Below are 141,600 nucleotides of genomic sequence, written 5' to 3' on the forward strand. Positions count from 1 at the left end.
AAAGCTCTTGCCAAAAGTACATTTGAAAAGTCTTTTAAGGTGGCATAGCCTTTCTTTCGCTGCTGAAACATATTATAATTCAGGAAAAGAGTAGCTGTAATAATGCGTTGGTTCAGAGAACCATGTATTTTTCATGCATTTCCACAGGACTTTAATGTAAAGGCACATTATTTTCCTGGCCTCTTTTAACAGCAAAGATGACATTTGTATGTTTCCCCTATATAAACACCACACATACTGATGGTGTATAATAATTTTTTTAAGTGTTCCCTCTGTTGCCCTTGAATATTGTGGTAATAAAGAAAAGCAAGTAGGGAGGGAAGAAGAGGCAGATATGCTATGTAAGCAACAGACTGTCTTTGGCATATCAAGATGTCCTTGAGGCTGGGTAATGCTGATGTCTTGTCCAGATGTAGTTCCATGGAAAGCCAGAAGCAAATGAAAATGTCAGGGGTTTTTTAATGCAAGGGACTGTGTTTATCCCTCTTGCATTTAACTCATAGCTGATTGTAATACCTTCTTCCTGCAGCATGTCACTCCGATTGGACAAATTCAGAGTTATTGATTAAAAAAATACTTATGCTCCCCCCTTAATCCCATGCTCTTCAAAAACAAGGTTTCAATTGCTGTTGCATAAATATCAGGTGAAACAGCAGCAACCCATCCATGGGTTGAGAGGACCAGCAGCAACCCATCCATGGGAAGAGAGGACCTGGTAAAAATTAAACAATAAAATGAACAATCAGGATTCTGGACTAGATACACCTTTGGTCTGATCCAGGAGGGTTCTGAAGCTGTCATGCTAATATATTAATATCAAAATCCCATTTCATTCTAATGCATCAAAACTATATAGTACTTCAGAGGGTCAACAACACCTGTTACACTCAAATACAAGTTCATTTAACTTTGTAAGTAAGACCAGACTTACTGGGCCATCCAGTCCCATCTTGAACAGTAATTTTAGACAGCAGCTTCTAGCAGCACGAGGGCTCCCATTTTCATGCCCCAACCTCCACTAACTTTCTACATTTTAGGACAAAAAAAAAAGATGCCCAAGGCTGTTAAGAGGTCTGAAGAAAGTGACAGATTTCTCTGTTTCTTGCTTCTTGTCTCATGCATGTGAACTCATTATTACAAAGCTCAGAAGTTCCAGCTACCTAATCTTACTCCTTGGGCCCAACAAGTATGCATAGGATTGCAGTCCTTATCCTCTTGGTAGCATTTTAATCCAGGATGATGACTGTAATTCCGCAAGCCCTTTTATCCCTATTACATGGATGTACAGTATGTGAGTGGAGAGGTGTGTTTCCCTTTATTTCCCAAACAAATTCCACAAGAGGAATTTCCAAAACCATTCACAATGTTACATAGGGGTAAAAAAAATCTCTTGCTGATTGTATGGGTGTTCTCCAGATTAGGGGCCCTGCTTCTTATCCTACCATTAGTCACTAATGATAAGCGGGCATGACAAACCACTGTTTCTCCATCTTTCTGACACCCTTAAAAACATTTTGAAAGCTATAAACTGGTTTCTCCTCAAAGTCCTTTTCGGTAGGCAAAACATACCAAGTTTGTGTAATGTTTGCTCCTATGGTTCATCTCTAAGTCCTTTTATTATCCTCGTAACTCTGCCCAGAATCCTTTCCAGTTTGTCAACATCCTTCTTAAATTGTAATTCCTGGAACTGAACATCATCCTCCAGATAAGGGCTTTCCACTGTGAGCGTAGAGGTTGTTTGACGTTGTGCAATGGGCAACTTGAGCCAAGTAAAAATGCATTGTTTAACTAGCTTGGGGGAAAGGAACAAATGTAGAGTGTGTTGCAGCCAGCTCACAGGTTGGCAAATCTAGCAATTCCAATACGTTCAGTGAGACCCACACATGAAGTTACTGCTGTATGTAGAAACTGACATGCAAATCCTGCATTTGCACAAATATAAGCCCATTTTCCATGACTCATGTTGATTGTGAAAGAGTTATGGGCATGTGTCCATATGCCCCCAAATCACTTCAATTAAATGTAGTAAGTGGAACTGTTCTGTTCCACTCAAGTTAGTTCACTAGGACAATTGGAATTTTTCCATCCAGAGTCTGACAAATAATCATTTTAGATTCCAGAACAAAACTGTAGCTCAGAACAGCTGCTGGCCTTTTTTCTAATGTATGGAAGCCTCATGCTTAGCTTAGGACTGGCTGATATCCTTGACCAGAATCATCACAAGAGATCTTTCCATATGCACAAAGTCTCATACAAAGGAAGCCCAAAAGCATGTGTGCTTCTTCCCTTTCCAGGGGATTTTCTGGAACCACCACCAGATTCCATAGCCAATTTGTTGAGGAATCTGTCCAAGATGGGGAATCTGCTAACTAATTCCAGAATGTACAAAATTTGGCAGCCTTCCTACTTGCTGTGCAGAGTGGCAATCATGAGTACTGTACATAGTTTTGCACCACTCCATATAATGAACTGTCAGCTTTATGTGAAAACGGCCACCAGGAGCCATGTTTTAAAATGGGAAAGTATGGATTATAGCCTTGCTAGTGACCCAAAGTGGGAAACACCTGACAAGAGTTCATCTAACTTTATTTGTGTGCATGCCTGTATTAATGTTTTTTAAACAGCAGGTGACAGCAGGGTGAGCCTGGCTATCAAAGGCAAGGCATATGTCCTCAGGTTAAAAAGAAAATAATGTTGCTAATGCAGGATGGAAAGAATTCAGACACAGACAAACAGACAGAGCAATCTAGCCAATAGCTGGTTGCGTTACAGACCCAGTTCATGGAAGCAAAATGTGCCATGCATCCTGAGCCAGCACCTAATAGTCTACAAATCACTTTATCATCAACAGCAACAACATTATTTAAACTGAAACCTTAGGAATAGCAACACCACCACCACCACAAATTGGCTTCAAAAGAAAAGCAAGAAAATGATAGCTGAGGGAGAAGGAATGTGCTAATGAAAGAACTTCCAGAGGGGTAGCTGGGTGAATCTGCTCTAGCAAAAACCACAAAGCATCTTCCAGCACATCTATTACAAGTATGGTATTTTATTTATGTATTTCTTCACTACCTTTTAAGTCATGGCCCTAACAAGGTAGTTTAGAGAGCAACATAATGAAGGACATTAAATGCAAGGAGGTCCAAACAATGTTAAAATGGCAGCATAGAAGCTAAGGCATCGCCTATATAATTTAAACATGAATCAAACAGCAACTTAAGACTCCGATATATAGCATTAATGTACTAGAATCCACTTCATCAAACACTAATGGAAAAAATACTTCTCAGTTGCCTGTACCAGGAGGAAAAAGGAAAAGTCCCTTCACTGTGCAAGGCATTTTGCCAAAGCCAACTCCAGAACAGTTTCAGCTGTGCAGCTGGAGGAGCCAATCGATTGCAATAACATATGGCTGGGGATTTAAATTGGCACCAGATACTGACTGTGGCTCCTTCCCTTCTGAAATACATAACGGTCTGGAATGCAGGATCCCCTCAGACGAGTGCTGAGACAGCTTTAATTGGCTCAGCAGGAAAGACTGGCGTTCAGAGAAATAATACCGCACAGGAAATAAACATGGACAGCAGCCGGGGTGGGGGTGAGGGGTTTCAAATGGAGGTTAGATGGTTGTGATTTGAAGCCTTTGTGACACATGAGCTTTAAAGAAAGCTGGAAAGCCTGCAAGCACGAGGTCGAGAAATTGGTAGATGAAGCCAAATTGCATATGTGGCCCTGATGCTCAGGCTGGCGTTTCCATTTATATATATATATATAGATCAGGGGTGGCGAACAGGTCATAGAGCTGGAAGGCGATCCAGGCCAACCCTGGATGCAAGGCAGCATCCTAGGAAGGGCTGCAATTCAGTGGCATATACAAGGTCCCATGTTCAACCCCTGACATCTCAAGGTAGGGCTGGAAGGAGATGCCCCCGTCTGAAATCCTGTAGACCCAGTCGGTGCAGACAATACTGAGACACATGGATCAGTGGTTTGACTTGGCACAAGGCAGCTTCCTATGTTGTTTTTATGTTCCACCCCTGGCAGGTGGCCATCTAGCCTGCACTTAAGTAATTCCAGCTGAAGGAGAATCCACCTCCTCCTGAGTGAGTCTGTTCTTCCACCACCAGATAGCTCTTACCACTAGGAAGTTTATCCTCATGTGGCAGAGGGGCCTGAACTGTGCCCTCATGGCCTGTAGGCACATGATAAGGGTCACATGCTCAAGCTATCTTGAGTGTAGCCCTGCATGGTGTCTGTATGAGAGGCTGCTTGCGGAGGTCTCTCTGAGCTCCTTGAAAGACGTTTGTATTATATTGGTCTTCGCTGCAGCCTGGTGTGTGTGTGGAGGGGGAGGTCTAACCCAGCTCACTAGCCGTATGCTGTTCTCTACTCTTGCTCCAGCCACTAAACTAAAATACTTTTTTAAAGTTAAAATGACAGATTTTAGGAGGTCTTGGTGAACCACAAAGAAAAAACCTCCAGAGGGTGGATACAGCCGCCAGGAGGACACAGATTATCCAACTCTGCTGGAGTGTTTTGACAAGCAATTAACAGTTTTGCACAAAAGTCACCATCCCATCACTGCCCTATTGAAATTCTCTCTATCCTCGCCTATTTTATTACAGAGTTTTTTTAAAAAATCCTGCATACTTTGTCTTTGGTTGACTACCCCTAACGGTCATCACCTCAATTCTAAGCTAGCATCTGCATGAATTATTTTGGAGCAATTCAGGAACTTATTTGGTGCCCAGAAATCTGCCAGTGGAAACAGACAAGGAGAGTTTCCATGTTTCTTACACATAATGTAAGTTTGGCACCCCGTGGTTTTGTGGTTTTCAGATATTACTGCCTTTGCATGTAAGCATCCATTGATAGACACTGTTGAAGCTAATATTTAAAATAATGGCTGGGAAGCAATAACAACTTGTCAGCAACCAGATTATCTCTGGCAGCTTAGTTATGCGAAACTGTCTGTCAAATAGCAACTATGGCAGATAAAGGCTCCCTATTTGTTAAACACAATAGCCACTGGTGAAAGGCAAGCTAGGATGTGATAAGCTTATCACTTGATTACTCCCACAACAACCTGGAGAATGTCTTAAATGGCGTCAAGGTTTGTAAGGCAATGAGAAATTGTAAAGTGTGAAGATTATTATTATTATTTATTTCTACCCATCCATCTGGCTGGGTTTCCCCAGCCACTCTGGGCGGCTTTAGACAGAACATTAAAAACAGAATAAAACTTCAAATATTAAAAACGTCCCTAGCTGATAGACTGCTAGGACTTTCATGAGCTGATGATGCAGAGATAGGCTAGTCTATCTTTTGCCCAGCTAGTGCCCTCCCATCAGCCTCAGCCAGCTTGGCTATTTTGGCTGGGGCTGATGGAAGTCATAGTCCAAAATGTGTGATGGAAACCAGCTTGGCAAAAGCATCGTGCCAGTGCACCATCCTCGGGAGTCAAACTGCCAGGACCACAGCTGTGCCTGATTGTCCCTCTTATTTTAGTCTTCTGGTTGCTGAAAGTGACATGGTAAATTTATTTATGATGTTTTCTTGTACGGCTTGTATTTTAAATTCTTTATGGAAGCCGCTCCGGGATTACTATTGCAATGAAGACCAGGTAATAAATATTTTAAATACATTTGAATGGGTGAATAAAGAAAGGCATGGTCTCTCCACCAATGCCCCTGCCAAGATTCACACACAAAGACACTTGGGAAGAGCACTTTATTTCCCTCTCCTACCATTTTGCCCCCTTCAAAGTGCTAGCTATAATCCTGCCCAACCCTCCCTTCTCTGAGTGCTGCCTTTTGCTTTCCTCAATCCTTGTCTCCATACACACACCATGCCTCTACTTGGTACTGGCTCAGAACACTGCCCTGTTTCGAAAGCGGAGAACAAAGCTAGCGGCATTGAATGAGGTGGAACCTCCAGGTTTAACAGGGCTAGGGGAACGTCATGATGCAGATCAAACTACAGGAGTTCTTCTTTATATTCGCATTAGGGGCATGCGTGTGACCTTGCTTCCCCACATATCTCCCTTGCTGACTCAGAAGTACACACAACTCCAATCTTTGCTACCTCCAAGGACCAGCTAAAAGAAAGGAAACGAATCATCAGCACAGAGGGCGCTCTGGTAACTTATTAGTCCATGTAATAATTAACTCCCGGATCTTAAGCCATCAGAGTAGAAGATCCACAAGTTCAGAAGTGCAGAAAATTAAAAATTAGCAAAGGGAGAACCGAAAGAGTGAAAGCACTGCAAGATGCTCAGGTGGTTCAGCTTTCACAGAAATGCTGGTGACAACTGGGGTCTCACAAATTCATCAGTGAGGATGGAAACTATGGAAGTGTAGAAATGAAAGCATCCACGTGAATTATCAGAAGATCTGATGGGGAATCTGTGGGAGAGAATCAGCATTCAAGATGCATAAGGAGGGCCATGACAGAAGTGTATCAAATTAGGTCTGGTGTAGAGAAAGTGGGCAGTGACATCTTTCCCCCCCTTCCTCACGCTAGAACCTGGGGTCATTCAATAGTGGTACCTTGGTTTACGAGTGGTACAGTGGTATGCAGTGGTACCTTGGTTTACGAACTTCATCCATTCCGGAAGTCCGTTCTTAAACCAAAGCGTTCTTAAACGAAGGCGTGGTTTCCCATAGCAGCGGGAGACTCAATTGACAAATGAAGTCACAGGAAGTGGAACATGTTCTGCTTCCAAGGCAAAGTTCACAAACCAAAACTCCTACTTCTGTGTTTGCAGCGTTCTTAATCAAAGTTCTTACTAGACTAAGCTGTTCTTAAACCAAGGTACCACTGTATGTTGGAAGATTCAGGATAGAGATAATGAAGTCCTCCCCACAGTGCATAAATTATGGGATTTGCTACCATAAAATTTAAAACCAAACTAACCATCTACAAACACTGCCTCGCAAAACAAAGGTCTGCTAGAATTAAAAAAGTCATCAACAGCAGGTGAAAGAGAATGAGCCTGAGGGCTGGGCTACACTTCTGCTTGTCCCATGCTTAGAAAGCATTGGTCCAAGCAGTTTCGCCTTCGCTCTGCTGTTTACCCCCAGAAAACCCACTCTTTGGCACTAACAGGAATAAAACAGCAATCCACAGAAAACCCAGTTGCTGTTTGTTCTGATTCAGCACTAAACTGTGGGTTTTCCTGGGGGAAAGCAGGGGAGCAAAGCAAAGTGGGTGAACTGAGGTCCCAGGTTCAATCCCCAGCATCTCCCCTGTCTGAAGCCATGGAGAGTCACTATTAGCCAATGTAGACAATACATTGGCTAATATGGCCCAATGGTCTGACTTAATATCACCTGCTTCCTCTAGTGATGCAGTGATCACAAGATGTAGTGATGGGCACTTGGATGAGTTCACCTAGGGATCGGATCAATTTGCAGAGGATAATGTTATCAATGGCTCTTAGTCATAACGGCTGTGTACTACCTGCAGTATCAGAGATATGCCATCTACCCTCTTGTACTGTGGAATGCACCAGGGGTTGACTTCAACAGTGTCCTTCAGTTGATGGTAAGACTATTGTCAGTGGAACAGGGGAGGGAAGCAATGTCTGGCCATTCCTTCCTCCTTGCAGCCCTCCATGCCCACTAAATCTATTCTAGAGGCCTGGAGAATCCTAGTTTAGAGCATTGATGGGGGGGGAGCAGGCAGCTCCAGGGGAAGGGAGGATTCCTGAAAAATGTCCCCCACCCCCATCCTGCTGTTGGAAGTTGAGAGACGCTATTGGACACAAGCCCACACATATGGTAAAGCAGGCACCCCCAAACTTCAGCCCTCCAGATGTCTTGGACTACAGTTCCCATCATCCCTGATCACTGGTCCTCTTAGCTAGGGATCATGGGAGTTGTAGGCCAAAACATCTGGAGGGCCACAGTTTAGGGATGCCTGTGGTAAAGTCTTCTTTATCTTAGAGTGGAATTGCACTTTGCCATGTGTTCCCAAACTTGAGGCAACACAAATGCAAGGCTGGTGGGTATTTGGTGGCCAGGACATGTGAGGCTGCTTTCATTTGGGGAGGAGAAAAAGCAGCAAAAAGGTCTGGTGCCATTTGCAGGAGGGAATCATCAGACAGGGAAAGGGTTAAATAGCCCTCCCACCCACCATTTATGGCCCTCCTTCCAATACAGAGCCTATGCCCAGCCTCATAATATGGAATTCTGACCCTGAGTGCCTGTGCAGGCACACACGTACCCTAGCAAGGCAGAGAAACGGCTGATGTAAAACAGAGCCTTGGCGCCTCCTTCGTTGTTGCTTCTCGTTTTCCACATTTCAGCTCTTTTAAACACCCCGAGCCAAAGTCTGCAGCCTGTGTTTATAAAAATGTGCTTACTCTAATTCCTCCATAGTACAGTGTGAGGTTTCCAGCACCCCACCCTCTGAGGGGACAGACGGCGAGTCAAGATCTATGACTTGCTGCAGGAGACAATCATCTGAGAGATCCTAGCTTTTCATTCTAGCAGGACAGAGAGCAGCTGCCTGTGCCAGGAGACATACTGCCAAATACCAGCTGCTGATCTGAAGCCAGTGAGAGAGTGTGGCCCCCAGAACTTGTAGCATTTTTTTTCCTGCCTTGCTTCCAAACTGAGGTTTGCAGGAAAGTCAAGTGCAAAGGAATGAAAAAATGATGTGACATGTATGCTGGAAGTTGTTGTGTGGTTTTTTTTAAAAAAGAGATGGTGTGATTGCCTAAAAATTAAGAAAAGAAAAACAAGGGCTTTGGAAACACAGGCTCCGACCGCCCACATGTCCTCCTCATCCAGCTGTGTGGAATGTTTGCACAACTGGATGGAATGTTTGCACAGAAGATCCCCCTGGGATCCCTTGAATCTAAGATCTCCGGTTTCAAAGATCTCCGGTTCTAGGGAAGGAAGACAACATTATGTCCTAGTCAGCATTAAAGAATTCACTTTCTGCTACAAAACAACTGCAGCAGGGGAAAGAGACACGCTAGAACCACGGAGTGGAGAGGTGAAAACAGATGGGACGTGGCCCCGTCCAGTCCTGTAGAAAGAGGAAACCAACCCAGTGGGAGCAAGAGGAGAGCCTGAAGTAGAAAACAGTCTTCCAAAACATTGGTTAAAGCCCAGTTGTGGACTCTTCCAGATGAACCTATTTATTGAGCATTCACCCTGATTTGTTTGCACTAAGCTTATACAGAGGTTAGATTATATCCAGTCTTGACAGAACATTTGTTCTGATTTGTTTGCAGGAAGATTATCAGACAATGAGTATTCATCCTGCATGCCTCTGGGCTGCATGTTTATACAGCTTTGCATTAATCAGTTGTTCATTCCCCAATTCAATCATTTTCCCACCAATTTCCTAACTACAAAAAGGTGTGTTTCTTTTTTAAAAGTGGGTTGTTGTTCTAGGGCAGGCGTGTCCAACAGGTAGAACGTGATCTACCGGTAGATCACTGGATGTCTGCAGTACCGTGTTTCTCATATTTTAAGGCATCCCCCCAAAAATAAGCCATGACAGGATTTCAAAGGGTTGGTGAAAAATAAGACATACCCCGAAAATAAGCACTATTGCAAAGCCCCGACCGAGCGAGAGGCGAAGGCGCGGGACCCAGCAGGAGCTCCCTGCCTGCTTCCCCGAGCCGTAGCGCATCGGGGGACAGAGCCGAAGATCGGCGGGCGCTCCTTGCTGGGCTTGACAAGCCCGGGAAACAGCGCCCGCCGATCTTCGGACCTGTGCTGTGTGACAGGCGGGGGTGGGGGGGAAGCGGAGATCGTTCTCCGCTCTCCCCCCACCCCCGCCTGTCACCGAAGATCGGCGGGCGCTCCTTGCTGGGCTTGACAAGCCCGGCAAACAGCGCCCGCCGATCTTCGGCCCTGTGCTGTGTGACGGGCGGGGGTGGGGGGGAAGCGGAGATCGTTCTCCGCTCTCCCCCCACCCCCGCCTGTCACCAACGATCAGCGGGCGCTCCTTGCTGGGCTTGACAAGCCCGGCAAACAGCGCCCGCCGATCTTCGGCTCTGTGCTGTATGACGGGCGGGGGTGGGGGGGAAGCGGAGATCGTGCTCCGCTCTCCCCCCACCCCCGCCTGTCACCGAAGATCGGCGGGCGCTGTTTGCTGGGCTTGACAAGCCCGGCAAACAGCACCCGCCGATCTTCGGCCCTGTGCTGTATAACGGGCGGGGGGGGGAAGCGGAGATCGTGCTCCGCTCTCCCCCCCCCGCCTGTCACCGAAGATCGGCGGGCGCTCCTTGCTGGGCTTGACAAGCCCGGCAAACAGCGCCCGCCGATCTTCGGCCCTGTGCTGTATGACGGGCGGGGGTGGGGGGGGAAGCGGAGATCGTTCTCCGCTCTCCCCCCACCCCCGCCTGTCACCGAAGATCGGCGGGCGCTGTTTGCTGGGCTTGACAAGCCCGGCAAACAGCGCCCGCCGATCTTCGGCCCTGTGCTGTGTGACAGGCGGGGGTGGGGGGGAAGCGGAGATCGTTCTCTGCTCTCCCCCCACCCCCGCCTGTCACCGAAGATCAGCGGGCGCTCCTTGCTGGGCTTGACAAGCCCGGCAAACAGCGCCCGCCGATCTTCGGACCTGTGCTGTGTGACAGGCGGGGGTGGGGGGGAAGCGGAGATCGTTCTCTGCTCTCCGCCCACCCCCGCCTGTCACCGAAGATCGGCGGGCGCTGTTTGCTGGGCTTGACAAGCCCGGCAAACAGCGCCCGCGTGCACTTTATTAAAAAATAAGACATCCCTTGAAAATAAGCCATGTCGTGTTTTTTTGAGGAAAAAATTAATATAAGACATGTCTTATAATATGAGAAACACGGGAGATCACTGGTAGATGATTGGCTCCCCCCAAAGAAGTTGAACAACTGTGGCTCCCCTAAAAAAAGCTCAACATTTTACCTCCACCCTGAAAAAAACTCAACAACTTTGACCAACCTGAACCCCCCCAAAAATGGGCCTTTCTCCTTCCGAAAAAAGCTCAACAACTTTGACCTGAAGCCCCCAAAAGGGGGTAGATCACTGCCAGTTTTTAACTCTGTGAGTAGACTGCAGTCTCTTGGGAGTTGGCCACCCCTGTTCTAGGGCAACAGAATGCTTTGATCCACTTTAATTGTGCAAACCTAAATTTCCCAGTATATGATTGAATCCCTCCTGCAAAATGCTAACAGTCTTTCAGGGACATAAAGGCAAAACTGGTATGTATGGAGCCAGGCCACTTATGCTAAAAAGCTTTGAAACAGTGAGAAAAGAAAACATAATAAGTGTGTGGTATATATCACACTTTTTCCTTGCACGGCAATATGTTATTTGACATGCTATTTGCACATCACGGGAACTGCATCCACCAAGCACACTTCCCCTATGGATACCATGTATGGCAGTCCGATTTTCAGATGCCGGATTAGGAACATAGGAAGATATTCTATGGAGGCTGACCCATGGGAGCAAATGGGGCACTGCCCCACCTAGCCTTGCCTGCTCTCAGCATATTGCCCCCTACCTGCCTTCCTATGTGCAACCAGTCCAGAGGGTGGCCACTAGTTGATAATTCAGAAGCTGTGCGGTTGAAAATTCAGTAGAGTGGGAAGGCAAGGCAAAGAGGAGTCAGTTTTGCTTCCCTCTTTCCTTCTTTCTAACTTCAGAAATGTCCCATGTGGGAAAGGAGGACTGAGAGTCTGCAAGCTGTGATGTAGTATTTGTAGTTTTACTCTGGCACCTCGGGGGCACAGGCTGAGGTGTGAGTCTGAGTTCACATGGAGCCAGAATAATTCTGGATTACAATTTACAACTTTCTTTCCCAGTGGAGTGTTGGTGTTGGAGCAAAAGGAAGGGAGCAGCGCAAGAAACTTCCAGCTTCTTCAAAGGCTAGTGCTGCAATGAGGAGTGGCAATGAAATGTCACAGCCATCATGGGCCATGCTCTGGAGCCTCCTAGTGGCGGATCTTGGGCATGCAATCTATGTGGAAGTGTGTGGTACTTGGGCTGAGTTCAGGCAACAGTTTCAATAAATGTATATGTAATGGAGATGAAGAAGACTCATTGAAGGGATGGGGAGATGCTGCTTATTCTGTTTTCTTTTAATCTTCAGTTGCAGACCAGGCTCCTAGCCAGCCTTATACAAATTAATATGCATACAATTCTCTTTTTTACAAGCCTTTTTTTTAATCCAGTCAATTTTATTCATAAGGAAAGCTTTATTTTTCCCCTCCCTCCCCCACAGTAGAAATATGGTGTCACATTTCACATAACAACAGAAAATAAGAAATAGTTTTTAAAATCAAAATGTTCCATGAACCTTTCCCTACTAGGAAGAATTTCTGCAATTAAAATGAATGTGTTGCCGAAGATGCTCTTCCTTTTTCAGACAGTCCCAGTAATGGTTAAGGATGATTGCCTCAAAAGATGGCAAAAGGATATTTCAAAGAAGCATTTTTAAAGGGATTCTAGGACAAGACCTGCCAAGGAAAACAAAGAACTTATTTATGTATGCTACAACAACGGCAAAAGTCTTGTTAGCACAAAGATGGAAGACTGACGAAATCCCAACGAAAGAACAATGGCAAGAAAGACTGATGAGTTATGCAGAACTGGCAAAGTTAACATACAAACTACGGGAGAAGGACAACCGTGACTTCAAGGAAGAATGGGAACTTTTTACACATTATCTAAAAAGACAACAGAAAGATTTGGACTCCTTGGCAGGTTTTGAATAAACATCCACAGCCTTATTAGTAAAATAGATGATAGACAAGGTAATGATATGTACAAATTTACAACATGCAGAGAACAATATGTATAAACAAACCAGAGGGGGGAGCTGAGGGAAGTCCATGGAGGGTGGGAGAGGGAGGGGTGGGAGGGAGGGAAGAAAAGCGGGGGGGGGATGTGATTGGTTACATTGATTGTTAAATTGTTTTGGTAAATTTGTTTCAATAAAAAATATTAAATAAAAAAAATCAAAATGTTCCAAAACTGCTTCAGGGTTATATGCCCAGGAAAGACACAAAGACACACACACACACACACACACACACACACACACACACACACACACACACACAAAACCAACAACAACATTACACTCCACCAGTGCTGAACATGTGGAAACTTCCAGGGGCTATATTTGGCTTATACAGGATATAACTTGGAACATGGGTAAACAGAATCAGTTATTCCTATTTGCACTCACACCAGAAGACCAAAAAAGCTCCTGTCATATTTCAATACTGCATCAATACCCATTATAGGTTTTTTTATCTTTTATCTACAAATTCCCAGGTTTTTATCTACAAGTCCTCTTCAAAGCAAAATGCCTCTGAGATCAGCTTTCCACACTTGAATTCACTTCTTTCCCAGTTGTGTAGATTAGAAATATTCTCTCTCCATCTCCTCTCTTTAAAAATGAAAACTTTAAATGAAGGTTATTTCATATTAATTTTTCCCTATATGGAGATCATTGAGCATCCATCCTGATTTGCTTGCCCAAAGCTTACATAGAGGTCAGCTTATATCCGGTCTTTATTTGGATTTCATTCTCATTTGTTTGTGTAGTGGTTATATGACAATGAACATTTGTCCTGATTAGCAGTGTTTATGTGTCTTCCTGTTAGTCACTCGTCCATCCCACACTTTTCAGTGCATTTCCCTTTCCTTTTTCTGACCATAAAAATCCTTTTTTTTATTTATCAAGGATTTGTTGCACTAGGCCAACAATGCCTTTTAATGCATTTTTATTGAACAAACCTACATTCCCAACATGCCCTTGAATCCCTCCAGCAAAATAGTGATAGACCAGAGGCACCTCCTTTATCGGTGTGATAAAGAAGCCAATTCCACTTGATATCACTAGATGGTGCTAAGTCATGTTTCTAGAACATAGCCTGCTGGCAGGGATGGGGGAGAAATTCAATTTTGTTTGCATTTTAATGAGAAACACTTTTCAAACTAATATGAGAACTGAAACACAGCTATCTTTTGAAATTCGTACATCTCTGAATTTTGCAATGCAACCAAATAATGTGTACAAAAATGCACTATATTAAAGTGTGTACAAAAAGCATGGAAACAAGATGCAAAAATGCTTTACATTCAGGAAGGGGGAATTGCTTGCAAAAATGTGTATGTCAGTCAAAACTTCATACAGAAATGTGTTTATTAGGAGAAATTCACACTAAGATGCTAATGAATTTTCATGAGGGTTTTAAAAAAAGGATAAAGAATGCAGGTTGCTGTGGAAATGTGGAGCACTGAATTTAAGATTGGAAGGATGAGAAATTGAGATAAACCAAAACTAACAGATTCAGCTGTACCTACCTGCTAGTTAGTTCAAATGTGAAAACGACAAAGAGACTTTGGCACCTTAAAGATGCCAGAAGATCGTCATAAGCACAAGCATTTCTGGACATGCATGCTGTTCTGGGGTTTCTTCTGACCCACATGAGCAGATGTGGGGAGTCCATGGGGGCACACAGGTGGACAAGAGGGGGGAACCCCATTGCACAGGCATGTCTTTTTGCACTGGCTTCCGCTAGCGCAACTTAGTTGAATCCAGCCTCAACAGATTTATTATGGCATAAGCTTTCATGGACTACTGCCCACTTCATCAGATGGACATCCATTGGGCTGTGGTCTAGGAGAGCTTATGCTGTAATAAATGTGTTAGTCTTTAAGGTGCCGGAAGAATATTTTCTATTTCTGCTGCAAGAGACTAACACACCCATCCAGACAAATTTAGACGAGACAGTTAGAGGAAGTCCAGAGCAGCTGTACAGCACACCATCAGGTCCAGCTGTCCTGGTTTCAGTTGTTAATGGCAGGAAGTTGTGGACACACTGCTTGAAGGGACTTGTCCACCCCTCTTGGCTTATTCAGTCTAGCTGAGAGGGAGACACTAGGTGGGTCCAAGGAGTCACCAGTGCCTTGTTGTAGGGGTGTGTGTGCCACGTGCCTTGAAGAAGGCGATTGTGGTATACCACCTCCTCAAGGGGGCCTCCCTGACCCCATAAATGTCAATCTGGTGCCCTGCTTTCGACTCCAGCTCCCATCAGCCCCAGCCAGCTCAAAATATCTGGAGGGCACCAAGTGGCATAGGGTCTGAGGATGAAACGATGGATGGGAAATTCTGCCTAACTTGGATTGCCCAGCAGGAGGCAAAGTTTACTCAGCCTGAAGGAAATGGGACAAAAGTGTTTTGACTCCCTAAGGTTAAGCTCCTGAGGTGAAGACAAAAAAAATGAAACTGCTTCTGAGAGGTTGAGGCAGTGATACCCAAGAAGGAGATGTTGGGAACGGCCCCTTCCTTGGCTAGGTGTGAAAGAAGGTTATGTTTGAAGGCAGGGACAAGAATCCTCCCTCAGGTAAAGCATCTGCCAACTATGGTTTAAAGAATTAAGTGTGACTGACCAAGAGAGGCACTTTGTGGGCAACACAAGCAGATTGGTTAGTCCCACTGGCAATATTTAAAAACCTATTGAGGAGCAGGGGAAGTTGACCCCAGTGAAAAACCAAGATTTGGGTGCTTAGTTCAGCAGGCTCAACAAGTTTTAGGAGGAAGGGATGAAGGTTGCTGACAAGGTCATTATAACTTTTATATGCTGCACTTTTAACTCGAAACCCCGCCTTCTGCCCCCTCCCCCTATCTTACTAAGTGAAATGGAGTCAAACCATTAGGAAATAGTTCTTCTCCTCATCAAAGTGAGAGTGGGTTTATGCAGGTCTTCCCCAACCTGGTGCCCTCCAGATGTTGTTGGACTCCAGCTCACAGGAGCCCCATCCAGTATGGCCAACAATGATGAGAGCTGTAGTCCAACAACATATGCAGGGCACCAGGTTGAGCAAGGCTGATTTTATGTGGATGAATTGGTGGGAGAAAGGAGAATGGCCGTAAAGCAGGCGAACCTGCATCAAAGGACAAGATTTGAGGGTTAGAAGATGAGAAATTGTCATAGGTCCTGTGGAGACATCATGGAGAGAGCAGTCAGATGACAAGGAATGGGAGGAGATTGGTGAACTGGAGGAGTGTAACCAAGGGGAAGGTCCTAGTGGGTTGGTGACCTCCAGATTCCAGGAGGAGTCTGATCCCAGGGACACATGGATCTAGGGGAAGGGCTGGGCGGGTAAGTCATGAGAATGGATCACTTCCACATGCAACATCACTGCCAGTTGAGATCCATCCTCTCCTAAGGAAGCACTTGGGGATAATCTGACAGCAAGACTCCACCTCCATCTCCAAGGACATGGAGCAGGACCCACAAGAACAAACCAGTGTGAATTCCCCCCTGCCCCTCAGGTCAGTTGCAGGTCTAAGTTGATGGCGGCAGCCATATGCAAGAAGAGCCATTGTAGATCAAGTCCCACAAGAAAGAGTGTCCATATGCTTCCCAGTGGAGAAGCCCACATGTTCCATTTCAAGCCATCAAGTGAAGAAATAACCCATGGAGTGACGAGCCTTGAATGTGTGAACTGGGCCCAAGTTCAGGTTCCTGGAGGCCAGAGAGCATCCCAGCTCACAGGAAGCCATCATTTGGAGTCCCAGAAGAAGGCCCGTGGGTGGGTTGCGCTCAGTGCAGCATGACAAAACCCTTATAAACTGTGTGGAAAATTCCAGCCCCACTTAATCCCCGGGGCTTCTGAAAAACGGTGACATTCAGAAAAGATCCAAACAGGAAAGAATTAGCAGGAGAAATGCCTTTCTTCTTGCGGCTGCCACGGCTGTGCCAGGAGTGAGTGCAAGCAGGAGCAGGCGGGCGGCAGCTGAGGGGCCACCCACCCCCCGCTTCTCTCCCCCCCCCCGCCTGCCTCTCTCTAAACACGCAGGGCTTACTTGGAAGATTAGGAGAGAACACAGCAAAAGACAACAGAGTTCCTTTTGTAATGGGGGTGGGATTAAGGAATCAAGTGACCGGTTGCAACTCCCAAGTGGGTTTCAGGCTTCTTAGAGCACCGTGTCACTGTCAGGTTCAATCACCCACAAGCCACAGAGGTGGGAAGAGGTGGAGTGTGGCGTGTGCCGACAAAGAACCTCGCCAGGACACATGCGAGGCCAAACGTCTCCAGTCCCAGCTGCAGGGCCGGAGCCTACTTTGGTAAGTAACTCCCCGAGGGCTGCTGTGTCGCTGTCCTAGAATGGGACAGATTTTCTTTTTGCTTAGGGATACATGTGTTTCCACATTTTTTTTATAACAAGGCATCTTTATTTAGTTTAATTGGGGCAGAGGGAGGCTGCCAGTTCCGTACATTTGGCCACCATGAGAATACTGCGGATACAGGTGCAAAGGAGGAACCACCTGGGGTTCTTGTATCTTTCACAGGAGAGGAGGCTGGCGCAGCAGGTACAGCCTCTCTTGTCCCTGAAGGTCAAGCAACCTTTGCCACAATTTCCTCTTGCATAAACTAGAAGGTCTTGTTCTCCCTTTGCGGCTGGCCATGAGGTCTAAGGATGCACTTTAAAATGCAAAAAAATAAATTAAAAAAATGGCATTCTCATGTTGGGCATTCCAATGTTCACATTTTAAATGATTTAATTCTGGAAAGCTGTTCCCCCTCCCCTCCCCCTAAAAAAGCACATTGGCAAACTCTTTTTTCTCAATGCACAAAATCCAGTGATCTACTGTTTTATGAGATCCGAAGAGTATTTGCATTATAAAGGCCCCCGGGGTGGGTGGGTGTGCCACAGCTTTGTATTTTAGAACAATTCACCTGAAATAGCAACTACCATACTCACAATTATTCCAGGGAGATTACAAGTGCATGTTTGCTCTGCTGTAGGTCCCACTGTGTTCAATGGAACTTAACTCTCCCAATAGGACGTCAACTTCAGCCAGTCTTATAGCAAGGACATAAGCTGTTTAAAGTGTGTTACAAGGTAGTTCCTCCGTGTTATGTGACTTTGGATATGGATCCTTCCTTATTTTAAGAGTGTATGCCTGTCTGCACATATAGAGTTTATAGGAGTGTTTAGTGTCTGTCACTCGACCAGCTCCTGAGCCAAGGGAGCCTTAACCAGTGAGTACCAGGGAGAAGTTGGACTGGGGAAAACAATGAAGATACCTCTAACCGTAGGATATCAGTAGATGTATTCACTTATTCTCAGATTGAGAATAAGGAGGAATTAGTGTTTTTGTTTCTCCATAGGTATTCCAGGTGCAGTAGAAGGATATGTCGAATCATAGTATTGTAAGGGACCATTTTTCCCAACCCTACTGCTGATGCAGAAAACCTGGTGCTATAGCATCTCCGAAAAGCAGCCATCCAGGCTCTTTTTAAATATCTCTAGCATAGAAGAGCCCACCCAATACAGTACCTAATTCAAAGCACCCAGACATCATATAATACAGAATATGCTCTTTTGCTCCACCGAATCCCACAAGAGGAAGCATTACAACTTTCTTCTCTTCTTCTTTGGCGATCAGTGCATTCTCTCCTCTGCTTCTAGAAATTTGAATTGGCATGGTTAACCTCCCAGTTTCCTCCCACAGTAAGCAATATAGCAGGGGGGGGGCATTCTAGACTAGGAGGGAAAGGAAAAGGCACAAGACTTTCTATATACTGCTGAAGAATTCACGGGCATTATTTACACAGGCAAGTCCTGGAGTTTTCCATCTTTGGTAAAAATGCTTTTCGCATTTGAATTGCATAAGAAAAATTCTACCTGGGTGCGGTGGAGGCACAAATGAAGTTGCCATAACAAAACACACACACACACAATCAAGGAATATCTTCAAGTGGTTCAAGTGTGTGTGTGTGTGGTCATTTCCTTTATCTTTTCCATATTTGTGGATTTGTTGTGTTGTGAGTTTTGGAGGATGAGGTGGGGGTAAGCTGTATGCCTAAATCCGTTCTAATTCCAGGATCCAATGAAGATTCAATTGCTGGAATAGCCAGGCAAGTTTCTTGGTAATGGCCCCTAAGTATGGGTCCTTAGGGTAACAAAGGAAGTGGCTCTGTGCCAGAGAGGAAATGGATGGGGCCCCCACCCCCACCTGGCTGTTAGTGTGAAGGACAAATGCCAGAGTTGTGTGTCTCTGAGCTAGAGGCTAGAAGCAGGCTGGGCAGCTGAGAGACACAGCCATGCTTCATTTCTGCTGGAATCTAATGTTGTGGTTATGGGAGAATGCAGATGACTGTAGATTAGAAAATGAAATTGGCATTGGTGAACACTATCTGACTGGCATGTTTGCCACCCATCTAGGAAAGAGGTGAAGGGTTCCTTGTTTATGTGATTATTCTAATATACACAATTTAAAAAGGTTCGTCTTCAGCAGCGTTGCTAGCATTGACGACAATTTTTAAAACAAAAGTATCTAGCTGTAACATTACCAAATAGCAGCCCCAGACTAGACTGGGGGTTTATCTACACTCACTTTTTGTTGAGTGTGGGGTTTTTTTTGGGGGGGGGAGGCTGAGCTTTCCCCATGAGAACCCGCTCTTTAAGACTCAGTCGGAGCAAACATCAATTTGGGTTTCCCACAGATAGCTGTTTGCTCCAACTGAGCTATAAAAAGTGGGTTTACACGGGGAAACTCTGGAGCAATGGAAAAAAGGCATTTGGACATGGAGCTTTAAGGCACAGACCATGCCTGGAAAGCATTGAGGAAAGGTAAGTGTGGATAAGCCCTGGCATTTTCTTGCTACCAATGCAGTTCAGGTGCATAATCATCTAGGGCTTGAGAGAAAAAGGCACGGTGTTTGAGAGAAAAAAGCACGGTGAGACGGACAATTCAGCAGACAATATGCTTATTTGGGGGCTGAGCTATTCTTACAGATAGACTGGCTACCATACAACATTTCTGTGTTATGTATTTGGCATTACATATTGGAATAATCTTCAAGCTGCCTCTGGCAAACACGTGGCTAGGAACACAATAATATAAACACTGGGACTTTGTGAAAGGTTCATCCATCAGGCTGAGCAACTCCAGGCGATGACATGACTGAGCCAGGAAATCCACATCATCAAGATACTGTTAAACCTACATGGTCAGGGGAAAAAAAATTCCATAGAAAACATTTCGTTGTGTTTCTGCCTGCTTGGACAAACTCGGTCTAGAGGATAAGTTTGTGCATTTCTGTGGAACATGCATAGAACGTGCAGGAAGCCTCTTCCACCTTTTACTATACCTTATTTCTGCACCGTACTATACAATCACCCCTCCTGCTCACCCCTATCCAAACACAACGGTCCAAACCAAATGCTGTTATTGATGGTTTGTGGGGAAGGCCCTTCTGAGAAGCAACATACTTTAATGCTCTTTTTAATGTGCAGACTATCTCCTGGGCAGCAGTCCAAACCTGAGTTGTTAGTACTACTGAATAAACTTTTTCTTACATCTCGCCTTTTCTTTTCTCATACTCCAACTTTCGGTTCCTTTAGATGTCCCCCAATTTCCTTCTCCTTATTTTCCACTAAATAATTTTTTTTGTTCAGTAGCACCTTAGAGACCAACTAAGTTTGTTCTGGGTATAAGCTTTCATGTGCATGCACACTTCTTCAGATACCAGATATTTTCCAGTTACTTCTTTATTCCTGCTCACTTCTTGCCTCAGGAGGAAAAGTCTTCTATTTGAAGGACTGTCAGAGAGGAAAGTCTTCTGTTTGAAGGCATCCTTTATTCAACGAACCATCCAATCCAAGTCCAATGTAAAGACTAATCCTAAGAAGAGAGAGAGCAGTTGCCCACCTTAGCACCTGGGCAGCAGAGAGAGCAGGTACAGAGGACATCTGGCCCCAGCCTTCTCCATCATGGGAAGACGCATTCTGTTTCTTTCCAAATTGCACAATGGAACTCCCTGCTTCTCTCCTCTCCCCTGTAGCCCCCTGTGCTCCCTCAATATCTGTGCATGATGGTCGGGGGAGCCTCGGGACACTACTTAAAGTGCTTGGCTGTGGTTGCCTTAAAATGCCTTGTATATGTGTATCCGATATAATCCGACATCCTTACTTTCTGCAACAAATTGTGTTTGTGACACCAAGGATCCACCCACTGAGATCCCATCAAACATACTTTTTTCCAACATGGAAAATATGTCCATGTAAGAAAAAAGCATGCAACAAATGCAGCTCATCATGCACAATGATGGACATTTACTCTGCTGACCTATCTATCCGATCATCGTTATATGGTTAGATGGATAGAAACTTTATTTGGGCATTAGCCATAGCAATCTATATATGGTTTTCACAGTATATTTCCATCAGCATTTGTTGTCAATTTGAGATAGATTAATTGGGGCTATTATTATAATAATTAAAATTAATTTACTAATAGGTTTCTACAAAATAGTCTCAAGACCGTGTACATTAAAAACAGTTAAAAAATACAAAAAGGAAAAAAAGCCAATACATTCCAAACAAAAACAAAACCAAACAGAAGGGCCCATTTATCCGGCTGGGAAAACCTGTCGGAAGACAAATTTCTTCGTTTCCAGAAAGTGGATGCCTGTCATATCTTGATAGGAATGCTATTATTGCACAGATATCAGGACCAGTCACTCAAAAAGCTCTGCTCCGAGTTACTGCAAGGCTACCTTCCCCCTCTCTCACATAAACACAATGAAATTGCATACAGTTTTGCCCAGTGCTTGCTTGCTTCTGTGTGTGTGTGTGTGTGTGTGTGTGTGTGTGTGTGTGTGTGTGTAGAGAGAGAGAGAGAGTGAGGTGCCAGTATTCCTCTCAATAAAAGTGCTGTGGGTGTCAGCACAAAAGGGCTGCCACGGGCAGCAAAAAACAGGTGATGGTTCCCTGCCCTGGTAAGAACCTACACACACACACACACAAAAAAGCACTGATTTTATCCAGGTTATCCAATTCTCCAACCTGCCAAAGCTGGTTTTGTCTTTCTACAGGACCCGCTCTCCCGCAAAGGGCCGCAACCCCCATCATGTTGCTGTTTGTTTCTTAGCAGGCCTTGTGATGACCGTGACATACACATACCGTGTAGCTGATGCACGCCTGGGCACCTTCTCACAGCTCCTGCTGCGATGGAAAGGGAGCATCTACAAACTCCTCTATTGCGAGTTCTTAATCTTCATCTCTTTCTACTTCGGCATCAGCCTCATCTACAGGTGAGCACCGGGATTTCGTTTAAGTCCAGTTGGTTTCTTTAGGGTCTTTCTGCATGCATCATGCAAGCACGTTTTAGATTTGGCACAAGACTTCTGCAGGGGAACAGTTGGTAGAGGACTGCTCAATACAGTATCTCATTCACCTGTAGCTGATCAGTCTTCCTTTCGAGAGACAGGGAAGGAGGAGCCTGCTTCCACATACGTAGAGCCAGAAAACAACACAGCTAAATATGAACCACAGCAAACTAATTGTCCAAAAAAAAAAATCACAGTAGATTTTGGCCTTCGTTTTGAGCTCAATCTTTGGAAAGGCAGCGGGTGCTTTTAAGGAAAGAATGTTTCCCTCCTTCTCTCCCCAAACTCGCAAACCAACAAACCAGAGTCTGTTGAGCTGTAGGAAGGAGGCAGCTCTCCCGAGAGGAGGCCTGAGACTGGGCACAGTTGCCTGGCTCAACCCAGGAGGCAGCACCCTCAGAAGTCAGCGGGGAGGCTGTTTTTCCATGTGATCCACAGAGGGGCAGATACATAGCACCTATTTTTTTTAAAAGAATAAATCTGAACACTTAAAAAAACAAATCCAACGGTGAGGGGATTGTGTTCAATGTTGTACTGGAGCTGTGCAATAAGGAACCACAGAACCACAAAAGTTACTTGAAAGATTATATTTCTCCTAGATTTGAGTGTTTTGAATCTCAGAGAAACACGAGCTTCTTATATAAGCAAAGCATTACATTGCTACATTGAGGGACATCATCTCACTGCGCACAACAAATGAAAACAAAAGTGATTTTGTTGTACGATATTGTCCAAATAGCAACAAGAGCCCATGATTTTGCAGGAAGCTCTTTTTCTTCCTTTTTGCTTTTCTCAGTACCCATTACTGTACTGAGAAATCCCCTTTGTAGTTTTGAAACTGGAAATATTCCCCTGTGTTTCCATTACAGGCTGGTTCTGAATGAGAGCCAAAGGCTGATGTTTGAGAAATTGGCTATGTACTGCAATAGCTATGCCGAACTGATCCCGGTGTCCTTTGTACTAGGTAAGGCATGTAAAAATGGGGAAAGAATGGTGTGAAACCCTGACATCATTTATTTGCTTATTTGTAACATGTATAGCCAGGTGAGCTCCCGTTGCTTGGTCCCAGCTCCTGCCCACCTAGCAGTTGGAAAGCACATCAAAGTGCAAGTAGATAAATAGGGACCGCTCCGGCGGGAAGGTAAACGGTGTTTCCGTGCGCTGCTCTGGTTCACCAGAAGCAGCTTTGTCATGCTGGCCACATGACCCGGAAGCTGTCTGCGGACAAACACTGGCTCCCTCGGCCTATAGAGCGAGATGAGTGCCGCAGAGTCGGACACGACTGGACCTGATGGTCAGGGGCCCCTTTACCTTTACCTATAGCCAGGGTCAGCAAAAACATTTTGGTGCTTGAGGCAGAAAATCCAGAATGGTCCCCTAATATCTCTCTATCTGTACCTAGAATGATCGGTAGCAAAGCACTTCAGTTGAGAGTCACAGACTCTGTTGTTTCTCAGTGTTAACAATAGGGAAATGTTTTTCTCCCTCTCTTATAACATCCTATGAAGCTGAATGTTGGAAAAATTGGAACACACAAAACAAAGTACTTCTTCACAAAGGAGGACATAGTTAGGCTATGACAGCTGTTCCTGCCTGGCATGAAATCTGAAGGCTGCTGAAGAATTTCTCACACCCCTTAAGAAACACCAGACAGAGGTTCGCATAAATATGTCTTCTCTGAGAGGCAAGATGGCTCTCTGCCAAGAGGCCTTTGACCATTCTTATTGACAGTTTCATGTCAGGCTTTGACAAAGCATTCTCCCTACTCTGGGCTCATAAGTCTATGAGGAACAGTATGGTAGTGCCCATTCTGACAGGGTATTGCTAAATGAGAGAAGAGCAGGGCCAGGGCCGTCTCAAGCATGTCGGGTGCCCTGGTGCCATGGTGCGGAGATCGCTCCGGTGCCCCCGCCCCGCTTCTTGCTGCGGCTGGTGGGTGGGCGCAGCACGCTGCGCAGTGCCCCCCTGCTGGCCTGGCGCCCCGCGCCACCCAGCCTATCCCTAGAGCCGTCCCTGAGCAGGGCTGAGGGATCTTTCTCACAGTATCAACTGCAAATACTGCAAATAAAGATCTCTCAAGCTCAGTCACTACAGCCAGGGTGCTGAGCATATAATGAGGCCACCCAGAGTCAAGAAAACGTAATTTGGATTCCAAAGATTTTCAGCTTTCTTCAGTTTTGTGAGACAAAAAATTGAACATGTGATGTCTTGTGAAAGCTCAAATGATGTCTTGTGAAAGCTCAAAACTGAAAAGGTTTGTGGCTCAGAGCTTGTGTGTGTGTCCCTTGACTCTGCCAATTCTGCTCAAATTGTATCTGTTCCTGCAGCCCTTTCCTTTTGGTTCCTATCATCCTCACTAGGTCCGTATAGTTAAAGCTATGGTTTTCCCAGTAGTGATGTATGGAAGTGAGAGCTGGACTATCAAGAAGGCTGATCGCCGAAGAATTGATGCTTTTGAATTATGGTGCTGGAGGAGACTCTTGAGAGTCCCATGGACTGCAAGAAGATCAAACCTATCCATTCTGAAGGAAATCAGCCCTGAGTGCTCACTGGAAGGACAGATCGTGAAGCTGAGGCTCCAATACTTTGGCCACCTCATGAGAAGAGAAGACTCCCTGGAAAAGACCCTGATGTTGGGAAAGATGGAGGGCACTAGGAGAAGGGGACGATGAGATGGTTGGACAGTGTTCTCTAAGCTACGAACATGAGTTTGACCAAACCGCGGGAGGCAGTGCAAGACAGGAGTGCCTGGGGTGCTATGGTCCATGGGGTCACGAAGAGTCAGACACGACTAAACGACTAAACGACAACAAATCCTCACTAACCATCTCTTTGTTTTCACTCTAGGCTTTTATGTCACCTTAGTGGTGTCTCGATGGTGGGGACAGTATGAGAGCATCCCGTGGCCTGACCGCATTATGAACCTGGTCTCAAGCAGCGTGGATGGGAAGGACGAGTATGGCCGCCTCCTTCGGCGCACGCTCATGCGCTACATCAATCTGCTGGGTGTGCTGATCTTGCGCTCGGTCAGCACTGCTGTCTTCAAGCGATTTCCCAGCATTGAACATATTGTGACAGCAGGTACTATCCATCACAGTGATTACCAGCTAAGACAAAATGTGTTTAAAGTGATTCCCATCCTCAGTGCCACAAATGAAGACATCCAGGGGGACCCTTTTTGAAATGCCAAGAGTTGGTTAGAGGAGGGAGGGAGGCAATCCTGCTTGTTAATTACATTTATATCCTGCTTTTTTTCCTCCAAGGAAACTAATAGGCAGAGTACAGGGTTTTCCCCGTTGCTTTTTATCCCTACAACAGTCGTGTGAGGTAGGTTGGATTGAGAGATAGTGACTGGCCCAAGGTGACTCAGTGAGCTTCTCACTTCTAGCCTGAGATTTAATCTCCCACACTACACTGGCTCTCAATCCATGATGCCTTCAGCCTATCAAATCTAAGGGTTCGGAGCAACTGGGCAAGTTATAATTGTTATGGGACCTACTCTGAAGCTCCTGTTAAGCTCTTCCCACATCTCCAAGTGGTTAGCAGTTCTAGGGGTACAGCACATATCCAGGTTTGGTTTCCTTTGGAAGGTGGCCATTGGGAGCTTTTGGTGTTTTGTACGGTATTGGCCCGAATATATGCCACACTTTTTTTCCAAATTCCGACCATGAAAAGTTTAACTGAGGCTTAAATTTGCGACCTTACAAAAATTGGGTTTTACGATATTGCTGCTGAAACAGACATACGGTAAAATGGAACAGGTGTGAGTGCCTGCAGAATTTTAAGGGAGTGGCTTATATTCGAGTATTGTCTCTCTTTCCCCCCCCCCTTGAATTTTAAAGGTGCGGCTTATATTAGGGGAATGGGTAATATCTGTGTTTATTTACAAATATATATTTGAATTTGTGCTATTGTGTTATTAATTTTTGCTGTTTATTTTTAAGACACTTTGAGGTCCCAAAAATTGTTTTTGAGGTCAACAGGTTTACTTCCACTCCAAAATACAACCTGCGTGACGGGATTAATGTAAACTGTCCTCCTTCTCCCCTCCATCTTCTTGTTTGCATAGGCCTGATGACTCCAGAAGAACACAAGAAGTTTGACAGTTTAAACTCACCCCATAACAAGTTCTGGATCCCCTGCGTGTGGTTCTCAAACCTGGCAGTGAAGGCACGTAATGATGGAAGGATCCGTGACAGCGTGCTCCTGCAAGGCATCTTGAATGTGAGTTCATGATATGTAAGTGGGTGTCAGCCAACCATGCTGTAGTTTCCTGAACAGAGAACATCAGGTCTCTCTCCAGGTAGGAGCAGAGGCAGAATAATTGCTGCAGGCCATCAAGGATGGGATATGATAGGCAGCTTAAGACCAGACAGGTCAGTGGTATGCAGGGAGCTGTGGACCCAAAACCTTCTGTGTCCCTACTGACAAAATAACAAAACAATATTGCAATTGGCAGTGCTCACTTTGGGCTCAGAGAAGGCAAGTCAATAGACAGGCTAAAGCAGGGTCATGTGAGTCTGTGATGTGCTTCAAGGACCACAAGGAGGAACCCCTCGCAAAGAGTGAGAAAAGGAGGAAAAACTGCTTCACTGGGTGCTTCCACACAGCAGCTGATTGTGACTCAGTGCTGCTCATAAACACAAGTTTTTCCACAGTGTCCACACAATTTCATCCTTGTTAAAACACCACCCCTGCCTCCCCATTTAATCTGAATTTACCAGTTTTGGTTTGTTTGTTGGTTTGTTTTTACTTAATGGGTTTTCCATGGAAACAGTAAATCCTGATTAAATGGAAAAATACAGTGGGATGAGGACATTGTGATGTGAACACTGCATTCCTTGGGAGAGACACTTTGTATTTCTGCATTCTCCCGAGATTCCTCTTATGTCTACAAAACCAGGACTTTTCGTGTTGCAGCATCTGCCCTCTGGAATGTGCTCCCAGTAATCATCAGACAGGTGCACATAGTACTGACATTTGGGCACCTCCTTAAAACACATTTGTGCATCCTGGCTTTCCTTGAGAGGCAATCCAGTTAATCTGAGTTATTAATCTGATTCATTGATGCATTATTGGTAATTTGATTTTATTTATGATTTTATGTTGTTCACCGCCTCAATATTTTTTAAATGTTTGGCAGTATACAAACATTTGCAAAGAAACAAATAATAAAGGCAAAATGGGGGGGGGGCACACTCTGTGATGCATCATCTGTACCTTTATCAATACTTGTCCTTCCCTCCAACAGGAAATGAACACTTTGCGCAGTCAGTGTGGGAGACTCTATGGGTATGATTGGATCAGCATTCCATTGGTCTACACACAGGTGAGAACTGGTATATACTCTCCAGACAAAATTAAATGAGTCTTGGACCCACGTAAAATCAAGCTAGCTCACTTAACACTCATTTATTTCAATGGGATTTAAAATAATCAAACTTGCTATCAAAATGCAAACCAAGCTGGAGCAACTCCCGTACTGTACAAGGAAACGTAACAACATGTTGGGCTTTTTAGTTTAGAAAAAAGGGGGGTGAGTTGAGGAGAGGGGACATGAATAGAGTGGGTTCCCCCCCCTTTTCTTTCTCCTAATATTAGAATTTCTGGTGTTATGCAAAAAAGCTAGATGATTGGAGTTTCAGAGCAGACAAAAAGGATGTATTTCTTCACACAGTGCGCTATGGAATTTGCTCCCACCAGATGTAGTGAAGGCCACCAACGTAAGGCAGCTTTGAAGTGGGATATGAAAAATTCGTGTAGGATAAGGCTGTCAGTGGCTGCTGCTGGTCATGGTGGCTGTTGCTACCTCCAGGACCAGAGGCAGCATGCTTCAGAAAACTGTACCAGTCACTTGGCAATGGCCGCAGTAGAAGGCTGTTTCCGTATGCCCTGCTTGTGAGCATAGGCATCTGGTTCACCACTGTGGGAAATGGAATGCTGGGCTAGTCAGCCTTTCGTCTGACCCAAGAGGGCTCCTCTATTATTAGCCTCGGAACACATCCAAAGCCCTCATGTACAAATACGTACCTGCATTTAAAGCCCTTCCACTTGAATCTCCAAGTGGGAGGGGGGTTATTGGTTTGCCGTTGTTTACTTTGCTCTCACTTTTATTGTGTTTTTTGTGTTTTTATCTTGTATTCTTTATGTTGTGAACCGCCCTGGAATCTACAGATGAAGGGCGGTATACAAATTTAATAAATAAATAATATTGTTAGCTTTCCTCGGCACAACCACAGACATGCATACTGCATGCATGATCTTCTGTAGCCTTCAAACCCATTCCTTGCATCACCTTCTCACGTAACCTTTCTTTATTAATCCCATGCACACAACTCTAGTGCGCCAGATGTTGTATACTCAAGTCACAACGTCTTATGCGGTTGCAGTCAAACACATAGCACATAATAACTCCCCATACAATGACAGGGAATTTTCATGATTAATGATTTTGGGCCCTTATTTTATCTTCCTCTCCTTGAGCATATCAAAACTTGCCCTACTAAGCTCACTCCCATCCAGTGAATCATGTTTTTGCTTGAGCCCTACAAACGCAGCTTCACATCTCTTGGCATGCTGTTCCTGCCCTCTGTGCAAAAGGAAGGCTGTTATCTGCATTAGACACCAGGCATGTTAACTGCTCACCACCGCCCAAACTGCAGCCTCAGGGTAGACGTTACGGTGCCAGCTTCCTCGCATGTCTTATGCAACCCTGTTGCTTAAATAGTGCACTCTGCCAGACTCTGTTGTGCCGAGAAAAAGGATTTCTGTCCCTGTGGACCAACCATTCAGGTTAATGGAAGATAGATATCGAACCCTGCAAGCCAGGATGAAAGGCAAATAAAGGTGAAGACTGTACATGCGCAGTCTATTTCCACGAGTTAGTTGTTTTCTGCATAGCCATAGGGCCTAAAATAATGACAAGAGGCATTCTGAGCCAGATTTTGGATTGTAAACGATGTAGAAATGAAATGGGACATTAACCATGGTGCCTTTATAGGTCCCGTATATTGGAAAGATCAAACAGTGAATTGTAGAACTCAAAAAAGCTGAAGAATTAGTAGAGAATTTAGAGCCAGAGTAGTTCTTTTGAGGCAAAAGGGACGAGGAAGTGAGACAATAACTGAGATCTTCAAAATCTTTGGGGCTTTCCAGACAAAGGTCCTTTTTCATGGAAATATAACCCTGCTTTCACCTAGTGCTTTTCTAATACTAGCCACATTTTAAAAATCCCCATAAATCTTCCCAGTGTGGAAGCAAATGGGCCTGAACTTGCTGCAAGAAGATAACATGGGCGGGGGGGGGGGGTTTGTATTGAAACTGTATGAGGGATTCACTCAAGTACTGGAAGATGTGGCTGAAGTTTCTGGAAGGAGAAAAAAAATGAATGAAAAGAACCAATGGAAGGGGTTTGGAACGGTGGTGCTTACCCATGTGGTAGGTAGGCGGCGGGAGAGGGGCAGGTGATGTGTCTTGCAGCAATCTCATAGGCATTTCAGACCCCATGGGTGCGTGAGGCATCAGTGAAACCACAGCAAAAGAGACAGAACACGGTTGTGCTTGTTGAGGGCGAGGAGTTTGCTTTCTTGGGTTAGTGACTTTACTCTGGGTCATAATGATACTACCCCCGCAGAAGCACTTCCTTTTGTGAACCATAGCTCAGTAATGGCTGTGCAACCCCCACCCCAATAAGCCGCAGTATCTTAAAAGGCCCTAACACACGGCGTCTCTTTCTCCAAGGTGGTCACAGTGGCCGTCTACAGCTTTTTCCTGGCTTGTTTAATTGGCCGACAGTTCCTGGACCCTGCAAAGGCGTATCCCGGCCACGAGATGGATCTCTTTGTGCCCATCTTCACCTTCCTGCAGTTTTTCTTCTATGCTGGCTGGCTAAAGGTCTGTTCAAAGGAGAGGGTGTGGATTCCCCCAGGAACTTCTGCCCATCAGGATAGAACTTCCGAAGTTCTTTTTTGAGTAGCCGAGACACATCCTGAAGTCACATTAGACAGAGGCAAATCCAGGATTTATAGAATGGCCAAAAGTCCACATGATGGCGGCAGACCTAGATCTTCAAACACAGGTCTGCCCATCCATGGGTAACTGGAAGATGGTGGGTGATTTAAAGGACCAAAGGGGCATGCAAGTGCGAGGTGCTGTGTCTTCTGTTCCAGCCACCACTCTTACCTCTGCACTCCATCCCATCAAGAGGTTTTCTTTCTAGTGAGCTAGCTTAACAAAATATTATTAAGTAGCTGGAGCTGGCAAGGTCTTCTTCAAATGCAAATTGTATTGGTAAGGCAGTGCATAGCAAGCAAATAGATCAACATCTCACCTTTCTTTTTTTTAAAACAAAGTGCCAGATCCTTTTGGTCTGTTAACTTGCCTTTTAATCCTGCTGACTGGACAAGATAATATTGTCTTAAATATAATAGTGAAGCCCATTTTTTAAAACAACCTGGACCATCCTTAGTTCCACAGCTAAGGAGCCATTTTCATTTCATTTCATTTAAAAGCATTTCTAATCCACATAATATGTAACAATCTCTAACCTGTATGTATGAGTACAACACAAAAACAAAGAAACATTATCATAAAGCTAAAAATACAACATAAAAACCAGTAAAACAGCATTATAAAAACATAAACAGGATTTCAGCAATAACAGACCAACCTTCTGAGTCAAGGAAAGCCTAGGCTAACAGGTATGGGTGTTATTCAACTAAGTTTTACTTGACTTAGTCATCTCCATTAATTTCAGTGGGTATACTGTACTCTGAATAAAGCTTAGTTAACTACCAACCTATGTCTTCACAAGACATCTGAAACAACTGACGGATGATGTTTCCTGTCCAGTGCTGATCAGCAATGCTTTCATTGCACACATTTCACAGGTGGCTGAACAGCTCATTAATCCATTTGGGGAGGATGACGACGACTTTGAAACCAACTGGCTCATTGATAGGAATCTGCAGGTGAGTTTGAGGCCTTTCTTGCGCTTCCCACAGGGCAGCTCTTTCCCCTTTGAGGCATCTCAAACTAGGGCCTCTCAACTAGGGACTGAATTCAAACTGAATTAACCTCAACATTCCTTTTCAGCGATTCACTAGACATCCAGCATTCAATAAGATGAAATCATGGCTCTGAGAAGAAGCTTCATATAGCATTGGCAGCTCTCTGAGCCAAGCATGACTTTCTTGTTGTGTGGCTTTGTTATCAGAAGGCCTAGTGTGCTTCTAAATTAACGTATGACATTTCAAGATGTTTCTATATCAAAATTTGGAAGGAGGCTTCCCATACTCACCCCTCCTTGAGCTTTCAATCTTTACCGCACTTTTATCATTTGCCTGCTACTCATGATCTTATGCTACTTCATGTACATCCAAGGCATAATCAACCTTTCCTCCAAGACAGGCCTGCACAACTTGTGGTCTACCAAGCTGAGGATAGCCCCACTCAGCCATGAGCTGAGCCTACTACAGATGCCATAAACCTCCAGCTTTTTTTTTTTGTCTGCCTTGGACTCGCCCACCCAAAAAAGGAGAGGGTTATCAAGACTCCAGCAAGCCACAATAACATAGTTATCTTAGTGAGCTGCTCTATTATCATAAGCTCTCCAGCACTCCCAACTGAACACAGTCATCGCCTCAGCCATTCTTAAATTGCAACCGCCCCCCAAATTATTAGAAATGGATGTTTTCTCAGAAATGGAAGAATAAGAGCAAACACATTCACAGTGCCATTGAGTTTTGACCCCATTGTGCCTGACATGTGCGTCTTGTCTACGCAGGTCTCCCTTATGGCAGTGGATGAAATGCACCAGGACTTGCCCACCCTGCAGAAGGACCCATATTGGAACGAACCAGACCCACAGCCACCCTACACAGCAGCAACTGCAGATTATAAGCGGACATCTTTCCTAGGCTCGACCTTTGACATCAGGCAAGTGATGTAAAGCAACCCTTTCCAGGCACAGGAGCTGAAGTAGGCGTTTGCTTATGGAAGCTCATGATATTATGCACGTGTTCGTAGTTATAGTTCCACAAAAGTTTTGAGACTTACTAGCAGAAAACCACCCAAGGAGGAGATCAAATAACATGTTGCAGTGGGGAGTGCTCCTGTTCAGGGTTCCAGCCAGCCAGCCGTGCCCTCTTCCTGCACACAAAGTAATAAACCAGAAGAGGACAGTGTTCAACAGAATGTATTTTTAAAAACCGTTAAACATTTTGTACTTCCACAAGCCTGCTCTTGCTCATGGATGATGCCATTTTGGCTACATAAGGAGAATGAGTTTGCAGTTAGCATATAATTTGACATTCCTCCAATGCTCACACCACTCTACCAGAACGCGCCATTTGGCTGTTTTGAGTTGCTGTGGAGCTTGTTTTTGCTGTTGCTATGGCTCCCAGCAGAACCTCAGTCACCCAAACCACAAATAGCCAAATTCTTTGTGATATGTTGCCAAGACCCACCTCTTTAGCTCTGCCACACCTCACCTTGTGGGCTGCAGGTAATCAAGCGAATACCACTGGCCAAGGTAATCAAGGTGCAGACGGCCAAATAAGCTGTTTATGAACATCCGCATCCTCTGAGGTGTTTGAATAAATAAGACTGTGCTATATGTAATGTCTGAGCAACTTGTCTCATAGGTCAGCTTCTCCTGGTGCGAGATTTTCATATTTTTGTTTTGTAAGCACACACAGAGCCGGCCCTATCATTGGGCAAATTGAGGCAGCCACCTCAGGCAGCTGATTTTAGATATCGTAAGAAGGCAGCAAATTGTTAGTGATTTATTATTGGTTTTTTGTTTTGTTTTTTTACTGCCAATGAGTGGGGAGAGCTGCTTGTGGAATTTTTTTGCCTCGGGTGCTAAACTAACTTGATCAGCCTTGGATATTGCACCCCTTGACGAGGAGGAATTTTGCAGCAAAATGTCTTGGGCCAAACCTGGAAGCAAAAAACAACTATGAGTAGACATGCTAGTATCAAAAAAACACAGAAGTATTCCTACTGGGCACAAGAATCATTGACTGGCATGGTCAAGCACCTACCAAATCCTCATACCTCAATAGTTGAGAGCCCCCTGGTCCCACCCCTTCTCATCTTCCTTGCTGTTGCTGCCCACTTGCTCACCTCTTCTCTCTCTCTCTGGCCCACAAAGGGGGTGAGCAAGTAAGGAGCCATGTTCGTGAGGAGCAGCAATCTGTGCCACATTTGCTTGCTCATTAGTAGTTCTCTGCCTGGTGAACACTGAACAGGTGACAGCAATAGTCAGGGGAAGCAACAGCAACAGGGGCTTGGAGTGGGACCCCTGACATAAGGTGGAAAGAGGTGGTAAAGGATGTTTTCTCTCCAAGGGCTCTCCAGAACATGGAGATGGCACTGTTCAGAGTGCACCCAACATAGGAGTTTAGAGGCACCCTACATTTTCTAATCTCTCCAGTCACTGTGTACAACTGCTTATTTCCCTTCTCCAGCATGCAGAAAGAAGAGATGGAATTCCAACCCCTGGAACAGATTAAAGAGAACGAGGAAGCAAACCACTCGACACCATTGCTGGGCCACATCAGCCGCTTCCTGCACGTCCAGTCCCCCACTTTCCCCAGGTCGTCCCGAATGAACCTGATGCGCCGGAGGAACGACAGTGTGCCTTCTTCCCCTTATTACGCATACCCAGATGTGGGCAAACCCAGCAGCCCAACCAGTATCAACCAGCAAAGGGGAGACTGCTCCCCGGCAAGCTTCAGCTCCCAGGACCAATGGGACAAGGCGGCCAGCAAACTGAGAGAATTTGATGCCTTCATATCCACTCCGTTCTACGAGAGGCCTGGCTTCTACAGCGCCCCACAGACGCCCATCAGCTCCATCCCCATGATCTTCCCATCCAGACGTCAAGGCCGCAAGAAGCCGCCTGCTCTCTCCAGCATCGCCGCCTGCTCTGCTTCTTTGAGGGACAACTCCACCAGCCAATCTCCTTGCAGAGCCAGCGACATGGACAGAAGTGAGAACTCTCTTGGATCAGGAACTAGAGAAACTTTTGTTTGGCCAACGGAGAAAGGCCAGACTTCAGACTCCTTGGCAGTGACCATTGAAGAGGTGGCAAAAAACTTGACCAATGGATCAAAGGAGATTGCCCCTTTGGGAAGCCCAGGAGGGCCACTGTCCTCAGCGGGCTCGGCAAGTCCCAAGTTTCCTTTCTTTGCAGAGTCCCCAGATCCTGAGATGCAGGCAAACGTCAAGGGTCTGAAAGGCCACCGGCAGCCCTGGTTTACACCAGACCGCTCAGCAACTCCAAACCCAGACTACCCCAGCTACCTCCACTCCTACGGTATCAAGACCCCTAGCAGCAATGGCCCTCCCACCTGCTTCCCCTTCACACCCTTGACATCCCCAGTGCTTGAGAGATCCCATCTGGGCAAAGGAAATGCTGCTGTTGGCTCTGCCTCAGAGGTTTCCCCTGGAGGCATGGAGCAGGATTTGCCAACAGCGCCAGGGGCTGCCAGAGATGCAGGAAGTGGAGTCACCAACACTTATCCTACCAAGGATCAGAGAAAGGCAGCCAGCTCTTCTCCCAATGACTCGGGCATCTCTCTAGCAGAAGGAGACTTTGTCGGGCTAATGGAAGTGATCATGGAAACCAGCGAGAACACAGCTGATGAAGGGAAGGAGGCAGAGATAACTAAATGACATGGGCTCACAGATGCGTTCCATCTAGGATGGCATGATTTTTTTATAAAAAAAATGAAGCTTCATGGGCGCGCAGCCTCTTAAGAGACACTGGAATCACATACAATGAGCTACAGAACAGCTGAGAAGGCAAAAACATTGGGTTGAGCAGATCACGCCATAATGCATAGGCTTTTGCTTACGTGCTGGTTAAGTCTGGGCACTTGAGCACCGCACAATTATGAAACCAGTTCTAATTCCACCAAGCCAAGGAGAGTGTGGGAGTCCCAGAAATATCCCAGGTGCTCCCAAAGCAAAATTCCATCCTTGAGCGGAGGATCAACAAGCATCAGAAAGCAGGACTAATTGGTCAGTCCCACCATTGCAAGGAAGAGGCCGGCCCAATGTTCTGAGACAATATAGAGTGATATAACCTTTTTGAGAATGAGAGTGAAGTATGCTTCCACATCTAACACTGCAGAAAAAAAGGTGTCAGGTCTCAAAAATTTGGGGAGCGCACACACAACAGCACTTACGGATAGAAAGATTAAGGCTCAGTGGTTAAAAACCACTTGCTTGATAAGCATTACGAGTTTTTTTTTTGCTGGCTGCCCAAGTCAACTGTAGGACAGATAATGAAGAAGCAGTTTTGCTGAGTGGCCATAGCTTGATTACACTATATACAGGGCACCATCTTTTGCGCTATATCCCTTTACTAAACACACATTAGCAAACATTACTAAACACACAGCTTTTCTTTGCCTACAATCTATTTCTAAAAAGCAGGTGACAAGTCAACTGAAGAAAAAATTTCAGTTCCTTGTAGCTTTAAATAGCACAAACAGAAAGCACAGCTGGACAATGCCCCTGTTAAATTACAGAGAGTTGGATGTTGTGATCTGGCTATGCTTTAACACAGGATCTTGAGCCATTTACAGGCCCAATAACTGACTCCTGTCAGGATATAGCAATTGCTGTAGCAACATTCAGGGGGGCAGAAAGAGAATCACTTACAATTTTGGGTGTCAGCATTTGCAGAATCTCATGCTCACTAAACTGGAAACCTTGAAAAGCACCTACAGTTCTCAGGGCATCAAATGAGAACCACTGTTTATTTTCTGCTACTGCTCTGCCATTTTGGCCTAGCACACCACAAAGCACAGGAAACCCATTTGGGACCGTTATTGAAAGTTCCAAGGAAGAAATCCCTTGGTTTTGGCATCCGTCTGCCTCAATAAACAGTAGGAGAGTGCGTCTTCGAGGGTGAAGTCAAACGGTTGGAGTTGCAACACCTGCTGTGATTGTAGAAACTGATAATGGAATGGAAATGTTTTGTTGCAGCTGGGGCAGATGAAGGCATCTGGTTTTGTTACTACAGGTGCACCTTGGTGTTTCTTTCTGCACTTCTCCCAGCAGTCATTCATCCTCTGGTAGATACACAATCTAATCCACAGATAGGGAAACTCTGGTTTTCCAGATTAAGGGTCTCATACTGTACCAACTGCTCCTATCAACCACAGCCAAGATGGCCAATGGTCAGACATGACTGCAGTCCAACATCTGGAGGGCCCCAGATTCCTCATCCCTGATTTAGTCTGTTCTTTGAGGAAGATTAACCTTTTCCCCAGTTTACAGGAGGGATTAAGATGGGTCAGAAACATACCAACTGTAAAAAGCAGTTATTAGTAAAGCAACAGACCGACTTCAAAAGGGTGTCATTTCTTTCCATTAAGGGTGGAGAGGCTTCAGGCATGCTTTAGGTATAAGCAAGGCTGCCTACATTCCACACAAGGAAAGATTTCAACATAATCTGACATCAGCTATCATTACAGGAAAGAGGGAAAAAACCAAGTTTCTAAACCTTTTGGATAGGAACCTCTCCCAAAAATTGTACTGAGGACACAAGACAGAAAATCCCAATCAGGGTTCTGTCGTGGACATGAATCAAGTTCTTCAAACTTCCCCCATAACTAGCACAAATCCAATGGTTGTTAACTGTTTCCCTCCAGATACCGCTTAACTACACCCACGTCATTCTTAAGTTAACCTTTGACGAGAGTCTAGAATTTAACAACTCAGAGCTGCCCTTCAAAGGTATGGAGTGCATAAACAAACGGGAAAATTACTCTGGAATGAACCATTGTTTCAAAGATTCATTGCAGAAAGGTACATTTCATGGCAGCTATCAATCCTTTACCCAGAACTGCTCCAAATAGAAAGTTAAGATCCAAAATAATTCATTAGTTGTGACATTATTTCAGAGGATCTTAGGACAGTGGCTAGAGCAGATCTCGTGTATTTCTATATAGCTTTATCAGAGTGCCTTAAACAGTTTATAGATCCTAAAGCACAAGTTCACATCTTTCACTGAACTTACTGGAAAAGGAATGGGCTTGAAAATGGCCGACAGCAGCAGCACACATCCAATTAGAGTTGTGTGGCAATTTTGTACCAGAGACATTCATGTATTTATGCATATGCCTATTTGAGGGCTAAGGCTCAGAAATACCATACTAACAATATCCACAGTGGGGTCTTTTCCCACCCTTCCTTAGCATTCCCGACAGTCTTCATTATAAGGTGGCAGAGTAGTATTTCATGTAGTGATTAACTTGCCAAGCCTCACTGAAGAATCAATTTTTAGAAAATAATTTACCTAGACATGTTGCCAGGTTCATAGTTCAACACTCCTCCATGAACTTTTTTAAAACAAAAACCAAAAACACCCCACTTGTTAAAACTGACCCTACCCCCTTATGAAAGTGTAGCTAATTTCCACAATGGCATGACTTAGACTTAAGCTACATGCATAATTTAATTTCTCTGATGTAGAGGTCATATTTAAGTGCTTTTATATGGAAGACACAGGATGAGAGTCCAGCAGAGAACAGAACGTTCAATAAGTCTGAAAACATGCACAGCATGTCTACTCAGAAGTACCACTGAGTTAAATGGAGCATACTCTTCCATGATATTCCTGTATCCCAGGGGGTTGGGCTAGCTAGATGACTCTTGGGGTTTTCAAACTTCACAATTTTATGACAGCATATAGGATTGCAGGGTTGCACAAGTCCCAGTGTGGGCAAAGGAGTGATTTTTAGAAGTTTAAGCCCCTCCGCCTCACTTAAAAGGCCAGTGAGATAAATGTGAAGACCTTGTGGTGGAGCTTGGGGGCGAGAACTGGGTGGTATTCCTAACAAGGAAGGTATAAAAAAGATGTATTAAGTTTGGAAGAAACCCTGCTCTCACTACTTTGCTAACACTTGACCTATATACATACTACAGGGCAACTGAAATTTAGTGGAACCAAATCACTTTTATTGGGCATTTGAGTTACAACACAAAAAGAACAATAGATGGTTTTATACAGTTATGGACAATAGTATGGATTAACAAAAAAAAACATGCACAGCTGTGTAAGAAGGTAAGAGTCCCTGCTGAAGCATTCATGGGAGGTTTAGTTTTCACTGTCACTTTCTCCCAGAGTGTGCTTGTCAAAGAGATACTCTGCCATTCCAGATTTTGGTGCCCCCATCTTGCGCAAGTTGGTCACATGGTCAGCCAGTTCTTTGATGGATTTGACTTGCTCATCCAAGTAGTGGGTCTCAATGAAGTCACATAACTGGAAAATAAAACAATGCATTAGGCACACCACACTATTGATCCTGCCAGCAAAGCAGTCTTCAAAACTATCATCAAGAAGTCAAGGTTTCCTGACGAAACCATGAGCAAAGTCAGCAGTCAAGGTACTGCCAGTAGTTTAAGCCTGGTTTGAAACTTGAAAATGCAGCTCTGCCTTCCAATTCTCTTTTTGAACAGATGGAGCACACAAGTAGCGTGTGGGGTTTTTGTTTTTATGTACTCCCATTAAAGGAGAGCAGCTCAAGAATTAGAGCATGATCTACTACTTGATCCAGGCAGGGATGTACTCCATGCTAAAAATGAAAAATCTGTATCAATGAAGACCCAATTCTGTTGCGTGTGTAGACTATGCAGATTTTGCAATCTGTCCTGCAGTTTTTGCTAGCTACTAAAGAAGTAAGAACTCTGAAGCCCCACCCCAGCCTCAGAAACAAAAATATATATATCTGAAAGCTTCTCACTTCTGCAATCTTAGTATGCAGTGCAAAAATATACCTGGAAATGTGTGGGCAGGCATAAAGGCTAGAAACCGTCTCTTTAAATAAAAATGGCAAAACAATCTCATGGTGTCAAGTTCTCTACCCACATGAACACATTCTGTAGTCCCACAGCTTCTCTAAACACACAGTTCCACCTACCAGCGTAGAATTCCATTTCAGCCCAGTTTTTACTGGTTCAAATTTCATTTACGGTACTTCTTGCTTTTTTTCAATCGCAGCAAGTATTTGAGCATATCATTTACATAGACAAACATGCTATTTCCATTAATTTCCAACTTACATGGGGGTCATTTTTGTCAGTTGCCAGCTTGTGCAGTTCCAAAAGTGACTGGTTCACATTCTTTTCCAAGTGCAAAGCACACTCCATTGCTGTCAATCCACTCTCCCAGTCATCACGATCTGGTTTCTAATAAAAGCAAAGGAAACCACTCTCAAAGCTGAACCACTGGAACAGCAAAGATTATTAGTACAACATATGCCTAACAGAACAACTGGCAGGTATTTACAGGACAAATTTAGGGCCCTTTATCTTTGAATGCACTTTAGATTAAATTGGAACATTACAGGGCATGTTCCAACACATAATGTGTCTATTGCAATGTCCTCCGGCTCCTGAAACTGTAACTGGCTGCTCCTAAATCTGCTCCAGGCACTGCCAGATTCCATCTACCTCTCCTCTCATCCCTAATGGGAAGGAAAGAGCAACAAAAACTGCAGCAGCTAGCTAAGCATGCCCATAAACACCCAAATGCTCTGAAAGAGCCAAGCGCTGATTTAAACTGCTCTTGATCACACTTCAAGTTTCTTGTGATCAGACTTTCCCCTGCCCCCCCCCCCCCGGTCAATACTTTTTCCTTTGACACAAGTCACTTGCTTTATCACTGAATACTGAAGTTATATGGAACGCCACGTATTTGCAGATTAGAGCTGTTCCGTTTATTACATAATCACCAGAAGATTGGTTGATGTTGCAGTTTCCATGGCAACTAAATTCTCCAGCAGCATTTTCACTGCAGAACGAAGGGCATGTTCCATTTTGCACATATCTTTTAGCCAAGCACTGGTAACTCAAGACACCTCAAGCCTCTTTAAGCTTGAAGGAATTCTTTCCTGGTCGGCTTGGCTAGCAAGACCACCTGCAAGTTGCAAAGGACTGTAGGAAATTCTAGGCAGCTAACACTTCATAGTGTACAGGCTAGGTCTGATGGGACCCACTTTTGGCCTGTGTGAACTGACCCTAACTTTCCTTTTTCATGCAGAGGTGGTAAAGCTGTATTTCAGAAAAGTTTGCCATACAGTTAGAATTTAGCAGAGAAGGCACCACAATAACCCCCCCTATGGATCCTTGCCACACAGTCTAAAAGCTACTACTTCAAAGCAAAAACGTAATCAGCAACTACAGATAGTGCTTCAGTTTATCTACTGCCGGACTGTACCACTTCAGATTGGTCATGGGGAGGGAATCCAGTTCTGAATCACCCTCGTAACTCCATGCGTAATTAAAATGTGAATGTTGGTGAGGGTGTTCTAGTTTCAAATTACCCCCAAGTAGTTTTGTACAGGCAGCAAGGAATTTGTTCACACAAAGGGATATTTCGCCTCCCTCCCTCCACCCTAGTGTACAGGTATAATCTAGCAATGCTACATCCTGTGAGGTCTGTTATTCATGAACTCTTCTTAAGCAGATTTAGCTTCTGCAACCTCTAGACTAGCTGTGGATTTTGCATCTTATGATAAATTCAGTCTTTGAAAAGTATATTTTAGTTCTTTTCATAATTTTAATCTGGATCAGAGTCCAGGAAGCAACAGTGCTGTATTTACCACACTTTTACAACTCACTTTGACGTCCTGCAAGAAGATGCGGCCGCCTCTCTGGTTCTGCAACTTCATAAGTTTCTCTGCATGCTCACGCTCCTCGTGGGACTGGTGAAGGAAGTACTTGGCAAAGTTCTTCAGGGCCACATCATCACGGTCAAAATAGTAGGACTGAAAATAAAAGTTCAGATTCATTAATTAGAATCAGGGAACCATGTATTTCAACCATCAATGTTCATATCGCTTGACATATGCAGGCAGGAACTTGCTGCTACTGGTTGGCAAATTTATTCTCCTACATGGCAGTTCTTTAAACTACTGATCAACAAATCTATCAAACTTGCCACAACAAACTAAAGTGGCCTCAATGTGGAAAATCTAGTTGACTTTATTATTTAACAGTAATTGTGAAAACCTGGCCCTTAACAGCACAATGGTGCTTGCTGAACACTTAAAATGATTAGCTTGTGGTCTAGGAGTAGTAAAATAACTATCGAAGTGATTAATATTGATAAGGCTAGTTAGGAAATAAATCATGACACTCCAAAGCAGGATCGGAAACCTGTGGCTTCTTTGAGATCATGTTGTCTCAAGAATCCAGCCCTTTATATGGTACTCAGTTTTGACAGTCCAAGTCCAATCCCTCTAATACACTTGTGAAACATAGTCAAGGTGAATAAATTAGTTTTAGCAGGACTGTGGAAGCTCCAACAGCAACTTTATAGGTTATAACCTGCTCAATTGTGTATTTTGGTTGTTTAAAGCACTACTATTCATTTGCTTATAAGCTAGTTGTATGTTCTGTTCTACTTTCCAACTAACGCTGATAAAAGCTCTATGTTTGAAGGAGTCATCCTACTCCTTTAGCGGAGCTTGTAATATGGCAGCCTGCTTTAATTAATGCAAATTGAACCGTTAATGCAGGGGTCAGCAAACTTTTTCAGCTGGGGGCCGGTCCACTGTCCCTCAGACCTTGTGGGGGGCCAGACTATATTTTGAAAAAAATATATGAACGAATTCCTATGCCCCACAAATAACCCAGAGATGCATTTTAAATAAAAGGACACATTCTACTCATGTAAAAACATGCTGATTCCTGGACCGTCCGGCCCAGGCGATTTAGAAGGCGATTGGGCCGCATCCAGCCCCTGGGCCTTAGTTTGGAGACCCCTGCGTTAATGCATGTTGAAATAGGCAGGCCAATCTGTTATTTGCTTATTAAGATGCTGCCAGACAAATAATAAAGCTCGTTTCACTATACCAAGCAATGAGCAGTAGATTGCTCAGTGCTCACATGTGGTTCACTTATCAAACTTCTCCCACATTACAATACATTCTAGCACTCAAAACAGTGGGCACCAAGTGAAAGGCAAACATTTCAATGTTTACCCCAGGAAGCTTTTCAAGCTAGGGTCAGAGACTTGTAACTACACCAACACCCCAAACAACTAGATGTTTGCAGCTTCATTGAAGATTCTTAGTGTTAACAAGCACACCAGTCCCACCCACCCTCCTCCTGGCAAGTTTAAGATAGCCATCTTGACAAAGTCCTACTGTTCTCCACGTTCACATAGGCTAGTACAAACAGTACAGTGGAAGGCTGTTTATACCAAACATGTATGTTTATACCAAACACGTGAAAGGACTGGTTAAAGATTATTTTTTAAAATGCAATCCCCTTTTATTCAGAGGCAAGCATACAAGCAACTGTTTATTGTGAGTCCACCCCATGTTGCCTCCTAGCAGGCCTCTGTCAAAAGGTGCCCCCCAAAGCTGCTTTCTGCCCACCTCACCGGTCCCAGCAGCGCAGTGCCCGAATGCTTGCCAAACCCCAGCGGGCCCGGCATGCTAACAGCCCCCCCCCCGGCCAGTGGCGCAGAAGCTGCATTGACCTTTAAGCCGAGCACGGAGCATCACGGAAAGCCCCGCTGGGCGCGAGGCAGGGCGCACCGCGATGCGCTTTTCGCTCCCGCCGCAGGTGCGCGCAGCAAAACTGCCGCTCAGCAGGAACGGAGAACCAAGAAAACCGCTACAGCGCAGCGGGAGCGGATCAAACCCCCCGTCTCAGCACTGGGTTCCCAGCAGCGGCCAAACAAACAGCATAGAAATGCAAACTTCAGGGATCTTTTTTTTATGGCGGTTCTTCGACTCCCGAGTCGATTCACGCTCGGAACGCGTTGCGAAAGAGGCTGGCAACCTGGCGGGCTGCTCCAGGGGAGGAGGGGGGGAGAAGGAACGGAGCGCCTTGCGGCTCCTCGGGAAAAAAAACCACCCGATTTATTACGACGAGTCGCGAAGTAGCCCGCGGCTGAAAAAAAAAAACCCTGTTGGGCCTTTTAAGGCGTCACAAGACGCTGCCGTTTTATGCTCCAACGGGCAGAGGCCAAGCCTCTCTGCACCGTCTCCAGAAGGGCAGCGGAGCGGCTCGAAGGGCGCCGCGATCTCCTTGGGAAAGGAAACCGCTCGATTGTTTACAGCGAGAAATCCCGAAGGGATCCGCCTGCAGGAGCACGCAGGCCTCGCTCGTTCTCCAAGGACAAGCCAATGCACGGCTAGTAAACAAAGGCGGAGGCGGCGCCCCCGGGGAAGGGGGGGGAGCTGCCGCCGCCGCCGCTTCCATTTCCTCTGCCCCCGCCTCCAGCAAGGCGCCATTCCCTGCTCCAGTTCAGGGCTCCCCCCGCCGCCTGCCCCCCTGCCCAGGTCGGAGCTCACCATGCTGAGGTACACGTAGGAGGCGTAGAGCTCCAGGTTGATCTGCCGGTTGATGGCGGCTTCGCAGTCCTGGTGGTAGTTCTGGCGCACCTGGGAGGGAGACGAAGCCATGGCAGCGCGGCTGTAGGTGGTGCAGCTGGGTCGGGCAGGCGGAGGCGCAGAGGTCGGGTGGGCCCGAGCAGGGGTGGGTTCCGTCCAATCACTGTTGAAGCAGGAACCTCCTCGGCCGGGTCTCGCGGAACGACGTTCTAAAGGCCTGCGCCTTACGTAGCTGCTGTATATACCCGGACCCCGAGGCTGCGTCACAATCCGAGGCGGGAAAAGCCACGCCCACCGCCGCGCGAGGAAGGAGGCGGGGGGGAAGGAAGGGCAGCTGCTCTCCGATCTCGCGCCTGAGGAGCAAGCGTGACGCAGCAGTTTCTCTGGCGGCGAAGGGGGCGGGCGGCGGGAGTGAGAAAAGCGCTCCAGCCCCAGGGAGAAATCGCTGAGTCGTGGTGTTATTCGAAATTCAAATGAAGTTGCATGCTGAAATATGGGAATGAAAGACCCGAAGGCAGTGGGTCTTCCTATAGAGAAGGAAGCCAGTTAATGCATAACTCAAAACAGTGTGTACGTGAGCGCGCGCACATATACTTCTGGGAGGGTAACATCCATAGGAGCCAATTTCTAGAGGGCCCAACCCACAACAAAAAAATGAGGGGACCTGGCCCCCTCCCAAACTTGATCCTTCAAATATTGTGCGTGCGCCGCATCATGTGATCGGTTATGTAGGGCGGGGTTTACCTGTTCCCCCCTCTCCCAAATATTTTATTCCAAATTGGTATCCCCAGTAACATCAAATGATGATCTGTCTGCTACCCAGAGACTGGAAAAATAATGACACAAAAACTTCATCTCTTCTGAGAGAAGAATCATTGCGATGTAGTGCAATGGTTCTAAAAGTGGGTTGCAAGCCAGTGTTGCCAGTGCAAAGATCATCTCCAGCCTTCTCTGGGTGGTGGGCATCTTACCAGTTTGAAAGCAGAGTGCCCAAAGCTGTTGAATCAGTGTGTTCTTTCAATGCAGGGGGAGGTAGAGGGGCAACTGCCTTTTTGCAATAAATTTTTCTTTAACTATTTAAACTGTTTTTAATCCCACTCTTCAGAAGAAGAAGAGTGGGAGAAGGGGGAAAAGGAAACTCAAGACACCAGTTCTTAAAGTTACAGTTCTTTTAACAGGTCAGTTATAACAGGTCTGGTAGCGTGAAGGAATGGCCATTGCTAGGTGACCCATGAGGGAGAAGACTAGCCAAAGGTAGCTGGTCTCCCAGCAGAGCGGCTGAAATAGCCCTGTTGGCTTTTCTTTCTCACTGCTGTAACCTGATGGAACAGGCAAGGCTAGGATGCTGTTCAGGGAGAGCCCAGACAACTGGTCTTTCGGAGCAGCTGATGGCCAGCCAGGTCACAGCTTCCAGAGAGAGAAAACACTTGCTCTTCTGTTTTAATGTGCATTTACAGTTTCTGTAAATGTAGCACCTTCTTTTACAGCAGTGCTTTTTAGGGGATCCTCAATCAAAAAAAGAGTTGGGAAAAACTGCTTTATAGCACTGTATACATTGCACACATACTTCACTCCTTGACAGGAGAAAATATAGCTGTGTACATACAGAGTGCTCATTGTACATAAAATAGGCGTCAAGCCAAAATCAATAAGGCTCTTCTGTGAGGTCTGGTGATATGTTCTGCCAAATTATTTTGTAACAAACAAACTTCCAAGTATACATTTTCTTGAATGTGCCAGGAAACGCCTTTTCACAATGATGCACTATATAACTGCACTTCTTCTTTTTTTATCATCACGTCATCCTCAACATTTTCAGAATTTCAAAACACTGGCAGAATTGTGAAATTTAGTTCCCAAGTGAGAAAGTCCTGAATCAGCCTCAGTAACGTACTAGTTGCAGGGGAAGCTACAGAATCAGGAATGAATTCAGAGACGATTCGGAGAGTAGAAAAACACTGTGCAGTAATTATAAAATAGATGCCCTTAGGGGCCGTGGATTCCCTTTAGACTCCTGTATTACCAGGGAGCGTTGTTAAAGGCTTATTTCAGCCCATAATTTGTAGACTGAAGGCCGGAAAGAAGTAGCAGACTTCAAACTGGTACTAATTAAAAAGGTTTATTCTTGTCAAAGAGAGTAACAGGATAACTAAAGGATTTCAATAGCAGCTTGGTGAGGGTGATGGGATTTGATATTCCAAAAAGGGAAGCAGCTCACAACATGCTGAGTACAAAATTATGATTATGATTTGTATACCACCATCTGAAGATCACAGGGCAGTTAAATATTGATTGATTGATTGATTGATTGATTAGAAATGTTGTGGTATCTAACATGTTTCAAACTACAGCTCTTCCTTGGGGGCAATAATTACCATGCACTTTCAACATGCAACACTATTATGTATATTTGGTTTATAGCTGCTGGTTTTATTTGTATGTTGATAAATTTTACATTAGTGTTTAACACTTGATTCTAAATCATTTATTTTACATTGTAAACTGCTCAGAGGTTTTTTGTTAATTAAGTGATATATAAATAGGGTCAAATAATATATCCCAGGAGATTCCTCCATTCTCAAAGACAGCCCATCAAAAGAAGAAGAAAGTAGAACCAATAGGCAGCCAAGCTAAGAGAGCCAGGAAGGGAGGGGAGGTAGTGGAAGGAACTTTATTGGACAGTGTTGGCAGTGGGTTAAGAGACAAAAACAACAACAACAATGGAGAGGTTAGGTAGAGGAGGCAGAGAGCTCAAAGAAAGGCAAATAAGAGACAAAACCCCTCATGGGCTTCCATTCACTCAGAAGCTCTACTGTATATGTATTCATCAGTTTGCACGAAGGGCTCCTTCTCACATATGGAGAGGAGCGGCTACAGGCATGGCAAATGGGACAAGCTAGTCTGTGCAGCCGCATGGTCCTCTTATGCCTTTTGAACACAGACTAGTCCCACATGGGACCCCCCTTCTACAACAGCTCTACTGGCTAGCTGTTTCCAGGCTCATTTAAAGTGCTGGTTATGACCTGTAAAGCCCTACACGGCTTAGGTCCGAGCTATTTGAAAGTCTTATTCCCTCATACAAAGCTCCCCAACATTTGAGATCGTCAGGGAAGGCCCTTCTATTGATCTCACCACCCTCACAGGATTACTTGTGGACAGAGCCTTCTCGGTGGCTGCCCCCAGATTTTGGAACTCCCTCCCTAGAGAAGCTAGACTGGCTCTCTCTCCTTGTTGCCCTTTCACAGGCAGGTGAAGACGTTCTTGTTCCAACAGGCTTTGAGGAATTGACTGCTTTTAATGAAAGGGCTGGTGCTATGCTGTTTTTATTGTAATTTAAAGGTAAAGGGACCCCTGACCATTAGGTCCAGTCGTGACCGACTCTGGGGTTGCGCGCTCATCTTGCATTATTGGCTGAGGGAGCTGGCGTATAGCTTCCAGGTCATGTGGCCAGCATGACAAAGCCGCTTCTGGCAAACCAGAGCAGTGCACAGAAACGCCGTTTACCTTCCTGCTGTAGCGGTTCCTATTTATCTACTTGCACTTTGACGTGCTTTTGAACTGCTAGGTTGGCAGGAGCAAGGGCCAAGCAACGGGAGCTCACCCCGTCGCGGGGATTTGAACCGCCGACCTTCTGATCGGCAAGCCCTAGGCTCTGTGGTTTAACGCACAGCGCCACCCGCGTCCCTTTATTGTAATTATCTATGTTTTTAATGGGTTTTATATATGTATATAGTTTTAATTCTATCAATGCTTATTTTTTAATTGTTGTTTTTTCTGTGTTTTTTAGCTATTATTATTATTAATTGTAAGCCACTTTGAGTTGCATCAGGGAAAAAGGTGAGGTATAAAATATAACAACAACAACAACTTTAAAGCCATGCCCCCTTGCTGTAGTATCTGCCATCCATACAATTCACTAGTACATCACTTTGTCTGCCCTCCTGACATGTGGGGGTTCTAGACATTTGGTACACTTGTAGGAGCTCTCCTTATATCCACCAAATGCACAGCTGGCAAGGGATGCAGTCAGGGCATCTGTCAGCAGCAGAATTGCTTACCTGGTGACACCGTGCTCTTCTGCTCAACAAGTGGGAAGGGTGTTTCTAAGAATTCTTCTAAAAGGAGAGGCCCATAGCTGGCAGGAAGGGATAAGTACAGTAAGCAAAGGAGCTTTGGATGCTAAGGGGCTGTGGTAATTGTTTGAATTAGCCATCCATACATTTGTCTGCAGTTCTCACAGTGTGTTTTGAGAGGGAAGAAGCTTTTAGGCAGAGTAACTCTTTTTTTAGTTTGTTTAGCTGTTTGTTTTGAATCTGACATGTCACCCGGACAGGAAATGAGTGTAAAAGTTCCATTGGGCAACTACCAGGGCTATCGCTTGTAGAAACCCAATTACGTCAGGCAAACTATGCAATGCCCTGTGAAGGAACTTTGTGCAACAATGAGGGAAAACAAACTACAGAAATATCACCTTGTGGTGAGTCTACAAAGTACTTAAGGGATTAGGAGAGCATAACCTGGGTTTCCAAAACGCCTTTAAGAACGCCAAATCACAGTAAAACGCTATGTCATGTTAAAGCCACTCAGAGTCTTAAATATTAAGAAAGCAGAGCTACACAATACAGAATTAAAACCACAGTGGGGAGTGCCACAAAACCCCACTGGAAGATGAACCAAGTAGCATTGGTCAATTAGGCCTACTCATCTTACATGACTCAGAGGGGTGCTGGTAATAATTTGTACATTTCCTTGCACCAGTCCCTTTGACATAGGACAGAATTAGGAAAGGTAATGCCTGCCACTGTCCTGTACTGCAAATGAGAAGCTATTGCTGCTACTCCATAAACCCTAGTACATAAGCTGCTCTATACAGTCTTCTTCTTTGGCGATCACTCATAGCGAAGTAAGATTGTCTTCCATAAACACGGTTTTAACAATGAGTCCGTAAGTGATTGTGGAGGCCAATTCTGGATTCACACGTCCTTCCACAGTGGGGACATTGGTTTCTGGGCGGGAGTTGATCACGGTGTGGATTTGCCAAGCGTGCCTTCCTCTTAGCACACTTCTCCCTTGCGTCCTGAGTTTGAGTGTCTTCAAAGCCCATGACACCTTTGGTAAAGGCTGTTCTCCAACTGGAGTGCCCGCAGGCCAGTGTTTCCCTGTTGCCAGTGTTTATACTACATTTTTATAGATTTGCCTGGAGACAGTCTTTACGCTTTCCATTTTTAACTTCGGAATAGAGTCAAGGCACTGTACTGCTAAGAAATACTGGGCCACTTGTTGGAAGTGTCTATAATGTCCAAAACCTGTATTGATTTGCTGATCTGTTTTTTTGTTCCCCAGGTCACAGATGCCACTGGAAATGCCGACACTCTTATTTGCCAGAATGTGGATCAGACCAAAGGCCCATCTAGTCCAGGATGCTGTTCACACAGCAGCCAGCTCAAGCCACTGCCTCCTTTTGTTCTTCTTCCACCAGTTCCCTTAGCCTCCTGGGCTGGCTGTAGGCAGGGAGAATGGAAAGCAGTCACCTTGGTGCTGATTTGCTGCCTCAAAAGTATTTCAATGTATGTAGGCACCAGCTCACAAGGACCAGACCACCCTACACAACAGAGAGAACATTGTTGAGGGTTCAGTCCCAAGACGAGAAGCAGATGTCCCTCAGGCAGTGAGCCGAGGTGTCAGAGGAAAATATTCCAGAAGCAAAACACAAGAACTCAGCAAATGAGGGGGAAAGATAACTCTGTTGAAATGGCATTACGGAGACTTTCCACTCCCTATAACCCCTTCTGCCCCTTTCCAGCTACTGTGCAAACACAACTGGTAAACAATGAGGCTGACTGGTAGGTTTGATGGCTGTAGGAACCTAGCCCTGCCCTTTGCTGCAAGTTAGTCAGAGAGAGCTTCTTGTTTTCAAATAGGGGCCAAACAAGGCAGTGTCGATGAATATGTCTCTGCCCTTCCCATGTAGTCTATTATTTTAAAATGTAAGCTGCAGCAGGGCTGGGGAGTTGACCAGATTGCAGAAGGCAGAAGTGGGGAGCTTTCCCCCTCCCTTGCTGAAGTCCTTTGAATCTATTTGCATAGGGAGGAAACCCCCCTCCCTTGGCGCCAAAACCAGGGGCATTTAACCTCAGGTCTAGTTAAATATCAGCAGTTCCAAAAAACAAGCAGAGACAATAAAAACAACCGGGAGTCCTCCTCCTACTCAGTCGCTTCCTAATCCCCATCCATGTCCCTTCTCCTGCCCCCAATCCCTCATGTGTGCTGTCAGTCCCTATTTTGTACTACAACCCTGCCCAAAAGCTGAGCTCACAATGGCCATTCCACATTTCTGCTCATTCAGGAACCCACACTTACTCTCTTCATGTGATGAGGGGAAAGACAGCATGTTGCAACTTGGGCATGTGGGATTCCCCCCCCCAAGTTAAATGGGATCGAAACAGCTGTAGAATATGCAAGGGGGTGGGGGTGGGGAGCCAGCAGCAGCTGAGCAGGAAAAGCCCCTACACATCAGGAGAGAAGAGAAACACAATCTTCCCAAACCACCCAAGGCAGAGTCTAGATAACTTCGTCACACCAAAGAGCGCAATTTGGTTAACAGAGCTCAAATCTATGAACGCCAAAAACGTCAGGGTCTCCCATGCAAAAACGTAACAGAGTTCTTTGTCCCTTTATTTTGGCATAAGCTGTCATGCAGGAATCGCCAACGGCGTGCCCTTCAGATGTTGCTGAGCCACAGCTCTCAACCCTGTGGACAATGCTCAGGGATAAGGAGAGTTGTAAGTTCAGCAACATCTGGAGAGCAGGAGCCATTTTTTTGTTTTGCTTTGGCTAATGTTTATAGGAAGATTGCCAGCAGTCCTCTTTGGGAAGGGGTGAGGCAAAGGAGGGGGAGAAAAGGGACATCATCACTCCTCACTGAAATGTAAAGTTGTGTGCTAAATCCAAGTTAATTTTTGGTGTACAGACTGACGACAATTAATCTCAGAATTCTAGTAAGGAATTAAAGGACATTTCTTTAGCAGCTGCTTATTGATTGAAAGGCAGCGACATTCTAGCAAGGACATTCTACAGGACATTCTAGCAAGGCCTATTTATTCCGTTTGCTCTAGGTTTGACATACCTAACGAGATAAAGTTTTACTCTCACTCCCCTGGCAGTAGGGCTCTTGCGCTGGATTATCTCATCATAACACTAACTCTGTCAGAACTCTATTCTCAGAGTCTATTGATGAATCTTGTTTCATTATTTTGAAAATATTGTTCCACATAATATACCCAATACCACATACAATTCCCAGAAGGCCCTTGGAACTGGACGTCAGTGTCCTGGCTGAACAATGGGGATGGAGACGCTCCTTCAGGTATACAGGGCTGAGGCTTGAAGAAGCTTTTGAGTCCCCTAGCTTGGAACACTTTGTTAAGCTAGATCAGGCATCCCCAAACTGCGGCCCTCCAGATGTTTTGGCCTACAACTCCCATGATCCCTAGCTAACAGGACCAGTGGTCAGGGATGATGGGAATTGTAGTCCAAAACATCTGGAGGGCCGAAGTTTGGGGATGCCTGAGCTAGATGATACACAAAAGCAGGGGTGGGAGATGAGTAGAACAAGAAGAACAAAAAGTACTAGACTTACAGCAGGCAATCTACTGCATTTGCAGCACCCTTTCTTCCTCAGTCTATCAGCTGACTTGGGTGCCTTGTCTTTAAAGCCCTTACATATTGTAGAGTCCCCTAACCTTTTGGAGTCGGGGGGGGGGGAATTTGGAAATCTAATGAACTGCCGAGGGCACAAGAAGATACCCATTTTGCAGAAGAAACACTTGTGATGTTCAGAACTATGTAGCAGACAAAACACCTACACATCCAAAGCAAGAGACAAAAGAGAGACAACTCCCCCAACAAACATGTAACCTAACCTCCCTAAACAAAAACAAACACAACGCTGTTCACAAATAACTGGGAGGATTGAAGACCCCAATTATAGAGGGTTCAACAGAGTGGAACTATAGCGTGGAACTTCAACCGGTGCTAGGCAGTTTGGTCATATTACACCAATTTTACATCAGCCACTTTAGTTACTCATTCACTGGCTCAACTGAAATGACTAGTACTGGCTTCTAAAGCCCTGAACAGTGTGGGACCAGGTTAGCTGAAGGACTACCAACACCAGGGATGGGGAACCTCCATTCACAAGCCCCAAGGATCAACTGATACTTGGGTTTGAGTGTTTTGCACATACAAGTCCCACAAATCAGCTGATGGTCAGAGATCCCCCCCAAAGCTTTTTTAATTAGATTTCTTATTTGCTCTTCACTGTATGGTTCCAGGGTGGGTAACAGCAAACAGCAATCAGCAAACAGCAATCATGCAAACAAGGAAAACAATTTATATAAAATTATAAAAACCAAATAAAACGATTTCAAGCAAAAGCAATAAACTTCAGAAATTATAGAGTTAGAAAGCCACTACTCTCTATCTTTCACCAAAGAACTTACCGTATTTTTCACTCCATAAGACGTACTTTTTCCCTCCATAAGATGTACTTTTTCCCTCCTAAAAAGTAAGAGGAAGTGTCTGTGCGTCTTATGGAGCAAATGCCCAGGGGTGAAAGGCAGATCGTGCTTTTTTTGTTTTTTTAAAGAAAGAGCTAAAAGCTAACAAGAGGGAAGGAGAGTGTTGAAAGGACCCATTCAGCAGCTGATTGCAAGAGATCAGGGAGGGAGATAAGGGAGCTAGCTCCCACCCAGGCCCCTTGCCCAGGCCTCAATTGTTGTCTGCAGAGAGGCTGCTTGTTTCTAGGGTTGCCAGACTCAATAGTGGACAGGACTTCTGTGCCTTTAATTGCCCTGCTCTCCTTTGAGTCTGGAAACCTTAAAGAGAAACCAGCAGACCCTTTGCTTGGAAATTAAACAAAGGGTCTGCTGGTTTCTCTTAAGGCTCCCAGACTCAAAAGAGAGCAGGGTAATTAAAGGCACAGAAGTACTGCCCTCTATTGAGTCTGGCAACCCTACTTGTTTCCCCAGCTACATGTGACTGGCTAATTAGATTATCTGCCTGGAAACTAGAAATGGGCCCCTTTACTTTCCTAGAGAAGCTGCAGAACTGTGAGTTGAACCCCATAAAAACAGGATTTCCCCCCTTTGCAAGGTAAGCTCAACAACTTTGAGCTGATCCTCAAAAATGGAGCTTTCCCCCTTTGCAAAAAAGATGCACAACTGTGAGCTGACCCCCCCCCCCAAAAAACGGGGCTTTTCCCACTTGCAAAAAAGTTGCACAACTTTGAGCTGATCCTCAAAAATATGGAGCTTTCCCCCTTTGCAAAAGAAGCTTCCTCAAATATTTAATTGGAGGGGGGGCAAAGGCACCTAGGCCTCTAGGAGTTGGCTGCTATGCCTAGGACAATTCAAGAAAGCAAAAAAATTTTTTTCTTGTTTTCCTACTCTAAAAACTAGGTGCGTCCTATGGAGCGAAAAATACGGTAATTCGTTCCGGAGGTCCGTTCTTAACCTGAAACTGTTCTTAACCTGAAGCACCACTTTAGCTAATGGGGCCTCCTGCTGCCGCCGCACCGCCAGAGCATGATTTCTGTTCTTATCCTGAAGCAAAGTTCTCAACCTGAGGTACTATTTCTAGGTTAGCGGAGTTTGTAACCTGAAGCATTTGTAACCTGAAGCGTTTGTAACCCGAGGTACCACTGTATTCCACTCAGGTATATTCCGAATAAATGTGTAGTTTTACTAGCTTTCATAGGAGGATACAGTAGGGAATTCAAATCTGACTTACTGCACACTTGGCCAGTTTGCAATAAGAGCGCTTCTGGGTAGTTGCACTAGGCCCCTTAGGGACTGACTGTTCCATCTGCGTGCATCTTCATATGCATTTCTGAACATGTCAGCATATATTACAAACTTTAGCTAGGTATCAAATAGTTTATCAGGTGATATTAGTCATTCATCGTATTATGGAGCCGACAGACATAATTACCATCTTGCCAAGGCCCTCTTAGGCTGGCAGGCATTCGTGCTGTAGCACTTCCTCAAGTCATGTGCACAGAAGCAATACTAACCCTCTGTAATTATCGCTAGCAGACAGAACCACAGAGGAGCACAGCTTGGGAGAACAAGAGCTGCAAATTCAGTCATCACAGTTTAGCAAGCGGTTGCTGATGGAAAGAGCTACACCCCAGTCTTCACTCATTTGTGTGAGCAGCAGATCCTTCGTGACTGGGTTGGTGCAAGGCACACATACACACACACACCAGTCTAGGGGGTAAACGGTAGAATCATTACAGAGTTCTTTGGAAATGCAAAAGTTGGCAAAAGGACACTCGGTGCTCAGGAAGCAGTGCTCCTGTAGAGAATCGCTGTGCACATCCTTTCAAAGCAGCTCTAGGAAAAGGAGCAAAGCACCTTCAATCCTGTGCCATTACCAATGACTTCCAAAAGAGCCAGTATTTCAATTGCATTACAACTGAGCACTTGTTATTCACCCAAAATTGTGTAAGTAGTAGAGAATACGGAAACACATTCCATCAACAGCCTTGACTCAACATCTGCAGTCTTAATGCAGATCAAGCACAAATTACATGTGAGCCGCCTCTGTGGTCCGATTTATGCAGACAAAAGGAATGGAAGGTTTTTGTTTTGTTTTACTGATGTTAAAGGAGATGCATGGGATTAAAAAAAAACCACATTGTACAAAAATATGTACAAAGGGCTGTTCTTTCAACATCCATAGCGACTGATTTATCTTTTTCCTTCCTGCTCTTCTGGCTATGTCATTACCGCCAATTCAGATTTCAGCTGATGGGACAAGATTCTTCTAACACAAGACATGAACGTTACTTCGACTTACAGGCCTTCTTCAAACAAGGGCTTGTTATGAATGAGTGGGTTGTTGCTCCAAGGCCAATTTGATAGCCATAGCTTCAATTTTCTAAGTCCACATGCAGATACAGAGTGTAGCAAACTGAGGAGCTGGAAAAAGTAAGATCTCTTCTTTGGGTTGAGACCACCTGCTCTTCAAAACACCAAAAATCTGCTCCAGGACAAGGGTGTACATGTGTACATTTCCTTATGCCAGCAGATATCCCTGGTAGCATAGGGTGGCTTGCAAGCATTTGCCCTGGAGGAAGATAGAAGTATGTTGGCCAATGCAACACAAGGACCACTTGGCTCCTTTTGCCTACTAGTATCACACAGTTGCTAGCACAAGAGGAGTCTGTGACAGGCAGCAACCACAATCTGGACAGTAGGCTACTGGTTTTTTAGGCAGAGACGATGCATGGCATAATAGAGAATGCTGGAGAACTTACAATTCCAATAGACTCCCCTACATCCAAAACAGATAAATCAATGAAAATTAGCTACCAACTGATTAATCCCAAGGCTCACTTTTATAGCATGACCAGTAATATGATATTAGTCTGGATTCACAACTTTTCATCAAGGTTTGCCTCGCAACATAAATCGTGTTTAGCTACCTTCTGTGCCTAATTGCTGTTTTGGACATTGAAACTAAACATGCCTACTAGGACAGATCTGGGCTTGTCTCCTCCAAGGAAACTGCCTTGGCATCCTCATGTCGGATAATTTTTGCTACCAGGACAAGGGCATTACTTCTTGTCCTTTGATACAGCAGTCCCCAGAGGCAGTTTCAAATAAGAAAAAGCACATTTGTTGCAATTATCACTTTAAAACCCTAAAGCTAGCTACCTCCATGTAAATAAAGCCAAGGTCACTGTGATACTCCCATTTTGTTGTTGTTTAGTCGTTTAGTCGTGTCCGACTCTTCGTGACCCCATGGACCATAGCATGCCAGGCACTCCTGTCTTGCACTGCCTCCCACAGTTTGGTCAAACTCATGTTCGTAGCTTCGAGAACACTGTCCACCCATCTTGTCTTCTGACGTCCCCTTCTCCTAGTGCCCTCAATCTTTCCCAACATCAGGGTCTTTTCCAAGGATTCTTCTCTTCTCATGAGGTGGCCAAAGTATTGGAGCCTCAGCTTCACGATCTGTCCTTCCAGGGAGCACTCAGGGCTGATTTCCTTAAGAATGGATAGGTTTGATCTTCTTGCAGTCCATGGGACTCTCAAGAGTCTCCTCCAGCACCACAATTCAAAAGCATCAATTCTTCGGCGATCAGCCTTCTTTATGGTCCAGCTCTCACTTCCATACATCACTACTGGGAAAACCATAGCTTTAACTATACGGACCTTTGTAGGCAAGGTGATGTATCTGCTTTTTAAGATGCTGTCTAGGTTTGTCATTGCTTTTCTCCCAAGAAGCAGGCGTCTTTTAATTTCGTGACTGCTGTCACCATCTGCAGTGATCAAGGAGCCCAAGAAGGTGAAATCTCTCACTGCCTCCATTTCTTCCCCTTCTATTTGCCAGGAGGTGATGGGACCAGTGGCCACGATCTTGGTTTTTTTGACGTTGAGCTTCAGACCATATTTTGCGCTCTCCTCTTTCACCCTCATTAAAAGGTTCTTTAATTCCTCCTCGCTTTTCTCCCATTAGACAGAGCCATGAAAAGTGAGTTTATGTACTGCCTTTGTCAAGATGACGGATTTCACCCTCCTCAAAATTCCAGAAATAACCATGTGAGCTGTAACATTCCTTGGTTTTACTGCCTTTCTAGGAAAGTCAATCAAAATATTTGTCTTTTATTTACTTGACTGCAAATGCATGCAACCTTTGTATGTCACACTGAAATCTAACTTTCTGAAGAAGTGAATCTGCGTTCTGATCTGAGCAGGTAAAAAAGGCTTGTCCCCAAGCTATTGAAAATCTGAGAGGATAACATTTGGGAACTGTGTGCTAAAACTAAAGGCTGTTAGTCGTTACATAAGACCAAACCCACTTTTTTTAAAAAAGGCAGAGGAAGTCCCATAAAGTATTAATATAGTTTAGTCTGGCGATGATGCCTTTGGTTGATACTGAGCAAGAATTCCGTTCACATCATTCTTGCCAATTTGTTTACTTGTTCAGTTATTCCAACTACTGTCAGTTTGTTTTTTCAACTGCCCTCTTTCTCTCTCACCATTAGCTTGGAAGAACCATTTGTGCTGGTGTGCAGTTAAGAAACAGTCTGTTAGGACCTGAAGGCATAATGGGAAGAGATAAACCCAGCAGTATTGAAGTCTACTACAACCTCTTTTTTCATCTTAGTTGGAAGATTCGGTCAACACCTGCATCCAAAATAAGCAAAGCAAAATTACTCTGGTTATTTATTTATTCATTTATTTTTTTAAAGTTCTTGACAGTTTCAGCATTTAAACCTTTATTGCACAAGATATAAAACATTAAAATACCTTACAGATGCATTTTACATAGACATGACAGACAAAAAGCAGCTGAGCTCCATAAGTGGTTCTAGACAGCTTCAGTGCTTCTTCATACTGTTAGAGGCACGCAATGCTGCTTTGGTACCTGGAAGAGGTGGAGACTGCCAAACAGCTGAACTTGTGCGCTTGAAATACCTCGGCTTACTTTTATAGAAGATAGCTTCTAGTTTAGGACTTAAGATTACTCCAAAGAACTTGTTGATGTCTGGAGGGTTGTAGTATTGGTATGTAACAGCTTCATTAAGCTGAAGACCTGAGGAAACAAGCAGTTATTCTGTGAGTAATCCTTCAAGTAGCAACACATCTCCACTTGAAGCACTTCTACGTAGGGGGAAAAAAAAAAGTGAAACCCAATCTTTGAGTGGACTCTAGCCAGCAGCTCAATTCAGCTGCAGCATTTACCAGATCTAGGTATGGCTCGGCCTACACACGGAATACCCCACTGTAATCATCCAATAGTCTCCACCACACAAACACACTTATCATTTTGATTCAAAAAACCCCAAAGGAATTAAAAAGCAAGTTTGTCAGATGACCAAATAGAGGCAGGCCTGCAGAACAGAAATTATATTTCAAGCTGGTCAAGTTGGCTACACAATGAATTTCATTTTTCCCCCTTTAAGATTTTATTAAAGCTTTTTCACAATACAAGAAACTAAATGAAAACAAAAACAGAGGAAGAAAGTGCAGAGTCCTCTCTCAAAGGTAGTTCTTAACCCTTGTCACACACAGAAAGTGGGGGACCCTCCCAGCTCTCCCCTGGGGGCTTTCCTTTCTTCTCCCAGTCCTCTCACACCCTGGGAGATCTTCCTTGCATCTCACTCAGGGTCCTTCCACCAACCATCCAGAAAGAGCATCTCATAGAGCACAATGAAGCATACATTGACTTTGCTCTCTCCGTAAGGTTGTGTAGAGGCGCTGTGAAGGCTCCTGTGGTACTGTCAGGGTCTTGTAGCAGAACTGAGCTCTGAGAGATTCGTTTACATATTAGGACAGACCAAGCAAAAACTGAGAGGACCCTTAGAATCTGAAGCAAGAACCCTGTAATGTCAGTGATACCATTTTGCTGCCAGTGAAAAATCGCTCTTACCAGTGGCCCATGCAGGGATGGGTTTCCTGGGCTCACTTTCGTCATCCGTGGAGTCATCGCTATTCAAGTCCATTCCATAGTCATTGTGGTTGACTTTGAGGGATTTGGTACCTTTCAGACCTTGGGGGCTCATTTGACTAGAGCGGCCAGCAGGAGATTTCTGTAATAAAGACGAGACCTGAATGGATTGGTTAACGTTACAGGTGCAGCAATTTGCCAACAGGGCTCTTTGGCTACACATCTTCCAGTTCCAATGTTTCAACATGTGCCGCCTTCTTAAGTTTCTTATTATGCAAGCACTGGGATCCTCTGGGATCATTAATCACTATGGAAAGCTTATGATTACCATACCTATAATATTTAATATGGAAGACGGATGCTCTAATGAGCTTGAGGTCCCCCCCCCCCCCTGTAATGTGTGTATACTATTATTGTTTATTAAATTTATATACTGTCCTTCATCCAAAGATCTCAGGGTGGTTTACAAAATAAAAATACAGAATATAAGCACAAATAAATATTTAGAAGTGAAGCAAAGCAAAACAAAAACACTCATTCCAAACACATTTATAAGCCCATAGAATATTAATCAGCCAAAAGCCTGGTTGAAGAGAAACATTTTTGTCTGGAACCTAAAGATATATAACGACAGTGCCAGATGAGCTTCCCTGGGGGAAGCATTCCACAAGCAGGGAGCCACTACCGAAAAGGCCTGTTCTTGCCTTGCCACCCTCCAAACCTCTTGCAGAGGAGGCACACAAAAAAGGGCCTCAGATGATGATTGCAGAGTCCAGGCTGGTTTATAAAGGGAGAGACGGTCCTTGAGCTATTGCAGGCATGAGCCATTGGTGGCACAGTCCAAAAGATAAATAGCTAGGGAGATGCTGGTGACTGTGCCACAGTACTAAAAGGCACCAGCTATGCAAGTTCCTGAAAATTAAGGCTTGAGATTGGTAGTTCCAGTTTGTCTATCACAATATGTCACCAGGGAGTGGCTACTTCAAGAATGAATACATGAATATACATAACGTCAAAGCAGCCAGTTACATTATACATCGGAACTGAGCTTGTTCCAACATGCTGACACTTTGAAACACCACGAAGTCTAGGACTTCATAGACACGCAAGGGCATTGCTATATATAGTGCTCACAGCTTCCTCCTTAACTGGCTGAAAGACAATAACTCCAGGTCTAACCAGAACAATGCTGAACTGCATTCTTGCTGGCTTCTAGTAATCAATCCTTCTCCTGTGCTTTTGTGAGTTATTGGAGCTGCACAACAGATACTCACAAGGCAACATGGGGATTATGAAACTCCACCTTCCTCATTCTGGTTGCCGCCAGGCTAAATGGAATAGCATACTGGAAAGTGTGTGCGTGGGATACGGGTGGCACTGTGGGTTAAACCACAGAGCCTAGGGCTTGCCGATCAGAAGGTCGGCGGTTCGAATCCCCGCAACAGGGTGAGCTCCATTGCTCGGTCCCAGCTCCTGCCAACCTAACAGTTCAAAAGCACGTCAAAGTGCAAGTAGATAAATAGGTACCGCTACAGCGGGGAAGGTAAACAGCGTTTCTGTGCACTGCTCTGGTTTGCCAGAAGCGGCTTTGTCATGCTGGCCACATGACCTGGAAGCTGTACGCTGGCTCCCTCGGCCAATAATGCGAGATGAGCGCCGCAACCCCAGAGTCGGTCACGACTGGACCTAATGGTCAGGGGTCCCTTTACCTTTACCTTATGTGTACCCCCAGATAAAAAGCACTGGCTGCAGCCATGGAGGGGCTGCCCTTAAAAATATTCCCAGTCTTCTTTGATAACAGCAGTCAAACAGCTTAGTTCTTCATATTCTCATGCCCCCTTGTGCTCATTTGTCAGAACTGCAGCACCTTTAGAATTCATGACCGCTTATTGCAGCATAAACAGCTGTAGGTTTCTTCCAATATGTATTCAAAAGAGTGTTATTTTCGATGCCTTGCCTCCTTCAAAGAGGAAGGAAGTGTACAGCCTCAGGAAATGCTTAATGCAGCATCTGGGTCACAAAACTCACTCAAAAACCTATGCCAGTGACTGTGCTAGAAGGTGTTGGTAGGGTGAGGGGAGAAGAGAAATAAAAGGTCCCCAAGTTGGAGGCATTTAACACTTTTGGCAATATACCACCTGGCTGTTTTTGATCTGCTTTAATCACAGTGTAGGCCCCACTGATGCTTTGAGGCACACTACACAGCAAGGGTACAAGTGAGGGGAACTGCAAAAACACAGACACTGCCCCATCCCCAAGTGCTTACTTAACAGGCAAAGGGAAGGGAGGGGCAACAGAAGGCAATTTTGGACTGCGTCTGCCCACTGCTCAGGGCATAGACAGAGTGAATATATCTCCGAGCATAAAACAGAGGACTGCTTTTAATTTCAGTTACTGAAAAGGTATCACAAGTTTGTGAGATACCAACCGACATCCAAGTCACTTTCCAATTCAAAGCCCAAGGATCTGACCACAGGCCTCAACTATCTATCGCTTACCTGGGCAGTTATATTCAACCATTTATTAGCAGCAGGAACTGTGTCCACCTGCATAGCTTTCTTTTCTTGCTGCAGCTCGTCTAGGTGGGTAGAATTCTGTTCATCCTATTAGCAAGATCAGATTTATTAGCTGACTATTCTACAATGGTCTTTGATTCCATCCACTTCACCCAGACTGCATTGCAATTTAGTAGGGTAGCCTCTTCACTAGAAGGCACCAGCAGCTATTTTTTTTGTAAAGATGCAGAGGGTCTTCAAAAAACAAGTTTCTTTTCAGAAAAATCCATTAAGATGCTCCACTATTATGTCCGTTAACTCTTCTTGCCTGCTCCCCCATCATCAGTGAAGCATAATAGTGATCGCTACCTTTCCCCTGGGTGATTCCCCAGACACACATCCCATTCCCCGAAAAACAAATATAAGTGTAAACTCAGTTCTTTTGAAGAGCATATCGTGCAAAAAATATGCACAAGCTTACAATCAGGTTCAGTATGGTGGGAACATAGCTGCACAAGATTAACACAGCACTTTACAGAATTTAAATGTCAGACAAACAAATACTCAATTCAAGCAGTTCCCATCAGCAGTACAAGGGACAAGCCAATGTCTTGCATTTTGAAAAGGCATCTGCTAAAATTAGGTGGATTTGTTTACATAGGTGCTGGCAAGTGGGGCTTTATGCCCACCCCCACTTCAAATCCTGGCTTTCCAATTCCTTGGCGTACCTTCAGATTTTCCTCCTCTTCTGTAACTACTGCTAGCTCCAGGGGTCTCACCAATTTCTCTTTATCGTGCTGTCCATGGTGTCTAAAAAGTGAAAGGAGAGCATACATAAACATATTTACTTGTGACTAGATTACTAGCAAGTGTGTGTTAGGACTGCAGCTTTAAGCAGTTTCCCTTAATTACAAAATGCAGTTATTACCCCAAAGAAAGCCATATGGTTTTAGAACTGGCCCTTTGGCACACAATTTTGGGAGTCGTCAGAACTGCATCTACACCATTCCATCAAGTGTCCTAGGGTCATCCAACCTTGTAACCGAGGAAGCAAAGTCCTCACCCTTTCCCCTGTTTTGTGCAATTGTGCTCCAGCATTTTCTTAATTTCTCCAACGGTCTTCCACTCTCGAAGTTTGTGCCCTTCTTCCTGAAACAAGGAGTACAGAATCAGCACCCACCATAAACATGAAGAGCAGGCAGAGAAATGCCAAGTCCCTGTAGTGCAACGAAGAGAAATCTGCCCCATTATATTTAACTGCTCCTTATGTACACAAAAGGAATTGTATTAAGAGGGGTTTTATTGTAACAACAAGGTTTATTTTTAAAAAAACTAAATAGCCAAGCAGAATGCTTTAGAAACAAACCGAGCGGTACAGACAATACTTCTCAATTCTCACCCATATATCTGCAGTGAAAACCACAGTGGAACTTGGGTGCTTTTTTCATGGCTCTCTAAGAGATACAGAAGGCAATGCCTGAGCTAGAGGATTTTGCATTTAATATCTCTGAGGGCATGTGGCAATGGTATTACCTCTTCTCCACATGAATGCTAGGAAGCTAGATGCAAAGACATTCAGGTAGGTTTTAAAAACCTCCATATTCTCACCAGGAGTCCTTCCATATTTTGCTCACTCCTCACCCCTTCTGACAACTCCTTGTGGCCTGGCTTTGTTAATAGGAATCAACAGGTCAGTGGAGATTTAAATGCATCTTTTCCAAGGAGACCTCCAGGGTTTGATACTTCAAGCAACAGCAAATGCACTTTTCAGGACACTGCTCAGGAGTTTGACTGTTTCAGTCTCCAGCACACAGGGCTTAATCCTCCACCTCAGTTTCATTCTATTCTGTACACCCTTTCACTTGAAATTCAATGCAGTGCTCACCATCTGAAGCACCTTCTGTTTTCGCGCTTCTGCTTCCCCTACTTTCTTAGTAGATATTCTTTTCTTGGTCTTTTCCTCTGTTACTTTCTCTTCCCGCACCTGTGCAAAAGATTCTTCTGTATTTTAGTTTTCATATTCAGACCTCATCGTGTGTGTGTGTGTGTGTGTGTGTGTGTGTGTACATACACACACACACACACACACACACACACACACATATATTAAAAAATAACATTTTATTGATTTTCCAAAAATAAAAATACGAAAACAAAACAAATCGACTTCCCTCTAATCCCTTCCTTGGCTCTATTGTTTATCAAGATACTGCAAGTCCATTGTTTAATTTATAACATACTAGCTGGCCCTGCCATGCGTTGCTGTGGGTCAGTCTGTTAAATGGAGGCTCAGAGTCCCCCTTCAGACTCCCCTCACCTTCAGAGTCCCCCTGTTTTACGTGTGTTCTGTTTAGACAGGCGTATCCCTGTGATTCCCCCTACCCGCCCGCCCCGGCTTATCCCTGTGATTCCCCCTTCCCTGTCCTGATGTTTGACATATTAACACCCCATTCTCCCCCCACCCCCCGGTTCATCCCTGTGACTGGTCCCACCGTGTCCTGACCTATCCTGTCCCTTCCTCCCCCAAGCCCCCACCCAGGCGAGTCAGTACCTCCATTCGGCCTAGTCTGTAAAGGCTTCAGCCTAGTATGTAAATGGGAGCCGAGGTGCTGTTGAGAGGGAAGGTTTTATAGGTGTAGTACCAGTGTAGCCACCGGTAGAGGGCGCTGGTTTGCAACCTAGTTCTTTTCCCAGCATGCACTTTCATATGATTTGTGAGTTCTGAAACACGGGGTTTTGGGGTTTTTACCTGGCGTAGGTGACACATCTGTCTTAGCAAACTTTCCTATAGCCTTCGGACATTCGCATGTGATGTAGTGTCAAAATTTCACCTCAATCGGTCAAGTGGTTTTGGTGAAAAGTGGAAACGCACCCACATGCCCAGTTTACATTTATATATATATAGAGAGAGAGATTTAAATCACCTATTATCCATTCATAATAAAATTACAAGTAATCTTAAAACCCTGCTAATGTATCCTCGTTAAGAATTGTCAACCCTACATGCCTGTGAAGTACTGATTTGAGTTTTTGATCTCAGTGCCAAGTACCAAGTGGGATCCTGTAGTCAGTACCAGACCAGAACTGAAGAGATCCAGGTTCAAATTCTCACGAGGTGATCTTGAGCTAGTTGTAGTCTCTCAGCCTCCCTGGCCTCACAGGATTGCCAGGAGCAAGGCTAGGGAACCAAGTGTCCTCCATATGTTCTTGGACTGGAACTCCCATCATCATTACCTTGGGTCACACTGGCTGGGGCAGAGTCCAGCAACACCTGGGTGAAAGTTCCTCAGCTCTTGTCAAGAGGCCAAACCAAGAATAGTCAATGTGGTGCTTTCCGGATATTGTCGGACTACAACTCCTATCAACCTCAGTCAGCATGGCCAATAATCAGGGATAATGGGAGCTGTATTCCAGCAACACCTGGAGGATACCACATTAGTGACCCCTGGATTACATATATACAAAGAATTAATGTTGGGATTGGTAGCCTATTTAATAAAACATACAACCACATATCTCGGAATGGATGACAAAGCGTACCAATAGGAATCCACTTACATGCTCTGACTACTGCCATAAAAAAATGTTTTGTAAGGCTAGAAAAAAAATAGGACCACCTCCCACCTTCTCGCTCCTTTCTTCATGTTGAGATAACTTCTGCTCCATTCTCCTTCTCTTTTCTTCCTCCATCTGCTCCACCCGTTCTCGAGCTTGCAGTGTCTTTCTTAGCCGTTCTTCCCGTTTTCTGTGAGGTATAAACAGGTGTGTTTATAGCAGAGGTTGGGGAACCTTAGGCCTGGCACAAGCCCCAATTTGGCAAGCAGTGCTGCTTCCCCCAAACCACGTCCAGCAGGCCCATACCTGGCATCATATGTGGAATCAGGTATGGGGCAGGCAGGGAATGTGCCACAGGGAACCTTCACATGCACTCCCAATTGTTCAATAGCAAGGAAGGCTTGCTATCATGGCCAATCAGCCCGCTGGAAGTGGCTGCAGTACAGAGCTCCCCATGGGGAACTTGGTAGTGCTGCCAATCCTTGTAGAAAGCAGGGCTTGAACCAGCTGATCAGTGGTAACTATTATTATTATTATTATTATTAATTATTATTATTATTTATTACTTATATCCTGCCCATCTGACTGGATTGTCCCAGGCACTCTGGGCTGCTTCCAACATAATACAAAAATGCAGCAAGCCTTGCTTGACGTCAATTTCCTTTGTTAGCATGCTGTACCATCAAGGAAAAATGCTCCATTTGACATCATAGTGATCTCAGGTGATTGACAGTTCCCCTACCCCAATAAATGTAGAAGAAATATATTTTCAGTGCTATGAAGGGTTTACACCAGTAAGTCCTGCCATATTTGAAGGGAGTTATCTCTTCCTTTGGCATGACCTCCCCCCACAGGCCACCTATGGTCTGCCTGCCCATCACCTGATGCCACCAGGCTGCTAATTACGTATTCCCTAGCTTGAATTCAAGCTGGTGATGCAAAGGAAGAATCAGGTCCTCACCGAGAGTGCACTCCTGAGTCACCTTCTTCCTTTCAGCGGCAACATAACTTCCTCATGAAGGACATCATATGCCAGGCTTGGGAAAGGTGGTGTAATTTATCTAAATGGACTGCCATGCATAGTTTAGTCTGCAGGCTGGACCTATCTAGGTGAATGGCCCACAGTTATCCAAAGGGGACTGAGGGTGAACAGCTACCTACAGCCTTATCTCTTCTAGTCGCCGCTTTTTTTCTTCCTCAACTTTCTGCTTCCTCTGCTGCTCAGCTTCTTGCTTTTTCCGCAAACTCTCAAGACGCTGTCGCTCCTTTTCCTATGATGCGTAGAAAGTTTAGACTACTTCCGGTTGCAGCAACCATTATTATTTATTACTAGCTGGCCCTGCACGTGTTGCTGTCCAATGGAGGGTAATAGGCCCCCTTCAGATCCCCCTGAGCTTCAGAGTCCCCCTGTTTTACAGGATCTCGTGGCGGAGGCAGGGATTGTGAGTGTGGCACATTGTTGTGGCTAATCCCTGTGACTGCCCCCATGTGTCCCGATCCATGATCTATTCTGTTTGTTCCCCACCCCCTCCGTGACTGGCGTATCTCATGACATTTTGAAGGATGGTATTTATTTTTGTCTTGTGGTTATTTGGTGGGGGATTTTTTTGGGGGGTAGTGGTGCTAAATTTTAAAGTAAAAACCCCTTGCCGTGCCCCTAAGTGCGTTGCTGTGGGTTATCCCCCCCCGGTCTAGTGGGGGCCTAGCAGGGGCCTACATAAAACAAAGGCCATGCCGCAGCCTGCGATCCATGCGCTTGTCCTCTCCCCCTCCCCGGACCTAGTGGGGGTCTGGCAGCCTGGCAGGGGGCTACATAAAACAAAGGCCGTGCTGGGACCTCCCCGGGCCTAGTGGGGGCCTAGCAGCCTGGCAGGGGCCTAGGGGTCTGATAATGGGGGTCTGTTTTAATTTGTAGGAGAGCAGGTTTATACCTGCCCAGGTGTGAGATTTGAGGGATTTTTTTTCTAACAACACTCGGGGGGGGGGGGGGCTGGAACATTGTGTCAAAATTTCAGGACGATCGGTCAAGCGGTTACGGAGAAAAGTGGAACACACACTTTCACGATTTTTACATTTTTATATATATAGATTATTATTTATTATTGACCCACTAGCCAACAAAAGCAATGTTTTCTCCAACCTCACTACCACGAGTTAAAGCCAGATCAGTACATGTAGCAGTACTTAGGTACTGATCCATATGCAGCTAAAATGGGTAGCGCATTTAGGGCAGTTAAGTCTTTTTAAAGAAAACAATTCCCAGGCCACAAAATGAGAAAAATAGTTACTTACAACAAACTCTCCCTTTGGTAGGATGGATATGAAAAGGAAAGGAAAGACAAGTTACTTAGTTTCCATGAAGTCTAAATGCTAACTAACCAGTTCATTAGAGTGATTCAATAACAGTTCCTTCTGCCATAGTAAAGCAAAGGCTTGTGGGAAGATGCAACATGGCACCAGGGCCCAGCAAGTAACCTCTTTACCTTATCAGTAATAACAGAGGAGAGATGAAGCAAATAAATCATAATTTGCTGCCTTAATGCTATCAAAGATCCCAAGTTCCACAGCAGGAATGGGAATTAAACCAAACCAAAGCTGGAAAGCCCAACAAGCTTTATTTTGAAGAGACTTCAGCCATGCTTCAGATAAGACACAGGGCAGAAGAAGATGGCCTGGTCTGGCCAGTGACCTCCTAAATTGGTTTCCGCAAGAGTAAGGCAGACCAATCGGATCCACACGCACAAGTGGAGGAAGAAACTTCTCTTGCTGGTATGCGCTGGACACTTCCCACGGCGTCACGTAAAAAATGACAGTCCTAGCCCCAACCTCACATCTCTCGGTGTGACAGAAGGATGCATAAGCCCACACTATTAGTTCACCAAACCCAATCCAGCTGGCAGCAGTTCTGGAAGGTCTCATGCAGAGGTCCATTAGCCCCGCTACACAAGGTAACTGCAGCTGCCAGGAGCTCAGTGTGTAGCAGACTTTTAACTTGAGCAGCATCCTTGACACTTTTTTTAGGGGGGGGGGCTTATTTTTATTATTCCTAAACCCAAGATGGGGAAATAACTTACCTTGGAGGTAGGTTTACTAGGGGTGCCACGTTTGATGAGATTTTTCATTACACTATTGTGGCCTGCAGACCCTGGGGATTTGAGTAGCTGGCTCTTCTGTATTGTCTGGAAGAAGTTTTTGAAAGGCCGTGCGATCTGTCGGAAGAGTACGGATGTTCTTAGTGATGTGGCACCAGCAAAGGGCCATTATGTTGTCCTTGGCATTTACTTACCTTGCCTGGGCCAGATAAGGGCAAGAGCTTGTTTGCAGGAGATGTGGGTTTGTGACTAGGAAGAGAAGCGCCTTCATCCTGTGTGTGCTGGGCAGCAGGCAGCTCATCCATTGCTTGTTTATAACTCTGGCTCCTGAAAAGAGCATGAAGTGTATACATAGCAATCCCAGTTACATAAATTATCCTTGTTGTCAGAGATCTGAAGACTCCCAACGATTCAGCAGGATCAAAAGGTTTGGGGCCTCTTACTCGATGTCCTTTTAGAGGTCAAGGTGCCTTATAAGCTCTCCAGTGAAGCTCAAAGAAAACTGGGGAGGGGGGAGAGATTACAGAGGAAACCACAAACACAAAACAAAACAAAAACCTAGCAAGCACAAGAAACAAAAAAAAACCCTATATATTTTTGAACCCAAAATTTGGGACTCTTCAGATTAGAGTAAGATAACACCTTGATATAGTAACATGTTCAAGAATATACAGTCGTCCTTGGAAGTAGAATGGAATCCGTTTCAGAAATCCGTTCTGACTTCTAAAATGTTCAGAAACCAAAGCGCAGTTTCTGATTGGCTGCAGGAAGCTCCTGCAGCCAACTGGAAGCCGCAAAAGCCCCAGACATTTGGGTTCCAAAGAACGTTCGCTAACTGGAATGCTCCTGGGTTTGTGGCGTTCAGGAGCCAAAACTTCTGAGTACCAAGGCATTCAGGATCCAAGGTATGGCTGTATTCTGTTATGCCACATGGTTTCATGATAGCCAATTTTGCCTGTACATAACACATGTTAAGCTTACCCAACTATCCAAATTTCCTCTGATCTGTTAGTTATAGTAGGAGATGTTCATTCTGGAGCTTTTTACAGTAAAGATAATGGACTGCATACTATTTCTAAGTCCACCCACCTGCCAGTGGTGACCCATAGAGTGGGGCGTGGGATAAGATCAGAGAGAAGAATCTGGCTCACTGGCTGGACCCATCCTGGAAGAACTCATCTCCCAGAACAAAGATAAGCTTTCATCAGATATACTTGTGTAACCATTCCCTAACACAAGGCATCATGATACCTTCCAGGAGAACTCTTTCTACCTTAAACAACTTTTGGTAACTGCATTGACTAGATACTGATGTGGATTAAATCAAAGCTGAAAAGAAAAAAAAGAGGCCATACCAGATTATGCTCCCAAAAGAAAACATACCGTATATTCTGAAATTGCTCACGGGGACAGTTCTGGGCTAAATAGTCAGCTCCATGGACCCGGGTGTCAATAATTTTAGTTTCAGCTGTTTCTGTGGAGAAGGCACAATTAGTTCAATGAAGGGTATTTTCTGAAACAGTATCACAAAAGCCACCCTCAACTGATGGCAGCTAAACCTAGGTAGAAATCGTACCATGGGCGCAACGTGTCCTCTAGACAATGCTAATCTAGGCATAGTAATAGTATGCCAAGATTCAGGTCTCTTGCGCAAAGTCCTTTCCATTGGAAGGAGAAGATGCTAAGCATTTATGCAGGCTAACTTATATAGAATCATAGAGTTGGAAGAGACCACAAGGGCCACCCAGTCCAACCCCCTGCCAAGCAGTAAACACCATCAAAACATTCCTGACATATGGCTGTCAAGCCTCAAAGACCTCCAAAGAAGGAGACTCCACCACACGCCTTGGTAGCAAATTCCACTGCCGAACAGCTCTTACTGTCAGGAATCTTCTTTCTTGTAGCTTGAATCCATTGCTCCGTGTCCGCTTCTCTGGAGCAGCAAAAAACCTTTCTCCCTCCTCTATATGACATCCTTTTATATATTTGAACATGACTATCATATCACCCCTTAATCTTCTCTTCTCCAGGCTAAACATACCCAGCTCCCTAAGCCGTTCCTCATAAGGCATTGTTTCCAGGCCTTTGACCATTTTGGTTGCCCTCCTCTGGACACGTTCCAGCTTGTCAGTATCCTTCTTGAACTGTGGTGCCCAGAACTGGACACAGTATTCCAGGTGAGGTCTGACCAGAGCGGAATACAGTGGTACTATTACTTCCCTTGATCTAGATGCTATACTCCTATTGATGCAGCCCAGAATTGCATTGGCTTTTTTAGCTGCTGCATCACAGTTCCCCTTTATTCTAAACTTGGAAACACAACCCATATAATTAAAATTCTAAAGAAACAAAAATAATTTTTTTTAATAAAAAGAAAATGATTCATAACATTGCTATAGTGGGTTGATGGCAACTTCTAATTTCATTTGTTTCAGAGTCCTATGCTGCACAGGCATCTTTGATTGCATGAAGCTGTTTACCTTTAATGCACGATTCCCCTTGCTGCATCTCGAGTGGAACTGGATTTTGCAAAGTGCAACAAATATTCAGACTAGGTGCACCCAGAGCACAAGTTATATTCTGTAGTGTGTTCAAAGCCTATAGGAAAAAACAATGTTTTAAAACTAGAGTGACAGTCCTTCCACAAGGTTGAGCGAGCTGAATCCTATATGAAGCAAATGCATAACTTTTATTAGTTAGGCATGAAAGCTCGTCCCAAAACCTCAGTGGGAAACCCCAAAACTCAAGGATCTTAACTCATAACTACCTTTAGTAACTTTGTAGAAAAAGGAGATGCAAATAATTTCTCCTATTTCAAAATTAGGGCTCTACAGTATATTAAAACAGCTGCAAACTTCAAGTTCCCAACTGAATAGAAAAAATGGATGTAAACCAAAGTGCCAGTGCCTTCCTATATGGCAACACATGCAAGCATAGCCATGTGGGTAGCTTCGTATGATGTATGGTCCAACTCACACAAACAGTAAAATAAGCACATGCCATTTTTCACGAAGAAAGATGAAAGAGATAGAAGTATTAAAAGACTATTTCCAAGAAAGCAGCTATATAGCACCCAGTGAGAGAACCCAACCAAACTCAAGGAAATATTCAAACACCAGAAGCAGGAATCTCGGGATCAGTTTATACTATTAGAAGATCAAATAAAACTTTCTTAGACTAGCGCTACAGGCAGTGGTGTCATGGGGGAGTAAGGAGAGAAGGCATGTGTAAGAGAGAGGGCTTGCAGAGAGCAGCCCACTCTGCTTACTTCCATCAGATGGGAGAGCAGCAGCAAGTCTGGGAGTTCAAATCAGGAACAGGAAGGGTTAAGACGGGTCCAGGGCTCTGCAGAGTCCTGGTGGCTCAGCTCCTGGTTGGTAGCAGGGAAGCAGGGGAGGAGCTAGCTTCAGCAGGGGCTGGAAAGGAGGGAGTAAGTAGAAGGGCACCTCAGGAGCCTGTTTTGGGACCACGGAGGACCCATAGAGCAAGGAGGAGGGGCGTTTGGATGCCCAGTCTTAAAAGGGGGGTCAGAGCCCACGAGACGCCATTGTGGGCTTCTGCCCCATGCAGAGCAGACATGATTTGAGACATCTCACCACTGTATATAGCATGCACAATAAAACTCTGAAAATCCAGAGGATGTGTGGAGTGCTTACTCGGGAGTAGCCAACACCCCATCTGTGACAGCATGCTTATTCAATTGCTCTCCTAAACAAAGCTTTCCTCCACAAAAAAGCTAAAATATCTGGCAAAGGGTTCAGTGTGGTCATGTAGGTTGGGCCTACCTGGCTTAGAGAAGACACAGAGTCAGAGATATGTAAAGTTGGAATGGACCACAAGGGTCATCTAGTCTAACCCCCTGCAATGCAGGAATCTTTCACCCAACATGGGGTTCTAACCTATAACCCTGAGATTAAGAGTCTCATGCTCTACTGACTGAGCTGCCCCTCCATAACATAGCAGTGGTGGTGTCTTGTTTAGGCAAATTTAAGTGAAGAATATCCCAACACCGTAGCAGTGTACAGACTTAATTACATGCATTAGTTAAGATGGATAATGTCTGTTCAGTTGCACAAGGGGTGATAGTTCTATCCTGACACAAGAACTTAAGTCCCTGCAATGAGATACTTTTACAAGTCTAATCTGACACCCAAAACAGAAAACAAGGGTGGCAAATAAAAACTTCTTCCCAAGATCATACACAAGTGTTAAGACTCGGAACCTCCATGAGGCTTGTGTCTAAGGCCCTAATTTACTTCTCTACCCAACAGATACAACACTTAGTCTTCCTTTGCATTTTACTCAAGTCTCCAAGTTTTGTTGGGATGCCTTTTAATACGAAGCATCTATCACCAGCCATCCTGACTGACCAGACCTCTGATCCAACAGACAGATTCCTACAAGAGGGAAAGTGATTTGAAATAAAGCAGGTGCAAGGAAGGAGCAGACAATTCACCCAGTGTAACCCAGTAGATAGCTCATCAATACCTTACCTCACCAGTTTCAGCATTTTGCGCCAAAAAAGGCCTAAGGAGAGGCATTTTGACAAAGCGTTACCCATCCCAACTGAGATCAAAACAGTGGCAGCATGAGCAGATTAAAACCAGAGTGGCGGGGGAAACCCAGCCAGGTGGGTGGGGTTTAAATAATAATAATAAATAATAAAAATAAATAATAATAATAATAATAATAATAATTAAGGCACTTCCAAAAAACAATTTACAGGCTACTTGAATGAAGCTCAATCTTCTGATAGAACAAAACTGAAAGAACAGCATATTATGTCCCCAGTTCTAGCAGTATACTTTTTTATGCCCTTCAGGGTGCAACTTCTGAAGTTTAAACTGAACATAAGACTCCAAGGAAAGTTAAAGACTTTTTGCAGAGCCACTGGTCTTAAAGTGGACAGTGGAATACAGGAATGGAGAGCTTGTAGACCTCCACATGTTGTTGGACTCTGGCTCCCATCATCCCTGACAGCTGGCAATGCTGGTTGCAATTGATGTTGCAATGACATTAGGAGGCCCACAGGTTCCTCAGTCCTGGCGTAAAATGACTTTAAGCTATACATTCATTAGGAGCCTCATAGCTGCCAAGAGAGCAATGACCAATCCTTTAGTCAAGTGTGCCAGAAACATATCCAAAGTGTTAAATAAGCACCATTCAAGTGTATATCACAACACATATGTATGCAATGAACCTCTTTATGCCCTGGGGACATTTTACCAATAGATTCCTGAGCTAAGAAGTGAATCACCACATAAATCTGGGAAGGCGAGGAGTACAGGCCAGAAAACTAGGGCTTTCTTGTCAATTAGAACCAAAAGCTCCCTCTGCCACTTGTGACCTTAGTCAAGAACCAAAGTGCAACAGAGCCTTGAGGCTGAGGCAGCTCCCAGTCTTTGCTCTTCCACTGTAAATTACAGACAGAACCGTAACTTATTTTCCACATTATGAGTATTTTTCTTCACTGTACATTCCACTAGGATCCATCCACACTAGAGGGCATGACATAGCTGCTGTGGGTAAGGTGTTTGATGCTCAACACACATTAGCAAAACCCTTGTGATAGGTGCCATTTTATGGCCCTGTTTGTTTGTTTTATTTTAACTGCCACTAAGACAATTTTCCAGGTAGGGATGATTTTGGGTTTGGTATTTTTTTTTGTAATGAAAGATATAGTGCTAACACATCACTATGCTATAATGTTAACATTTAAAATGCATTAAAAGAAAACATATTTCTGTTGTTTCCATTTTAGCAACCTTTATAATGGCACTGGTCAGAAATTTGTTTTTTAAAACTTTTTAAAATTTAAAGTTATAGCAGCATCTTCCAAAGGGCATTGATTTCTGTCCGTTCGCTAAAGCTGGCTCACCTATGTTTGCTGGTTTCATCATCCATGAATATTTCAATGGAATTGTGGCCTGGAGAATAAAAACGTTAAAGAAAACCATTAGTTGAACAAATGCTTGAAGGGTAAAAGTGTGGTTTTGCTTCCCTCCCTCTCATTAGCAACTCTGTCAGTCTAAGAGGCAGAACTTTAATCATGTCAACAAGTTCTGCTACAGTGAAGGGTGTGTGTGTGTGTGTGTGTGTGTGTATCTCTCTCTGCTGTGTGCACATACACATGGACAGAATTAACATACCAGCCCATTTGCTACTTGTCTTCATTCAGCACTTTCACTGGGCATGACAAAGAGCATAGTATGCCAAAGGGTTCAGGCCCGGCTCTAGGTGCAGTCCCGGTGGCGCGGGGCACCGGGCCGGCAGGGGGGGGGCGCTGCACAGCGAAGCCGCGCGGAAGCCGTGCTGCACGCTGCGAGGGCGCCGGAGCGATCTCTCCGCCTCAGCGCCAGGGCGCCCGACCTGCTCGAGATAGCCCTGCACAGGTTTTATTAAATCAGTGTTAGTTAAGGGGAAATGTGAGGTGTAAACAATTAAGGAATACCAGTGTACTTTTCAGAGTAGTTCCTAGCCTGCAAAAAGAAGGCAAAAACACTGGGTCTACTAGGGTTAGCTATCAAGTTTTGAAGGCGCTGCAATTAGGAAGTGACCCCATACTTTCTATATAAGCAGCGTATTGGAGATGCCAATTTCTTTCCCTTATGTCACAAACTTAAGGCTACGTATTGACAGCTTGTAGAGCCTTACATCCCAGAACTGAACTGAATTGTCTCTACTTACAGCTTACTTGGCTAGAGGTAGATGAGGAGTCCCAAACTGCTTTCTTCTTAGCAACACTCTTGTGGATGGATTTCCGAATCATGCTTTTCCTTTTGTTGGCTAGTGAGTATTTCTCCGCGAGTGACACCCGCCTGCTCTTGCGAGGTCTATTTGGAGGGGGGTGGCCTGACTGAGAGTCTGCAGCAGTTCCAGTGTTGTTCTTTAACCCTTGGGAAAACTCTCCCTCGGGTACCATATTAGTGACTAGTTCTTGGGCAGGAAAGTCTTCACTTTCACACATTGCTTTTTCATCCAAAGATGTGTTTGGAGTGGATGTACGCATTGATCTGACTGCATCTTTTTCTGCGTTTCCCAGATCAGTTGTGTCTGTCAGCACCAGAGCAGAGCTATTTGCTATACCTGCAGTCTCTGTAGCCCCATGCCTATCAACTGAACAGCCGCTAGAACCCACAGTAATTATTTCAGGGTCTCCGTTCATCTCCTCATTCAGTTTTCTTGATAATTCACTACTTTGGCTACAGTCAGTACCAAGTGCTCCGCCTCCTGCTGGACACATAGTCAACTTGTCACATTGTACTTCTGAAGCTGGTTTAGCAACAGAGCAGGCCATAAAACCAGATATGGATCTTGCCATCCCCACATCAAGTTTTTTCAGTTTCTCTTCACATGGGGACAGACACTGAGAAGGGACTAGCTTTATACTGCTTCGTCTTCTAGACAGTCTTAAAAGAGAAACAAGCAAATAAACTTATTGTAAAAGTTTTTAAAAAAAATCTAAAGAAATATGCTTATTCTATTTTAATCCACAGGGTGGCACCAGAAACTGGGATACAAATTTCAGATATTCCACAGAACTGTTTTCCACTAGAATTGAGTGTGACCACACCAAATCCCTCCATTTTTTTGTAGTGTTATAGACACGATAAACCTAGAAATTAATAAATACTAGGATTTTGATTATTTGTGGTATGAAGGGAGAATGCAAGCTGCAAAGGAATTCCTGGGTGGCTTATGCAAACCAGCCTGGCTGGGAGAAGAGGAGACCTGCTAGCATTACAAGAAGGTGTTAAGTGGCTACAGAAGGATCCTAGACCAGGTTGCCAGAAGGAGGAGGAAGTACGGCTGAGGTCCATCTTAGAGAAGGGGACGAAAGGTCGTCTACAATGCCATGGGCCATGCTGTACGATCTAGACTCCCTCCATGCAGGCTAAAGGTGTAAATAAAAAGGTAAAGGTAAAGGGACCCCTGACCATTAGGTCCAGTCGTGACCGACTCTGGGGTTGCGCGCTCATCTCGCATTATTGGCCAAGGGAGCTGGCGTATAGCTTCCAGGTCATGTGGCCAGCATAACTAAGCCGCTTCTGGCAAACCAGAGCAGCACATGGAAATGCCGTTTACCTTCCTGCTGTAGTGGTTCCTATTTATCTACTTGCATTTCGACGTGCTTTTGAACTGCTAGGTTGGCAGGAGCTGGGACCAAGCAACGGGAGCTCACCCCGTCACAGGGATTCGAACCGCCGACCTTCTGATCAGCAAGCCCTAGGCTCAGTGGTTTAACCACAGCGCCACCTGGGTCCCAAAGGTGTAAATATAGGCGGATAAACCCTATTTCTTAAAGCACAACAGTCTCCATCGTGTCTTCCATTCTTCAAAGGGACACAGACCTTGCTTGTGTGCCTGTGGCCCCATGCACTCTTGCCACTGCTTGGCAGAGAGAGGGGCAGGCACTGGGCTTTTGTAACAATAGGTTACTCTACTGAATAGTCATTGTCCTTATTAGGTGCCCAGCACAGGGTAAAACTAAGGCTTGATTTAAGCACTGTATGGTGCTGGCTGACAAGTATAATCTAGAAACAGAGAGAAGAACATGATATTAGCAAAACCTGGGGACAACCACTTTAGCAAATTATAATTCAGTCCTAGGCAAGTATAGAATTGATATACCGTAGCTCTTTTAAATACACACAGATGAACATCTAAAAATATAATAACTCTGTGACCTCTGACTGCAATACCTTTTTCTAGTTAGTTCCTTATATTCATCCTTAAAAGATGAAGATCGTTTCTTCTTCCGATACTTCTTTTGAGAAGGCGTTCTGGGCATCAGCTCAGGCTCAGCACTGAAGTTGCTATTAAAAACAATCTACTGAATAATTGAACTGAATTAAAATCAAAAATAAAGATTGCAAGTTGCATTCAATGTTTGGCATACTCAGAGTAAACCCACTGAAATTAATGGACATTACTAATCCATTGCTCCCAAAAGGTCTAGTCTAGCCTCAGCAAAGTTTAGTTGGATTCAATACCATACGCTGGTCCCTGTTTCAGAAGAATATCTTAAATATTATACTGCCATTCTAGCAGGCCAGAACATGTTGCAATACCAGCCAGTTGATAGTAAAAGAATAATATACTGTATTCATATGTATTTATCACAGCGACAGCCACTGAATCCACATGCAGAAAAGCCCCTCAAATAGTCAGCCCTAAACTTCTGATACAAATACCCAGCTTATGCCAGGAGCAGAATAAAGCAAATAAAACAAAAACAAAACCCACATGCCAGAGAGATAGCCTTGGTTTCCTTCCAAGCAGACTGGTACTCTGCATTTTTAAAATCTCTTAAGAATAGTGCAGAGCTTACACTGGTGGGAAAGTCATCTTCCCCTTTTATAAGACGCCTGGGATTCAAGGGTCAAAGCCTAAGCCTACCTATCAAACATCTTCATGGCTTCGTCCTCGATTTCCCGCAACCACACCAAGCATTTATGTTCAGCATTGAACAAGAATTCTGTGAACTTCCGACTACAAACATCTAGAAGATGAGTGGGGCCTCCTGCCTCTGCCATGGCACTGGTTAAAACAGGAGAAAAATACATTAATCATTGTATTCTGCATTTGATTATACTGTATAGTGATTTCCTCCTAGCAGCAGATAATATTGACAGTCAACGAATTTTCTTACAAACGTGCTTGTCTGAGAGTCTACTACAGAAACTGAAGTTGACCGAAAAAGCTAATACACCAGCAAGACAAATGAAGAGAAACCATCAACTTATACATATGTAATGTTAAACAACTTACATCATGCAAACTCAGTAATAAGGAGAAACTAGGAAGCCAACGCTGCCCGGATTTTCAATAGGGTTAGGAACGGTTACTTTTCAACTAGCCTGATTAGGTTTTGCTTTTAGAAGAGTTAGATTAAGCGCCATTACGTTTCCAAATTGTTTAACTCCTTTGGACAGAGCTCCCTTTGCTGCTTGCCAGGGGCGGGATGGGGAGCTTCCTGACTAATATAACGAAGGGAAAAGAGGATGAGCGCAAGCCACTCCCTCTCTACCAAGGAGTCGAGCAAAGCTAGAGAAAAATGCTCAAAACCTGCAAGTTAATAGCAAACCCAAGGAAACAAACTTAAGTTCTCCTTTAACTTAAGTTATCCGTCGTTGCCGAGAAAGAAGCAAACTGCAAACGTACCCCGCCCGCGCGCACCTCGCGCGCCTTCTCACCCCTTCTGCAGCGCAGCTACATCGCGGCTCACGCGCAGAGAGGGCGGGTTATACGGATAGACGACGCCTACTGACTGCACCCTTTTAACGTCAGCCGGACCAAGACGAGCTGGGAGGCGGGTTCTTTCCTAGTCTGTCAAGCCCCGATCTCAGATTTTTAAAAATAATATAGACTGACCATTCCTTTGTTCGATGGCGGGACTATTTGCTTATTTTTGAATTTTGATTGTGGGGGGCTCGGGCTCGGTAGAGGAATGAGGACACAGCTACTTATTGGAGACAAAGGAGAAGTCTTGAACTTTATGGGAGCTGGGACTGGGCAGCTGGAGCGACAAAGAAAGGAGGTCGTGCTCTTGTAAGCTCATATTTGGGTCTGTGCGTGATGCAAAGGAAACGAGAACGTTGTCCTACCAATGCAAACAATATCTCGGGGCTGTTAAAGCTCTTTTTAAAGTGCAGCGGTGAAGGTTTTCTTCCCAGCCCTGCCCCATATTTTGTTATTTTCTGGTGAAAACCCCCCAAAGGCCAACCGCCTCAGGTTGCAGCAAGCACGAACGGCTACCTCCGGTTTACCCGCGCTGATGTTTAAACCCCCCAAGTTTGAACACGCCATTCACCGCCGCCCGCCCTCTTCCTCCCTCCCTCCCGCACAAAGCGGAAACTCAAAGCAAGGAAGTGAGCCGGCGGAAAGACTTCTGAGTCCTTCCCCTCCTGTCTCTCCCAGTCACGTCTGAGCCAATAACAAGCGGCGCTCTGAAAAACCGCGCTTTTGATTGGAGTGCGGCGGCGGTGACGCTCTTTGAAAATAAGGAGCGGGCGCCGTGACTGAAGCATCGAACCGTGGGCGGTTTTTCTTGTTTGGCGTGAGGCGCTCTCCGGCTCGTGCGGCGGCCGGATAAACGGGACCTGCGGCGGAGCGACGGGGGCCGATCCCAAGTGAGTTTACAAGCCGTGGAGGGGGGAAAGGGGGCGCGAGGGGAGGCTTTCGGAGGTCGGTCTCATGGGGACATCGGTCGTTGCTCGGCCGGCTGCAGCAGAGAGCCGGGGAGAGAATGTAGGTGGCGTCTCGGCGGGGAAGCCTGCAGTTGCCTGGAGCGGAGGGGGCGCCTGAGGAGCCTTACAGAGCTTTGTAGGGGTGGGGTTTCAAATGCGGCCCTCCAGGCATCTCTACCCGGCCCTCGACGCGTCATCCATTCCGCCCCTCTCACTGGCTCTCGTCCATGTCCTTTATGCCTAACACCCGTGTGCTACCGACCAGGGCTTGTGTTTGGAAATGGACAGGAGCTTACAAAAACCTGTTCTTTTTGCATAGCTCCTCGAATGCAAATTGGTACGCGAAGAGGTCGTAGCTGCTGCTCAGCCTCCTTTTTCTTCTGCCCGCTGAAGAATGCTCTCCTTGGGCGTCAGAAGGTTTAGCCCTCCCCTCTTTATAGGACGTGGTGTTCCCCCAGAGGGCGCTGCAAGGCAGAAGCATCAAGTGGTTATCCGCTTTGAGTTTTAAAAATATATATATATAAAGCGGTATAGAAATGAAATACTGTAATAAAAAATTATCCTGCGTGCCTTTAGTATGTCTACCCAGAAGTAAGCTCCACCCAGTGCAGCTGAACTTGCTCATGGGTAAGCGGGTATTTTAGGGTTGCAGCCTGGAAACTACTCGGAGGGGATGCCAGGCTGCTTGGCGACTTTTCAATTCTCTGAAGAATGAGACTCCTTCGGGAGCTGGTGGGCTGAGGGTCAGACCAGGCTGTAGGGAGGTATTGTAAGCATACACAAGTTCAGTGGTATTTACTGTCCATCAGCTCGTTCTCAGTAGCAAGAGTGTCTCTTTTTTCCGTATTAGGCTGCCAGGTGCCGTTTGAATTTAGCAGGGCAAGCCCAAACAGGAGAAATGGGAGGAGAAAAATAGAGATCAAAAAGGCAGAGTGCATTTGAAGTTAGAAAAAGTCGCTTCCGTACAGTATAAATAAACCATTATTAAGTCTCCCTTTCCACACCAGCCCGCCTCCTGTCCCCCAAGAACAGTACTTCTGTCTTGTCAGGATTCAACCTCAATCCATTAACCGCCATCCATCCTCCAACCACCTCTAGACACTCACACAGGACCTTCACTGCCTTCACTGGGTCTGATTTGAAAGAGAGGTAGAGCTGGGTATCATCCCCATATTGATGGACACCCAGCCCAACCCCCTGATGATCTCTCCCAGTGGCTTCATGTAGATGTTAAAAAGCATGAGGGAGAGGACAGAACCCTGAGGCACCCCACAAGTGATCCATTTATCAGTGAATTTTTACATTTGGTATTGTGCAGCAGAGGCCTTTTGAATAGATAGGAAGAAACTGTGATGAAGTATTTTGTGGGGACAAGTCACAAAAGTGATTGTGCTGATTTTGGTAGTGGGCTGCATGTGCATGATATCTGCTGGGGGGCAAACCCCCTCCCCAACCTATAAATTCTTGCAACAGTTTATCAGTGAAACATCTGGCTAATTCAGATGGCAACCTTGAGCTAGGTTAAGAACTTTGAGAACTTAAAGAAGAAAAGTCACTTTATCCAGGGATAGTCCACATATACCAGTATATTGGCCTATTTTTCTTAACGGTGACACAGACTATTCATAACACACTATTTTTCACAACCGTGAGCAGGGCAGTGCGGTGGGGTAAATGGAGACAAGCTACAGCAGTTAACAACTGTATAGCATAGTTCAGCACTCCTGCTCAGGCTGCACAGAAAAAGCATTTTGGTTCCTCAAATTCATTCTGATTGTGCAGGTAAAATATAACTGATAGAAGTCTACAGGATGTGGTATTAGTGTGTGAAAACAGACAAGATCCAATGATCCCCAGACACGCACCTCCAGATGGTGGAGGTGTCAGGTGGCATCCAGGTATCTTCACTTGGTTGCAAGTGGCCGATAGGTGCAAAATGCTCTTGACGCCTGGCTAATTTCAAACACTGTAAATTTGTGTCTAACTTGGAGCAAGACCCATTTTACTTTGTGGCATTTAGGGACATGGGATTGCAGCCTCAGGGCTGTGTCACACATTACAGAAGTAGGTGTTCCTTCCGTCCCAATGCATATGTGACAACATGTATTTTATTTTATTTTTAAAAGGCTCATAGTTGGGTGCCTACCCTTCTCTCTGCCGAATGGTGGCAGGAGTCCATGGGGTTCCAGGCACTCACCCAGAGTCTGTGTTCCTTTGGAAAATTGAGACACGACAAAGGCTGTTGTAGCTTTAAGAAATATGGTTTATGCACCTACCGTATTTACTTGAGCAAAAAGTCACTTTCATTTTTGCAGGCCAAGCCATGTGGAAGATGGGGAACCCAGTGATGCCGGAAGAATGTGCCAGGAAGAAACTTGCGGAATTTCTACAAAATATTGACAACGATCACTTGGTGTGGATGGATGAGATTCTTGAAGAGGCTAAAAAGATGTTTACGAGGTATGAGCAAGAGATATAGAAATGGTGTCCCAAACCATGAGTTATTTGTTCTATGAATCCATTGAAATCACAACAGCCCATAAGCTGTGTATATACCATAGGTTAAGATTAGGTTTGTCACCCATGCTAGATTAATTTTAAATCAAGGCAACGGTAAATTTGCAAGGAAAAGATATTATTTACTGTATTTATTTATTTATTTTACAGCCCACCCATCTGGGTGTCTTACAGCATATCTAAACAAAATAAAACATCACATATTAAAAACTTCCCAATACAGAGCTGCCTTCAGATGTCTTCTAAAAGTTGTGTAGTTCTTTATTTCCTTGACATCTGAAGGGAGGACATTTCACAGGGAGGGTGCCACTACGAGCAGCCGCTCTGCCTGTTTCCCTGTAACTTCTTGCAGTGAAGGAACCAGCAGAAGACCCTCAGAGGGGGCTGTGTCTGGGCTGAGCAATGGGGGTAGAAATGCTCCTTCAGGTATACTGAACTGCCCTGAGATCCTTGGGTATAGGGCGGTATATAAATTCAAATTATTATTATTACTGTATTTATAATACTGGGACAAGGCTGTTTAGGGCTTTAAAGGTCAGCACCAACACTTTGAATTGTGCTCAGAAACGTACTGGGAGCCAGTGAAGATCCTTTAGGACCAGTATTATATGGTCCCGGCAGCCACTCCCAGTCACCATTCTAGCTGCCGCATTCTGGATTGGTTGTAGTTTCCAAGTCAGTTTCAAAGGTAGCCCAACATAGAGCACATTGCAGTAGTCCAAGTGGGAGATAACCAGAGCCTGCACTACTCTGGCAAGACAGTCTGCAGAGAAAGCTTCCTTTCCTGAACTGGTTGGGTGTTAGCTGGTTGCCGTAAGTCAGTGGTGTCCAAACTTTTTCCAAACAGGGCCAGATTTGATGAAGTGAAGGGCCGTGAGGGACAACCATAATGCCAACCAAAGTTGTTGACCTTTTTTAAGGATTGAAGTTGTTGACCTTTTTTAAGGATTGAAGTTGTTGACCTTTTTTGTGATTTTACCCCAAAGCAAGATTACATGCTTGGAGGCTAAAGCTACAATTGTAGGGCATATAATTCTCATATGCAGTACAGAATTTTATTGTATCAGGCTGCCATCTTACTCGGTGTCATTAGTCTCTGGGTTTGAGGAAGTTTGATGCTGTGCCAGGGTCAGAAACCAGACTGGCTTTGGTAAAACAATATCCTGAACTGCTAACAATGTTTTTCCCCAGTCTTTACCAAAATGAGAACTTGAAAGATGAACTTTCGAATGAAAGTGGGATACCTGCAATTTTACCTGTCATCAAGCCATTGCTTCTGAGGAAAATGTTGACATTCTCGGTCAATATCTTGATTGTTCCAATACTACAGCATGAATTGTGTGAATTGGTTTGAAATAAGAAATGGCCATTTAGTTAGTAGTTGGCAATATTACTAGATAAAGGCACTTGGCAGACCAGAATTTAAACAGCTGTTCTTATTTCAAAATAGTGGCTCCACTGATGAACCTGAGCTGATGCCAAAAACACCATCACAGAAAAGTCATAGGAAAAAGAAGCGCTTTTCTTCTGTTAAGAATGATCACTTTGCTACAAAGAGGTAGGGAATATATTTGTTTGTGGGCTAAGTAGTAGGGAATAATCTGGAAGATAATGTTTAAAATTCCTAGTTGTTACTTCAGGAAAATGTCTAGATTGGGTTGCAATGTTTATTTGATTAGCTAAATATGTTTTGAAGATTTAAAAATGTGTGCTTTTGTAATGAGGGATGGATAGTAAATGTTTTTTTAAAAAATTAAAAATAATTACCACCAGGAGATCTCCACACACTACCTCACAAAGCACATCACAACAAGGATAGGACTTTCCTAACTCCATCTGCCAGGTGTCCTACGACTGCAAATCTGAAAGGAATCCCTCTCTCTGTCCCTGTCCATCAGCTAGTCTCTTAGTTTGTTGTCTGTTGTAAGCCGCATAGTTACCCTGAATCAAAAGACAAGGTATAAATCTTTAAAATAAATATTGATCCCCAGTAATTTCATCAGCCAAAGGTTTGATTGATATATAAGTGATAAATTGTTGACGTAAGATTTCTCTCAGTTTGTTTAGGATTTTCAGTTCAGCTACTCTATTGTCCCTACCAAATTGGTCTTTTCTGCCAGCTTTGGCATGCAGTGAGCTTGGTCCCCATTACTTTCCTTACAATGTGTTTCTTTTATCAGGTTGTCAAGAAGAGAGAGTACTCGGTTATTTTCCAAACGGATTACCCGAAGTCGGAAAAACGTGGGAATTAATGTAGAGAATGCCTCCCCTTGTCATCGTGTTACTAGATCTCAGTCTGCTTCATCTGCCAGAGTCTCGGATGCTCTTCTTAAGAAACTATCTTTCAATTTAGCCGAAGATCGGTTACCACTAGTAGTAATCAGTGCTAATGAGAGGCGTAGTGCAGAACTTCAGGCCAAAAATATACCACTCCAGACTGAAACAGCTGATTTGACTCTTAAATTATCTGAGGAGGGGTCTCCTATAAAGAGATCACCTTTGACCAAAACTTGCCTTGTGGCGAAAGAAACTCCTAAAGCCGAAATAAAAGAGGGACGGGGAATATGCAAGATGAAAATAGCAGAAGTTCCCGGTCCCGCTGAAAACAAAGAATCCAGCACTCGGGAGAAATTGTGTGCCCAGAACCAAGAGGACAGCTGGGCTTCTGAATCAGAGGCTGCTCAGAAGTTAAACCAGAGCTCACAAGCACCTACTACTCCAAAAGCAAAACCTTGCTCAGTCCGCCTAAGCTTATTGGGCAGGACCTCCATGCACTCTAGAGCCTCTCTGGCTGGGAGATACTCGCTCAGTACTAAAAGGGAAATAATGATCCAGAAATCTATTCGGAAGTCTTTGTCAAAGCGGAAAAAATCCCAGCAGTCATTATCTGCTAGGCATGCAAGTTGTAAGTTTCAATAATGTGAGATAAGAATACAAAAAAAAGTGTTGCTGTTTTTACCTTGTAGCAGGCTAGCTTGAAATGAACTGCAAAAAGTTTTCAATATTTAAGGTTTTTTTGGTTAGGCTTCTTTCCACTACAGTGGTACCTCGACTTACGAATTTAATCCGTTCCGAACGGACGTTTGTAAGTCGAAGCCAGTGGGGGGGATCATAAGTCGAAAAAATCCTATCTAAACCGCATCCAAAATGGTGGACGGAACTCTGTTCGTAACTCAAAACATTCGCAAGTCAAATCATTCGTAAGTCGAGGTACCACTGTATCCTGATGGCTTCATTTGTAGCTTCCAATTGTTGTTGTTTAGTTGTTTACTCGTGTCCGACCATTCGTGACCCCATGGACCAGAGCACGCCAGGCACTCCTGTCTTCCACTGCCTCCCGCAGTTTGGTCAAACTCATGTTTGTAGCTTCGAGAACATTGTCCAGCCATCTCATCCTCTGTCGTCCCCTTCTCCTTGTGCCCTCAATCTTTCCCAACATCAGGGTCTTTTCCAGGGAGTCTTCTCTTCTCTTCTCATGAGGTGGCCAAAGTATTGGAGCCTCAGCTTCAGGATCTGTCCTTCCAGTGAGCGCTCAGGGCTGATTTCCTTAAGAATGGATAGGTTTGATCTTCTTGCAGTCCATGGGACTCTCAAGAGTCTCCTCCAGCACCATAATTCAAAAGCATCAATTCTTCGGCTATCAGCCTTCTTTAACTCAAGGCAAAAGTAAGGTTTAAAATGGAAGGTGATGTATTGGAATAATTTTACTCTATACTCAGTGAGACTTGGTCTTGAAACTGCTTCCTATTTTTTAAATCTGTCCTAAGTCATGTGGTGCAGGCTTAAGTACGTTTAGGGGAAACCTACTGCTATCATTTAGGTTAGGGGGCACTTAGCAATAGTTGGTTCTTGGGACAGGAGCCTGCTGCCAAAATGTCCCATACTTGCCCATCAATTGCCAGCTGAGCAGGTAGGTCTGCCAGTTTTGGGCAATGCATCAACTTTGCATCTAAAGGAAAGTGATCCAGAGACATGAAGCTTCTGTGGAACAATCACTGCCAGGTGCTTACATAAATCTGCACATAGCCAGAGGCTCCAAAGTGAAGTGGCTCATGCCTGATCTACTGAGAAGAGGCATGTTTGGGATGCCTGCCAGTGATGTGTGTAAAGGTAAAGGTACCCCTGACTGTTAGTCCAGTCGCGGACAACTCGGGTTGTGCGCTCATCTCGCTCTATAGGCCGAGGGAGCCAGCGTTTGTCCACAGACAGCTTCCGGGTCATGTGGCCAGCATGATTAAGCCGCTTCTGGCGAACCAGAGCAGCGCATGGAAATGCCGTTTACCTTCCCACCAGAGCGGTACCTGTTTATCTACTTGCACTTTGATGTGCTTTCGAACTGGTACGTGGGCAGGAGCAGGGACTGAGCAACGGGAGCTCACCCCGTCGTGGGGATTCGAACCACTGACCTTCTGATCAGCAAGCCCTAGGCTCAGTGGTTTAGACCACAGCGCCACCCGTGTGTGTAGATTTGTGTTCATTTGTAACCTGCTTTGGAATTGGCATGTGCAGTGAATAATGGGCAATAAAAGTTTTAAATAAAAGAAAATTAGTGGCCACCAGGAGATCTGTATACACTGCCTCACAAAGCACATCACAACATCCTACTCTCATCCTCCAGCTACAAAAGGAGCAGCTGCATCCTGCTTATTGCTTGCTGACAATTTTGTGAAGTAGGGAAGCTAATGCATTCTGTAGTCCTGGAGTATAAATTAACCATTGTCAGGTGTCTGTCTGAGAATGTTTCAGACTCCTTACCAGGTGGAATTAGCAAAAACTTTTCCAGTCACAGCAACTGATTTTTCCAGGACTGAAGATTTTAAAATTTGAGCACTTGTCCCATGGTAGACTCCTGTGGTGCTTAAGGAGGTCCAGGATGCTTCTATCTATCTATCTATCTATCTATAATGTGAGGTGCAATGTAAGAGCCAGGATGCTTCTGCGGATGTTTGACTTTGTTGGAGATGTAACTTGTGTCTCTTCTCATTCAGGTCATGTTGCTGTGGCTGAAGAAATTACTGAATCTGGGTGAGTTGGAATTAGAACCTTAGAATTTTTTTATAAAAAAAGTGATGAATTTAGGAGATGTGGCTAACTGAGGAGCTAAATGGTAACAGGAAGATAAACACATCAAGTGGGCTTTTAAAAAGTGATTTAACATACAGCAATTTACAGCTCCAATAAGTAATGCTCTGGGGATCACGAAGTCCAAAAAGCAAAATGCTAAAACTTGATTTAAGGCAGAAAATATCTGTTCTGAGGACTTGAACAAGGCCTCAGACTTTGAAATGGCACATCAACAAAATGGCAGGAACTCAGCTTTCTAAATGTGGGATGATAGGAAGAAGAAGAGGAGTTTGGATTTGATATCCCGCTTTATCACTACCCGAAGGAGTCTCAAAGTAGCTAACATTCTCCTTTCCCTTCCTCTCCCACAACAAACACTCTGTGAGGTGAGTGGGCTGAGAGAAGTGTGACTAGCCCAAGGTCACGCAGCAGCTGCATGAGGAGCGGGGAAGTGAACCCAGTTCACTAGATTATGAGTCCACTGCTCTTAACCACTACACTATGGTAGATCCTTGTAGATTGGTGAAAGTGTGGTCGCTAAATGTAAAGGGTTCAGGTGCCGCTGTTAAAAGAGCAGAGGTAGACTCTTATCTTGCAAAAGGAAGGAACGGACATTATGCTTTAAGAAACTGAATCCGGGTAAAGATTCCACAAAAGTGGACTCGTACACAGGGCCGGCTCTTCATAGCCCCCCGGTGGCGCAGTGCACCATGGCGGGGGGCTGGTAAGCTGGGCGCTGGCCTGGGAAGGAGGGCGCTGCGCGGCAAAGCCGCGCGGAAACCAATTGCGCCCTGCGAGGGTGGGGCGGGCGGCGGAGCGATCTCCGCCCCTCGGCACCAGGGCGCGCGATCTGCTCAAGACGGCCCTGCTCGTACAGACCAATAGCACTTATAAATGTGGACACTAAGCTGCCATTATAGTGAAGTACTCGAATGTCTTTATAACCTCCTACATCTCCCTGGACCAAGCATGCTTCATGGCATTTTGAAGCATTGCAGGATCAGTAAGAAGGGTTCTCAATATAATTTATGAATTGCAATCTAAAGAAATGCCAGGGTTGTTAATGCCTTTAAGGCCTTCAATAGAACATACCCATAATAAGGCTTGGTTTCCAGACCATTTATCATCTTGGCCACCCTCCTCTGCACAGGTTTCAAGTTGTCAATGACAACAATGCATTTTTTGTGTGGAAATTGTATTAGATAACTAGACTTGTACCAAGAAAGGAAATGGTGAGTCTATTTTTGAAAGCATGGCAGCAGTGAGGTGTTGTATGGGCTTTCTGTAGTCTAATATGAGCTGAGGCTAGAGTTCAGCTTTCAGCTGATAGGTTGATAACTTCATCTCGTTACTTCAATGCATTTAAAGATACAATGAAAAGTTTTTACTACTAAAAATATGCATACTTTTTCTCTCTTAGGCTGAAGATAGAACCAACATCTCAGGAGGTAAGTTCTAAAGAGGACTAAAAGAAGCTTAAGGCCACAATCTAATACCCATTTACCCAGCAGTAACCCCCACTCAACTCTATGAGACTCATTTTTTGGTAGAACGGTGTGGTTAGCAACCATTCAGACTCTAGCAGGGGGAAGTGTAATGTGCATGGAAGAGTTGGATGGCATTCCATGGTGCATCTTCAGGGTACATCTGTCCTGCCTCCAGACCTGCCCAACACTGACATGATGGATGAGATGTTTGGACAGGATCTGCACATTCAGAGTTAGACATAATCTGCAGTCAATCCTTTGAAGTTCATGATTGTGTCATTTGAGCCAGTGCATGTTGGATTCCACATTAGTGAACCTGAGTCCTGTCCTAGAATGCCTTCTTCCCTATGGTTCTCACTGAAGTGCCAACATCATTGTTAGAGATACTCAAAGGGGCTTAGTCTGCCTAACATTATTTGTGCTAAATCATTAAAGGGCCCACTTAGTTGTCTAATGATTACACATCTATGGGAGGGGCTTGTACTGAGAAGGAATTTGCCTTTGCTGCAGGTTGATGAGAACCCTCGCATGTCCCTTCGTTCTCACAAGGCCAGTGTGCAAGCAGTTATCAAACCTGTGGAACAAGATGGAGATGGCAAAGGTCAGTATACTCCTTGGCTAAGTAGCAGAGAAGGTCAACGGTGAGTTGGATAGAGTATATTTTGAGGAAAGGCAAGTTTACAAGCCTACTATTTGCAAGATGCTCAGTTGCTCAAGCAAAAATAATCACTTAACTGGCCAATGTGGTATAGTAGATGGTGTATTAGTGTTTGACTGAGAAGTCCAGGTTCAAATCCTAGTTTGGCCATGGAGTTAATGAGGTGAGCTTGAGCCAGTTTTCTCTTGATCTAATCTACATTGAAAAATTGTTGTGGGGAAGCAATGTATGCTGCCATGAGTTCTTGGAAGGAAGGGTCCTATAAAAATTCATAGCAAACTTGGCTATGTCACATACACAGGCAAGAGAAATAATTATAAGGGTTCTATGTACTTCATAGAAGTACACTGAGAGAGCCAGTATGGTGTAGTGCAGGGGTCACCAAACTAAGGCCTGGGGGCCAGATGTGGCTCCATCGCCTTCTCAATGCGGCCTGCGGACGGTCTGGGAATCAGCATGTTTTTACATGAGTAGAATGTGTCCTTTTATTTAAAATGCAGCTCTGGGTTATTTATGGGGATAAAATCGCTTGTATCCACTGAGATCTTGACTGCTGTTACAGCAGATGAATCTCATGGGGTGTTCAGAGCACTGGCTAGTCCTATTGTGTTGAATGAGTTTCAGCTGGTAAAGCTTGAGGATGTGGACAAGGTGCTTGGATTGGTCAGGGTGACTAGTAGGGCTCTTACCCTTGCCCCTCTTGGCTGGTTAAAAACTAGCAAGGAGGGGAATTCTGGCTGGGACAGGGAGGTGATTAATGCCTCCTTGCGAGGGGGGGCTAGTCCCTGCCTGCTTGAAGGAGGCAGTGATGAAACCACTGCTTAACAAATCCTCCCTGGATTTGGAAAATCTAAGTAACTACCAACCAGTTGTTTGTGTCTCTTTCCTGGATCATATCCAGGCGCTTATGCAGGAAACTTATTTTCTATGTCAATTGGGGGTTTAGGCCCAGTTTTGGCACAGAAACTGCTTTGGTCGCCCTGTGTGAGGACCACCATCAGGAGAAATGTCCCTGTTAATTCTCTTTGACTTCTCAGTGGCTTTCAATACTATCAACCATGGTATCATTTTGGTGCGGCTGCCCAAGCTACAGGTGGGTGGCAGCACTTTGCAGAGGTTTTGGTCCTACTTGGATGGTTGTTCCCAGAGGGCATTGCTTTGGGAATGTAATTCAGTTCCATGGAGCCTTCAATGTGGGGTTCCTCAAGGTTTGATTTTGTCCCCTGTGCTGTTTAACATCTACATGAAACCGCTGAGTGGAGTTATCCAGAGGACTGGAGTACATTGTCAGCAATATGCTGGTGACACTCGGCTCTACTTCTCCTTTACATCTGCAGGAGAGGTAGTGGATATGCTGGACTGTTGTCTTGCCTTAGTAATGGACTGGATGAGAGGCAACAAACTGAAGCTCAATCCAAATAAGACTGAGACACTGCTAGTGGGCAGTTCCCTACACCAGATGACTAGGAAGTTGCCTGCTCTTCATGGGGTTACACTTCCTTTGAAGGAGTGGGTATGGAGCTTGAGGGTGCTTCCGGATCCATATCTCTTGAGACTCAGCTGGCCATAGTGATGCAGAGTGCCTTCCATCAGCTTCTGCTGGTGGCCCAGCTGCACCCCTATCTGGACAGGGACAGCCTAACTACTGTTGTCTATGCTCTGATAAACCTCTAGGTTAGATTACTGCAACGCTGGACTGCCTCTGAAGATGGTTCGGAAATTTCAGCTAATGCAGAAATCAGCGGCATTGGCTGCCATTTAGTTTCTGGGCCCCATTCAAAGTGCTGGTTTTTACCTATAAAGCCTTAAGTAGCTCAGAACAGCAATACCTCAAGGACTGCCTGTCTCCATATAAACCTACCTAGACCCTGAGATCATCCTCTGAGGCCCTTCTTCGTGTGCCTCCACAAGAGGTCCAGAGGGTGTCAACATGAGAATGGTCCTTTTCTACAGTACCCCCCATTTGTGAAATGTTCTCCCCAAGGAGGTACAGCTGGCACTTTCATTATACACCTTTAGGTTCCAGGCGAAAATGTTTCTCCTTGACATGGCCTTTGGCTGATTACCATCCGATTCCCTTTTAAATGTTTTGTGGAAGGGGGGGATTATTGGTTTGTTTCTGTTCTTATTTTTATTATATATTTTGCCTTTTTTATATTGTAACTTTATGGTGTGAACTGCCCTGAGACCTAATGTATGGTATAGGGCTGATAATTATTAATAATTCTGCCCTAACAACTGGAAGTATTCATCCATTTGTTGACTAAACAGCTTTGGCTTCAGGCATTTGCTACATAAAACACTTCCACCATCACTAATTCTAGCTCTCTTTCTCTGTATGCAGGGGGAACTTCTGAAAAGAGTGATGAGGTGCAAAAGCAGTCCCAGAGTGCTAGGTATGTTTTCTTTGAATAAAAAATCCATGGAGCAAAACAAGATGATGATAATTGAGGATTAGGTGCTTAATGGTACTGTTTGGTTGACACCTTAATGCAGGTTGAAGGTGTTAGGATCTAAACAGTGGAAGAATGGAAGGAGAGGAAGGGAAGATACAAGATGGGTATTCTTACAGTTTTTTTCTTCTCCTGTGCGGAGAGGGAGGATTTTCAGAGAAGACTGCAAGCATCATGAGAATAGGAGAGCAGGTCCATTGGCTGGTTGATAGGTAGTTCCTATGTGAGAGGAGAGTTAATTAAAATACTTACCAGTAACTGAGCAGCTGTATTTCTTCTGGACTCAAAAGACCCAAAGCAACAAAGAATGGAGCCAGAGTTCTGTACTTCCCATGGTAATTCTGAAACAAGGAGGTGGTTGACTTCTCTGCTGGTGCATCCTATGAAATGAGCCCTGTACTGTATTAATATTTAATCTTTACAGGAGGAAGCCAAGCTATAAAAGAGCAGTTTATGAGCAAGATGAAGGACAGCACTCAGAGGAGGACTTCTCCCCCGCAAAGAAAAGGGCTGTATCTCCGCAGTGCCCTGCCAGCAAAGTAAGCCGAGAATTCCATATTTGGGAGCGAACCAGGTACCATCATTTGCCTTCCAAGGTTCTGATCACTTCCTGTATTTTTCAGGCTGCCCGTCCTTTCAAGACATTCTTGCATACAGTGCATAAGAACCGAGTGCTCATGATGACCCCTGGCTCTTTGAGTCGAAGTGCAACCATGAAATCATTCATCAAACAAAACACCCCTATCCAAGCCACTCCCCAGGTAGAGTGAAGTCCTGTTTTGTTTTTTGTTTTTAAAATCCATGTGTACCACCTTGAGTTCCTAGGAGGAAAGGTGGGGTGTAAATGTAAGAAATAAATTGTACAAAAACTTCACATGGGCTTAAGGGAAGGAGAAGCTGTAAGAGTAAGAAGGCTTAAGAGACTGAAAGGACTGGCATTGGATTGGATGAGAGCAAAATTTCTCCTTTGCGTTTTTGACTTCAGATTGTGAATTACTCCATCCCCACTCCATAGCTTTGCTTTTCAGTGATCTTTTAGCATAAGTTTATTGCATGCCATTTAGTTCAATCCATTACTGCTTCTCGGGTTACGCAGGGCTTGACTCTGGTGAAGCATGGCAGGTTGCTGTCATTTGGTGAAGAGAGCTGAATCTGAAATCAGCCAGTAGGGCAAATCCTATATCAACTAGTGGTCTAGTCCTTTTGTATTGTTGGCAATGAAATACCGGTACTGATAATTTGGGTGCTAACTTCCAAAGGCATTAACTATGTCTCAATCTTCTCTTTGTACAGCGGGGGTTTGTTGTAAGTAACAACATTTGGTCTCACAGTAGCTGTATTCGTATATCATTAACATGGTGTGTTATCTAATGGCATTCTTAACCTGCATAGTGACTTAACATTGCTTCCTCTTTTTAAGGTGGAATTCTAGCATTTTATTTAGGGCTTATTAGGGTAATCTTACTAAAAAGTAGCTAATGGGTAGTAGCATTGCACTATTTTGTTCCCTGTAGTAAGAAAGCCACAACCATTTCAAAACACGATAATCAATAACTGCCATTTCTTCTCTTGAATATCTTAAAATAATAAAACAGAAAAAAATGTTAAGTTTAGAATAAAGTGCAAAAAAGAAACTAGATGCAATCTTAAGATGTTGGTTCAGTTTGAATTGGTAGACTTGGCCTTGGCTCTGGTGGGCCAGAGCTTTTTCACTTCCATTATGCAGACTTACATGGTATGATCATTGAATTCAGGGAGAACTCCTTCTAAATAGGGATGCCTATTTTCCTCCTTCCTTCCGTTTGTTAGAAAGTAACTACATAGCTTAATTTGGGCAGATTAAAAGGCTACCGTTAGCTATGAGCTTCGTTTTTTCATCCAAGGCAGTAGATCAAACTTTTTTTAAACCATGAGCTAGCCCAATCATATTGGCTGCTGCATTTTTATACTCCTTACAAGTTCTGTTCATGTGTGGATATTGACAGAAGTACCCAAAATGAAGGAATTTTTGCAGGTGTGTTGCTTCTGTCAATATTGTGTGATGGTGATAGTAGAAATAGCATTTGCTCCTACGTAACTGAAGGCAAAGGAGCCCTGCCTTGTGCTGGATCTACCTGTCAAATCACTTGACGGCTTGTCTGAGGTCTGGGCATTTCTAGACTGCATGTGTATTAGGAAGTGTAGGGTGCAATACTTCAAGAAGGTAGACAGAAATTACCAATGTGTTGTTGCTATGTGATTCTTCCTACCCACATCAAAGCCTTTCTGAAATAAGTAAAAGATGCATGTTCTAGGTCTAACAATGCATTCAAGTACTATAGAGAGTGTTGTCTACTCACTGTTTGCTGTGATTTAGCTGAGGGAGAGGGAGGGAGTGTAGGACAGGCATTGTGAGAGATTGAGCAGTTCTTGCCTATCTTGCTCTTGGGGGAAAATTGGTGGCTAAATTCGTGCTCTCTTTTTGTAGCTACTACACTTTCACTACAAAGGATGTTTTCACTGTTAGGAACATTTACCACAATGGAGGGAATAGTTCCTCCCAGTTCTGTTGCTTGTCTTCTACCGGGGGCAGGTTTCCATATTACAGCAACTGTTAACAGACACATCATTTTATTCATGTGTGCTAATGAACTTCCTTACCTACCTAGCAAAAGGAAAGAGAACGGTTAGAGAATCAAAGAAAGAGGGAGGAAGCAGAACAACTAAGGAGGCAGAAACTGGAGGAGGGGAAAAAGCAGCGGTTGGAGGAGATAAAGCGGTATGCATACATAGACATCCTTCCAGTTACTCCTTTCCTAGTTTTGCCTTGGAGCTTTTTCTAACTGAACTGCTGTGTGCCATCAGGAAGCGTGAAGAGCGCCTTCGCAAGGTGTTGCAGGCTCGGGAACGGGTAGAGCAGATGGAAGAAGAGAAGAGAAGGCGGCTTGAGCAAAAGCTTGCTCAGCATGAAGAGAAAAATGAGAAGGTGAACATGAATATGGCCAGAGAGCATTTTGGAAACGTGTTCTTCAGAGTTTAATTATCTATTTTGCAATCCTAACCACTCTCATCAGGGGAATATGCCCCATTGTATTCAGTAGGACTTAGTTTCTGAGTAGACCTGGTTAGGATTGTGCTGATAACAAGTCCTTCCCTCCATGTGTTTGTCTTGTTAAAACAGTGAAGGGCTTAGAGGGTTTGGTACATTATAAAGGACATATCTCTTACATTACTTCTTACATTACTGTGCCAGGCTTATCTTGTTTTTGAAAGAAACATGACCCATATAATGGCAAGATATACACAACCTATTGTAGGTGCGTGAGGAAAAACTGGCAGAGGACAAAGTTAAGAAGAAGGTAGCTGCCAAGAAGTTGGAAGAACTTGAAGCCCGGCGAAAACAAGAAGAAGATGCCCGTAAAAAAAGAGCTCTGCAGCTGGTAAGGGCAGGGGTGTGGGGATGGCTGGCCATGTTGGACAGTAGGCGCACCCCTGTTGAGGCTAAATTCAAAGCCATGTAGCTGCAGGACTTGAAGAGGCTACTCTTTCAAGTATTTGTATGTCTTTCATGGTCACCGAATCTGTCGTGATTTTTAAGGTAACTGCTACTTTAGCATAGTAGATAGATAGCTTCAGTTAAGGATCTTAAAAAAAAAAAATGTCTGCCTCTTCATCAAGCTTCAGAGGTTGACAACTTGAAGGGGAAACTTTACTAGAAATCTAATTTTTACTAGCAAGTCTAATTTATAAGTTTGTCTTGCCTGAAGTATTCACTGTTGCTATTCACCTATGAAACAGGTGGAGTTGAGGATTTGATTCATGCCGTGCAGATGTTTATGCATAATCTATACGACTTCACTACAGCTCTTTAGGTCATTATACGAGTTGGCAAAAGTTTTTTGTTTTATAAGGAGGGCCCTGCTGAGTCAGATCAAAGGCCTGTCTAATCCAGCATCCTTTCTTTCATCCCAGTGGCCAGCCAGATTTATTATTTATTATTATTAGTAATTAGTTATTATTAGAAGTCCCAAAGCAAGGCATGAGTGCAATAGCACTAGCCTGCTGTGTTTATCTTTTCAGGAGGAAGAGCGAAGGCACAAGGAGCAAATGCAGAAGAAAAGGGAAGAAGAGGAACAAGAAAAGGCTAGAAAGATTGCAGAGCAGCATCAGTTGGAACTAGAAAGGGAGAAAAAGCTGTCTGCTGAGAGGGAACTGGAGAAGAGGAGAGAACAGGAGAGGCTCCAAGCACAGCGGTAAGAACAGAATGACTGAGCAACCCCGTTGAGAAGGCTTCCAGTCACTCAGCACAGCCAGTCCATATAGGGCAGAGTGAAGACTTACTCTTCCTGGTGCCCTGCCCCCTTCAAAGGCTAACACTGGCCAGTTTAAATTTAAAAAATTGGCAGACGATCCCATCATCCCCTGCGGCCAGTCATACCTGAAGCCAGCAACTAGCACCAAAGGGAGGGTGGGGCTGCTCTCCCACCCCTAGGGAGCTGGGCCAGGCCGCAACAGTCACCCACCCCAGGAAAAGGTAGGTGTTCTTTTCACCAATCTAAAAAATATGGCTGTGGATGAAGCTGTGAGGGGGGGGGGATGATGTGAGCCCCAAGGTGTATCCCACAGGCTGTTGGGAGTGCTGCTCAAGCTAATGCTGGGTGTACAGGTCATGCTTAAGGTCATGATCCCCTTCTTTTTTTGGATGGTAATGAAGTGTCTCTTGTCTGCAAGGGAGCATGAACGGAAGGAGAAGGAGAAGGCTGTTCAGCTGCATAAAGAGGTTTTAGCAGCAGCCAAAGAGAAGGAGCGACTCAAAAAAGATCTGGAGGAAAAAGAGAGGAAATTGGTAAGTGGCTCTTACGTTTCTATCACATGAATATATTCCTTATACTAAAAGGTATGTTTTCAGCTTCCCAAATCTGGGTCCGATTGCTTTAGGGAAAATTTTAATTGGCAGACCCTGTATGCTTCTTCCTGGAGTGCACTGTGTCATCAAGTGTAGGGTGAGAGCAGTGACCTATCAACAGCACCATGTGGCCATTTTGTGTTTTAGCAGGAACAGCGGCAGCAAGATGAGAAGCGAGAGAAAGTTGCTTCTGAGGCTGAGGCCAAGGCTTCCAGCAAACAACTGAATACAACAGTGGTTATCGAGGTGAGCTACAAACCATGGATCAGGCGTTGAAAGGAGTAATGATGGCCCGATTGACTTGCTCTATAAGAGCATGTGCTGCAATGCACAGGCTTACCCACAGAAGCACATTACTTTCAGTGTGCCTTGAGGCCACTTAATAAAGGCTTTGAACATAAAGTCCCACACATGTTGTTCTGACCCAATTATTTCCAAGTCTGCCTTCCGCAACCTGGAGCACTAGATTGACTGCAGCTCCCATGATAGGAGTTATAGTCCAAACACCTGGATGGCACACAAGATTGGGGAAGACTGCTCTTAAGTGAACAGCTACATTAAATGGAGCAATATAGCTTAAATCCTGAAAAGGGCAGCATGCCAAAATCATATACTTTTATGTAAACTTATTTTGCAAAATATTGAAGTGCTGCTCCCCACTTTGTATGTGTGTGAGGGGGTGGGGTTCCTTTGTTGCTGACCCTATTTCCCCTTCTTGGTAAACTTACTGCACACGTGAGAATTTTGAGAATCTTACCATCTCTTCTCCCTCATCCCCTTGGATTTCGTAGGCAGAGACATAACTTGAAAGTGCAGTGGCAGAATTTAAAACACACTCCACTAAAAGGAGAAAGTTGTGAATGAGAAAGAATATTTAGACATGTGTTACACATTGGAGAATATGTACAGATCTGTTGGCAAGTGGGGTTTGCTTTGGTTGGTGTGAAAAATAAACTGTTAATGATGACTGGAATTTGGAATTTTTGCTTTGGACTGTCAGCTTCTTGCTGGTTGACAGCTGGTTATTTCAAAGGAGAAAACTGTATAAAGGAAGGCGCCTTTGTGCTTCTTTAACTTTGAAAAGAGATTTGTTGCTGGTGGAGCGAGAGATCAGAGGGCCTAGGGCATGGCTGGTTGCAGTTGATCGGTTGCAGTGTGTTGATTTGAGGGGGGCATGCTGCTGGGTGAAGTTAGCCATATTGACTCGTAGTTTGTCAGGTGGTGGTGATTCATCATGCTCTTCTGATACCGTGTTTCTCATATTATAAGTCATGTCTTATAATCTTTTTTTCTCAAGAAAATAAGCCTATGGCTTATTTTCGGGGGTGTCTTATTATTTTTAAAAAATACAGTATGGTACCTCCCCTGTCCGGCGCCCGGAACTGGCTGCTGCTGCGCTGCTGGGCGCGTTGTCGGGCTTCACGCGGCGCGCGCTGAGGCTCTTGCCGGATCCCGGCTCGGAGCAGCGCGCGCTGCGGCTCTTGCTGCGTCCCGCAGCGCCAGCGCCAAGCGCCAACCCAGCAGCGAGACCGGCGGGGACCTGCAGCGCGCGCGACAGGAAGAGGAGGGACCAGCGAGTGGCAGCCGCGGCGGCCAATGAAGGCTCGGCCGGGTGTTTTTTGTCGTTGTAGCTGCGTCCCGCTGCGTCCCTCCTCTTCCTGTCGTGGCTCGGCGCCCGGAACTGGCGGCTGCTGCGCGCGTTGTCGGCGCTTCAGCAGGGCACGCTGCTGGGTCCCGCCGGGTCGGGGCTCCACGCGGCGCGCGCTGAGGCTCTTCCCGGGTCTCGCTGCCGGGTCGGGGCTCGGAGCAGCGCGCGCTGAGGCTCTTGCTGCGTCCCGCCGCCGGGTCAGCGCTTGGCACGGTGCATGCTGCTGGACATTTTGGAGGGGCAGCAGCAGCCGATTCCGGGCGCTTACAGGCATCTTCCTCTTCCATGGCGCCATCCAGACCTGCTCCCACCACTATGGCTTATTTTTGGGGTATGTCTTATATTTCTTCAACTCAGGAAAATCCTGCCATGGCTTATTTTGTAGGGATGACTTAAAATATGAGAAACACAGTAGAGTAAGTTCTTTTCTAAAAGGCTGTATTGAGATTCTAGCGCAGTGCAACAACACTAAGTTGGTAAAGTATGAGACTCTTAATCTCAAGGTTGTGGGTTCAAGCTCCATGTTGGGCAAAGGATTCCTGCATTGCAGTGGGGCCTTCCAACTTCACAATTCCGTGATTCTAACTTTGCCAGCAAAATCTGGTTCTATACCCAGTGACTTAGCTCTCCCCTCATCTTCTTTCCAGAACTCTACTAGCTGTAATTCCTACCCGATGACACCACAAGGCCCTAAACAGCTCAAGATTGATGTGAATAATTATGGAATGGATTTGAACAGTGATGATTCAACAGATGATGAGAGTCAACCCCGCAAGCCCATACCTGCTTGGGCTACTGGTTTGTTTGAATCCTTTATAGTTGAACTTTCCTTATATTACTGTATGGAATGGGCTGCTTCAAGGTATGATGGTGGAGGTGTGAAGACCACTAGCTTTTCCTCCATGAATTTGTCTATCTGCTGCTATTAGTCATGATAGCTGAATGGAACTTGTGTGTTCCGAAGCACCATGCCCCTGAATACTAGGTTTAAGGGAGGAAGAGGCATTTAGCTGGCTACTGGATGCTGGGATAGATGAACCTTTAGTCTGACCAAGCTTGCAATGCCGTCTACTTAATGTCTATGCTCAAGTACTTGGATGTTTATTAATATCATCTTTGTTCTCGGGGGGGGGGGATAACTTTTTCAAACTTCCAGCCTACAGCTTAGGAAAGTGCTAGGAATCAGGTGTTGGTACTCCCAAGTCGTTTGAGAATATATAATACATCATTGTCTTATTTATCTACCTTTTTATTAATACAGTAAGCTCACAACTTATGCACATTTATACGCACCACAATTTTAAAAAGTAGAAAGGGGGCAGGGTTCTAGAAAAATGACTTTGGCAATCCCACCTGGCATTTAACCCAATGTGTTTTGACTAGATGCAGTTTTGGCTTTAGGGATGTAACTCTCGCATACGTTGTGGGCTTACTGTATAGAAAAGTAGAACACATTATAAAAATTACATCCATGTATTGATGCCCAGTATGTCTGTTCTGTAAAGCTGAGTCTGGGATATTATGAAAGGGCGCCTTTCTTTTTTTTAAAAAAAAGACGATTCAGTCCATGCTGGTCTTTTTTTCTTTTTTTAAAAAAGGACTGTGCTAATGGAAAGTCTTTCACAGGAGCAGTGGAACTTCCCCAGTTGCGAGAAACCCATAGTGCTTGAATCCTACTTGTTGGTTTCCCATAGGCATCTGTTCACTGTGAGAGGACTAGATGGGCCAGATGGGCCATTAGCCTGATCCAGCAGGCTCTTAGGTTCATTGGATGCAACCTACTACCGTATCTTTGAGTAGAGTTCTTCATGAGCACATAATGGCACATAAATGCCACTTAATGGTACATAAAACTTGGTTGATTGGCATCAACTGACTGTACGCTGTTCTTCATTCCCTTAGAAAATCTACTAAACCAGGCAATCATACATCAGTATTACAAACCAGTTGACACCACTGCCCTCTTTGGAGTTGTGAAGAGCCCTAAACTAGAAGAAATATTCAAGAAGAGCAAGCCGCGTTACTTCAAACGCACCAGTTCTGCAGTGTGGAACTCTCCACCATTCTCAGGTGGCAGGAATGTACCATATGCTTTAAAGATATGATGTTTTCTAGATCTCATGGATGTGTGGTATTTTTGTTCAAGAAGCGTATTGCTGTTTTAAATGTTAAGTCTCTTTTTTTCTTGTTTATATTAATAAATTTTGCGCTTCTAAGGCAATTTCTGTCTCTGTGATGGGGAGAAGAGAGTACAAATTGCCAGCTAGTATTGGCAAGGATGAGTGAAAATCATTTGGCCTATATTTAGCTTACTGAACTTCTAGGAAGAGCCTACATGGTATAGTAGTTAATATGTCAGGCTGAGAGTGAGGAATTAGGTTCAGATATCTGAATGTCAGTTTATAATTTAAAGGAAACTCCTAAGTCTAATGGCCCAAGCTAGGTAGAATCAAGCTGCTGATACCATGATAGATGATGTTCCAAGGCATTTCCCAAAGGAGACTGTTATCTACATAAGTTCCACCTGACAAAATTTGACAGTCATTATTGCATTCTGTGCAAGGCCTTGTTACTATTTTAGAAGGACCTGAAAAGGTAAAATATTTAAAAGGTGGAATGAAGAACAGGTTATCTTATCAGAAGAAATTGATGTGGAATTGATGTGCATTCTAGACGTACTCCTTTTTGGCTTTCCTGTGTCAGAATTTAATTACACCTTTTTGTAAATATGATCACACTTATGTATTTAATGATAATTGAGGTTCAGTTTTCTTGCCGCAAGAGGCTAAAGATGGAGAAGACATCAAACTGGAAAGGAGAATTCTCTTTGTCACCAGCAGCAAAGAAAAAGCTGCTTTTTTTCTTTTAGGGAACAAGGTTGAAGAAATGTGAACATGTTCCCATATATATTCCCATAAATCTCTAAACAAAATTTAAATCAAATAAAGATATCAAACTACCATTTTAACAGATTAGACAACCACTAGTTAACTTTATTAGAAAAAAGCAAACCCACCTTCCCCCATATTGTAGGCCTATAGGCTTATTTGTATTCTAAAGTTATGCTGCTTCAATTCTCTAATCCTGCTTCGTTTATCAGCTTCCAGGTACCTCTTCAAATCATCGTTATTTTGTAGATCAAGCTTTCTCAGAGACTGGTTTGTTTTGAGAGCTGCCAAAAAGGCTTCCCAACATGCCTCTGTCAGGCCCATGAATCCAACCTAGATAAAAGTTCATAAGGAAATGGTTGCTGTAAAATGAAAACCACCAAGGTCAAAATCTATGGCAAATAACTCTCAGAAGGACAGTTGTCCTAGATGACTTTGCATTCTTCTAACTGAAGTTTTGACTGATTTGGTTCTATTGTAAGGAAGCTTGTCATAAGCTATTGGCCTATTGTTCTTAGTCCACCTTTGCTATCTAAATGTGAGACCCTCACCCTCCTCCCAAAATGTCTGCAAAGATATCCAAGATGCAATGGTTTCCTTGAAACTTGTCACTTTAAAATCAAGTGTTAAAAACAAATGGACATAAAATGCAATAACAGAATCAGTTAAGGAATAACAATAAAAATGCATGTTAAAATCCTTCAAGAAAATGATTCCAAGCTCTTGAGGGCTTCATACACTTATACAGTAAACTGCCCCAGTAATAAAGTAGCAGGCAGTGCAGCTCTCCAAACAGATGTAATATGATCAGAGGGTGTCATTCTTGTTAGTGCAGAATGCAGTAGTAGTAATAATTTTATTATTTATACCCTGCCCACCTGGCTGGGTTGCCCAGCATAATAGCATGATTGCTAACTGCAGTTTGATGAAAGACACTCCGAGCCACAGAAACCATGTGGCCTCTAGTGAAAAATGTTGATCCAGAAGTACACCAGACTATATCTGCTCGTTTAGGGAGAGTGCCGTTTTGTCAAAGACAATTGGTCTTTTTCAGACACAAACCATTCACCCACAGCCCCTCCATTCAAGCTTGCTTATTTTCTCCCGTTCAGACCACCACAGTGTCCAAGCATGGCCAGGATCTGTATTGTTCTCCTGATACTATGGACAAATAGAGCTGGGTGCTTTAGCATACTGATGGCACCATGCCCCAAATTTTCTAAAATCTGTTGGAAGCAATTCTCATCCAAACTTGGTGTATAGCTGATAATATCTTATTCCCAAAATAGTTATGAACCACTTTGTCAAAGGTTCCCATCACTGCTCAATTTGCTTTTAACATCCCTATGATATTTCAAATACTTTGAAACAAGTACCTTAGTGAAACTATTTTGCAATTTGGGTGTAGAAGGCCTTCACATAAGAGCTGCACGCCAGCCTCTCCCATTTCTTCATTATGGCCTAGAGACAGCTCTAGCAGGGACTGGTTTTTACAGAGGACAGAAGCAAGATTCACACAGCAAGCAGCAGTGAGATTGCAACTGAGCAAGCTGTTCAAAGAGATGAAAAATCCATTACAAAGTTATTTGTGTTGAAGAAACTTAACAGGCTTTAAGTCCAGCAGCAGGGTATTTTTACAATATCTGCCTTTACAAGGTGTATAGCTTATTGCAACGAAAATAAAATGAGTCCTGTACAAGAAAGGTCACTTTATGTACTCATTGAGACTCCCCCCCCACCCCCCAGGATTTGAGACTGCATCCATTTCCCAATCTGACTAGTTTGGCTGACTTTCCCTATCTGGTGGCTTATGACGGAAATGTCTCTGCTTGCAAGATGTGCGCACCTGCCTGGTTTTGCCACAGTCATGATTACAGCTAGGCTACCTGATTAAATGGTTGCATGTGACAGAACTACTACTCCTGCACCTTCTCAGCTAGCCTGTTAGGAAGAAGAGATGTAGCAGAATCTTGCCCCAATGTGCTGTCTCTTTGTTATAAAGGAATATGACATGCCATCTGCAAAGTGAGTCTGCTTAGAAATATGAGCCTGCTGATGGGGTGTATTGTCCCTGACAATTAATCATTTCATTTCTATACCGCTTTATATTTTAAAGAAAATAATCTTGTTTGCAACACATTAAAACATCAGATAAAGCATTACTGGAGAAAGTCAAATGTAAAGTATACAGTGGTGCCTCGCTTAACGAATGCCCTGCTTAACGAAAGGATTTTTCGAGCGGAGGTTGCCTCGCTAGACGAATTCGTTTTATAAAAAATTCGTCTAGCGAATTGTGGTTTCCCATAGGAATGCATTGAAATTCAATTAATGCGTTCCTATGGGCAAAAAAAAATTCAAAAAAATTTCAATGCATTCCTATGGGATTCGCTAGACGAATTTGTCGTTATAAGAAAAGACCCGTGGAATGAATTAAATTCGTCTAGCGAGGCACCACTACATTCAAAACAACATAATTAACAGAAAACTAAAATATTACCTGAAGATGTCAAAATAAAGCATTACAAAGGACGTCAACAACAGGATGCATATTTAACGTAACAAATTTAACAAAAAATAATAATCCTAAACATTTCAAAAGGAAACATTACCAAAGGAAGTCAAATACAAAATGCACATTTAAAACAGCATAAATAACAATAGAATGAAATCTCAAGCACTGAACATCTGTTGCTTGCCAATCCTGCCAGGGCAGGTGGTGGCTGTGGAAGCTCAGGCTTGCTGACTTGGGTTTGCACTAAGAGACAGCCAAGATGGTCTCTATATGGTTCTGCTGTGGCATCCTAGGAATGCCAAATCAAATGTCTGGAGGTCATGCTAGCCAGTGCTGATGGGAGTTGAAGCCCAATAGGACATGGAGAGCCACAATTTGCCTATGATTGCAATAAGCTATTGGTCACTTACCTGAGTACCTGCAGTTGGCAGTCTGGATGCATCAACATTTGGCAGAGCTCTATTAGTCCAGCATCCCCTATATTGTTAAAGTCCAAATAAAGCATTCTCAGGTTCTGGTTTTTAGGAACAATAGAGGCTAGTTTCTCACATGACTTGGGGCTGAGGTTACAGCAACGTAATCTGAAAGGGTTAAGTGTTCAAGAGGAATTATGATGATGTGTTCAGTAAGTTAACTGTTTCAAAAGAAGGTCACATTAAAAAAAACCCAAAGTAGAAGCCCCATTATCTTTGGCATTTTCCTTATCTGTAGTGCTTTGTTTCCTTCGTCCTCAGAAAGTGCATTAGAGATGGGTTGACTAGCACAGTGAACAATATTCTAAATGTGGTTGCTATGCCCAAATACTTGTATAACAGTATAGATATTTACTAATGTGTTTTAATTTATTTCTTATTCCAACCACTGAGTTTGCCATCACATTGACTATCCACTTACCCTCCAGTGACTCAGAAATATAGATCAGTGGCATGGAGATTTGCAGTGTCAGGACTCGGGGCTGAGCATCACAGACTACAACTATGCCTTCCAACCAGGCTGGGTATCCTTTGGCACAAGAAGGCCATTTTGGATAGCAACCCTGGCAAGTGTAACCCAGGTTCTGCCCTTACGATTTTGATAAAAGGCACCTATGAGTACTCACCTCAGTATCTGCAGTTTGCAGTTGGGATGCTTGAGTGCTTGACAGAGTTTGATCACTCCCACTTCTCCTAGGTCACTTTGCTGTAAGTTGAATTCTCTGATGTGTTGATTCGTGGTGAGGACAGAGGTAAGAATCTCAAAGGAAGCGGCTCTGAGATTACATCGCTTAAAACTGAGGAAGAAATAGGGAGTCAGTCTTCCCTTTCCCAGCTCTTTGCAACTTTGGGATAAGCTTTTAGACCAGGCATCCCCAAGCTCGGCCCTCCAGATGTTTTGGGACTACAATTCCCATCATCCCTGACCACTGGTCCTGTTGGCTAGGGATGATGGGAGTTGTAGTCCCAAAACATCTGGAGGGCCGAGTTTGGGGATGCCTGTTTCAGACTAGGAGCCAAAGAGAAGAAACACCATGATGCATCTGCAACAGCACAACCAGGTGCCTTCATCTGCTGCAACGAAGTATGTCTCCTGCATTGGCCTCTACCGCCACAGCAGGAATTGCAACCATCCAGCAGCTTGACCTCACCCCCAAAGGCGCACTCCTCCATTGTCTCCCGAGACAGATGGGTGCTAACAGGAAGTGAATCATACTAAGGCCCACATCTATACCAGGCATCCCCAAACTTCGGCCCTCCAGATGTTTTGGACTACAATTCCCATCATCCCTGACCTCTGGTCCTCTTAGCTAGGGATCATGGGAGTTGTTGGCCAAAACATCTGGAGGGCCGCAGTTTGGGGTTGCCTATCTATACCTTTGACTTTTAACTATATTGACATGGATTGGCAGTCCCTGATAACAGATTTCTCCTTTTTAAAATCAGTGTTGGAAATGCAGTCTACTCCCTTCAGTAGTTACTTTAACTATTCATGTGATCATCAACAGAATCTCCTTGTACATCAAGGGAAAAGGCCAGGCTGCATAGTCCGATCCATTGGCCGGAGAGGGAGCAGCTGCAGGGAGCTGGCTTTCCCCCTCCCTCCTCAAAAGACTATTGTACTCCCAACTGCCCATTTGTCCAAAAAGTTGGCTGCTTGCTGCTATCTCCAAACAATAAAAGGCCTTCATAATGGATGCTACTTTAAATAACCTAAAGCTGCAAACCTAAGAAAAACTATTCACATCCAAGGTAAAAGTTGCCTACAGCAACTCTAGACTTCTATATGGTCTCATATATATTATTTTTAAAATTGCATTTATTTCCTGCCCTTCTGTCAAGGCACCCTAGGCAGTTTGCAATTTTAAAATACTTAAACAAATGGTGTAAAATAGAGAGCCATGTACACCACCTTCAATGCCTCCCTCCACTCTCAAACTTTGTCCGTTGAAGATGAAGGGACATACCAATTGCATTCAGCAGAACATACTGAAAGGCCTTCCTGGGAGTGGGAACCCTAGTAATACAAGCTTCCAGATCCTGAGGAGGCTTCCAGCTGAACAGGCTATGAATCTCCATACAGTCATGTGAAGAGATGCTGGGGTGGGAGGAGTGTGCACAGCCCTCCCAACCCCTACCCAGTTCGTGCCATGGGCGTTTGGCTGAACCCCCGACAGGACTGAGGGCATCTGGGCCCTGGGCATGCCAATGGAAAGCTGGGTGAGATGAACTAAGGCTGAGTTGCACAGGACATGAAAGAACAAAAGTATCATTGCCAGCTACATACCAGATCTCTCTTACATTACACCTTGGATCCTTCAGTCCTTCAAATAGGAGAGGGAGGTTTTCATCCACTCTTCCATTAAAATATAAGCTGAACAAAATAGAAAAACATGTGTTGGATATGCTATGCAATTGGACCATACAGCTGCAGTAGACAACATTGCATCATGACCTGTGAAGTTGTGGGATGTGTTTTACATAACGCCCCCAGGGCGCAGAGAGAAGATTGTTGATCAAGAGTTATTTTTAGCCCTAGAGGATAAATGTTGACATATGATGTGCTCATTCTGGGTGAAATCACTTCTGAAAGAGGTTGGCATAGCCGCAAGAACAGAAAGGCACATTTTAGAATATGAAAAGTGAATATCACCTTGAACAAAACTTCCCCTTGATAACCAAAACTAGGGCTCTTTCATGAAGTATGCACCAGCAAAGCTAGGTTTGCCACCAAGTATATGCTCAAAAGGGGGCGATGGCCATGAATTAACATGTACAATATACATGTTTGCAAAAACGTGTTTATTGCATTCAGTTTGAGCTTTAGCAACTAAAATTTATGTGCCCTGGCTTAACAAAATGGGCTCTTTGGAAAATCTATGCCCTAGATTCACTGCTACCCATGCTCTAGTACCCTTGAACATACAACATAGAATCTTAAATCTGGAACTGGAAATTACAGGAATTACCTACAATTGTGGAGTGGCAGATAAAAATGATGGACTATGCTGAACTTGCTAGATTGACATGCAAGATTCGTGACCAGGGGGAGACAAGGTTTCAAAAGGACTGGAGTAAATATGTGGACTATATGGAGAAAAACTGTAGATCATTAAAAACTCTCGCAGGATTAAAATAAACCTTACGAATTGACCAATATGTTAAAAAAGGAACTGCAAAAAAAAAGGAATTAATAAGAAACCCGCATGAAGGGAGGGGGGGAAGTCATAGCTCGGCGGAGCAAGGTAAAAGTTGTGAATATAAGATTTTGTATAAAAGATTGGTTTTGTTAATTTGTTGAATTTGGAAAATTGGAATAAAATGTATTTAAAAAAAAAAGAATCTTAAATCTGGAACATTGTTTGGCTTTCAGAGAATTACACCTTTTCTTTTTTATATAACACCACACCTATATATTTAATCATTTTATAGACTACTTGGTATACAAAACAAAACCCAACCAATTGTGAGACCTAGAATATAAATAAAATTAAAATACATTTTGTCAATAAAAACCCAGAATCAATCTAAAAATGAACACTCAGGAAATTCCTGAACAAACACATTTGTTTTAGATGCCTCTTAAAAATGTATCTCAGTTGATGCCTCTGAGATTGCACTGGGGAGTGTATGCCAGAGGACTGGTGCCACTGCGGGAAAGACATGGCATGACAACCTGGTCTCAAGTTGTTCAGGGCTATATTTGTTTATAACAGAACTTTGAACATGGCTTAGCACCTAAAAGGAAGCTAGTGCAGTTCCTTTGACATGGGCGCTATGTGTGTATAGATATATATCCCGCTCAGTACCCTAACCATTGCCTTCTGCACTAGTTGCAGCCTTAAAACCAAGCCCAAAGGTATCCCCATATAAAGCACATTATAGTAATCTAACTATGAGGTTGCTGTTGCATGGGCCATAGCGGTCAGAATATCCCAGGAAAGGGCAAAATTAAATGGACCAAAGTTTTGGTTTGCACATTAGCTAAAAACAAAAACCCTGAACTGATCTGAACAGTGTCTGCTGATGGGTCTACATACCTTGACAAAAAAAGTAGATATCCTAGATCAGGGGTTCCCAACAAAATTTTCTCGAGGACCCCTCATCGAGCCGCTATTGTGACAAGGACCCCCATTAATTCCTAATCCAAAATCTAATTCCTAATCTAATTTTTCCAGTAAGCTTAACACTGATCTTGGAAGGGTTAGGTTCAAGGGACGCCGACAATTTAGGTTCAATGGACACTGACAAGATCGGTTCGAGAGTCACTGACTTACTTGCTTGAACATCAAATGCATTATCTTCCTCTTCATCTGTAGGCCTTTGTCGTTGTAACGAACCACTTTTTAACCAACGGTCCATTTTTAACTACGCGAACTGTAGCTTCCGCGGAAAACAACACTTTGTTTACAAACACTACTGTTTTGCAAAGAGGCAGCGCGCGCCAGGGAGGAGGGAGGGGAATGGAGAAGACAGGGTACCTGCGCAGTAGCGCACAAATGAAGCCGACGCGCGCAAAGCATCTTGGGGAGGTGAGCGTTAGTAGAATGCGCGCGCTGCCTCTTTGCAAAACAGTAGTGTTTGTAAAGCGCCACCTAACGGCGTACAGCAGAACTACTGCCTCTATCTAATTCTAGTTTTGCGCTAGACTCTGCTCATGCAGGAAGCGGCCAAAACAAAAAATCTGTTATCATACGAAATATATTTAATATATTTTTTATTCTAATAGCATCTTGCGGACCCCTCTGGCATAGCTCGCGGACCCCTGGGGGTCCCCGGACCACCTGTTGGGAATCACTGTCCTAGATGAAAGGACTGTCCTTTACGACAGTGTCTCAGGCAAAATGAAATAACCAGAGAGTTGAATGCGTTCCCTAGGCAGTTATCATACAGCTTAATCTCGGGGATACAATCCATTGCTCTTCCCACAAACTCTTCTTCTTGAATCTCATATAAGCAACAGAATATCTCAGATTTCTTTTGACAGCTCTTTGATGCCACCTCAGCTTCGATCCAGTCCAAAAGCACTTGTTTTATTTCTGAACAAATTTTACAGCCTAAACTTTTCTCTATGGTTTTCCTCATTTTTTCATTTAAAAGACCAAACAGAAAGCGGACTGTCAACACTAAGTACTCATTTCCACCCTCTCCAAAATCTTTTAGCAACTTTCTCACGTCTTCATAACAACAATCTGATTTATTGGCCATTTCTGGTATTTCCTCTAGCACGTAGGACAAGGCTGCAAAAAACTCTTGGAAACTTAAGTGGATGAAACTGTAGGCAGATTGGCAATCAATATCTTGCTGGAAAAGTTTCTTGTGAAGGAAGAGTGACCGGATGTCAGCCTCATTTAAGCCATGTTTTTGGAGGTCATCATCCTCAAAGAGTATTTTCCTTGTCAAGACTCCTTCTCTGGCTAAGAGACAAAGGTTTTGGAAATGTTTCTGTTTACCTCTTTCCAACACTGGACTGTGATCTCCGAGTAAGCTAGTTAAATAAAACATGTATACACAGGTAGTTGTTTTTGAAGTCTGCACAAGATCTTCTCCTCTATCCATCTGTTGCTTCATCACAGTGCAGATGATCCAACACACAATGGGGACAAAGCACATGGTGAAGAGCATCTCATTTGCTTTCACAACCCCAAAAGCTTGTACCCCTTGCCTCTCGTTCCCAAAATACTTGTGGAAATACTCTTCCCTGTCCTTCTCAGAAAACCCCAGGATCTCTATGTAGCGGGGATACTTCAGATACTTCTGCAGTTGCTCCAGAGCAATTGGCCTTGTAGTGATGATTAAATATGATTTGGGAAGAATGCTTTTCTTGACTAAACTTCTCAGTACAACTTTCACCGGCTTCTTTTGACTAGGATCAAAACACAGGTGTTCCCCATTGGATTCTAAGGGAAATTTCAGTTCATCAAGACCGTCGATTATGAACAGAAGCCTCTCTGGATTTGAAAAAATATCTTCCAGGGGAGCATTTCTCTCAGGACAGTTCCAAAAGATTAAATCTATCAGACTATGCTGCTCAGTCATCAAGTTAATTTCTCTGCAGTTTATGTAGAATGCATAATCAAACTTGCCTTGGTAGAGTTTGCCAACTGCCCAGTCCAACATAATCTTCCTCGCGGGCATTGTTTTTCCAATCCCAGCAGGCCCTTGGAGCACAACAGTTCTAGGGTTCACTCTGTTTTCATCAGCATCAAATAAAGCTGCAACACTACCTGGACTGGCTTGCTTGCCCATCATGTTGGCATGTTTCCTTCCTGTGGACATGATTTCATGCTGCTTCTCTTCCAGCAGGCAATGTTTCTGAATGATCAAGAGTTGGGTGTACCTTCTGTTTAGGTTCACCCATTGACCAAGGAGGGCATTTTTGTCTTGAATTACTTGATATTCTTCCCATACATATTCTCTGTATTTAATCCTGTAATCTAATAACAAGAAAGAAAGCACTGGGGGAGAGTACATGAAACAATGCAAACAAGACATTTAATGATATAGTTCCCAGGAGTAGACTTTTGATCTTGGTTTGGGCTTCCTGCAAATGGAGTTTTCCCCCCTCCTCTGCAGACACAGACATCCACAGAGGTAAAATGCTCCTTTTGGATTAAGTGGTTTGAATTAAAACAGATTTCAAGGAGCCTCCCTGTAATCACTGATCAGCTACTCAGGAATAACATCAGCTACTCGGGAACATTAAGTTCTTGATTATTTCTTTGTAGCTGCATCTGTGCCTGCCCCACACCTGACATCACGTATGATGTCAGGTGTGGGGCAGGTAGAAAACAAATTGGGACCCTACTGAGGCCCATGGATGCTGGGCTAGATACTGGACTCAGATCCAAGACATTTGAGCACTCAAGCCCTAACAAAGGAATTGCCAACATATTACCTTCCTGATGCTGTTGCCAGCACAGCTAATTGTCAGGGATGATGGGAATTGTGATCCATCATCTGGAGGGCCACAGATTCCCTACTCCAGCCCTAATACCTTACTGTGGCTGGAGTCTCTGTACGGGGCTAGAGGGGGGGCTGGGGGGGTTAGATGCCCTGTTCACCTGGATTGCAGTGGCAGGTAGGCAAGTCCTGAGAGGCTGCATGTAGGTGTGGCCAGGGTGTGACCCATTATTGAAATAGGCTGCTGGACTAGGTGGGCTTTTGCTTTGGTCCAGAGAAGGCCTGCCCTGCCCTGCCCTTATATTTCTATGGTCCGCTTGTACACAGGAGGAAGGCCTCAGCACTCTACCCTCCATATGCAAACAGGACTCTAGATTATTTCCATAGAAAGGAGTGCTGCTGTCCTATATATATATAGGTTCCCAATTGCGTAACCCACCCAAGGAGTCTGTGGCACCATCCACATAACAAAAGCTACCGCAGAGATATCAAAATTATCAAAAGGGGTCCATGGTTTGGCTTTTGAAAAATGCAGGGGGGGGGGGGACAGAACTTAGCTAATTGGGAACCACTGGTCATTTAGGATATCTAGAAATGTTATATTTTTCTCATTACTGGAACCCACACCTACCCAGTCTGTGTGAGAGTAACTGAAGTAACCCATTCCTACAAAATAAAAAATTCCTTCAGTAGCACCTTAAAGACCAACTAAGTTTTTATTTTGGTATGAGCTTTCGTGTGCATGCACACTTCGTCAGATACACTTGAAACAGAAGCAACCAGACTCTTATATACAGTGAGAGGGTGGGGTGGGGGTGATGGGAATGGGTGATGGGCTGTAGGAGTGGTAAACCTGTTGATGGCTGTTAACGACTGCTGATGACTGCAATAGGTCCTGCGGGGGAAAAGCAAGGGCTGAGGCTAAAGAAAGCTTGATCATGCATAAAGAGATAAGAATCCAATGTCTTTGTTCATGCCAGGTGGTTCCATTCCTACAGCCAGTGCTTCCCCCCCAAAAAAAAATGTTTAGGGGTACTCTCATTTTCCTACTCATATTGAAATACTGCCCCTCAGTGAGGCCAAACTTAGATTCACAAAATGTTTAGCGGTGTGCATACCCCTGCGTACTCCCAGAAAAAGCACTGCCTACAGCACTTCCTCCTTTAGATGCCTCCCTAATTTCATTCTCCATCTCACAATCACCCTGGGGATTTTGGACAGGCAGACAATAGTAGACCCCCAGTCCTAAATTACTCTTGTGGCCTGTTATCAACACCCACAAGGATTCCATGGGGGAATCTGCCCCTTTTGGGATTTCTAACATGGTAGATTCTATGTTGTCTTTGACCTACATTGTGAAACCACTCCCAGTACGCCCTTTCCAGTCCCTCCTGTGGAGTTTATATTTAGAGAGATAACCATGTCCCGATGATACTCTTCCTTCCACCAAGTTTCCATTTTGCCTACTATATCTGTGTTCTTTACTTTTCCAGAAAATGTCTCACCTAGACAAAAACTAATGACAATGTGAGGCAATAGAATATTTATTGATACTTAACTCTAATACTTAACCTTGAGCATCTGTAAATCTAAATCTATAGGCATTTATCAGTGTTCAGTGTTCAATCCCATTCAGGATTGAATGTTCCATTTAAAAACAAAACAACAGCAAAACTTTTCACCAGAGTTAGGACTTCATATGCAAAAGCCCCATTGAAATATATGGGAATTAAGCTATAGGTCCAGCTCATTCTTAAGGAGCTTATGAAGAAGTTTCCAAATAGCAAACTTCATAGATCACAGTTGGGCCTTTCATCAACACTACGATTAAAACTGACGAATACTGGAAGAAAATAAAGAAAATTATGTACTTACCATTAGTCAGCAAGGATAATGCTGTGAGTAAGAAATCTGGCTGTGCCTTGGATTCACTTTTGTATGTTCTGAGTGTTCAGATGAGATTCCTACCTTAGAAGAGGAACTAGGGAACATTTACATCATACTTGATTGTTGCAAAACAGTTAAACCCAAATCTTTCCTGTTTTATGAACTGCCCTAAATGCTGTCTGACTGATATAAAAGGGAATGGGTATCTTGTTTAGCATTGTTTCAGTGTGTGCTCAGTTTCAGTAAAAAGAAAATACTTCTCTATTCGGTGAATACCGTATTACTTCTTTGACTTAGCAATTGTTTAATGGAGTGTGTTCCCACTGTGCCTGTTGTCTCCTCAATTATTACTCTCTTGCCTTCTGAAAGTTCCAGGAACTGTGGGCATGCGCACAGATGCATGTGTTTTGTCTGTGAAGTTGCACAGCAGCACATCTTACTAAAGCAAACCTTTCAAAAATGTCCCACAGAGAGCCAAATGTTCATTGAAAAGTAATAATTGTTTCTTTATTTACCACTTTTGCATAAAAAAGTAAGTTTCAAGAGCCACTAAATTCTTCCAGCTCTGTTATTTTCTGGCTGTTAACTGCTTCACTCTTTACATCATCAGGCAAGTCCTGCTGCTGGTGCCAGGAGAGCTTTCATAGGCAAAAAAGGAGCTGGGGGGCAGGGGGGGGGGCTAAAGAAATTGAGAGATTCTTTTTCCACTCTCCATGTGTGCAGCACAGGGGTCCCCCGCCCCAATCAAATAATCAATGGATTGGGAAAATCCAAATGAATTAGGCTGAAACTTCAGGTTTCCACCTGGATGTTGTGTTTACAACATGTAAAACATGCACACACAAAACGCATCAACTCCACTTTAGACTGCCATGTGTGTACACCCTAAGAGGGGGAAAAACCAGCATAAAACCACATGCCACTCAAGCGTGGACACAGAGAACTGTATTCTGCAGGTGGGTGGTGGTTGTTTTTAATGTGTGTAGTGACATTTTGCTGGGCGGCACCTGTGTTTCTATTTGCTAGTCACCTAAGCACAACCAAACCATCTTGTTTCCACCAGCTCAAACTGACGTTGCGCAAAACAGCTGTATTAAAACTCAAACTCAAATTGGTCCTTGTTGGCCTATGCGGCAGGAAAGGGGGAAGGAAAGCCGCGTGTTTCCAAATCCCTCTCCCCAAATTGCTGTCTGCCTCTTGCCTTTACTGCTTATGTTCTTCTCCAAACAGCCCTCTGGCTCTCCATGTGTGGAGGTCTGGATTTCAGCTCCTCCACAAACCCAAGGCAAGGCAGCATCCTGGGTTAGCCACTGATGACTCCTTTTCCTCTCCTAAATAACAGCAAAGAAAGAAATTTATAGAAAATGGGCAGAGGGGACCTCTCAGGTTTCACAACTCTGAAGTCAGTGGAATAGCACAGCCCCGCAACAGGATTTCCCTCTTCCATTCAGACATGCCTGCAGTTTTGCCTGGAATCAGAGGAATATTGCAAGCCTCCTAGAAGGATGGGAGGCATGCCAGTTATTTTCAGCACAGAACAGCTGGTTCTCTTCTGGCACCTTATCAGCAAAAGTAAAACTGCCCCACACACTTTTACTGAAAGCTCTGAGTCTGAGGCCTGCTTGGGGCCACCAATGAAGGCCTTTGTGGGTCCCCAGTTACCCATGAGCACAGCATTAGGTGACTCCTGTCAGTTCATTTGAGGCCAGTTCATATATTTACTCAGCCCATCAGTCCTCTTTGCTTGGGGGAAGAGTGGGTTGGGTAAGCACATGAACCAGACCATAAAATCTTTTCTGCATACTTCCTACTGGTAATTCTCAGGTGGATACTGTTGCATTATAGGGGAAAAGGTTTACTCCATTGTTCATTTCAGTAGATTTCCCTGTCAATATTTGTTAAAATAAGAAGATAAATGTTGCAGAAAGTTACTGAACAAAGACTGTTTATGATTTGGCAGGAAGTCAAACCCAAATGTTAAAAGGGCAGGCCATTTTGCTGCCAACACCGTCACTAAGTGCTAAGCTCTTATACCATTAGGAATTAGCACTGAACAAGTGCCAATAAATTATTTGTTTCAAGTCATCTTAGTTTCCCTTTAATGGTGGGCAGTGGTCCACTAGAACACTATTAATTTCATAATTACTGAAAGCACGAATTATTGGTTAGAAATGAACTGGTCAAATTCCTGTTAAGAACAACATAACCTTTCAAATGAAGAAATTTGAGTTTGACAGAACCAGAAATGTCAATTTATAACCCAAAGGTTTATTGACAGATTCGCTTGACCTAACAGCTGTGATTATTGTATCCTGCAAAGCTCACCATTTAGGCTGATTCAAAAGTGAGTGCTGGAGTCTGTCCCCGGGTTATTCTTTTAATGGATAAAACCACAATTTAAGGTTTTTATATATTTAATAGAAAGTCACCTGCATCTCCAAAATTGCCCAAACCAGTTTTGTTGTTTTAGCTGTTACTACTGACAAATTTGGCCGCCTCATGAGAAGAGAAGACTCCCTGGAAAAGACCCTGATGTTGGGAAAGATTGAGGGCACTAGGAGAAGGGGACGACAGAGGACAAGATGGTTGGACAGTGTTCTCGAAGCTATGAACATGAGTTTGACCAAACTGCGGGAGGCAGTGGAAAACAGGAGTGCCTGGCGTGCTATGGTCCATGGGGTCATGAAGAGTCGGACACGACTAAACGACTAAACAACAACTGACAAATTTTATCTAAAACAGAGACTAAGGCTTGTTTCTGTGTTATTGGTCATACCTGAACTGGGCATGAACGTCTTTGGCACTAATAATCTTTTCAGTTCCTTTTACATTTTAATGTGATCTTACATAATTCATTCTTCTTGAAACAACACGCTTCACTTCTCCAGTTTGCAAAATATCCTTTATTGTTTTGCATTTGTGCATAGCAGGAACAAGTGGTTTCTATGGGCCACTTCCTTCTCACGGGAACAAGATCAAAGAGCGATAGTTCTACTTTCCCCTCACCCCTGCTCGGGAAACCTACTTCATAAGCAAAGATGACTTGAATTACATTTCTGAAGAATTTATTTCTGTAATTTGGCACAAATTCAGCTGGGTTGAAAACCAGCAGTCCCCTATATATATTTAAGCTTGGTCCTTAACTTTCCAAAGGAAGTCCATTGCCTGTTGCCATCTGGTACGCAATAGACAACCATCTCCACCATGAAGCTGACAACTGTATTTCTCCTGGGCACTCTGTTGGTTTGCTGTTATTCAGGTGAGTTGCTTAGCCCATTATAACAAGACATTTTCATCTCAATGGGCCTTTTGGGGTAAGTATGGATGCCTCCATAGGTAAGAGTTTCATACTGGACAATTTCATACTAAACAGTTTTCCTTAAATACATAAAATGTGTAAGTCATTGTTATCCTGTTGCTCAAATTAGTTTTCAGTAGCAGTATAAAGTTGCCTACCTGTCAGGCTTCAGGTGAATCCGATCCCCCACCCTCCCGGCTGGCAGTCAGAAATGGGAAAACAAGAAGTTCTTACCATGGTATTTTATTCAATAGTCACACACACACAGAGAGAGGATGACGCCTCTCAGATAATGGCATTGCTCCGAGTAAAGTCCCATCCCCTCTCCTATTCTATGTCATCCCTGCGACGGCTGATCTGTGCTTTCTGCCTCTGTGCTTTCTGGTCTCCTACTCTCAATGCACACTGGGTCCTGGGAAAGGAGGGGTCAGGAATGCTGTCTAAAGACACTGAGTCTGTCGGCTGTCTCTCCCCTGGTGCTTCTTCTTCCTGCTCCTCTCCCAATATTTCCCAGCTTCTCCCCTCTGTAGCCTCTGAACTATGACCTTCTGCAAACCACTGTTCTAAATCTATACTGTCCTCCTCTTCTTGGTCCAGTCCCTGACACTACCCCAAATGCATTTCATGGGCCAGTCTCTCTCTCTCTCTCTCTCTCTCTCTCTCTCTCTCTCTCTCTCTCTCTCTCTCTCTCTCTCTCATTCTCATGTGGTTGGATGGAGCCACCCTCCAAAGTCAGCATTGTTGCACCTTGCCCTGATACCTCTGTGGCAGGATGGGTGCACCAGCACAGCCAATCCAGAGTTTCCATTGGCATACCCATGCGGCTCTGACCTTGCCGCTCCCTACTCTACCTCATCCTAGCCTTGCCCAGTTACAGGTAGGTAGCCGTGTTGGTCTGAGTCGAAGCAAAATAAAAAAATTCCTTCAGTAGCACCTTAAAGACCAACTAAGTTTATATTTTGGTATGAGCTTTCGTGTGCATGCACACTTCTTCAGATACACTAGAAACAGAAGTGTCAGACCCTATATATATATATACAGAGGGTGGTGGGGGTGGGTGGGAATGGGAGATGGGCTGATGGGAGTGGTAAACCTGTAGATGGGTGTTAATGGCTGCTGATGGCTGCAATTAGTCCTGGGCTGAGGTGCTAAAGAAAGCTTGATCATGCATAATGAGATAAGAATCCGATATCTCTATTCATCCCAGGTGCTTCCATGGTTTTAAGCTTGGTAATGATTTCCAATTCAGCAACTTCCCTTTCCAGTCTGTTCCTTGCCCAGCTAGGATGCAGTGACACCAATGTTAGGAGGATGGCTCTGCCCCACTCACAATTCACAACTGCTTATTAGCACCCGGTGTTGTGAGTAAATGGATCTGGGCTTATGTGCTCATTTTTGCTCATACAGTTTTCTCTGGACGTGTTGGGGGGGGGGGATTTCACCCCATAGGTATTCTGGGTAAGACTGTTATGTTTATACGCAAAGGCTAGCCTGCACCAGCTGCTTAGTGCTGGAGTTATTTAGAAGACAACTTGGTCAAAACAGAGGGAGTGTCTTGCAGAGGTGTAAATAGCTCCAGTCTTTTGTTATCATTACAGTGATTCTACCTGAGAGAGAGAAAGCTAGAAGTCGCCTATCCCAAGGGTGACCCCAAAATATAGGGTTGGGAAAGAATAAGGATGCGTACACATGTAGTCTTTGAAACCACACAGGGGTTGGTTTTTTTGTACACAGCAGTTTGCAATTGTACATACCTTGATGCAATAACATCATATAAAGCTGCAGCTACTACCCCTGTTGTCTGTACACACAGGTGGGCTTGTTTTCAAACTTGTGTGCAATGACATTCTCTATTTCACTCAAGTGTTGGAACAGACCATTTGTTGTTGTTTAGTCGTTTAGTCGTGTCCGACTCTTCGTAACCCCATGGACCAGAGCACGCCAGGCACTCCTGTCTTCCACTGCCTCCCGCAGTTTGGTCAAACTCATGTTCGTAGCTTCGAGAACACTGTCCAACCATCTCATCCTCTGCCGTCCCCTTCTCCTTGTGCCCTCCATCTTTCCCAGCATCAGGGTCTTTTCCAGGGAGTCTTCTCTTCTCATGAGGTGGCCAAAGTATTGTAGCCTCAGCTTCACGATCTGTCCTTCCAGTGAGCACTCAGGGCTGATTTCCTTCAGAATGGATAGGTTTGATGTTCTTGCAGTCCATGGGACTCTCAAGAGTCTCCTCCAGCACCATAATTCAAAAGCATCAATTCTTCGGCGATCAGCCTTCTTTATGGTCCAGCTCTCACTTCCATACATCACTACAGACCATATATACACATAATAGCCTTTCAAAAGAGGGGATGGAAACCAGTGTGTTGATATGCTGTGGATATATTCTAGAAGATCAAACCTATCCATTCTTAAGGAAATCAGCCCTGAGTGCTCCCTGGAAGGACAGATCGTGAAGCTGAGGCTCCAATACTTTGGCCACCTCATGAGAAGAGAAGAATCCTTGGAAAAGACCCTGATGTTGGGAAAGATTGAGGGCACTAGGAGAAGGGGACGACAGAGGATAAGATGGTTGGACAGTGTTCTCGAAGCTACGAACATGAGTTTGACCAAACTGCGGGAGGCAGTGCAAGACAGGAGTGCCTGGCGTGCTCTGGTCCATGGGGTCACGAAGAGTCGGACACGACTAAACGACTAAACAACAACAACATATTCTAGTATACAGAGGAGGCTAAATGACTGCACTGCTTCTTAATTTGCCTGTTTCATTCAAAGACAAGTTAAATATGATGAGGGCAAGTGGCACAGCCCTGCAATGTCCATAGGCGCACATAGGCAGCAAGCACTTAAGAAGTGCATTATCGGTGCAGAACAGATTATAACTGTTCCAGCAGAATGTGTTTTAGATCAACAAATAATTTGGGACAGGGATGACATGGCACCTGTTAGCACCTGTATCCAGCACTGAATGTACATAATCATGCCGTGTTTGCACACCCTAAAAAGAGTAGGTGAATTCTGTGTGAGAGTCTCAAGAGGATTTTGGTGGTATGGTGAGGAGGTTAAGAAGATTGGTGCCTGGATCTATTTCTGGATCCATTTCTGGAGTAGAAGATCAAATGTGCCCCCTGGCCACCCGGCCTCCCACCCCAAGTTCCAATTTATGGACATAACTGAAATACTAAAATCCTTGTCATTCAAGGTCATGGAATCTGGCCTGCTGCTTCATATACTACCCTAGGGAGTCAGTTAGCAGGTGAGAAAGTGGAAAGCTGACAGATTCACAAAAGTAACAGATTAATTAAAAAATATTTTTATCTATTATATATTTGGTTTTTGATATATAATCATGCACTCATAGTTTCTGCTTAATTTGAATACCCTAGTCAAAGCTACACTACCTGCGTTTTGCCATGTGATGCTTAACTGGTTCAAAGCCTGCTAACTTTTATCACAATTCAGATTTCCTCACTCAAAATCTAATTTTCAAGCATTTTCCATTCCTTTCCAGCTACTGCTATCAAAACGTGCCCTCTTCTGGTTGATACCCTCACAAACTACCTTTTCGCCTCGCATGATGACTACATGAAAGCAATCGATCGCTTTGCCACCACCGAAGAAATGAAGGAAGCTGCTTCTGTGCTTAAACAATGCGCAGTCGGGCTTCCGGAATCCGTTCGAATGGCAAAAAGCCAAGTGCTGGTAATTATTTTCACACACATATACCCAACACTTAAATCACAGTTTGGGGCAAATTCACAAATGCATATTCATCATTTGAGGACTTGAAGGTCTAAAGCTGCTATGACACATTGCCTCACATCACCACAGACACAATATGTTTCAGTGGAAGTACGGTAGGCTCTGAGGCCTTGTTCAGATATGGCTGTTTATCACATCATGACTCCAGCATAAGCTGGCTGGGTGCCTGTATGAGTTAATTGTATTGTTTATTTTTCATTCAATAATAAATACTAAAGTCAGATAATAAAAAAGAACCACACAGAGAAAGTTTAATTAGATAGCAAAGAGGTTGTAATAAAAGCAGAGAAACACCAAGAATTAAAGCAACCCATTAAAAGTTCTGTCTTCATCTGTTGCCTAAAAATTAGAGAATTGGCACCATAAGTGTATCTCTGCTAGGAAAGAATATTTTACAACCAATGAGGGTTTCCAGCTCCTGGGGATTGGTTCTTGCTGTTTAGTCGTTTAGTCATGTCTGACTCTTCATGACCCCATGGACCAGAGCACGCCAGGCACTCCTGTCTTCCACTGTCTCCCGCAGTTTGGTCAGACTCATGTTCGTAGCTTCGAGAACACTGTCCAACCATCTCGTCCTCTGTCGTCCCCTTCTCCTTGTGCCCTCCATCTTTCCCAACATCAGGGTCTTTTCCAGGGAGTCTTCTCTTCTCATGAGGTGGCCAAAGTATTGGAGCCTCAGCTTCAGGATCTGTCCTTCCAGTGAGCACTCAGGGCTGATTTCCTTCAGAATGGATAGGTTTGATCTTCTTGCACTCCATGGCACTCCATGAGGATTGGTAGTGAAGGGCTAAAGCTCCCACATTAAAGAAGCACATTCCATCTCTGAGATTAAGGCAGGAGTTATCAACCTTTCTGGGCTAGAGGACACATTCAGAATTTTGAGAAAGCACAGGGTTCTACTTATAAAATGGCTGCCACATGTAGAACAGCAGAAAAAGAGACAGGACACAAAATGGTGCAGACCTCCTCCCCATCAGCCATCTCCTTCAGTGGAGGCCGGGGGGGGGGGTCACCTATATTCGCCCCTGCTGCACTCACTCACAGAGAGAAGCTCTTTGCACCTCTCCCCTGTTCAGCACAGATGGGAGGGTGTGTGTCTAATCCTGAAATGTAGCATGTTTAAAGGGACACGCATGGTCCATCTTGGAGAGGCTGAGTGAATGCAAACAGGAACTGTGCAGGGAAAGCTAACATTTTCTCGTGCAATATAGATTTTTGAGGGGATATTTACTGAGACCTTTTACAGGCACCACAGTGGCTAACCTGTTGGCTAACAGTGGCTGGATTAGGACAGCCTAGAAACGACATACCATATCAGAGATTTGTTGTTGTTTAGTCGTTTAGTCGTGTCCAACTCTTTGTGACCCCGTGGACCAGAGCACGCCAAGCACTCCTGTCTTCATATCAGTGATAGATATGATTATACCCTATTCTCCATAGATTTTACCCTATTCTCCATGTGAATTACAGCATACCTTTCTATTGGCAATCTTTGTTCCAGTTAAATATCCTGCATGAATGTGAAAAGCCGCAACTCCTGCAAAACTGAAGCTTTGAGGAACTATCCTGGTCCACCAGCCCCAGCCAGGACAGGAACCCATGATGATCATGCTAGCTGTTGATTGTGATTCCCTTTTGCCGATCTTCATCCTGCTGAAACGTATATTTGCTTCAAGAGCCGTTCTTTTCTCAAACGATCCCGCTCTTCAAGATCGGGCATCTTCACAGGCTTCTTTCTAGTCACTTCTTTCCTTAATAAACGAAAAGCATACCAGTGGTGTAGTTTGGTTTTTTTTTTTTAAAGAAACAACTGATAACAGCTCATCTCTTCCAGGGTTTCCACCCCAGTCTGTATCCATAGTGCACGCTAGCAATAATTAAGTTTAATAACTGTGATTTTCTAATTTATGGTTTAGGTTCATAGGTTGTGCTTTGTGTTGTCCCCCCCCCCCAATTAGACAAAGCCTTTCTCGCCAGAAAATCATTTTGTGAATTCCCCCCCCCCAACTTGTCTTTGGCCAACCCCACTCCCCATCCACCTTCCTTTCATTCAGCAACCTGCCATGTCTACCCATCCTCCCCTCTCACGCTTTCAAAGTGCAGCCAATCCCTGCAAGCCATTGTTACCAAGACAACACATGGCCCAGATCAGGCATTAGTCACACATGAACTTTACAGGCACATTAAACCTTTATTACAATGGATGCATGTTATTTTCAAGATCACGGGCCCGGAGTTGTAATATGCCACAGGGCAGTCACCAGTGCATTGCTGAATTGGTCTGTTGTTACAAAACACCAAAATGCTATCAGAGGGTTAGGTAAAAGGGGACACTAGAGCGAAACTGCCAAAACGATAACAGAAAGTAAAATGATTAATTGGAGTAAAACTTAGGCAGATAATTCAAAAACACCACACTGCCTGGCCCAACAGCTTACTTGCTTTTTTGTGTGTGACAGAGCCTAAGGATCACCCTGATGGAACAACTGAAATAGTAGCACCTTTCTTTCTACTTTCCTTCAAAAATATAGCTAAAATATATACATTATGTGATATTTTATGAGACAAGCAGCAAAAGCAAGCAGGAGTATAACCATAGGAACGACAGAAAAGTTCTCATTTTAGCTATGGTTTAAATCAGAGACAGCGCTTGGCTGAAGCTAAGCAGGTTGGCCTTGCCTCGTAGCCAGATGGCCTGCCTCAGGTGGCAGCATGAGGGATGGGGCAATGACTATATGAAGCTGCTCTCCATGGTTTTAGGCAGGAGTTTTTGCCAGTCGTACCCAGAGACACCACCAGGAATTGAAGCTGGAACCTTCTTCATGCAATGTAGATGAACTGTGGCTCTCCCCTGATGCCTTCATAGTTGAGCAAACTATTGCATATTCACCTTAGCCACAGCAGAGGTAGTTCTAGGCTAGGCTTCAGAAAACAAAAGAGTAATGAGTAAGCACTTGGTTTGGAATTTTCAGTGTATTGATGGGAGATTGATTGGGACCTATTTGTAGAAACAAATTCTTAGTGTTTTTAAGTGTCAGGTGTAACTTCAGCCTGAACACAGCAGAGTTTGCGCAGGTTTTTCCGGAAGCTTCTGGCGGTAACTTAAATGACTAGACGTCTGGACGCAGAGTAAAACTATATACAGGATTTATTAAAATAAAGAAAATCCATAGTTTATATGTACAGCTTTAGAACTCAGAACAAAGTAAAATAAATCCTTTCCTCTCTGTCTCTCTCTCAACCGATACAGCACCTCTCCTCCTACACTGACCACACTCACCACACACACGTACTGTGCTAGCTTTCTCTGATAACAGGTCTCAGTGCTGATATCAACCAATGAGAGCTCAGTTACTAAGGCAGAAGTAGACCTTGGCTTTCTGCCCAGTGTTAATTGCTTGTCCTAGAGTTGATTGTGTGAAGAAGCAATCTGATGGTTTCTCATGCTACTAATTTAGCAAAACCCGAACACAAATACATTAAGATGCAAAGATGTTATTGGACAGCATGCCCACCGCCATGCCAATGGCAAAGTGCTGCTGGACCCACTGACCATGGCATCACTTCATAGGAAATAGCAGCTCAGGGCAATGGTCCTCAGAAGAGCACAGAGAGTTTGCCTCGGCAGGATAGTGCCCCAGAGAATGCCTGAGGAAAATACTTTGTCTCCATTTTCTTTCCACCACTTCAGATGCAAGCCCTTCATCAAAGTGCTGAAAAGCAAATATTTGTTTTAAAGCACTGGAGTTTGATCCTTTAATAACATGCAGTGTGTGCATAAAACATTACTAACTAGTTTTCAAAGCACGCCATCAAACAGAGATCATGCCTGAGCCCAAATCAGTACCCAAAGTAGAAAATTCAATATATACAAAACAAGTCCCCTCATTTAGGCAATTCCTTAATAACCTCAATGGCTTAGAAACAGAATTCATATTGGTTATTCTTGCCAGATATTTCTGTCTGTTTAGAAAACCTGCGGCCATACTGATCATTTGGATACAAAGACAATTTAGCCTGTCCTAGAATTACCTGAAGAAGTGTGCATGCACACGAAAGCTCATACCTATGACAAACTTAGTTGGTCTCTAAGGTGCTACTGGAAGGAATTTTTATTTTTATTTTGACTGTGTCAGACCAACACGGCTACCTACCTGTAACTAGAATTACCTGCTATTTCTTCTTTTTTCACCTAGTTCCTCTTTGTAGCCTTGAAAAACTTATGGCCAGTGGTCATTGCAAATACAATTCTGTAGTACATTTATCAGCCACAAATCATGTGCATTAAGTATAACCAGTGTTTTTTCCCTTAAAAAAATGTTTAGGGGTACTCTCATTTTGACTCAAGAAAATCACCATTTTATAGAACAAATTGGGAAAAATAAATACAGTAAATAGACAAAAGTACAAAGATTCACAAAATGTTTAGGGGTATGCATACCCCTGCATCCCCCCCCCCAGAAAAAAGCACTGTGTACAACATATGACATGGGTATATTTCATTGTTATTTTTTGTACGTTTTGTATCCTGTCTTTCACTTCCCCAAGAAACAGAAAGTGACATTCTAGCCTCACAATAATCGTGTGAGATGGTCTATGCTGAGTGCAATTTCTCCAGAGATACCTAGTGAGCTTAATATGGGCAGAACCAGGGATTCATTCTACATGTCCAAACTCAGTCCTCAAGCCATGGCATTCCACCTGTTCTCTTACCTTTAAGCAAAAATCCACATGCATTGTCCATACAAGCCCATGGGGAGCCAGGTTTGTCCTTAAACCCCTGCAGTGTGCACAAATGGTAGAGCCTTATTCCTTTGGGCAAGGGGGGTGCTACACTCCTTCTAGCTCAGGGTTTTCCACTACCAAACACTGTCACAGCTATGCCCTGCTCTCTCACCACCACCCCCAACCTGTATAAATAGTCAGTTAGTTACTTCATTTGCTTTTCCTGGGTGGGTTCTGGCCAGCACAGAACATGGCTGCTGCAATTTCTTGTGGCTCATCCTCCTTCAGAGCCACACACGCACCATGTGAATCATATAGAAATTGCCTCCAGTGAGCGTATTCTTGTGAACGCTCAGGTGGAATTGTTTAAAATATGTGTCCAGGGGACTCAGCTACATTAGTAAAAAAAAAACAAACGTTTTGAATGCATTATAAATATGCAACATCAGGTGGCGCCAGAGAGCAAGAAAAAATCTATGTGGTTTTTACATAGCTTCCTCCCCACTTTTTGTTATAACGATTCAATTTCTGACTTATTTATAGCGTGGTTCCCCCCCCCCATCCCAGTAAATGGTTGTGGAGCATTTTTAATGTTATTTTTTGCAATATGCATTTTAATGCACATTCTAACCTTCCATCCCTAGACACCCTCCGAGTAATCCTGATACAGCAGCTTCCAGCTGGCACCCCCTCTGCCTGTGCACCGAAGGGTAAGGCTGCACACAATCAGTCACTCTGCTAGCCGCAGCTTCTTCATACACAGAGTGTGATATGCACACAAGGGAGCAGCAGCTGGGGGGGGGGGGGAATGATGTTAGCCTGATCTGGTGAGAGAAGGGGTTACAGGAGATGAGTCTGAAGAGACTGGGAGCCAGCATGGGACTCTGTGGGTGAATGCACACAAGGTGCTTTGAGGCTGAGGAGATAGGTCCTCCGTTATGGATTTAGATGGAGAAATAAAAGATTTATTGCCATGCAAAACCAAAAAACCAAAACCAAGTGAGAGGAACAGAAACCACAGAGAATGCAGAAATTAAAAACATCCCCTCAAACGTGCCAGCTAATTTATATTGATCGCAGCTACATGTTTTTGAGAACATAGGTTCCTTCTACAGGAGCAATTGTAAAACTTTCACATTTTGTAGAGTAGCTACCGGTATGTAGTGGGTACCAATCCTGCTGCCTGTTAGGCACCATGAGGCAGGACATCACCTCTGGGGAGGGTGCTATGGAGGTGGGTGACCAACGGCAGCAGCCATGAGCCCAAGTCACATTGCAGGTAAAGGTGGTAGTGTGGAAGGGGAGAGAACAGGGCTCTGTCCGCCTTCTCTGCCTTTGTGGGGCAAAGTGGCAGACTGCATTTTTATTATTATTTTTTTTATTTTTTTAAACATAATTTTATTGATTTTACAAATTACAAAAGATGGTACATACATATACACCTTTTCCACCTTCTTCCCACCCCCCTCCATGGGTCCTCCCCTGCCACAGAAGTATCCCACGCAGGTGAACAGTCAGAAGTGGTCCATTTTATGATTGGGTTTCTGTCCTCCTCCCCCTCCCCTGCCCCCGAAGCCCCCCCCTGCCACCAGGGAGCTCCAGTGAACCAGGGCAGTACGCAGGAGTTCATCCATCCAACCATCTATTGTCATACCAAAAAAAAAGAAAATACAAAAAGAGAAAAAGAGAAAAAAGAGAAGAAAAAAAAAGACAAAAAGGAAAAAAGACAAAAAAAAATTCATCATAATTGTTAAATTCATAATTGTTAAACCATATTTTGTGGGCTTCCCCACCCTCCCCCCTTCCCCGGTTTTCCTCCCTTATTTATCATCTTCAACAGTTTCATAGTTCATATTTTATAACATACACCTTTATATCTTGTACCACTTTTAAACTAACTATTATCATTTTCGCCTATTGTCCAATCACTGAGAAATCAAACTCCCATTTTTTCTTCCCGTGCCTAATTTTTACCCCTCTATAGGCCTCCATATTTTCACCTTTTTCCAGAATCAATTCACTTTTTAAACCTATAATTATTCCCAAACTAACCTTACACCCCCCCGAGTACTGGCTCCACCCCACCAATCCAGCAAGTTCCATAGTCAGCAGTCCAGTTATAGTCCTATTAACCCATCCTTACAATCACAACTTCACTTTCCCTTCACCCCACCCCCTGTTTACAGTCTTTTGCCATCCAGGCCTCCATATCAGACCCCTGAGCTTCTTCTCTTCTCTGCTTAATTTTTCCTTCTTCCCTGTGGTCATTCTGGAGTTCCAGTAAGTCCAATCGTGCCCCCCTCGAAGGGGAGGCACTCCATCCAACTTTTTGTAGAGTAAAATCATCATTTTTTTCGTGATGGGCTTCATTTTGTGTTAAGTCATCACAGTCCTCATCATTGTCATTCTCACATTCGTCTTCTTCAGTTTCAAAAGCTTCATCTTCTAAGAAATCATATTCTGCCATCATCATCTGGAATTGTTGCTGTAACACTTGCCGTTGTGTCTCCTCTTGACATAGTTCTATTCTTGCTTCCCACATTAAGGTCAAAACAGTCCGCTGAAACTCAGGCGGGTACCTTTTTGTTGACATAGTTCAGTCCTGTCAAGGTCAAAACTTGTCACATGGGGTGGAATATAATCGCAGTCTATTTTCTCGACTCCATTTTAACAAGCTGGCTGCATTCTTAAAAATAAAGTTCGAACTCACATTTCAAAAGTATATAAACCAAAAAAGAATTTCCAAAAAGTCCAGAGATAAAGATAGAAATAGAATTTAACTATAAATCCTGATCAACTCACTGGATTGTCTGGGCTGCCGGCTCCCGAGGAACAGAAAGGTCTTTCTTAGTCTTAACTTCTTTCTGCAGGGCAATCACAACCACAGTCTCTCTCCCCTTTTACCCTGCATTTAGGGGAGATTCTCTTTGATGCCTTTGAGGAATCCTTTTAAGTTGAAATCTTCTGTTTACGGCTTCGGGTTTCTGTTTACTGTCTCTTATGTTACCGTAGGGGGGGGGTGGCTTCCTCTTTTCCCCTCTCTCCCAGGTCCAAATTGTTGCCTTAATTTACATTCCAAAGAATCCAAATTACTCACAGTCTATTCATTTGCTGAATGTTCTTTGAAGAATTGGCCACCTCCACTTCCCAGACTCGCAGCTTCGCACTCTCAGAGCAGCAATGTCAGCCTGTCCGCCGCGGTTCACCTCCTCGCTCTCGGGGGCTTAAACAAAGCCGATCCGGGGAGGAGAGAGCCCGCTTTTGGCGCCGCCAGGCAAAATCTGTCCCCAAAAAGCTCGATTTGGGGCTTTTAAGGAGGTTTCGCTTCGCTGGAACGATTCCCTCCACCTCTGAAGCGCCGAGGTCCGCTCCGCTGTGCGGACCCCCGTCTGAGCAAGATGGCGTGGTCAACCGGAAGCCGTGGCAGACTGCATTAACTTGCATGGGGAAGAGGGGAGAAAGTCTGCACCCTCAGAAATGGCTGGTGGGGAGATCTCACCCATCCACCAAAGTCTCCATTATTCTGCCTCACCAACTCTAATGGGTAGGCATCAGCCGGTCACCACTGAATAAAATTGGTTTTAAAAGTGCATTTTTTCACTCAAGCTTATCACTAACAGAGCTAACCAAAGTGACCCACTTGGTGCCAACTAATTTGAGAATGTCTGAAGCATCTCTTTGTCTCCCTCAGATTCAATTTTTGAAGAGAAACAAACCAACGGGACAATTCCTCTCTCATCCATCTAATTCCTCCCTCAGGGTATAATGAAGAGAACAAATATGACGAGGGCCAAGTGTCCTCCTTTGTCCTGTTGTGGGTGGTGTTAATCTTGCTACCTCCTGGTATATATACATACACCTGTGCTGTGCAGCTCACAATCACAGACGATTTCCCTGCATATTGTAATCCATACACAGAGTGATCTCCGTCATCATGAGGTTGGCGTTTGTCGTTCTCCTCATTGCCCTGGCATGTTGCTGCTCCTCTGGTAAGCATCACTCCTGATTAGCATTGCTTTTGTTGCACTTTTATTGTCGTTAACTGATTTGGGATTTGTTTTTAAATGAAAAGCGGTATGAAATGCTTTTAAACCAACAAACATACAATTATGCCCTTTTTTCCTCAACACACTGAAGAAGCACAAATGGCCTCATTCAGCAGAGTGTTTTCAGAGATGGCATTTGCAAATGAAGTACAGGAGGGGGAAATAACCAAAAAAATCTGGGCTTTAGGCGTCTGACTTAGGTGTGTACTTGTGTTGCTGAATGTAATATGAGGAAAGGGGGTAATTGTGGATACAGGGGGCAATTGTGGATACAGCTGGCAGGTGTTAATGTGACTGCAGTGGAACATTTTCCAGCCACTATGACAGTGGTAATTCCACGCTCCATCATTGCCAGCCTCAGGTAGGCTTGACTTACTGTGTCAATGTGAGGGATTGCTTCTGTATTGAAGGAAATGTTTAGTGAAAACTGGTCCTCAGAAATGCAAACTCACCACTTTGTTGACCAAGTCTCAGTACGTCAAAGTGCCCAACAGCTTGCCAAGGTTGCCCAGCATTTGCTAGCTGCTTAGAAGAACAGTTAGGCTCCAAGGAAGCACTGGAGAGGTGCTTGTGGGATTTCCTGCTTCAAGGGTCAAAATAATGTAACAAACCTTGGGTAATATCCATCCTTCACACCCCTCCAAACCAGGTTAAAAAAAAAAACTACAACCCAACAATATCTCATGGGAAGAACTTTCAAAATTGTTACTATTCATATTTTGCATTATGAACAACAACTGACCAACTCAGGGGTGGTACTTCCACACAGCTGGGAAGCCCAGTCGTGTTAAGTGAGGCCTGCTGCCTTGTAAATGTTTAGGATTATATAGTCTGAGTAAATGGCATCCAGTTTAGATCAGAGCTAGTGCATTCTCAGGCGAGTCCTTTTCGTTCTAGCCAGCTATCACACAGGGTTTCTTATGTAAAGAGTTTTTAAACATTCATTTAATATATTGAAAAATCCATTTTGATTTTTTTTTTGCTTCTTTCTAGTTTCTTCTGATATGTGTGATCCTGTTGATGAATTTCTGCGAGCATTGCTGAATAAATCAAAGGAAGAATTTAAGGAGATAGCTGAAAAGTATGCAAATGACCAAGATGGGGTAGATGCCTCAATGAAATTTAAAAAGTGTGCAGATAAACTGACAAGCGAGCAAAATTCAGCTTACTTTGAACTGGCGGTAATTATCAGTTTTGCCATTTTCTTTTCTTGTTTTTTTCAGCCACAAGCCAACAAACAGATTCGGGATTTGCAATCAATCTTTGTTTTCCTCTCTGTTTAAAAATGTTATATTAACATACAGATCAAAGGTCATAAGATATCATATCCTCATCCAAAAAGCACTGATACTCCTTGTCCTGCCTTCTTCCCCATAGAGAACTGTATCTCAATTGTTGTGGTGTTGTACCTGAATATGGTTACAATATAAATAAAATTTGAAGCAAGCAAGCCAGTCAGGCAAGGCCAGCTGACCTAAATTAAACTATGAGCCAGTTTTCTCCCGTTCATTTGCTTACATGCCATTGGGACATCTGATCCCAGCACACCTGAATCACCCAAAAGCAACTAGAGCTGCACTGTGTACCCATAATCCCCTGCTTCTTTGTCCCGCAATACTCTGGATTGACCTGGATTTCATTTCATTTCAGAAAAATGTAATGGCCGCATGCAAGAAAAGCTGGCAGGAGGATTGATCCATGGATGAATCCAAGCTGATTCCACAGGCTGACTACTAGCATCAGTTGCTGCAAAGCAACACTCATTTATCCATTCGTCGTCTTCTTCTGTACTGTCACTATTCCGTCCTGAGACGTCTCTCTCCATCTGGATAGTATTCAACAAATACTATTGAAAACCTAGAGAAATCTCACCTGTTGTTCTTGAATCATTCATAATCAATAAACACTCTGTCTTGCATTTCTGTGTTCAAGATTAATTTTTGAGTGTGTATTAACTTTTGTCACAGTTAATCCAGAGACTTCATTGGGGATCTAGAATTCTAGAAGGGTGACATAACTTTTGTCGATAAAGGGTCATTAAAAGTTCAACATTGCTATATTAAAGAGCACCATGTTGGGTAGAGGTGGGGGAATTGTATTATACCTCTCTGAATATTCAGAGCAGACTCTGAATAGTCAGTCTGCTGCAACATTCAGGTACATATGAAAAGGACTTTGGGGTTTTAACAGACCACAAGAGTCAGCTGTGTGATATGGCAGCTAAAAAAAGCTAATAAAATTTCTGGGCAGAAGTATAGTGTCCAATTGCAAGAAATCATGGTACCATTGTATTTTGCTTCAGTCAGACCTCAGCCTGGAATACTGTGTCCAGTTCAGGGAACTGGAATTAAAGGAGACTACTGTTGCACACTGCCCCAATCTCCGAGCGGTATGAGATTCCAGGGGTTCCAAGCACTTACCCAGGGTTCATGTTTCCTTTTGGACTGAGGCACAGTGGAGACTGTGGTGTCTTTAGGCTATAAGGTTTATTTACACATACATGCAGCCTGATCCTATGATGGAGGCATTCACAGCATCAATACCCCCAAAGGGACTTGTTTCTCCCATAGCGACAGCCTTGGATCCAAGCAGAGATCTGGCATGGCTCTCTCTCTCTCTCTCTCTCTCTCTCTCTCTCTCTCTCTCTCTCTCTCTCTCTCTCTCTCTCTCTCTCTCCTTGCTGCATTGCTCACACCACAGCCCTGAAAACTCTACTCCAAACTCTGGCTTGGTTTTTTGCAAGAGGAGCCCTCACCTTTGGAACTAGGGTCATCCAATGAAGCAGAATGGTAGAAGATTCAGAAAAGACAAGAAGAACTACTGCTTCACAGAATGGAATTCATTGATGAAAATGAAGCAGAGACGGTTACTAATTTAGACAGCAGGCTATCAATAGTGACTAATGTTCGCTGAACACAACCTCCTGTGCCAGAGGCAATATGCTTCTGCATGCCCACCAGGTCTCCATATTTGAACCATGAGGCCGTTTCAGCAAGCCACACAGACATTAAAGTACAAGTGTGTCCATAAATTAAAAAATGGCAGAAGCCAACCATTTAACAAACACAGAATAAATTCAATATTACAAAAAAAACCACCACCCCACCACAATCTAGATTTAAGTTACTGTCTTTTTGGCAACAATTGAAGATCCTCCTTTTCTAATAAGGACCAATATACACCGGTCAGTTAAAACATTAAAAATGCATTATAAAAATGAGACATCAGAGGGCACCATAGAGCACTGATCTGTTGTCAATGTAAAATTGCATTGAGAGCTTTATTATGAGGTTTTTTAAAAGCGTTTTTACAAATCAGTGTAGATCCAGCCTAAATCTCTGAAGCAGATTTTTTTTATCCCAATCTGTATCTGTATTACATTTGAAATTCTTGTGGTGGTGGTAGTAGTAGTAGTTATTCATATTTATTTGATTTCTTACCTGCCCTTCATCACAATGTCCCAGGATATAATTTAAAAACATAATGTTAAACACAGTTTTTAAAAAAATAATCACAAGAATAAAAGTAAAAGTAAAAAATCCCTGGATGATTAAGTCCAGTCAAAGGTGACTATGAGGTGTGGTGCTCATCTCGCTTCAGTAGGGTGGGTAAAAACACTTTCTGGTTTTATGACAATTAAGTTGTATTTAAATCATGTGAAATAAATAAATTTGTGTGTGTGTGTTGTAACAAATGAGATGCTCTGGGTGGCAGTACAAAATGGCTGCCATGAACAGCAAAAAAATTGGTGAGAACCAAAAAAAGCAGTGTGTGTGTGTGTGTGTGTGTGTGTTTGTGGTATCAAAGTCAGGAAAACTGATGTGTCTTCAGCATATGACTGAAACTATGCAACAAAGGTGTTACGCACATATCTGCAGGAAGAAAATCACAACAATTGAGAATTCATAATTAAAAACAGTTAAAATCAAACCATAGTCGCAGGAATAGGGTAAGCGCAGAAAACATACACATCAAGTGTCAAAAGGAAGGGTAAAGAGATGTGTTGTCAGCATTCACCAAAAATTGTACGTGCAGGTCCCACTATCCCAACACAAAGTTTTCTTTGTTATGTGAGCTTTCACATAAAAAGTCAATGATTTCCAATTATTCTTACACGGGAATTTCTAATGCATTTGTGACGATAGAATTTTGACCCCAAAATGATGGCCGGGGGGGGGCACAAGAAAACCCTATGGAACCTTGCAAAAGGCAAACAAGGAAAGAAAACATGCTCTCTTTTTTGTCCAATCTCCGCCCTTCCTTCCATGGTTTATGGCGAAACGGTTGCGACATACAAATAAACCGTTAAGACTTCTTTAAAGCTGTTTAGAATACTACGCAAGGGTCCGGCTGTTGGGATATCTGAATCTGTGGTGTTATAGCCAGGTTTGGGTACTAAAAACTCATGTTTGAATAAGTGAATTTTTGCATAACAAGTGTTTGGATAGCAGAACCTTTGCGTGTATAGCAAAGATGCCGGACTTGGGGACAATGGTGTGTCACTTGGTAGAAAATGCCATCTCTGGGCAACAGGCCTCTTCAGAAGCAGAAAGGGCGCTGGATGGTCACTTGAGGGTGCCATATTGTTAGATGGCTGAGGAAGGAGCTTTGGTCCCTATCCAACGCTGCTGTTCCACTAGCACAGCAGAGCTTTCCTCTCCTCTCCCCTGCAGCCCACCACCATCATAAGCTGCTCCAGAGGTTGGAAGACCCTCTGGAGCAGATGAAGAAGAAGAAGAAGAAGAAGAAGAAGAAGAAGAAGAAGAAGAAGAAGAAGAAGAAGAAGAAGAAGAAGAAGAAGAGTAGTTTGGATTTGATATTAACCTGTAAGGTTAATGTAAGGGAAGTCTGCTCTGTGAGTAGAACCTGGGTTGCCATATTTCAAAAGGAAAAACCAGGAACTTTTTTTTTTTTACATAAACAGTGAAAAAATGCGAATTTTCAATTGACTTGCCTAAGATCCAGGACAAAGTGCCACCATTCGGATGTCAATTCCGCCTTTGAAATCCCAGTAATGTCTGGGAAAATCCGGACATATGTCAGCCCTAGTAGAACTCCATGCATGCAGTGTTGGATATAACCCTTTATCTCCCCCCACTCCTAATACAGGTGCTTCATTCAACTGACAACCTTAATAACACAGAGATATCGCCAACTAGTTTTCATATCATGCCATCCAAACATGAAGAAGGGGAAACATGCCTGAATCCAAATTAATCCCAAAATAAGAAAAGTCAATAGATACAAAGAGATCCCATATGGTAGGTAATCCCTTAATGACCTAAATTATTTAGAAGTAGCATTTATATTAGTGATCCCTGCCAAAGACATTTTTGACCGTTAATAAAGCCCAAGGCTATACTGGTCATTTGGAATTTAGCCTGCTATGGAATAGCCTGCTTTTCCCTTCCTACATCCCTCCTTGCCGCACAAAAACCATTTGCTGCTTGGATGCCTTGAAAATATTTTGGTCACTAATATTTGCAGATTTCACGATTGTGTCCTGCTATTCTTAACAAAAAATGCTCCCTGATCCAGCAGGATTTTTTGCACCACTTGTTTATGTTCAAGCATGTCCATTGCCTTCAGATTTCATTTGCAATATCACCCGTTATACATTTGGAAGATTGCTATCTTTAGAGACAGTTTTGGAGAAAATTTAATCCAAGAGAGGGTGGGAGAGTGGGAGAAAATTACAGGTGTTCTGGATTGATATTAAAAGAAACCTTGATGAAACTTCAAAGCCCAATTTCAATCTGAATCTCATAGCTATTTTTAAAGGAAATTTCATAGAAGTAGTGCCACCTCCAGGACCTCCTCTCCACATATGAACTGACCCAGACCCTGCAGTCATTATCTGAGGCCCTTCGCATGCCTCCTCCATGAGTGGCCCAGAAAGGGGCAACACAAGAACGGGCCTTTTCGGTGTTGGCTCCCCGTTTGTGGAATGCTCTCCTCAGGGAGACTCAACTGTTACATATTGTTACATATCTTTAGGCACCAGGCAAAAACATTCCTCTTTTCCCAGGCCATTGGCTAATTAAACAATCTGTGTATGCGAGGATAATTATTTTGTTGCTGTTGTTCTGGTATGCATTTTTGTGTTTTTATATTGTAAACTGCCCTGTGATCTTAGGATGAAGGGTGGTATAGAAATTTAATGAATAATCATAATACCAACATGCTATAAAATAGTGGAAAGTTTCAACATGGAACACTTATTTCAACATGGAACACTTTGGAATGGATACATATGATTCCTGATGACTAAAGTACTGTACTGTATACAATTTATGGTTCCTGGAAAATGAAATATGTTATATTTTGTCCCTTAAATAAATACATATTCTGCAAGGCAATGAGTGCAAGTCTCAGAGCATCTGAAATAGAGGTAGCAGCTACACACCTTGTACAGTCATACCTCATGTTGCATCCGCTGCGGGTTGCGTTTTTCCAGGTTATGAACGCGGCGGACCTGGAAGTGTTTACTTCCGGGTTTTGCCACGCGCGCATGTGCAGAAGCATTCTGCGTGCTTTGCGCATGCACAGAAGTGCTCTACAGTAATACCTCGGGTTACGAACGCGATCCGTTCCGGATCGCAGTTCGTAACCCGAATAGTTCGTAAACCGAACGCGATGGGCGCTGCCATTTTGCGCATGCGCAGATCGCGCGATTGCGCGCGTGCCGCTTCTGCGCACACACGCGCGGCGAAAACACTTCCGGGGTTGCGCAGTTCGTAACCCGAACTGTTCGCAAACCGAGGTGGTCGTAACCCGAGGTACGACTGTATTGCGCTTTCGCACATGCGCAAAAGCGCCGTTTGGATTGCGGACTTTTAAGAGTGCGAAGGGCACCCCGGAACAGATCAGGTCCGCAACCCAAGGTACCATTGTATGTAAGATAGTAGAAAGGTATCTGTTGTGAGGAGGTTTTTTACATTTGCCTCCTGTCCTTTACTCACGTAACTCAGAGCCACATTCTAGCTTCACAATAGGTTAGCTATGCCAAAAGCTTGATTGCCCCAGGACTGTCCTGTGAGCTTCATTTGTCAATAGCTATTTTGCACATCCAAACTCAGTATTCCAGCTGCCTTATTTTTTCAAAATTCTTATGTATAGCATACCCTCCAACGTTTATCTAATGAAAATAAGGATGTCCCATTCCATAATGATAATTTTACTATTTATACCCCATACATCTTACTGGGTTGCCCCAGCCACTCTGGGCAGCTTCCAACATATATAAAAACATAATAAAACATTAAAAAATTATTAACTCCCTATACAGGATTGCCTTCAGATGACTCGATAGTCAAATAACTTCATACCCTCCATTTCTCCAGTGAAAATAAGGACATCCTAAGGAAAAGTGGGACATTCTGGGATCAAATCAGAAACCAGGTTGGCTTCTCTAAATCAGGGACGTCCCTGGAAAATAGGGACACTTGGAGGGTCTGTATACAGTGTACAAATAGGAGCTGACCTGGGCTAGGCCCCTGCAGTTCACAGAAGTGGTCAAAAACCTGCTTCTCTCTTGCAAGGAAGCCCCTTATAGGGCACATCACAGCAGCCCATACTATGGCCACTGATTTTGCAATATGTGAAGCCACTCTCCATCTCCTTCAGATCAGATTCTAGGACTGAAATGTTCCAAGAGACACAAATCAGTAAGAGAATTCCTCTCTCGTCTATATTTTCTCTCCCACGGGAAGATAATTTTTAATGTAAAATGCTCGGAGAACTTTGGTTATTGGGCAGTATAGAAATGTGCAAGGATGGCTGCACTACTAACTCCACTTACCTGGGACTTGGGAGTAAGCACCACTGAATTCAGTAGGACAGGCATTCCCAAACTGCGGCCCTCCAGATGTTTTGGACTACAATTTCCCATCATCCTTGACCACTGGTCCTGTTAGCTAGGAATCATGGGAGTTGTAGGCCAAAACATCTGGAGGGCCTTAGTTTGGGGATGCCTGCAGTAGGACTTACTTCTGAGAGGACACGGTTAGGTTGCCCTGCCGTTAAATACATTAAGTAAGTAAATACCAGGAGAAATGTAAATAAGGTCATGTGTGCTCCTGTGTCATGTTGAGAGCGGAGTGGTTCTTGCTACCTCCTCTGTGTGTATAAATAAACACACACCTAGACAGTTTTGCTGCGTATTGGAACCCATCCTGGGATTTCTTCTCCACCATGAAGCTGACACTCGTCCTTCTGCTCCTCGCCCTGGCATGCTGCTCCTTGGATGCACATCACCATGGTAAGCATCACTCCTCTGGTATCTGTCACTTTGACACTTAATGGCTCTTTGCTTCAAGAAGAAATATTAAAATAATCCAGTCTAATGTCTTCAGATATGGCATCTACAAATGAGATGCAGGAGAACTTCAGCAAAATCATGAACCTGACACTTCAGGCATACACTCCTGAGGTAGCTGCAGTAGCAACCAGGGGCCCAGGATAAAAGGTGGTCTTTGGGGACCCCCCCACACCAATGCGACAACCTCTCCTAATGCTGTCTGCGGTGAACATAGTATATTTGGGTAAATGGAATATAAGCACAATATGTGCATTGTGAACTTTAAGATGTTGTATTTAATCCTGATCATTAATGATAAAATAATAAAATAACCATGAATATTGACTCACTAGCCTAGTGACGTATCCGTGAATGTATCTATCTAGCCTACTTTAACAGAGCTTAGAAAGATTACCTTCCAATCTAGGAAATTACAAATCATCAGAATAGCTGTACATTTTTACAGTCATTAAAATTAAGAGCAGAAATGATAACATATTCTTATAATTCAAGCAAAACATCATTTATTGCAAGAATTAATAAGACATCTGATTCTTAAACAAGTAGCCAAGTCAGATGACTTTTACCCTGCTTCTAGTTTGGTGAAACAAATTTCTCAAAAGAGATTTGCCTAACTAGCTTACTTTTTTCTGAGAGCATAAGATAGAGGTCAAGCCTATCTTTCCCCTTGGTAGATCTTGGGTGCTCCCTTATCAGAGGGGGTGAGGGAGGGATAAGGAACCCCTGTCCATAGGTCGGATCCAGCCCATAGCTGAATTTCATATGGCGGCCACTCAGTATTCTCCCCAAGAAAGACCTGGGTGGACATGAGCATTGGGCGCCACTGCCTGAAGGCACATGCTCACTTCCATCCCGCCTTCTCTATTCATCTGGTAGGTGCAGAGGCTGAGAAAACCAGCATGCCTCTCCACTGTCCCTAGCTAGGCTGGAGGGAGATGATGGAAACACTTCCTTCTGTCTCTCATTTCGTAGATTTGCGCCCGCCTGCCCGCCCAAAAATGTAGGAGTGTCCACATTATTACACCCTCTCCATTTCAGTGTTGTCCCACACCTTTCCTCCTTTTAATGTGGGTTGTTGTTTTTTTAATCCTTGGAAAGCCTGAAGAGGCCAGGATTGAAAAACCTTGCAATAATAAAGAGACAGGCAAGTGCAAATCCATGTTTTGCTCCAGTGTGGACAAGGTCGTAGCATCTGCTGGCATAAGTGCCTCTGTCTCGCAGTTTTCTACTCTGGCATCCCAGCTGGATCCTGGGCAGGGCAGTCTGAAGTGAGCCATCATGTTTCCAGCCAGTTATCACTTAGTTTTTATTTACTTTTTAAAGACCATCCTAAAGAAGAGTTAGTGTGTATATATATATATATATATATATATATATATATATATATATATAGTAGGTTTAAAGCGTTTTTTACAGCCTGTTTGGGTTTTTATTTTCCTTCTTCCTAGATTCCCACAAAACATGCAAACCTATGGAGAAGTTTCTGGGTGCCAAGTTTTCTGGAACAGATTCTGAGTATTTGGAAGAACTTGAACGCTATTCAGACAATGAAGATGGCATCCAAGCTGCAAAGGACGTAAAAGATCTTATTGGCACATTTTCAGATGAGAAACGTTCGGAATACTTGAAACTTCTGGTAATTTTAAGCATTGTCCTTTTTCTGGCTGGCTTTTTGTGCTTCTAACACATAACAAGAGACAGGGGGAGGAATATGATATTGTGCTTGCCAAACAGAATGATCTCCTCTCTCCTCCTGCTGCATGCTGTTCTGGGGGTTCTCCTGGACCCCCCCCCCCCGAAGGGATGGGGGGGAGTAGAAGCGGAGTCATATTACACTAGTGGGAGCCTGTGCACTGACTTCTGCTAGCAAACTGGGTTAATTGAATCCAACCCAGGGTGTATATGTTTTTCCCTCCAATCTAATTTTTTATTTCATTTTTATTTATGAATTTATTAGAGTACAAAATACAGAACTGGGGGGGGAAAACTCCCCCCCCACCTAGGTTTATTAAAACTGAGGTTTGGCAGGAACCTCAAAAAAGGGCTGTGACGTGGGGAGGTGGACCAGGAACTTCTGCCATTGTCTCAGGGATCAGGGTACTGTGCGTGGCCATGCAAAGGGCACCCTCCGGTTGATGGGAGAGCAGTCATTACGCAGGTTGCCTATGCCCTATGCCATACATGCAAACTGAGGTACAGAGAGTACTGGTGGAGGAACGGGGGGGGGGAGTGCACCGCCCCCGACAGCACGATCCCAGTGGGGTGCTATCACAGCTCCCCCCCTTCGCTGGGTGCCACACCCCCGCTGGCGGCATGCCATGCCCCCAGGATGCGCACCATCCATGCCCCTGCCTGCTCTCCACCCCCCCACCCCGCCAGAGCTTGAAGCTCCACCACTGACAGAGAGGAGGCAAATATACCACCCCATGAGGCAATCTTCTACTGTTTGAGAAGCAGGCTGATGATTAAATCCAAGACACAAATACTTTTTCGTCCAACACCCTTGCGTTGGCTCGACTAGAACTCCCTCAAGCCCTGTCTACCTCACCCCTTCCCCTCCTCCTCATTCATAAGGACCCCTGAAGCCTCATGGCCAATAGATGTGCCTCTCCCAGCTGTTCATTATCTTTCTAATCTCCCAGCCATTCTTCACCAGCAGGCCCTGGTACAGCCCTTGGTGGCCCTTCAGATTAACCCTACTACAGTGTCAGCCCTCTTTTCTCTCTCTCTCTCTCTCTCTCTCTCTCTCTCTCTCTCTCTCTCTCTCTCTCTCTCTCTCTCCCTCCCTCCCTCCCTCCCTCCCTCCCTCCCTCCCTTCTTTCTTTCTTTCTTTCTTTCTTTCTTTCTTTCTTTCTTTCTTTCTTTCTTTCTTTCTTTCTTTCTTTCTTTCTTTCTTTCTTTCCCTCCTGTATAATAAAGAATATCTAAGTGGTGAGCAAGAGTATATGAAAATACGTACAGTACATAAACTCACTGGAGCTACACTGCATGCCTGTGGTTTCTTTCTTCTTTCTCCTTCAACACTCTGTACTCACCCGGATTTCATTTAATTTCAGAAAAACTTAATGCACAGCTGCAAAAAAGACTGGAAGAACTGATCTTCGGATGTTGCTGCGCTGATTCCACAAGCTGACTACCAATTCCTGAAATATCATATTATTGATCCATTCTTCTATTTCCCTTGCACTGTCATTGTTCAAAGAAGCTCCCTGTGGGGCAATAATCATTATGCTACAGAAAACCTAGAGAAATCTCATGTGCTGTTCTGCAATCAGTCATATCCAAATCATTATTAAATTTACTGCCTTACATTCCTTTGCTCAAGTTTCATTCCTGTAGGCTGTTAAATGTGTGCCTTTTGCACTGATCTCTTTGAGATTTCCTAGAGCCAGCCAGAGACTGTGTTAGAGCAGAAGAAGGAATATTCTGAATAGAGAGTTGCTGGCCCAGCCCTTCTCTACAATTTAGAGAGGGCCCTTGTGCTGCTAGCTTGAGAGAGAGGCAGTTGTGCTTCCCCAACTTCCAAACTTTTTTTGTGGGGGGGGAGTGGCTAGTACTAGGGACAAAGTGCCATAATGATCAGTCAGATACATTGATTCCAGAAAGTCATGGAAGCAGATGGTAGAGTTTATGGGTCCCAGCTCTGATCCCAGGAACAGGAATGCAGCTGATAGAATTGATATGCTCACACACCCACACCCCACAAATGTGAGTAAATGCCCTCGCACGCTCATGATACTGACATGTGCTAGAGCTAGACAGTCAGGAGCTTATATTACAAGGTTAAAGGAAGGGAGCAACGATAAGCTAGAGAACACCGTTCATTTGCCCACTTTTTCAAAATAGACAAGACCTTTCTGCAGGCAATATGATTAGCCCAGGGATGATGAACAAAAGGACGAACATTTCAATATGGACACTGTGTCTGTGGCAATTGATAAGGAACAAAGAATGCCAAATGCATTATGTGACTCTAGTCAGTGGCCTCATCTGCACAATACAGTTATAACACTATCATAACACTTTAACTGTTGTGGCTTCTCCCAAAGAATTCTGGGAAATATACTTTATTAAGGTGCTGAGAGTTCTTAGGAGACTCCTATTCCCATAGCTATGATTCTCAGAGTGATTTAACATTCAACCCGTTTCTAGGGAAATTGGCATGAAACCAAACAAACCCAAACACTACCTTAAAATGCCTGCTAAAATAAAGGAGTTTTTGTCATGTGCCTGAAGTTCAGCAAGGAGAGAGCCTGTCTAATCTCAGCTGGGAGGCTCAAATGCAATCTGTCCTTGTTGCATCTTTAACCTGGGCACTCCTTCCTCCAAGCAGCTCCCCATCTCTATACCTTCTTTCTTGCCAAATCACTGTAATTGGATTTTGCAGGGAAATGGATTCAGTTTAGTCCCACAAGGCTTGCACTCTTGTTTAAGAACTCTTACTGCAGCATATTGCACTTCTCTGAACCTGGTAGGACTCTTAACATAACATAAGAATATATAATATGATGATCCTGCTGGATCAGACCAATGGCCCATCTAGTCCAGCTTGCTGTTCTCACAGGGGCCAACCAGATGCCCATGAGAAGCCTGCAAGTTGGACTTGAGCTGGACAACAGCACTCTGTTCACCTAAAACTCCCAGCAACTGGGATTCAGATGTATGTTGCCTCTGGAGGTAGGACAAGGCCATCATTGCTAGTAGCCACTGATGGTCTTGTCCCCCATGAATTCGTCTAATCCTTTTGGAAAGCCATTCAAGTTGGTGGCCATCACAGCCTCTTGAGGGAGCAAGTTCCATAGTTTAACTTTCTGCCCTGAATCTTCCAGCATTCCGCTTCATTGGATGCCCATGAGTCTTATGTTATGAAAGAAGCAGAAAAACACTTTCTCCATGTCATGCATAATTTCTGTCACATCACCTTTTTTTCTCTGAACTAAAAAGTCAAAAATACTGCAGCCTTCCCGCACAGAGAAATTACTCCATCTTCTTGATAGATTTGTATAATGGTGTTATGATACCAGCAGTTTTATTTTTAATTCCTTTTTTACGGATCTTCTGTTGTGGAGGTGGGGGGTGATTATCTGTAAATCAATCCTCCTGGCAATATCTGGCAATATCCCCTCACTCATGCAGTTTAGGACATTCCACACCTTTCCTCAGCAGAGTTTCTTTTTTACTGAGAAAAATAAAGCTCCAGTATATGTAAACTTAGCTTTAATAATAAAGAAAACTGTAACAAAATAACATAAGGAAAGAAACTAAATACGACGACATGAGGCAAGTCTGAGGCAAGAAACAAGAAGAGACAGCTGGTCCCTCCTAACTGAAACTTAACGGAACACACTGAAGGGAGGGGCTGATTCTGGAGCAGAACACACAAGCCCCTCCCACCAGATACCTAGCACTCTACTATTCAAATTAGGCCCTAGTGTTTTTCTTACATCTTCAGCATGGGATTTGCCCTTTCCACAGCTGCTACACCCTGGTCAAATATTCCTTCAGCTACTACCCCAAGGTCTCATTCCAGATCAGTCACTGCCAGTTCAGACCTTAAGAGTATATATGTGAAATTAAGATTTTTTTTCACCACAATATGCATCATTTTACACTTGTTTACCCTGAATTGCATTTGTCATTTACTGCCCATTCCCTCAATTTGGAGAGGCCTTTTTGGAGCCCTTTGCAAAATCTTTTCATGCTAATGACCCTGAACAATCTATTATCTTCCACAAACTTGGCCACCTCACTGCTTACCCATAACTCTAGATCACTTTCAAAC

At 44.1% G+C, this 141,600-nt stretch overlaps 7 protein-coding genes and 1 long non-coding RNA gene across 12 annotated transcripts; 5 read left to right on the plus strand and 3 right to left on the minus strand.

The window, feature by feature from the left end:
* Window positions 1–16,961: 16,961 nt before the first annotated feature.
* On the plus strand, window positions 16,962–35,227 carry BEST1 (bestrophin 1). The gene is made up of 10 exons (XM_035123269.3): window positions 16,962–17,083; window positions 21,902–22,061; window positions 23,006–23,100; window positions 24,984–25,217; window positions 26,206–26,360; window positions 27,388–27,465; window positions 29,877–30,029; window positions 31,025–31,105; window positions 31,921–32,072; window positions 33,608–35,227. Exons 2-10 carry the CDS (start codon window positions 21,910–21,912, stop codon window positions 34,815–34,817), a joined length of 2,310 nt encoding a protein of 769 aa, XP_034979160.1. The 5' UTR covers window positions 16,962–17,083; window positions 21,902–21,909; the 3' UTR covers window positions 34,818–35,227.
* Window positions 35,228–38,092: 2,865 nt separating this feature from the next.
* On the minus strand, window positions 38,093–43,700 carry FTH1 (ferritin heavy chain 1). Its single transcript, XM_035123291.3, has 4 exons — window positions 43,466–43,700; window positions 40,778–40,924; window positions 39,219–39,344; window positions 38,093–38,418 (listed from the first exon to the last, which is right to left on the minus strand). Exons 1-4 carry the CDS (start codon window positions 43,574–43,576, stop codon window positions 38,254–38,256), a joined length of 549 nt encoding a protein of 182 aa, XP_034979182.1. The 5' UTR covers window positions 43,577–43,700; the 3' UTR covers window positions 38,093–38,253.
* Window positions 38,373–38,875, plus strand: LOC148687575 (uncharacterized). The gene is made up of 2 exons (XR_015948731.1): window positions 38,373–38,504; window positions 38,543–38,875. It is a non-coding gene; the product is annotated as an uncharacterized LOC148687575 (long non-coding RNA).
* A 13,035-nt stretch (window positions 43,701–56,735) lies between the features above and the next one.
* Window positions 56,736–78,072, minus strand: LOC118088960 (inner centromere protein B). 5 transcript variants are annotated; one of them, XM_088665088.1, is made up of 19 exons: window positions 76,878–78,072; window positions 76,506–76,646; window positions 75,809–75,922; window positions 73,794–74,515; window positions 72,985–73,033; window positions 71,600–71,633; window positions 69,587–69,704; window positions 68,490–68,580; window positions 67,301–67,433; window positions 67,089–67,223; window positions 66,307–66,318; window positions 65,176–65,285; window positions 64,084–64,204; window positions 62,345–62,443; window positions 61,523–61,608; window positions 61,188–61,269; window positions 60,463–60,567; window positions 57,947–58,106; window positions 56,736–57,109 (listed from the first exon to the last, which is right to left on the minus strand). In XM_088665088.1, the coding sequence occupies exons 1-19, from the start codon at window positions 76,880–76,882 to the stop codon at window positions 56,895–56,897; spliced, it is 2,532 nt and encodes an 843-aa protein (XP_088521214.1). In that variant the 5' UTR covers window positions 76,883–78,072; the 3' UTR covers window positions 56,736–56,894. The 5 variants fall into 5 exon arrangements, with proteins under 5 accessions (XP_088521214.1, XP_088521217.1, XP_088521218.1 ...); XM_088665091.1 differs by having other exon boundaries at window positions 77,271–78,068; XM_088665092.1 differs by having other exon boundaries at window positions 77,303–77,322.
* Window positions 78,073–78,134: 62 nt separating this feature from the next.
* INCENP (inner centromere protein) lies at window positions 78,135–99,228 on the plus strand. The gene is made up of 18 exons (XM_035123200.3): window positions 78,135–78,238; window positions 80,611–80,755; window positions 82,263–82,370; window positions 82,993–83,717; window positions 85,801–85,837; window positions 87,297–87,324; window positions 87,874–87,964; window positions 90,366–90,417; window positions 90,899–91,013; window positions 91,098–91,235; window positions 93,123–93,232; window positions 93,319–93,439; window positions 93,771–93,893; window positions 94,534–94,706; window positions 95,185–95,299; window positions 95,507–95,605; window positions 97,655–97,805; window positions 98,910–99,228. The coding sequence occupies exons 2-18, from the start codon at window positions 80,619–80,621 to the stop codon at window positions 99,110–99,112; spliced, it is 2,526 nt and encodes an 841-aa protein (XP_034979091.2). The 5' UTR covers window positions 78,135–78,238; window positions 80,611–80,618; the 3' UTR covers window positions 99,113–99,228.
* Window positions 99,229–99,365: 137 nt separating this feature from the next.
* On the minus strand, window positions 99,366–109,649 carry NLRP6 (NLR family pyrin domain containing 6). The gene is made up of 5 exons (XM_088656354.1): window positions 107,679–109,649; window positions 105,168–105,308; window positions 103,507–103,677; window positions 102,818–102,988; window positions 99,366–101,445 (listed from the first exon to the last, which is right to left on the minus strand). Exons 1-5 carry the CDS (start codon window positions 109,373–109,375, stop codon window positions 101,250–101,252), a joined length of 2,376 nt encoding a protein of 791 aa, XP_088512480.1. The 5' UTR covers window positions 109,376–109,649; the 3' UTR covers window positions 99,366–101,249.
* Window positions 109,650–114,666: 5,017 nt separating this feature from the next.
* Window positions 114,667–120,276, plus strand: LOC148687576 (secretoglobin family 1D member 2-like). Its single transcript, XM_088656363.1, has 3 exons — window positions 114,667–114,929; window positions 118,477–118,667; window positions 120,229–120,276. Exons 1-3 carry the CDS (start codon window positions 114,875–114,877, stop codon window positions 120,274–120,276), a joined length of 294 nt encoding a protein of 97 aa, XP_088512489.1. The 5' UTR covers window positions 114,667–114,874.
* A 6,898-nt stretch (window positions 120,277–127,174) lies between these two features.
* Window positions 127,175–129,431, plus strand: LOC148687577 (uteroglobin-like). Its single transcript, XM_088656727.1, has 3 exons — window positions 127,175–127,441; window positions 128,492–128,679; window positions 129,149–129,431. Exons 1-3 carry the CDS (start codon window positions 127,387–127,389, stop codon window positions 129,191–129,193), a joined length of 288 nt encoding a protein of 95 aa, XP_088512853.1. The 5' UTR covers window positions 127,175–127,386; the 3' UTR covers window positions 129,194–129,431.
* Window positions 129,432–141,600: the final 12,169 nt, after the last annotated feature.

Source organism: Zootoca vivipara, chromosome 1, assembly GCF_965207765.1.
Source record: "Zootoca vivipara chromosome 1, rZooViv2.hap1.1, whole genome shotgun sequence".
NCBI lineage: Eukaryota > Metazoa > Chordata > Lepidosauria > Squamata > Lacertidae > Zootoca > Zootoca vivipara.

Coding starts and splice junctions, on each gene's coding strand:
- LOC118088960 (XM_035123223.3), bottom strand. CDS start 76,672: ATGTATTTTTCTCCTGTTTTAACCAGTGCCATGGCAGAGGCAGGAGGC. Junction 61,609..62,344: donor AACAGAAGGTGCTTCAGATG/GTGAGCACTGCA, acceptor TCCTTGTTTCAG/GAAGAAGGGCACAAACTTCG. Junction 58,107..60,462: donor GGTTGAATATAACTGCCCAG/GTAAGCGATAGA, acceptor TCTTTATTACAG/AAATCTCCTGCTGGCCGCTC.
- NLRP6 (XM_088656354.1), bottom strand. CDS start 109,375: ATGTCTTGTTTGCATTGTTTCATGTACTCTCCCCCAGTGCTTTCTTTC. Junction 105,309..107,678: donor CAGTCCTTTCATCTAGGACA/GTGATTCCCAAC, acceptor TGTCTACTGCAG/CTGTATGGTCCAATTGCATA. Junction 102,989..103,506: donor TGCAAACTGCAGATACTGAG/GTGAGTACTCAT, acceptor TAACCCTTTCAG/ATTACGTTGCTGTAACCTCA.
- FTH1 (XM_035123291.3), bottom strand. CDS start 43,576: ATGGCTTCGTCTCCCTCCCAGGTGCGCCAGAACTACCACCAGGACTGC. Junction 40,925..43,465: donor CCTACGTGTACCTCAGCATG/GTGAGCTCCGAC, acceptor TTTTATTTTCAG/TCCTACTATTTTGACCGTGA. Junction 38,419..39,218: donor CTGACAAAAATGACCCCCAT/GTAAGTTGGAAA, acceptor TTTATTTTCCAG/TTATGTGACTTCATTGAGAC.
- INCENP (XM_035123200.3), top strand. CDS start 80,619: ATGTGGAAGATGGGGAACCCAGTGATGCCGGAAGAATGTGCCAGGAAG. Junction 83,718..85,800: donor ATCTGCTAGGCATGCAAGTT/GTAAGTTTCAAT, acceptor CTTCTCATTCAG/GTCATGTTGCTGTGGCTGAA. Junction 93,894..94,533: donor AAAAAAGAGCTCTGCAGCTG/GTAAGGGCAGGG, acceptor TTATCTTTTCAG/GAGGAAGAGCGAAGGCACAA.
- BEST1 (XM_035123269.3), top strand. CDS start 21,910: ATGACCGTGACATACACATACCGTGTAGCTGATGCACGCCTGGGCACC. Junction 26,361..27,387: donor TCCTGCAAGGCATCTTGAAT/GTGAGTTCATGA, acceptor TCCCTCCAACAG/GAAATGAACACTTTGCGCAG. Junction 31,106..31,920: donor TCATTGATAGGAATCTGCAG/GTGAGTTTGAGG, acceptor TTGTCTACGCAG/GTCTCCCTTATGGCAGTGGA.
- LOC148687576 (XM_088656363.1), top strand. CDS start 114,875: ATGAAGCTGACAACTGTATTTCTCCTGGGCACTCTGTTGGTTTGCTGT. Junction 114,930..118,476: donor GTTGGTTTGCTGTTATTCAG/GTGAGTTGCTTA, acceptor ATTCCTTTCCAG/CTACTGCTATCAAAACGTGC. Junction 118,668..120,228: donor TGGCAAAAAGCCAAGTGCTG/GTAATTATTTTC, acceptor TCTTTGTTCCAG/TTAAATATCCTGCATGAATG.
- LOC148687577 (XM_088656727.1), top strand. CDS start 127,387: ATGAGGTTGGCGTTTGTCGTTCTCCTCATTGCCCTGGCATGTTGCTGC. Junction 127,442..128,491: donor GGCATGTTGCTGCTCCTCTG/GTAAGCATCACT, acceptor GCTTCTTTCTAG/TTTCTTCTGATATGTGTGAT. Junction 128,680..129,148: donor CAGCTTACTTTGAACTGGCG/GTAATTATCAGT, acceptor ATTTCATTTCAG/AAAAATGTAATGGCCGCATG.